The sequence below is a fragment of the Neoarius graeffei genome, chromosome 13 (assembly GCF_027579695.1).
Source record: "Neoarius graeffei isolate fNeoGra1 chromosome 13, fNeoGra1.pri, whole genome shotgun sequence".
Classification (NCBI taxonomy): Eukaryota; Metazoa; Chordata; class Actinopteri; order Siluriformes; family Ariidae; genus Neoarius; species Neoarius graeffei.
In genome coordinates, this window is record NC_083581.1 from 34,408,255 (window position 1) to 34,539,313 (window position 131,059).

Consider the following 131,059-nt stretch of genomic DNA (forward strand, 5'->3'; position numbering starts at 1 on the left):
TTGGGGATGTTTCTCATACTTTGGAGTCAGGCCAATTTATCGCATACCAGGCACTGTGGACCAGTTTGAATACATCAAAATACTGGAAGAGGTCATGTTGCCTTGTGCTGAAGAAGAAATGCCCTTGGAATGGGTGTTTCAGCAGGACAGCAACCCCAAACACACCAGCAAGCGGGCAATATCCTGGTTCCAGACTAACAAGATTGATGTTATGAAGTGGCCAGCCCAATCGCCAGACCGCAAATGGATTGAGAATTTGTGGAGTGACATGAAAAATGCTGTTTTTGATGCAAAACCCAAGAATGCAGAAGAACTGTGGAATGTAGTCCAGTCAGCTTGGGCTGGAATATCTCTTCGCAGGTGTCCGATGTTAGTTGACTCCATGCCCACACAGATGTAAAGCATTTATCAGAAATAAAGGTTATACAACTAAATATTAGTTCAGCGATTAACAGAAAAGTTAAATCTGTAAACAAATTTGAGTTTATACTGTAAATATTCGAGTTTGTAAATGAAAATGCAGACACTGCTGGGGTTTTTTAAACAGCCTATTATTCTTTTTTCTTAATTTTCAGTTTAAAATTGATATTTTGTTCATGTTTTCATTTGGAATTGAACATGCAGTGCTCCCAGTGCCTGTGTGTATATGGAAATAAATGCTATTATGAGGATTGAGCTTTTTCTCAGTTGTTTTAAAACACACTATTTTGCACATAAGTGTATATGCAGTGTATGTGGTGTGTACTGTGAGTGACGTCACCTGTTGGGAGCTTATGAACATTTCTGATCATTAACAGAGCTGCGATAGCGTGTAAAATATGTGAAAGTAATTGGCTAACTAAAGTCGTTTAAATTGTAAACGGTCAGAAAATGGGCTCTTATGTGGTTGAAAACCACTATTTGTTTAAAATAAGAAAAATGGGTAGGGTAACTGTCATCTTAAAAAAAAAAAACCTTTAAAAAAAAAAAACACCACACAAAGTTATGGAAATAAATTATTTATTTCTTTTCCAATAGCTTATTTTCTGATAACATTTCAGAAATAACTTTTTGCAATAAATAAAACAGGCCCCATAAATTTTAATCTATTCTATAACTCTACCAAGCAGATATTCACATGGACTGTATATAAATGATAAAATTTACTCTAAGCTCATCACCAAAATGTGACACTGAATAAAACTTTCATTAAAGCACTGAACGGAAATGGACTTATTTACATCACAGCAACACCAATATGATCAGATATACTGTAAATAACATCAGTGTACACATTAATGATCACTCAACAGCACACTGGTAAGATAATAACGTATCATCTGCTTATCTGTTTAAGTCCCGTCCTAAAAACTCTTCTGGGATGGAAGACTGGATTTGGATTATCATGCGGTTTAAAATATATACACACACACACACACACACACACACACACACCTCACCCAAAACCTCTTCCACAAAAATGTCAGACAACAGAAAAAGGCACAGAAGCAGCTACGATGTTTCCTAATTAAGAAATACAGATTATAAATATGACAGAAGATGAAATAAGCTCCCTAACTTCATTGTTCACTCGCTAGCATTTGGTATTTTCCCCATACACACTTGCCATTTTGGTATCTTCTCTCCTCACCTATGATGAAAGTGTTTCATGGTATAGAATGTTATGCCTAAATGGAAAATACACACACACACACACACACATTGTGGAATCCTCCTGTTATTTGCATACTGGAACCTGATTGGCTCTGATAGTTTATGATGCAATAACATGCCTAGTAAGAGTTCTGAGTTTTTTTTTTTTTAAATTAAACAGTTTTAGGTCATTTTTTTAAAACAGAAAAGTTAGAAAAAAGGTGCTACAGTTAACATCACTCAAATTAACTCCTTTAAACTCCATTCGGTTCCTTACAGAATTTATTCATGTTTTTAGAAAAATTCTCATTTCAGAAAAAAAGGGTACACGCAAGAACGCACAGGAATCATTAATATTACTCGAGGGACTACATCTGATTCCATGCTAATCTGATTCCCGAGGCATTTTACAGAGATTTATTATACACACACAGTTGTGGTCAGAAGTTTACATACAGTGACATGAATGTCATCTTGGATATGAATGTCGTGGCAATATTTGGGCTTTCGGTCATTTCTTTGAACTGTTCCTTTTCTGTGGCAGAATGTACAGCATACAGCTTTAATTTAAAAAACAAAACAAAAAAAACACTAGAATTTGGTGCACAAGTTTTAATTTTCTTTGGGTTTTCTGAAATCAACAGAGGGTCAAAATTATACATACGTCACACCTAATATTTGGGTAAAATGTCTCTTCGCAAGATTCACCTTGACCAAACATTTTTGTTTACCATGAACAAGCTTCTGGCAGAATCCTGGTTGGATATTTCACAACTCCTCATGGTAGAATTGGTAGAGTTCAATTACATTTTTTTTTTCCTTGGCATGGACTCGAATTATAAGCACGGTCCATATATTTTCAATAGGGTTGAAGTCAGGACTTGTTTTAAGCTTAACGTTAGCCTGCTTTATCCTCCACAACCAGCTCTGATGCGTGTTTGGGTTCATTGTCCCAGACAGCCCCCAAGCATGATGATCCTACCACCACCACCAGCTGGTACAGTGTCCCTCTGTACATGGTGGTCATTGTGGCCAAACAACTCAATCTTTGTCTCATGTGACCATACAGTTTTCCCTCCAGAAGGCTTTTTCTTTGTCCATGTGGTCAGCTTCAAACTTTAGTTAAGCTTGAAGGTGTCGATTTTGGAGCAGGGGGTTATGTCTTGGATAGCAGCCTCTTCATCCATGGTGATATAAAACTCACTGAACTGTAGACAGTGATCCATCAGTTTCCAGTTCATGGCAGGGCTGCACCATGATGGTTCCTAGGTTGTTCCTGACCATCCAAACCAATTTCCTTTCAGCTGAGGGTGACAGTTTGGGTTTTCTTGAAGCAAAGTGGCTTGGTAAAGTGACTACACCTCACAATAACTTGGATACAATTGTTTGAACTGATCTTGGAATTTGCAGTTGTTTAGAAATGGCTCCCGAGACATTCCAGAGTTGTGTATATCTGCAATCCTCTTTCTCAGATCTGCACTGAGCTCCTTGGACTTTCCCATTTTACTGTGTGCGTGTCACAGCCCAGTCCAGTCCATCCATGCCTTAGATTGTGGGACTTCCATGCCGGCTCCAGGACAGGAATTCAGTCCTGCCTTGCTGAAGGCCATTTCCTGAAGCAGCACTCCCAACACCTGCTACCACTCCTCTCCCATCAGCCAGGGCTTTTTAAGAACTGTTTGGAGCTACTCCATTTGTCAGACTGTCTCTTGTAGACTTTCCTTGCCTTGCTACAGCTCAGTGGTATTGTCTCTTCTTGATTCCCCCCTGCCTGAATTTTTCCTTGTTTTTGGTCAAGTTTTTCTGTCCAGTTTTTTGTCCTTGTTTTTGCCTGCCTGTTCTTTTGAATTGTGTCCTTTGCTACCTCTGCCTGGATTTCCCTCGTCCCTGTGTTCATCAGTTTTTGTGAAGATTTTTCTGTCCTGTTTTTTTGCCCCTGATCGCGTCTACCTGCTCCTCTGTGTTTTTGACCTCCTGGCCTGTTTTTTGACTACCGATTTTTGCCCAAGCCCTACTATACCTTTGCCTTTCTGTCATCTACTTCATTAAAGAAGTTCTTTTTACACTGCCTGTTTTTCTGAGTCTGCTCTTGGGTCCTCACTTCACCTCAGCTCGCCACTCCTGACAGTGTGTTGGTCAATCCAGTGGGCGCTGTAAATAAACCCTTTTTATGAAGGCACAGAGAAGCGACCAGCTGTAGTCAGTCATGATCACTAACAGGAAGTTAAGAGACCTCGGCCTTGGCAAGAAAAGAGACATTTAGGAAGTTTCAGCACCTCTGAATTAATAATCAAAAGTAAGCATATGTATATGTTTGACCCTGTATGTATAATTTTGACCCTGTGCTGATTTCAGAAAACCCAAAGAAAATTAAAACTTGTGCACCAAATTCTAGTGTTGTTTTTTTTTTAATTAAAGCTGTATGCTGTACATTCTGCCACAGAAAAGGAACAGTTCAAAGAAATGACTGAAAGCCCAAATATTGCCATGACCTTCATATCCAAGATGACATTCATGTCACTGTATGTAAACTTCTGACCACAACTGTGCGTGTGTGTGTTTTCAAGGCAAAATAGTGTTATTACACATTGTCTTCTAGATCCTTCTGTACAGGACGGAATGTATATATGTACATGTATGTTTAATACACGTTATTTACCAGCTGGGAGGTCCGTATGGTGAAATACCGTGACCGAGGTCTTGAAAGTACTGAGCGAGGCCCTCTGGGCCGAGGTCAGTATTCAAGGCCGAGGTCACGGTATTTCACCATACGGGCCAACCTTAAGCTGGTAAATAATATATTTATTTTTTTCTTTACCAAATTCTAACAGAAAACGAGAGCGCCCGAAAGGGAAAACTGAGCCGAGCCGCCATTTTGAATCCTCATTCACGGCTGTAATGCAAATTGCTTCCTCCTCGGTATACAAGTGCACTTCCATGGCAGGAAAAAAAAAAAAAAACTACATTTTGCCACCTATGTAGTCCCCTATTTATACAAATAGGAGTCATTCAGGATTCAGCCATGTTTTTGCTCGGCGTTAGCAAATTACAGGTTTTTAGCTTTCTCCTGAAATGTTTTCTTTTATTTCTTCTTCCTCAGGGTAGTAAAACTCGCTTTCGCTGTGAACACTGTCGTTATCGCTATCCATGCTGTAAAATTAATGCTATTCTCCTGAGAAATGCTGGCAAACATTTATAAGACTTTTGATAATCTTATAAATCTTATTTAAAAAAAAAAGTTGACAAAAAATTCTACTATGTTGTTTGTTGTTGTGAATGAGCGAGTCGCCAGAGGTCCATAACCGGGGTCCGTACCACAGGATACGGACCCACTCGCCAGCCAATCAGAGCGCAGGATTTGGACCGTGAAAAAAATAATTATAAACAAGAGTGCTCTGAGAGCACAATCCCCCCCCACTGGCAGTGATGCCATAACTCTGGTAAAATGCGACGGAATTGAACGAAACTGCAATATACGCATTACCGACAAAGAATCCTGTCAATTTTCATGAAATTCCTCCAAAAATTGTGAGAGGAGTTGATTTCAGAAGGTGAGTACCTTTCTCAGGACAGACAGATGGACATCGCCACAACATAATCCCCCTTCGGGTCTTTCGGCCAGTGGGGGATAATAAAAACTGGGGGAAGTTGATTTCAGAAAGCAAGCACACCTTGATGAAATTGCCAAAAGTACAAGTTTGTTAATAATCAAGGGCATAACTCTGGTAAAATCTGCCCAAATTAAATTTCAATCTGCGTATAACTGTCATATAACAAAGCCTTTTGCCAAGTTTGGTGAAATTCCTCCACAAATTGTGAAATTATTTAAATCATGAAATAATTTAATCAAGGGTCAAAACTCTGGTAAAAATTTTCACAACCGAAATTAAATCGCAATATGCGTATTACCATCAAATAACAAGGCCAAGCTTCGAGAAATTCGTCCAAAAACTGTGAGAGGAGTTGATGTCAGAAGGCAAGCACACCTTCATGAAATTGTGAAAGTACAAGGTTGTTCATCAAGGGCCACGACTCTGGTAAAATGCGACTGAATTGAACAAAATTACAATGCGTGTACTACTGACATAACGATGCCTTTTATCAGGTTTCGTGAAATTCCTCCAAAAATTGTGAAAGGAGTTGATGTCAGAAGGAAAAAACTCTCATGAAATTGTCAAATTATAATTTTGTTAATCAAGGGCTGTAACTCTGGTAAAATGTGACCCAATTTAACGAAATTACAATATGCGTATTACCGACATATAACAAAGAATCCTGCCAAGTTTGGTGAAATTCCTCCACAAATTGTGAGCGGAGTCGATTTCAGAGTGAGGGTGAGTACCCTTCCCGGGACGGACATCACCACGACATAATCCCCCTTCGAACAGTGGGGGATAAAAATGTAAATGATGAAATATTTTGCTGTTTAGATGTTTAAATGAAAATTGTAAAAGAAGAGCTTCCCACTCCTACAGGGTTTTTTTTGTTTGTTTTTTTAGTTCATGCTACATTTAACAGGTCATGGTGTCTGTAGACTGCATGGAACAGAATCAGGTTAAACCTTAAGCCTCGGTCACAACCGGCCGTACGTGCTCCTACGGCCGGTCTACGTGCAAAAAACGCAAGAAACGCATGGAGGGCGCGCGTGAAACGCACAGAGGGCGCGCGTGTGACGTGCTGATTTTCGAGCCGTAGACCGGCCGCAGAGGTTCTTCAAACAAACTCTACGGGCGCTTACGTTTTTTTTCAGGTTGCAAGACAAACTTACGGCCAACGTGCGTCTTTCTCCACGAACAAAAAAAACGCAGCGATTTGGGAAACGCCAAAAATCGCACGGCCAAAAAAATCTTACGTCCGGTTGTGACCTAGGCTTTACACCAATCTCACCCCATTAGCTGTTCAAGTGAAGTGAGAAATTTCTCCAACTACACGAAGCCTTCGCTCCATATCACCATGTCTTAAGGACCCTGAAACACTGAAATATTTGTGATGTCTTTAGTGATTGTGGTTTAACGCAGACGTCACAGGAGGACACCGTTATTGCTTACGCAGTTACAGTGGTGTTTAAATGGGAGACACAAGTTAACGGCCACAAACATACACAACAAGTCTGTTGGCTCCGAAAAACAAAAAACTACGAGCTTGTTTTCCCAATCAATACTTTCCAGTGATGTTCAATGTCATGTTAAAGGGAGAGCCAACACTGAAGTAGTAGTGCGAGTGTAGCGCGAGATGGTGTTTATGGCAGTATTGGCAGGAAAGTTGAAGCTTTGAAAGCGGACCTGTTTGAGCAGAGTGTACAGATGATGAGGTGAAAGAGCATGACCGACTAAAATACTAAAGCACCGCTGCAACGCTCTCTGTAGATAGAGATGAAGGAAGGGCCAAATCCCACTGCGCTACGATCAGCGGGTAGTCGAGTGGCATTGTGGGTAATATAGGAAACCGTTAACATTGAAGAAAAACATTTAACTCAGAATTAATTACAAAATAAAAGTCTTTGATGCTTCTGAATGCCATGCTATAATTAAAGACTCATATGCAAGACATTCAGAGTGGATTTTTCCTGGTATATCATCGTTTTTGGTCATCCCTATTCCTCGTACCTTTAAAGTAACAGCTGGAAGCAGCATTCAGTAGTTATGGCGCAGCATCGTGGTTAAATGGAGCTACTATTAGACTTGGGTCACTTACAGCATCGGTGTAAGATCAAAGTCTGAGCAATGAGGTCACAAACTCCGCCTACAGCACCACCCAGAGTCACACTGCAATGGGAGTGATGAGAAACTGTTCCCAAAGAACCAGCGCTGTCTGTTCAACAGTGTGCTAGGATTCCCAGCTCTACTTATTGACCGTGATCTTGTCCAGGCCTGGCCAGGCCGGGATGTAGTAGCGAGGTAGCGTGCCCTCCATCAGCCGCTCCATCCACAGGCCCAGGCGGTCCAGTTTGTGGTGGATGTGGAGAGTAGTGGAGCGTGAACGTGATCCCCCTTTCCTGTGTTGGTGCTCGTCTCTGGAGCTTGACCTGGACCTCCCCACCACCTCCTCCTCCGGCCTGCTGTTAGCATCCTCGCCTGTGTACACTGGCTTGAACAGACACAGGTATTTCTTATGACCGTTGAGCGCCAGCACGTAGCCCGTGTAGTCCGTCTTGCGGTTGCTGGCCTCCTCCTCCTCGTCTGCCTCCAGCTGCATGGCATCCTGGGCGTATTCCAGCAGGGTGGACATCCACTCGTTGTGCTTGTCCACGTTCAGGAAGGAGAAGTGTAGCGTCTGGCTCCTGGAGATATCGTTAAGCATTGTTAACATTTTTTTCCCCCCGTCAGCATGTCAAACTGTCCTTCAAGAACAATATACGCCTAAAATAAACCGTGTCCGAAATCACACTCATATTTCGGACACTAGTCTGGCCCGTCATTATTTACGTCATTACTGTTGCACAATTAAAATGTGCCAGATCAGTCGACTGGTGGGTTTTCAAAATAATAAATACATGTGTGTGTGTGTTTTGTGATACAGTGGTGCTTGAAAGTTTGTGAACCCTTTAGAATTTTCTATATTTCTGCATAAATATGATCATCATCATAATCAGATTTTCACAAAGTCCTAAAAGTAGATAAAGAGAACCCAGTTAAACAAAGGAGACAAAAATATTATACTTGGTCATTTATTTATTGAGGAAAATGATCCAATATTACATATCTGTGAATGGCAAAAGTATGTGAACCTTTGCTTTCAGTATCTGGTGTGACCCCCTTGTGCAGCAATAACTGCAACTAAACGTTTCCGGTAACTGTTGATCAGTCCTGCACACCGGCTTGGAGGAATTTTAGCCCATTCCTCCATACAGAACAGCTTCAACTCTGGGATGTTGGTGGGTTTCCTCACATGAACTGCTCGCTTCAGGTCCTTCCACAACATTTTGACTGGATTAAGGTCAGGACTTTGACTTGGCCATTCCAGAACATTAACTTTATTCTTCTTTAACCATTCTTTGGTAGAACGACTTGTGTGCTTAGGGTCATTGTCTTGCTGCATGACCCACCTTCTCTTGAGATTCAGTTCATGGACAGATGTCCTGACATTTTCCTTTAGAATTTGCTGGTATAACTCAGAATTCATTGTTCCATCAATGATGGCAAGCCGTCCTGGCCCAGATGCAGCAAAACAGGCTCAAACCATGATACTACCACCACCATGTTTCACAGATGGGATAAGGTTCTTATGCTGGAATGCACTGTTTTCCTTTCTCCAAACATAACGCTTCTCATTTAAACCAAAAAGTTCTAGTTTGGTCTCATCCGTCCACAAAACATTTTTCCAATAGCCTTCTAGCTTGTCCACGTGATCTTTAGCAAACTGCAGATGAGCAGCAATGTTCTTTTTGGAGAGCAGTGACTTTGTCCATGCAGCCCTGCCATGCACACCGTTGTTGTTCAGTGTTCTCCTGATGGTGGACTCATGAACATTAGCCAATGTGAGAGAGGCCTTCAGTTGCTTAGAAGTTACCCTGGGGTCCTTTGTGACCTTGCCGACTATTACACACCTTGCTCTTGAAGTGATCTTTGTTGGTCGACCACTCCTGGGGAGGGTAACAAGGGTCTTGAATTTCCTCCATTTGGACACAATCTGTCTGACTGGATTGGTGGAGTCCAAACTCTTTAGAGATGGTTTTGGAACCTTTTCCAGCCTGATGAGCATCAACAACACTTTTTCTGATGTCCTCAGAAATCTCCTTTGTTCATGCCATGATACACTTCCACAAACATGTGTTGTGAAGATCAGACTTTGATAGATCCCTGTTCTTTAAATACAACCCCGATTCCAAAAAAGTTGGGACAAAGTACAAATTGTAAATAAAAACGGAATGCAATAATTTACAAATCTCAAAAACTGATATTGTATTCACAATAGAACATAGACAACATATCAAATGTCGAAAGTGAGACATTTTGAAATTTCATGCCAAATATTGGCTCATTTGAAATTTCATGACAGCAACACATCTCAAAAAAGTTGGGACAGGGGCAATAAGAGGCTGGAAAAGTTCAAGGTACAAAAAAGGAACAGCTGGAGGACCAAATTGCAACTCATTAGGTCAATTGGCAATAGGTCATTAACATGACTGGGTATAAAAAGAGCATTTTGGAGTGGCAGCGGCTCTCAGAAGTAAAGATGGGAAGAGGATCACCAATCCCCCTAATTCTGCACCGACAAATAGTGGAGCAATATCAGAAAGGAGTTCAACAGTGTAAAATTGCAAAGAGTTTGAACATATCATCATCTACAGTGCATAATATCATCAAAAGATTCAGAGAATCTGGAAGAATCTCTGTGCGTAAGGGTCAAGGCCGGAAAACCATACTGGGTGCCCGTGATCTTCGGGCCCTTAGACGGCACTGCATCACATACAGGCATGCTTCTGTATTGGAAATCACAAAATGGGCTCAGGAATATTTCCAGAGAACATTATCTGTGAACACAATTCACCGTGCCATCCGCCGTTGCCAGCTAAAACTCTATAGTTCAAAGAAGAAGCCGTATCTAAACATGATCCAGAAGCGCAGACGTCTTCTCTGGGCCAAGGCTCATTTAAAATGGACTGTGGCAAAATGGAAAACTGTTCTGTAGTCAGACGAATCAAAATTTGAAGTTCTTTATGGAAATCAGGGACGCCGTGTCATTCGGACTAAAGAGGAGAAGGACGACCCGAGTTGTTATCAGCGCTCAGTTCAGAAGCCTGCATCTCTGATGGTATGGGGTTGCATTAGTGCGTGTGGCATGGGCAGCTTACACATCTGGAAAGACACCATCAATGCTGAAAGGTATATCCAGGTTCTAGAGCAACATATGCTCCCATCCAGACAACGTCTCTTTCAGGGAAGACCTTGCATTTTCCAACATGACAATGCCAAACCACATACTGCATCAATTACAGCATCATGGCTGCGTAGAAGAAGGGTCCGGGTACTGAACTGGCCAGCCTGCAGTCCAGATCTTTCACCCATAGAAAACATTTGGCGCATCATAAAACGGAAGATACGACAAAAAAGACCTAAGACAGTTGAGCAACTCGAATCCTACATTAGACAAGAATGGGTTAACATTCCTATCCCTAAACTTGAGCAACTTGTCTCCTCAGTCCCCAGACGTTTACAGACTGTTGTAAAGAGAAAAGGGGATGTCTCACAGTGGTAAACATGGCCTTGTCCCAACTTTTTTGAGATGTGTTGTTGTCATGAAATTTAAAATCACCTAATTTTTCTCTTTAAATGATACATTTTCTCAGTTTAAACATTTGATATGTCATCTATGTTCTATTCTGAATAAAATATGGAATTTTGAAACTTCCACATCATTGCATTCCATTTTTATTTACAATTTGTCCCAACTTTTTTGGAATCGGGGTTGTAAAACAGGGTGCCCACTCACACCTGATTGTCATCCCATTGATTGAAAACACCTGACTATAATTTCACCTTCAAATTAACTGCTAATCCTAGAGGTTCACATACTTTTGCCACTCACAGATATGTAATATTGGATCATTTTTCTCAATAAATAAATGACCAAGTATAATATTTTTGTCTCATTTGTTCAACTGGGTTCTCTTTATCTACTTTTAGGACTTGTGTGAAAATCTGATGATGTTTTAGGTCATATTTATGCAGAAATATAGAAAATTCTAAAGGGTTCACAAACTTTCAAGCACCACTGTATTATACAGAGTGCATTTCCCACATTAATAAATACAAAGTACTTTGTGTCTGCTGCATCTTTCAATTCTTTTAAATCAAGGCTGAAGACTTTCTTCTTTGCCGCTAAATCAAATTTGATGACTCAACAGCAGTGAATCATCTGATCGATTCGGTCCATTCCTCGCTCTGCACTTCAACTTTTATTCTTATATTTTATCCGTCTTATTCTATTTTAGCTTATTTTCTATTCTCTTACTATTTTTAATTGCTCTTGAATGTCCGTTTATAATGCGTTTCTTCCTCCATCCATCACCCCAACACACTTTTTCAGTGCGACCGCAATGCATGATGGGATATATTACTTGTTTAGTGACCATCAGTTGTACACTACTTTTCGTGATGCATTGTGGGATACTCAGTGCACTATACAGGGTGTAATAATTCTCACTATACATTCAGACAGCACTACAAAATGGCGACCTCACTACATTACATCATCCACTATATAGTGAGTAGGGAGTGATTTCGGACACAGGGAAAGTATACTCTCAAACAACGTGTTACCAGAGTACAAAGTTCTCTGAAAAATACACTTTATACTTTCAAACAATATACACTTGCGGTCAGAAGTTTACTTACAAGGACATGAACGACATGGGAATATTGTGCGTTCAACGATTAGTAAAAACAATGTCTAGAAATAAGTTGAATCATCTTGTTTTGGCATACTGTAATCATCTTCTAGGGAATACTAGTTCAAGTTGACTACATTCAAGCTATCTATTACCTGATGTCATTTTTGCCATGTGTTTGTAAGGAGTATGTAATGTAAAGACTGACCCAGTGAAGGAGTAAACCTCCTTGGCGAACTTGCTGAGCAGAATGTTTTTGGTTGCATCTGTAAGCACCAGCACCACGTTGATATGGCCTGGTCTCAGCTTTACCAAATTACTGGTGTAAGTGATGTCCGTTAACTCGGTCACCTCCACAAAGTTCTTCTTCGGTGGACGGCTGCTCCAAAAACAAGGTTTAGATGTCTTAGAAGGGTCATACAGAACAAGTTCTATTTAAACAAAGCTATTTGTTCACAAATTGGCACGTGAAGGCACCTGGAAGTGTTGGCAGTGCTTGGGGATCCGTTCTGGGTCTTTGCTGCATCTTTTGCCTTTGGTTTGGTCTGTTTCTCCTCACTGGAGTCACTGAAACCAGATTAAAAATCATACCTGAATGCAAATTTCAGAACTATGCCAGAAGTGTAAAAATGTCCTGACTCGTACCTGAAAGCCTGAATAATCACTGTACCGAACAGGATGAACAGCGCAGAGAAGATCAGTGACAGCAGAGGCATCATTTCACGCCTGTAGTAATGAGAACAGTAATAACTTCCTGACAAGCAACATAAACAAGATCAACTGTGAGCTACTGCTCACTTACAGTGGGGCAAAAAAGTATTTAGTCAGTCACCAATTGTGCAAGTTCTCCCACTTAAAAAGATGTGAGAGGCCTGTAATTTTCATCATAGGTATACCTCAACTATGAGAGACAAAATGAGAAAAAAAATCCAGAAAATCACATTGTCTGATTTTTAAAGAATTTATTTACAAATTATGGTGGAAAATAAGTATTTGGTCAATAACAAAAGTTTATGTTAATACTTTGTTATATACCCTTTGTTGGCAATGACAGAGGTCAAACGTTTTCTGTAAGCCTTCACAAGGTTTTCACACACTGTTGCTGGTATTTTGGCCCATTCCTCCATGCAGATCTCCTCTAGAGCAGTGATGTTTTGGGGCTGTTGCTGGGCAACACAGACTTTCAACTCCCTCCAAAGATTTTCTAGGGGGTTGAGATCTGGAGACTGGCTAGGCCACTCCAGGACCTTGAAATGCTTCTTACGAAGCCACTCCTTCGTTGCCCGGGCGGTGTGTTTGGGATCATTGTCATGCTGAAAGACCCAGCCACGTTTCATCTTCAATGCCATTGCTGATGCTGATGGAAGGAGGTTTTCACTCAAAATCTCACGATACATGGCCCCATTCATACTTTCCTTTACACGGATCAGTCGTCCTGGTCCCTTTGCAGAAAAACAGCCCCAAAGCATGATGTTTCCACCCCCATGCTTCACAGTACGTATGGTGTTCTTTGGATGCAACTCAGCATTCTTTCTCCTCCCAACACGACAAGTTGAGTTTTTACTAAAAAGTTCTATTTTGGTTTCATCTGACCATATGACATTCTCCCAATCCTCTTCTGGATCATCCAAATGCTCTCTAGCAAACTTCAGATGGGCCTGGACATGTATTGGCTTAAGCAGGGGGACACGTCTGGCACTGCAGGATTTGAGTCCCTGGTGGCGTAGTGTGTTACTGATGGTAGCCTTTGTTACTTTGGTCCCAGCTCTCTGCAGGTCATTCACTAGGTCCCCCCGTGTAATTCTGGGATTTTTGCTCACCATTCTTGTGATCATTTTGACCCCATGGAGTGAGAGCTTGCATGGAGCCCCAGATTGAGGGAGATTATCAGTGGTCTTGTATGTCTTCCATTGTCTAATAATTGCTCCCACAGTTGATTTCTTCACACCAAGCTGCTTACCTATTGCAGATTCAGTCTTCCCAGCCTGCTGCAGGTCTACAATTTTGTTTCTGGTGTCCTTTGACAGCTCTTTGGTCTTGGCCCTAGTGGAGTTTGGAGTGTGACTGTTTGAGGTTGTGGACAGGTGTCTTTTATATTGATAACGAGTTCAAACAGGTACCATTAATACAGGTAACGAGTGGAGGACAGAGGAGCCTCTTAAAGAAGTTGTTACAGGTCTGTGAGAGCCAGAAATCTTGCTTGTTTGTAGGTGACCAAATACTTATTTTACAGAGGAATTTACCAATTCATTCATTAAAAATCCTACAGTGTGTTTTCCTGGATTATTTCCCCCCATTCTGTCTCTCATAGTTGAAGTGTACCTATGATGAAAATTACAGGCCTCTCTCATCTTTTTAAGTGGGAGAACTTGCACAATTGGTGGTTGACTAAATACTTTTTTGCCCCACTGTATGTATCCCCCCCCCCCGTTCTCGCTTAGATCAGAATGCAAGCGATCGAAGGAACAGGGCACTTATTATGAATGTTGACTTCAAGAAATAATCAACCCTGAAACAAGTAAAGAGCAGCGTTCTCCCCAGGGATTTCAAATAGCAGCCTGCTAAACAGTCATTTTGAAATAGCATTTTGCTTCTTGAAATAGCATCAAAAATCCACGCTATACGTTTCGTAAATACATAGTCAGTAAACAGGAAGTCGATGAGCAACAGACCTGAAAATGGTATACACGGTATAGAACCCCAAGCTGAAGCTCAACCAAATATCAAGCAGTTGTGATTTATAGTTACTGAGAAAAAGGTGTTACGAAAATTTCATAAATCCATGCTATGCGTTTCGTAAATACATTCAGTCAGTAAACAGGAAGTCGATGTGCGACAGACCTGAAAACGGTATACATGGTATAGAACCCCAAGCTGAAGCTCGGTACCAAGTGGCTATGATTCGTGGTTGCTGAGAAAAGGGGTGTTCCGGACGGACAGAGGTAAACCAGTATACACCCCCTCCTTTGGAGCGGGGGTATAAATAATAAATACAGCACGTACTGGGTTTGTTACTTACCAATTATTGTGGAGAACATCATCAATAATTTCAGACAAGTAGTCATACGCTGCATAAATCCACCTGATTAAAAACATCTGCAATTGGACAAATATGCAAAATTTCAGTGTAACCATTATTTACATGATTACTGTGAGTGCAGTAGATTAAAATATGACTTAATTCTGTCATGGTGTGTTAATCGCTCCATTGTCCTTAGAGAAAGTAAGACAGGCCAGGACTAATTTTCCATTTAAAGCAAACACATTAAGAGAGGGATGTTCAAAGAGACTGACTGAAGCAAACTCGTTATTGAGCTCAGGCAGCGTGGCATCATGGGTAAGGATGGAGGGGTCTTTCCGTAGCCGTTCCAGCTCCTCCAGCAGCCTGTGTTTGTCCTCCTCGCTGCCGTTCCAGCCGCCCTGGACGGGTTTGTAGAGCACCTTGCCGGCCCCGTTACGCCGCTCCAGGATCACCACCTACACATGCGCGCGCACAGTTACAATTACTTTGTTACTGTACTTAACTCTGGCTTTTAAGTAGCTGTACTTTACTGGAGTTTCTCTCATACTTTTTTCTTTTGAAAAGTACAGTACTTTAAAAAAAAAATTAACAATAAAATCTCTACTTTCTGCTCACTGCATTTTCAACCCTAACGTCACAAAGTGACTTTTTAGCTTCACAACTTTAACAGTGAATGTAATACCCCACTTTTTTCCTTGTACAAAGAAACCATCATGTTGACTGACCCTTTGTTTTCAAACCATAGCCGATCCAAAAGGCCACAAATTAATGGAAAATCAATAAGATCAGCTGATTTTCATGGAATCTGCCGAAACTGAACCGGAAGATCCCGAAGAGGTGCGTGATATCACACATGCAACAATTCAGGTATCAATTTCGTTCCTGTGCGCAGCAGTGGTTAGACCACTCTCGATATAGAATCACATTTTGGAGAGAATTCTGATCGTGGTTCTTACATGTTGGATGAAGTACTGTAGCAGATGATTAGCAAGGATATTCTGAAATAAATAAATAAATAGTTATCTTTTCGAGCCCCCAAAACGAGAGAAAGATGCCAGGTCACAGCGGTCCCACTCACTGCCGATAGCGCACCACCAGCCAGAGAGAATTGGAAATACAGATTGGTTTGTGGATTTTTATTCTAAACTGGCCGCTGCAAAATATCAGGGAAATGTTTATATGTACCTCAATAAATGCAGAAATATAATCTTTAAAAGTTTACACTTATTCAGGGTCATTACTGAAAGAAAATATGAAGTGGGCAATAATAGGGGAAAATCAATGAACTGTCCAAATGTCATTTATGAAATAAATGGGTTTTTTTTTTTTGCTCCAGTAATCACCATGTGGTCATTCTGGTGGTGGTGAACACTTGATGAATCAGATTTATTATTAGTCGGTGACATGAAATCTGCCCGCTTCGTTTGCACAAACCTCACCCACTGTCGCTTTAGATTAGTGTCATTTCTCGGAAATTTGAGAACTGAATGTCCTGTTGTATATGGATTTGAACTTCCAAACACAATGCAGTGCTTTCACATCATTATTTTTGTAAGATTTCAACAACAATATCCAATTTCAGTGAGTAAACAAGCTCGGAGTCAGATGAACCAACATGACCCAGATAACCGGGGTTCCATGCGTGACGTCACACAAGATTAGCCCTGGGGCAAGGCTGCCTTTTTCCAGGATCTGGGAGCCACGATTTATCGATAGTTTTGTGCTTGATGATAAAATAAATAATATTATTTTTCCTCCTGCTTTATTAATTCATTTTGGTTGTTACTAATAAATACAGTGGTATGCAAAAGTTTGGGCACCCCTGGTCAAAATTGCTGTTCCTGTGAACAGTTAACCAAGTTGAAGATGAAATGATCTCTAAAAGGCATAAAGTTAATGACTCATTCCCTTTATATTTTAAGCAAAAACAATTTAATTTCATCTTTTACATTTTCAAAATAACAAAAAAGGAAAAGGGCCAGAAGCAAAAGTTTGGGCACCCTGCATGGTTAGTACCTACCTAGTAACACCCCCTTTGGCAAGCATCACAGCTTGTAAACACTTTTTGTAGACAACTAATCATCTTTCAGTTCTTACCTGGGGGATTTTCGCGCATTCGTCCTTGCAAAAGGCTTCCAGTTCTACAAGTTTCTTGGGCTGTCTTGCATGCACTGCTCTTTTGAGATCTATCCACAGATTTTCAATGATGTTTAGGTCAGGGGACTGTGAGGGCCAGGGCAAAACCTTCAGCTTGGGCCTCTTGAGGTATTCCATTGTAGATTTTGAGGTGCGTTTTGGATCATCGTCTTATTGTAGAACCCGTCCTCTTTTTAACTTCAACTTTTTTACAGATGGTGTGATGTTTGCTTCCAGAATTTGCTAGTATTTATTCGAATCCATGCTTCCCTCGACCAATGAAATGTCCCCTGTGCCACTGGCTGCAACACAATCCCAAAGCATGATCGATCCACACCCATGCTTCAGAGTTGGAGAGGTGTTCTTTTCCTGGAGTTTGGCCCCCTTTTTTCTCCAAACATACCTTTGCACATCGTGGCCAAAAAGTTCTATTTTGATTTCATCAGTCCACAGGACTTGTTTCCAAAATGCATCAGGCTTATTTAGATGTTCTTTTGCAAACTTCAGACGCTGAATTTTGTGGCTAGGACGCGGGAACGGTTTTCTTCTGATGACTCTCTCATGAAGGTCATATTTGTCTACTGCATACAGGTGTCGCTGCATAGTAGGACAGTGCACCACCACTCCAGGGTCTGCTAAATCTTTCTGAAGGTCTTTTGCAGTCAGACAGGGGGTTTTATTTGCCTTTCTAGCAATCCAACGAGCAGTTCTTTCAGAAAGTTTTCTTCATCTTGCAGACCTCACCTTGGTCTCCACTGTTTCTGTTAACTGCCATTTCTTAATAACATTACAATCTGAGGAAACAGCTACCTGAAAACACTTTGCTATGTTCTTGTAGCCTTCTCCTGCTTTGTGAGCATCAATTATTTTATTATTCAGAATGCGAGGGAGTTGCTTAGAGGAGCCCATGGCTGTTGATTTTAGAGACAAGTTTGAGGAGTCAGAGAATTTATACAGCTTTGAAATCTGCATCATCTGACCTTTCCTAACGAAGAATTTGAACAAGCCACAGCTCAATAAGCTAATTAAGGTCTGGAACTTTCGTAAAAGTCACCCGAGAACTCAAATGTATCGGGGTGCCCAAACTTTCGCATGGTGTTCCTTTTCTTTTTTCACTCTCCAATTGTACAAAACAAAAATAATACACAATCCTGCAGAAAAAAGTCTCGTCTTTACCTTTATGACTTTTGGTGATCAGTTCATCTTCTGCTCACTTAACTATTCACAGTAAGACATTTTCAGTAAGGGTGCCCAAACTTTTGCATGCCACTGTACGGTATATATTAATTTTAAAGGATTACAATAAGGCATTATATACACCAACAGTGAGAATGAGACCTAACACCCATCTGCTTCTACATACACTTATCACGGTAGTTAGTATTGTGGCAACTATCTACAGTTACTATTCAGGGATGCAAACGGCGCGCCTTTTGGCGGATGCCGCCTTTTTCACGGCTGAATCGCGCAGATCCGGTTTTTTTTTGGGGGGGGGGGGGGGTGGAGTGTCTGATTATAATTTCAAAGTAAATTCTGTACGAAAATTATTAAATAAGCAAATGCCGTTACAGTCCATGAAACATAGGAAGTATGAGAAGAAAACAGTAAATCAGAAAGCTGCGCACGTTTGCGCGAAAGCTGCGCAAACGTGCGCAGCTTTCTGATTTACTGTTTTCTTCTCATACTTATACTCCCTATGTTTCATGGACTGTAACGGCATTTGCTTATATACAGAATTTACTTTGATGAAATTATAATCAGACACTCCAACACCCCCCCCCCCCCCCCAAAAAAAATAAAATAAAATAATCGGATCTGCGCGATTCAGCCGTGAAAAAGGCGGCATCCGCCAAAAGGCACGCCGTTTGCATCCCTGACTATTACACAATTATTAATATGTGAGAGATTAGGAATAAAAACGATGTTAATCCTGATATCAATATCCTAATGCTATTGCTGACGTCCTAACTGACAGTCCACTGCATGATACCTCAGTCCACTGTGAATAATTTACATAGCCATAAAGTAGAAACATCAGTTTATAGAGCTGTTTGTTTTTTTTTGTTAGTCTGAAGACATTATGCATTGATCATGTACCTGTGGTGGAGTGTCTCTGTTCTTCAGCAGCACAGCACACAGAGGCTGCTGCTGGCGTTGGTACACATACGCAAAGCGGAGAACCTCCTCAGTGTTCGCAGAGGCTAGAGACAAGAAAGCTTTGTTTCCTGGGGCAAAGACTTCGTCCTCACCAGTGATAAGTAGAACACAGTATCTGAAGAGAACATTAAAAAAAAACAAAAACTCTGTCTTAAAGTCTTTACATAATACAGGCCAAAGATGAGCCTCTGAAAGGTATCAAAGACCACTGAAGCTCTCCAAGACATCATTTCCTCTTGAAGGAACACTCAAGCATTCTAACCACATCTATAGTGCGCGTGATTGCTACAGAATTGAAATACTGAGAAAATAGAAAAATGGCGGTTGTTTAAATGACGATCACTAAAAATTTGTGCCAATGTTATTTGTAGAACAATTTTGACTCCAAGATATTTGTACTCCAAGTTCTGAATCAGAATAAACGGTCCTTTTTAAAGATGGCACTGCTATTTCAGAGAAAAATCATTTGTGGTTAAAGGTGCAATAGGTGATTTTTATTTTTATAAATTCTTTACTTGTGAAAAGAAAAAGTGAAAAAGTTTAACAACTCTGTGAGAAAACACGGTTAGAAAATTGATGTCCAGTCCAGAACGCTTGTTTGTGTTTGGACGCCTCTATGGGCTATCGAAGATCCTGGAGGTGGAGCTTTGTGAATATGGGTGGGCTCAACTGTCAAACACTTCATCTTTAACCCTCTGGGGTCGAGAGCTTCGCCGGTGAAGCTCGGCAGGTTTAGAATGAGGTGGTCATGTATTTAGATAAACACGTTTGCGAGTTTGTGTCATACAAGCATGATAAACATATTGACAGAAACTTTATACTTTCCTATGTGCTAAATAATAATATATTTTTAAAATGACCTAAATTAGATGAAACATGAAACTTGTCACACCGGAGTCACACCGGAGTCAGAGCGCGGCGCGCACACTTACGCATTCATAAAAGACTATCATGCTGTTACCGTGTGAATAATCACTTTCACTCTTTTGGTTTCGATTGGTTTCTCTTTCACGGTGGGAACGCCCACTGTAAACAGGATAAAATCTGTCAGACATAGTTTAGGCTGTTTGGAGGTAAAACTTGTTGCGAGATGGCATACGGACTTTTTGTGCTTCGGATGATTCAGGACTGTGATTCAATTCATGGTTCAGGACAGCAAATCAATTCAATCTTGAAAACTGCGACACTGATGAGTGGTGCCTTTTTTTTTTTTTTACTTCAACCTGATCCAGCCTAAGATCAACTCGAGCAAGTGTGAATATTTCTTCTATTTATTACGAGCAGATCGGTTGATATACATGCACTGTAGTGCATACACAAGAAGAAAAAAAACTGAGCGAGTAAAAAGTATTTTCTTCAAAAATAGTTAATTTTGCTCGATTTTGAGTTTAGAGTGTAAAATTTGGAGTTGGAGTAAAATTAGAGTAATTGTGTAACAGTTGGTTGTGGCTCTGAACTGAGTAAAAAAAAAAAGTTAATTTCAAGGCGCACTGAGTAGAGTCAAATACCAAAATAAAGTCAAATACCAGATAAATGAAGGTGTTGTAAAGTGTGGAAAAAACATGACCTTACCCGTTGTGACGAACCGTTTTGATCACTTGACCTGATGGGATTAAGAGTTGGCAGTGGGAGGGGTTTTCACTCTTCTCATTGAATGGAATGGAAATTTTGACTCTTCTCATTGAACACCCCTCCCACTGCCAACCCTTTATCCCAAAACAATAGGACGTACATTTTTGATGGCCAGTTAATTGTCCAAATCAGTGGAGCAGATTTACAGTGGGGCAAAAAAGTATTTAGTCAGTCACCAATTGTGCAAGTTCTCCCACTTAAAAAGATGAGAGGCGCCTGTAATTTTCATCATAGGTACACTTCAACTATGAGACACAGAATGGGGGGAAAGAATCCAGGAAATCACATTGTAGGATTTTTAATGAATTAATTGGTAAATTCCTCGGTAAAATAAGTATTTGGTCACCTACAAACAAGCAAGATTTCTGACTCTCACAGACCTGTAACTTCTTCTTTAAGAGGCTCCTCTGTCCTCCACTCGTTACCTGTATTAATGGCACCTGTTTGAACTCGTTATCAGTATAAAAGACACCTGTCCACAACCTCAAACAGTCACACTCCAAACTCCACTATGGCCAAGACCAAAGAGCTGTCAAAGGACACCAGAAACAAAATTGTAGACCTGCACCAGGCTGGGAAGACTGAATCTGCAATAGCTAAGCAGCTTGGTGTGAAGAAATCAACTGTGGGAGCAATTATTAGAAAATGGAAGACATACAAGACCACTGATAATCTCCCTCGATCTGGGGCTCCACGCAAGATCTCACCCCGTGGGGTCAAAATGATCACAAGAACGGTGAGCAAAAATCCCAGAACCACACGGGGGGACCTAGTGAATGACCTGCAGAGAGCTGGGACCAAAGTAACAAAGGCTACCATCAGTAACACACTACGCCGCCAGGGACTCAAATCCTGCAGTGCCAGATGTGTCCTCCTGCTTAAGCCAGTACATGTCCAGGCCCGTCTGAAGTTGCTAGAGCATTTGGATGATCCAGAAGAGGACTGGGAGAATGCCATATGGTCAGATGAAACCAAAATAGAACTTTTTGGTAAAAACTCAACTTGTCGTGTTTGGAGGAGAAAGAATGCTGAGTTGCATCCAAAGAACACCATACCTACTGTGAAGCATGGGGGTGGAAACATCATGCTTTGGGGCTGTTTTTCTGCAAAGGGACCAGGACGACTGATCCGTGTAAAGGAAAGAATGAATGGGGCCATGTATCGTGAGATTTTGAGTGAAAACCTCCTTCCATCAGCAAGGGCATTGAAGATGAAACGTGGCTGGGTCTTTCAGCATGACAATGATCCCAAACACACCGCCCGGGCAATGAAGGAGTGGCTTCGTAAGAAGCATTTCAAGGTCCTGGAGTGGCCTAGCCAGTCTCCAGATCTCAACCCCATAGAAAATCTTTGGAGGGAGTTGAAAGTCCGTGTTGCCCAGCGACAGCCCCAAAACATCACTGCTCTAGAGGAGATCTGCATGGAGGAATGGGCCAAAATACCAGCAACAGTGTGTGAAAACCTTGTGAAGACTTACAGAAAACGTTTGACCTCTGTCATTGCCAACAAATGGTATATAACAAAGTATTGAGATGAACTTTTGTTATTGACCAAATACTTATTTTCCACCATAATTTGCAAATAAATTCTTTAAAAATCAGACAATGTGATTGTCTGGATTTTTTTTTCCTCATTTTGTCTCTCATAGTTGAAGTGTACCTATGATGAAAATTACAGGCCTCTCTCATCTTTTTAAGTGGGAGAACTTGCACAATTGGTGACTGACTAAATACTTTTTTGCCCCACTGTAAGTTTTTGTGCTTGATACGTTCCTAAGACTGAACAGAATCACCTCAAGTGATCAAAACAGTTCGTCACAATGGGTAAGGTCATGTTTTTCCACACATTCCAACACAGCTCTAAAACTGCTTTTTACAACACCTTCATTTATGGGTTTTTTTTTAAAGGAGTACAACCATGACATACAGACTACAGAGATATCATTCAGGGCTCGACATTAACGCTTGTCCGCGACAAGTGATACTTTATGTCGGACAAGTTCATCGTCTCAGTTACTTGTCCGATGGGGAAAAGTGCCAAAATACACCGGTATTCGGGTTACATATCAAATTTATCAGTTTATTCACATGATTTCCGAAGCATCTCACTCGACATGTTTTGATGAATCGCTGGATGTTTCTATTCGGAAAGAGCGATGTGCACATGCACAATATTCCACTTGCGAAACCGGCCAATACCGCTTCATTGGTTTCGTTCGATTTGTTGACATTTCTGTTGGCGGGATCATTATTCAACTGTATATTTACATTGAGTATGTGGTAATTTCTAAATCTTTGAATTGTTGTTGATGGTGTTCATTATATAGCCGAGCGTGTGGCGGGGTGTGCTGGGCTTGGAATGCGCGCCTGCATGCGTGTGGATTGACAGGGAGTGAGGTAGGAGTGGGGAAAGTTATCTATGAAATACCAAGCTGTCAAATGGCTGCTAATTAGGTTACCAGCTGTATTAATTAACTAATTAGTAATGGGAGTTTAGGGACTTGAAACATAGGGCTCTATAATTTAGATATAATTATGGATTATTTGACTTGATAATATCTCAAGTCATAAATTTTATGATAATGTTACTTTTTGTGATATTTGTTACTGAACTGCAGAGTACTGATCTGTGTGTATATAATGGTTAGTGTTTCTGGATCTCATAGTATAGTTATTTTGTTCTTAAAATTTTATGTTCATAATTTCTACTCTATTGGAATATATTGCTTCTGAACTTCAACATAATAATTGGTGAATTATGGTATCAATCAGTCCGTTTTACTATATTTTTGAACTTTTGCCTCAGTATATCAAGTATTGATTACTTTTGATTCATAGATATTATGCATATGTTGTGAATTCGGAAACAAATGCAATAAAGATTGTTGGGTTACAAATAGTTTATTTGTGGGGGGTTTTCTCATATTTCTTCGGACAAGTCAACTTCACATTTGGACAAGTAAATTTCCTTTCAACTTGCCCGACAGGACAAGTGGTTTCAAAAGTTAATGTAGAGCCCTGTTATTGTAACTGAACTTGTTCTGAAGAGGAAAAAAAGTCATATGACTTTGAAAATACTGCTTAGATTTGTTGAAATTGACATCAGAGCATGCCAAAATCATTAGAGTGCCAGAAAATACCCTCAGACCCCAGAGGGTTAAAAAATAAATAAATAATACTTTACTTAAATGCACCTTTAAGTGCTACATTCATACTCCGTGTAGCTCATAATGTAAAATTTAAAAAAAAAAAAATTTATAAGGCTCAGTTTCTGCCTGATGGAGCCTTTAAAAAGTGCTCAGAGAAAGCTGAAGAAACATCTCGGATTTAGAATTTACATTGTATACTGTAGCTGCATATTTTAAAATGTTTACCAACTGCCCATAGACTTCCATTATAAATACGTTTTGACTAAACAGCAGTTTCGTGGATAGAAATGAAGGTACAATTTGCTGGAGTGATCGTTTAAAGCTGTTTTTTGCTATTAGTTGAGTTACATTATACAGACAGAGGGTACAATCATGAGCATTCTATTTCCTCTGTCAAATCTTCAAACTTTACAACTGACGCAATGGCTTCCAGCTTACTTTCTGCGCCGATGGAACTGCTTGACGGGGCAAAGCTCATCAAAGACTTTCTGGTTCACCAGACGAGGGGCAAGAAGAAATTTGTTGTTGGAGATGAATTCATCGATTATTTGTTTTTTCATCCCTTTAGCCTGTTTAATAAAAAGAAAAAAAAAAAATTATGCCACATCACACCACCCCATCACTAATTATTCTTCTATACCTGTATGCCTTGTTGCGTTTTATATTTTACATCAACATTAGGGTGCATCAGTTGCCCTCACTTTCATAAAATCTGATGCATTTTAGTTTGGGTGTTCCTTTTCACCAATAAAGACATCCTGTAAAATTTTTTGACCATATTCAAAAGTCTAATGGTGGCACCATGAGGTTCATTTTTTGCCAAAAAACGCTTATTTTATGTTTTCGCGTAAGGTTTGAATCACAATGTTGGACTCCATTTATTGATTTCTTGTGAGCCAGAGATCATGTTAAGAACCTTTGCAAGGGATTGAGAAGCATTAATGTGATTCATAATACATTTGTATTGTTTAAAAGTAGCTGAACAATGATTCAATGAACAGCTAAAACTCACACTGTGCTTGATAAAATATTTAGAAAATGTACTAAAAATGTTTATCTAAGATATTTGGTATACTCTATAAGGTGCCATAATGTTTCATGAAAAGTGATCGAAATTTTGTCATAAAAGTCATAAAATAGCAGCTTTTTCCATAACTTTGAGCGCCTGGTGCCACCATTAAACTTTTGAATTTTGTCAAAATATTTCACCCAGTGTGTTTTCTTACCAAAAGGAACATAAAAACAAAAATGCATCATGATCGGAGGAACTTTTCATTTTTAGGGGGCAACTGATGCACCCTAATCAACACGTTTGCATTACTTCATAGTGATAACCCTACCTGTATAATGTCGGCTGGTTTATCGGTGTTCTCCTTGAAGACGAGCATGGTTGGAGCGTAAGTGTTGATGTTGTACTGCTTGAGCAGGTTGGCCGTCTCAGACAGACCCTGGTCCACGTAGCCAAACTGAACATAGTCCTTATAGGCAAACGCAGTCAGCTGTGGAGGAATCACACGTTACTTACACACTCGGCAACCAATCTGCACATGGCTACCAAAGATTTAAGTTATTCCACAAAATCGGGTTGTACATGAGCTGATCGCTGACGAGGCGCGTAGCACTGAGTTGGCCATAAGCCATGTGTGACGAAATTGAACGGAATAACCATTTTATTCTATCCACATTCACTGGATTTTGAGAAATGGAGCATTTTTATGTTTTGCAAGTTCAATAAATAAAAACTTTTACACAAAACATCTGACAAAACCATTTCCGCTTAGAATGTAAACAAACTGGCGAAATGACTGTAGCAATTTGTGAAAAATGCTAAAGTTATATTTTATATATACTATATTATTTTAGCCATTTCTGTTTCTTTGAAATACTTGATAAAGATATATCTGACTTGATGCGCTCTGCCATTTTGTTTCTCTCTACTCACGGTATATGAGCTGATATCCTAGTAGTAGAGTAGCCAATCAGAGCATGCGATTACTCATATCCAGTGAATGTGGATAGAATATAAAATCACATATACCTTATACAACAGAGGAACTACAGGCACTTGGTCAAAAAGCAGCACGTGGGGCTTGTTAACATCATACCAGCTTTTCAGAAAGTCACGGTCATTCCGATCAGTGACCTAAAGAACGATCCAAAAAAAAAAAAAAATGGTTTTAGAAATCAGATCAGCCTATGGATTAACAGAAGCCAGTCCAGAGCTTACCTTCTCAACCAGCCTCTGAGGGAGCAGGTCCTCCACAAACTGCATGATGTGCTCCTTGGCCAGAGCATAGTTAAAGAAAGTCACTTTTCCGTTGACGACACCAAGGATGGATGGAGTGCGGTGAGCACCCAGATGATTCGCCAAGCGTCTCTCGTAGCCGACATCAACCACACCTATTCCTACACCTACACACGGAGGACAGAATATCAACACGAGGACCAGAGTGAAAACCAATCTGAAGAACGTCCCCGTTTCCTATTGGTGAATTACTCAGGATTTGGTAGTCCAATGATCATTCTTGTAATTTTCTAAAAAAATTGTTTTATGTTGAAACTGAGCTGTATACACATCACCTGATGATAAAAATCAGTCCTTACCGAGAAGCTCGAGCTCCTGTATGACCTCTCTCCACACGGGATCCATGTGGACGCAGCTGAAGCACCAGTCTGATGTGATCTTGATCAGATAAGGCCTTTTGAAGCTGTCAGATACAACTTCATTGACATATTGGTTGTAGTGCAGCACGTACTTGCTGTCAGTGGCATCACGGCTGCCCTTGCTGTTAAAGGGGAAGTTGAAGAAGGAATCGTCGAAGTAGAAGTTGTCATGGAAGTGACGGAAGCCATGAGGTCCGTAAGGCTGGGAGTTGGTCTGCTTGTAGCGATCATAATTGGCTCTTTTTTCTTCATTGGATAAGATCTGAACAATGAAATCAAACCCACACACACACAATGAGAGATCATCATTAGTAATTTGTGAGTAATGAAACCCAAAGCTATGAGAACAGTCTGTGATACCTCATAGGATTTTGTAATCTTAATGAACATATCTTCTGCTTCTGGGTTCTTGTTTTTGTCTGGATGCCTGGCAACAAGAGATACAACAAAGATCTGAACGCAAGATGGCTGTAATATAATTTTAAAAAAAAAATTCTAAATAGTTTGAACCATATCATTCTTAATGCACCACTCAAGCCTAATGATTTCATTCTCAAGTTATTGTGAAATATTACACATCAGCCTTCAAATCTAACATCATAACCAGTAGGGCTGGTACGGTTCACAAAATCTACGGTTCGGTTCGTATCACGGTTTTCGGTTCGGTACGGTTCTTGTAGTTATTTTTTCTTTTAATCTTTAAAACTCCAGAAATATACTTCAGCATATGACATATAGCTTAAAGGAACAGTCCACCGTACTTCCATAATGAAATATGTTCTTCTCTGAATTGAGACGAGCTGATCCGTACCTCTCCGAGCTTTGCGCAACCTCCCAGTCAGTCAGACGCGCTGTCACTCCTGTTAGCAATGTAGCTAGGCTCAGCATGGCCAACGGTATTTTTTGGGGCTGTAGTTAGATGCGACCAAACTCTTCCACGTTTTTCCTGTTTACATAGGTTTATATGACCAGTGACATGAAACAAAGTTCAGTTACACAAATTGAAGGTATCAATGCGCTGTCGGCGCGCACAAGGTGTTAGTACGCCTGTCATTATAGTGCGGACTTTCCATAGCATAGGAAATCGCCACGTTTCAATTTGTGTAACTGAACTTTGTTTCATGTCACTGGTCATATAAACCTATGTAAACAGGAAAAATGCGGAAGAGTTTGGTCGCATCTAACTACGGCCCCAAAAAATACCATCGGCCATGCTGAGCCTAGCTACATTGCTAACAGGAGTAACAGCGCGTCTGACTGACTGGGAGGTCGCGCAAAGCTCGGAGAGGTACGGATCAGCTCGTCTCAATTCAGAGAAGAACATATTTCATTATGGAAGTACGGTGGACTGTTCCTTTAATTATCCACAATTTGGAATAGACCATCACTAAGGAAAGCTAGGTGAGATTTTGATACAGCAAGAGGGAAGACATTAACGATTTCAACATGCTTTTCATTTATTTGGCAAAAAAGGAGAATGTGTATTGCAATTTACAGGAACTTATGTGCCTTTTTAGCATTTATCAAACTGCCAACTATAGTGTAACTCTTACAAAAATTGTATCCCTTAAAAGAAAGAGAGGAATTCTCAGCTCAGGCTTTTGAATAATTGCCTATAATGAGGCCATAACAATAGCAAAGGCCATAAACAAAGTGGAGAATAAATTCAACCAGCTCAACACAAAAATAGTATTCCCTGAGAGTGATACCTGAGAGTGAGATACATTTTTCACTTGAAATTAAAGCGCAGTATTTGGAAACGTATGGCTGGATTTCTTATCTAAGCTTAAAGTGCCACTGTAATATTTTAAATATTAAAAACAAAAGGGCTGGCTATCAATATAAAATACTGCATAAAAATTAAACACACTGCACTTTAAAAACAACACTCCTCTGTTCACTTTATTTTCATATTCTTCTGCAAGAAAATCAGTTTGTCCACATTTTCTGCCAAGAGGCAAGACCTACTTGCAGTGACTATGTTCCCTGCCGTTGAGAAAACACGTTCACTTGGCACAGATGTACCTGGGACTGCTAGGTTACGTTGTGCCAACTTAGCAATGTGAGGATACTTATGCTCATTGTTCTTCCACCACATGAGTGAGTCTTCATCCACAGAGATGCAGCCTGTGGCCTTGTATGAGGCGACCTCTTCACGAATGATGTCTGACAAAGGCTTTGAGCTCCTTTCCTCTGCTGTAAAAAAAATCTGCAAATACCATTGCCATGTAGGGCCGCACGATTTTTTTGCTTAGAATCGAGATCACGATTCTTTGGCAGGGGCGGCACGGTGGTGTAGTGGTTAGCGCTGTCGCCTCACAGCAAGAAGGTCCGGGTTCGAGCCCCGTGGCCGGCGAGGGCCTTTCTGTGTGGAGTTTGCATGTTCTCCCCGTGGGTTTCCTCCGGGTGCTCCGGTTTCCCCCACAGTCCAAAGACATGCAGGTTAGGTTAACTGGTGACTCTAAATTGACCGTAGGTGTGAGTGTGAGTGTGAATGGTTGTCTGTGTCTATGTGTCAGCCCTGTGATGACCTGGCGACTTGTCCAGGGTGTACCCCGCCTTTCGCCCGTAGTCAGCTGGGATAGGCTCCAGCTTGCCTGCGACCCTGTAGAACAGGATAAAGCGGCTAGAGATAATGAGATGAGAGATTCTTTGGCACGATTTTTTTATACAAAATGTTTATTGCACTGTTTATAACATCTGCATTGCTGAGGTTATTTATTTTTTATTTATTTATCTTTTTATTTATCCTGTTTGTTTTATTAATTTTATAGGCCTAGTTATTCTGCTTAATTTATTTTTGTCTACATCCATGTATTTTCTTCATCTGTTATCCTGATTTTTGTGGATTTGTTAGATTGTACCTGTTTTATACACTTCAATTTAAAAAAAAAAAAAGTTAGGCTCCGGTGCATGGCTGAATGTAACATGAGAAGAGAAAATGGAGAATAGATTGCATCACTTATTTACTAGTTTATGAGTTCAATTTCTGCACTACATTACACATTCATATTAGTCTTACAGTTACATCGACACTTTTTTTTGTTTAAATAATACTTAATGAGATTAATGTTTATTGTTAATGTTTAATTTAGGCCAATGCTCGATTTTGGTTGTTTAAAATACCTAAGGGGTACTGGGTAAACTAGGTCTATGGTGCGAAATATTTATAAACATCTGATAAAAACCCGCTGAACTAATATCAAACCTGCCCAATTTTTGTCAACCAGCCCAAGCCATTTTTTACCCGCAAAGTAGAATTCAAAACCCCCCAGTTGGGTGGGAAATCGCCCAATCTGGCAACACTGGTTTCCACACACAACTGCAGGCGGGCTTCCTCCACTGACTGAATCACGTGTTGTAAAGACGCTTTACCATAGGTCGAGGGAGGAGTCAGCGGCAGTGCTGCCTTTAGGGGCGCTTGAAAAAAATCCGGGAAGAAACGGGAGCATTTGTTTGTGATGCCGTTCGTGATATAAAATGCTTAAGAACCGTTGTGTTTCGAAATGAGATCGCATGTATGTGTGAATCGAGATTTTTTTAACAATTTATCATGCAGCCCTACTCCGGGCGGCCTTCCATTTCTCTCCCACTCGCCAGTTCTACAGGTGATGTGACTTGCAGCAATCCACACTCCAAACCTCTTCTTTCGCCGGAGAAACTGTCTGAGGTCACAGACAGGCACAAGGCCACATTGCGCATGAACCGTCGAACCGTGCGACGCACACACGTTCCGAACAGAGACAAGCGAACCGAACGGTTCGGGTATTTTTTCATGAACCGTACCACCCCTAATAACCAGCCATGGCTCTGTTGTACAGATGTGTCTGGAAGCTTAAAAGGTCATAGGCAAAGGTTTTCAATTTATGCACATTTGAAACTTTATATGTTAAAAAACCCTCTGTAATTTTCTTCTGGTCCCAAGAAGTATTGTTAATAAGTAATAATTAAAATAAGTTAGTGCGGATTGCGGCGAATTTCTGCTCGGTGATTTTCGTGACCACTCAACGCGTGATGTCATTCAAGGCAAACAAATCGCTTGAGTGGAGTCCACTTCAGTTTACTTGCATTCACCGATTTGCTTCGCAACGGCCATAGGTTCATACATTGAATATCGAGAGGTGAAACCAATCTGGAGAGTTCTCATCGCTTTCAGACATTTTACACAACCTCTCACGGCCAAAGTCCGTACACGTGTGCTCGGTTCGCAAGTAAACACAGAACTGCTCCCAGTCTGTTTGGCTTGAATGACGTCACAATGACTGTCGGTGAAAGTGCGCATAAGTGAGATGTAAACAAACCTTCGGAACTTGCGCAAACCAGTATATTTTAACCGTTTTATTCAATTTTAGCGTGCAAATTAGACACCACAAAGACTGAATTCACTTTTTGGGTCGTTCATCTAGAAAATAAAAAGTCGATATCCTACGTTCCACCTCCGACCCTTGCCTATGACCTTTAACATGGATTGTTGGGGCTCACTAAGGACCACGACAAAACATTTATTTGCAGAATATTACCATTCTTTAGCAAGGCGTTTATACACCTTCTTGATTTCTGCCAGATTTGCACTTTTAGTGACCCCTAGGATTTTGTAGGGGTCAAATTCTGCACCGTCTCCCCGAGCTCCAGCCAAGAGGACACACAGGATCAGCACAGAGTGAAGATTCAGGCACAGCATTCTGGGCTTAGCCATGACTCCAGGCTGGAAATACAGACAGGAATGACCAAAGATTAATGTCATTCAACAAAGAATCGTTAAAAAAAAAAAAACTCCAACAACCTGGATTGTAAGAAAACTCTGATTGCCAAGAGAGCAGTAATTGGCTGAATTCCAAATGCCTCATTATTGTAAATGTAGGGCACTAAAGAGGTCGTAGAAAGCTAGTACACCAGTCCCTAGATAGTGCACCTATATAGAGTGTAGGGTGACATTTGGGATTCAGCCACCCTGGCAGTCCGCTGCTGGAAATACAAATTCTTAGAGGCTGTATTATAAATACCACTGCATTACATACATAGGGCACTAGATAGGTCGCGAAAAGTTAAGTCATTCCATACACTGTAGTATTCCTATCTAGGGAATATGTACGTATTTGGTATGCCGCCAACCGTGACTGCGCGCGCGGTCAGCAGTTAGTCATTTAACAGCTAGTTAGTGTGAGATTAGCGATTAGCAAGTATGTAAAGATATTTTAAAATACATATTTACTTTAATATGTTTAAAATAAATATGGACTTAGAGTCAGACTAACAGCACTGACATCGTCCTAAATATGTGACCTTGTTCGTTAACAGATTAAAAAAAAACTGCCAGGTTTGTCAACTGAAAATAACAAAATCACTAACATTAGCTTAATTTAGCTGCCGTAGTTACTATAACGGTGCCAGCAAGCAAGCTAATGGGTTAGCTTTACCCCAGACACGAACTACACTGTTAAACTACGCAGCTTTTTATTATTATTATTATTTTTTTTTTTTTAACGTAACAGAAGAAGAAATTAGGGTTCAACCTTGTGTTTCCTGAAGGCTGTCAGTTCCTCTCCAGCTGCTCAACTTGCATTTTGTTGCTAAGATGTTCCACATCTGTTCTCATCCTCACTGCTGCTGCTTCGGATGCTGGATAGAGCGCGCGCTGCATACTACCCTACTAATTAGTATGATCAAATAGCACGCGACGCCACCATAGCTTACTGTGGTCACTACAGGGGGTGCACTAATTTACCGCACTATTTAGGACGTTAGTACGCATCCTGACGGTGCGGCGAATCTAGCAACTTGTCAAAATAAAAGCTTACAATTAGTAAGCTTTTATTTAATATTAATAGCTTGTCAAAATAAAAGCATACAATTAGTGAGTCTGTACGAAAACCAGGATAGGAAAGGGTGATAAAATTCATCTCATCTCATTATCTCTAGCCGCTTTATCCTGTTCTACAGGGTCGCAGGCAAGCTGGAGCCCATCCCAGCTGACTACGGGCGAAAGGCGGGGTACACCCTGGACAAGTCGCCAGGTCATCACAGGGCTGACACATAGACACAGACACGGGCGCAGATAGAGGGTGGGACGGGTGGGATTCGTCCCACCCAGATTTAAATTCACCTCGTTCGGTCCCCCCCACTTATAGGGAGGAAAAAAACATCTATGCTGTCTTTCTTTGCATAAGGCAAACCTCACGGAAAAATCAAAAGACTAATTACCATTCGGTTTCTTGAGGTGCACAGCAGTACAGACATAGTTGCAACAACTCACATAAAACAAAACAAAGACTGATATTCGGTTGGTTGAGCTGCGCAGACTGCACAGGTTGCGAGCTCGAGCTTGGTTGCTATGGTTACCCACAACAAGTTTGACAGGTATATCGGGGACAGCTCCTAGTTCAGGACCCCAACACAGCATGATGAAGGGTGCCAAACCGAAAAGGCAGAAAACGATTGCATCATTTTTTTCCAAAAAACAACGACTGTAAGTAAACTGTGCCTTACTTTATCATATCACCTTGCAATTTTTTGATAGTCTGTTCAAAGTAATGTCGTAGTGAAAGTAAAATCGTACGGAGTAGAGATGCCTTTCTGGTAGCCTCCTTCTTTCGGTGGCAGCCTGTAGATACAGTGCTCAGAAGGCAGTTTTAATGTTTAATCTGGCGTTCCCTGCCATAATTTCAGCAAGCATATTGTTTCATAAGAAAACTTTGCGAAGAGTTGTTGACTGACTGCCGCTCACGCAACACACAGGCATAGTTAGAAAGTCAGGATGCACTGGTTTACACTTTACACACACACACACACACACACACTCGTAGGCTACGTGGGGGTGGGGGTGGTTTGCTGGCAGCTTTGTCCCCCCCAGTTCAAAAAACATATCTGCGCCCCTGGACATAGACAACCATTCACACTCCCATTCACACCTACGGTCAATTTAGAGTCACCAGTTAACCTAACCTGCATGTCTTTAGACTGTGAGGGGAAACCGGAGCAAACCCACACGGACAACATGCAAACTCCTCGTCAGCCACGGGGCTCGAACCTGGACCTTCTTGCTGTGAGGCGACAGTGCTAACCACTACACCACCGTGCCGCCCTTGCGTAAATTAATATATTTTAAATATTGTTGTTGGCTCCTTCGATCTCGAAAGATCATGGTGATCTGCGCCAGGGGTCATCCATCGGTTGTTGAGTTGCAGCGCCTAGTATGACTGTATAGGCCGATGCGTGAGCCGCACAGTCTGCTGCAGGTGAAGTTGCGTGGTCGGGTGTCTGTTGATGCCGTCTGCAGTCTCCGCTGTCGTCGGAGCCTCCTCTCCCCTTTCCTCGGCTTCCCCAACACCGGCCTTGGTGGTGGACCGCCCTGGCAACCTGGAACGTCAGAACAATGTGTCCTGGCCTCTCTGACGACGTCCAGCAAATTAATGATGCCAGGAAAACAGCAATCATCGATCGGGAGCTACAGAGACTCAACATTGACATTGATGTGCTGCAGGAGACAAGGCTCCCCTCCAGTGGTAGCCTCAAGGAGAAGAATTACACATTCTTCTGGCAGGGGCAGGAGTCATACGAGCACCAACTCTATGGTGTAGGTTTCGCAGTGCGAAACTCGCCCCTGTCCTCAATCGAACCACCTTCTGCGGGATCAGCACGAACCAGGACATCCAGGTATCGGCAGACCTTGGCAACATCCGAGCCATGTGCGATGGCATGAAGAAAGTTTTACGCACAACCTCCTTGTGTGACGAGCACCTGGTTCAGTAGGGAGCTTCTGGTGATGAAGTCCAACTGGAGATTTAAATATTTAAATCTCACACATTTTAAATATTAAAGATTTCAATATTTAAATCTCACACACAGCAACAAATGCAAGAGAAGACCAACTCAATAGATGTGAGCTCAGCTTCCCTAGGCCTCAAGATCCACAGTGGAAAGAGCAAGATCCTCAAGGTCAACACAAGCTGCAATACTCCCATCACCCTGGCAGGAGAAGCACGAGGAGAGGTGGATAACTTCACTTACCTAGGAAGTGTCATCGACAAACAAGGTGGGACAAATGCAGACGTAAAGGCACGGATAGGAAAGGCAAGAACAGCTTTCCGTCAGTTGGACAAAGTCTGGAGATAATCAGAACTGACGACCAGTACTAAAATCCAGATGTTCAACACAATGGTAAAACCTGTTCTATTGTATGGTGCAGAGACATGGTGAACAACAGCCAGCACACAACACAGAAAATACAAGCTTTCATAAATACCTGCCTTAAGAAAATTCTTAGAATCTACTGGCCTAACATTATCAGTAATGAGGACTTGTGGCACCGCACCAGGCAACAACCAGTAGGGACGGTCATTCTCCGTAAACGCTGGACATGGATAGGGCACACCTTGTGCAAACCGGAAACAAATATCACAAGAGAGGCCTTCACCTGGAACCCCCCAGGGAAGCAGAAGAGGGGAAGACCGAAGAATACATGGAGGCGGGACCTGGATGCTGATGTGAGGGCAACCGGCTACACATGGGAACAGCTGGTAGAGAGGGCCCAGGACCACATGAAATGGAGGGATCTAGTCTGTGGCCTATGCCCAAGGATGGGCAGTAGGCCTAAGTAAGTCTCCTCTCATCTCATTATCTCTAGCCGCTTTATCCTGTTCTACAGGGTCGCAGGCAAGCTGGAGCCTATCCCAGCTGACTACGGGCGAAAGGCGGGGTACACCCTGGACAAGTCGCCAGGTCATCACAGGGCTGACACATAGACACAGACAACCATTCACACTCACATTCACACCTACAGTCAATTTAGAGTCACCAGTTAACCTAACCTGCATGTCTTTGGACTGTGGGGGAAACCGGAGCACCCGGAGCAAACCCACGCGGACACGGGGAGAACATGGAAACTCCACACAGAAAGGCCCTCGCCGGCCACGGGGCTCGAACCCGGACCTTCTTGCTGTGAGGCGACAGCGCTGACCACTACACCACCGTGCCGCCCGTCTAAGTAAGTCATATATTTTAAAACATTGAGATATTATCAGAGATAATATCTAAAAAGCCCCACTATGTAGTTTAAAGACATTTATAATGCTGTTGGGGGGGGAATGTTTCAGGGAGTATCTTAATCCTACTAGAGCAGCGGCTCCAACTGTCGACACCTTAACAATCTTTTGGCCGTCGCAAAAGTAGAAAAGACTTTCAATACGTAAATTGTGCATGAATAATTACTCAAACTTCTACTGGAAAAAGTTGATTCCCGATTACTTAGCGTATCAGATCACATGACACTGTTCCACAATTATCGACATCCAGATAATTATTTATTTTAAAAAAATTTGATATGTGGTAGGTGGTACGGTGGCGTAGTGCTTAGCGCTGTCGCCTCACAGCAAGAAGGTCCGGGTTCGAGCCCCGTGGCCAGCGAGGGCCTTTCTGTGTGGAGTTTGCATGTTCTCCCCGTGTCCGCGTGGGTTTCCTCCGGGTGCTCCGGTTTCCCCCACAGTCCAAAGACATGCAGGTTAGGTTAACTGGTGACTCTAAATTGACTGTAGGTGTGAATGTGAGTGTGAATGGTTGTCTGTGTCTATGTGTCAGCCCTGTGATGACCTGGCGACTTGTCCAGGGTGTACCCCGCCTTTCGCCCGTAGTCAGCTGGGATAGGCTCCAGCTTGCCTGCGACCCTGTAGAAGGATAAAGCGGCTACAGATAATGAGATGAGATGAGAGACATTTTGTTAATCATTCGTCGTTGTTTGTATTAATTTCTAGTTTTGTAGTTTACCAATAAATGTCAACAGGCAATTGATGTTGTAACCACATGAAAATCCAGGTCAAAAGGTCACATGTAATTCCTCGAACCAAAATATAAAATGTCTACTGATATTGTAATATGTGGTAGATATTTACAACAAACTGCAAAAAAAAAATTCTGAATGGAATAGAAAAATCTGAATATTTCAAGCATGTAATTTTTTATAAGCTAGGAATTTAATTCTGGTCTAATTCTATTTATTGCAGTCGGATTCCAAATACTCTATAAACATTCCATTCTGTTATGAATCAGAAAAAATTTATTATTAAATCACAGCACTTTAATTTTTTTTAAAGTACTTCATCTCCTTCAACAATGTTACACAAAGATCGGTCCATAACAGTTGTAAATGTCACTTAATTCCACAGGGTGTCGATAATGGTGGACACCGGTGAAAGTGATCACTATTATCGACACCTCACGTGACTTCTCAAACGCGCGTTTAGATACAAAATGGCGACTGTCAAATGAAAGCGTAAGAAACAAAGCAGGTTTTGACAAGATCATCATGAAATATCGGTGAATTTGATCAGTAAAAACATGTCCATGATCTTTCCACCATGCTTACCTGCGATGATAACGTCTGGGTTTTCATCAAATTGCTGATCGTGCTGAAAAAATTCCATCTCAGGTAACGAGCTGTGTCATCAGACAACAAGATCAAAGGGTGAGGCGGGTCTTCCGGTTGATTAATTAACCAATAATAACTCTTGTAACTGAAACTCACCTTTGTAAAATTGTTTTTTATTGGTAAATCTGAAAAGGTGTCGATAATTATGGACTGTCGATAATTGTAGTCGCGGCTCTATAATCACGTATTCCAATTTACTTTAGACAAATCTGAGTTACTTTTATACAAAATTGCAGACAGTTACACATTTCCTGGTGTAATTTCAGTCTGTTTTGGTAATTAATTTGACTATATTTCAAGTAGAGGGCTTTACTCGCCTCGTCTTTGGGGAAAGGTGGACAGAAGTACAGATGGATTAGTAACGTGTCGTTTGCGAACAACTCGGTTCTTCGAGTCGACTCTGAGGTGAGCGTTTTAAACCAATTTGCATAAATTACCAGGGATGTTTTGTTTGGAGAAATTGGCAGTGAACCATTCTGGGACCTGAAAAAGTCAATTCTTATTGTCCGGTATAGAAGAGGAGGAGGAAAGGGGGAAAAAAAAGGAATCATTTGGAGCTGAAGAAGTCGACTTTTACTGGTCTCACTCTTATCCAAATGAATCAAATCCGGGGGGGTAGAATTATATTATAATGTGCTTTGCAATATATTAAAACACACACTGGTGAGTATTTGGTACATCACTAAAGATTACTGTCTGTAACAACATCTTATTTTCTGTTTCCTACAACCCCGATTCCAAAAAAGTTGGGACAAAGTACAAATTGTAAATAAAAACGGAATGCAATAATTTACAAATCTCAAAAACTGACATTGTATTCACAATAGAACATAGACAACATATCAAATGTCGAAAGTGAGACATTTTGAAATTTCATGGCAAATATTGGCTCATTTGAAATTTCATGGCAGCAACACATCTCAAAAAAGTTGGGACAGGGGCAATAAGAGGCTGGAAAAGTTAAAGGTACAAAAAAGGAACAGCCGGAGGACCAAATTGCAACTCATTAGGTCAATTGGCAATAGGTCATTAACACGACTGGGTATAAAAAGAGCATCTTGGAGTGGCAGCGGCTCTCAGAAGTAAAGATGGGAAGAGGATCACCAATCCCCCTAATTCTGCACCGGCAAATAGTGGAGCAATATCAGAAAGGAGTTCGACAGTGTAAAATTGCAAAGAGTTTGAACATATCATCATCATCATCTACAGTGCATAATATCATCAAAAGATTCAGAAAATCTGGAAGAATCTCTGTGCGTAAGGGTCAAGGCCGGAAAACCATACTGGGTGCCCGTGATCTTCGGGCCCTTAGACGGCACTGCATCACATACAGGCATGCTTCTGTATTGGAAATCACAAAATGGGCTCAGGAATATTTCCAGAGAACATTATCTGTGAACACAATTCACCGTGCCATCCGCCGTTGCCAGCTAAAACTCTATCTATAAAACTCTAACTCAAAGAAGAAGCCGTATCTAAACATGATCCAGAAGCGCAGACGTCTTCTCTGGGCCAAGGCTCATTTAAAATGGATTGTGGCAAAGTGGAAAACTGTTCTGTGGTCAGACGAATCAAAATTTGAAGTTCTTTATGGAAATCAGGGACGCCGTGTCATTCGGACTAAAGAGGAGAAGGACGACCCAAGTTGTTATCAGCGCTCAGTTCAGAAGCCTGCATCTCTGATGGTATGGGGTTGCATTAGTGCATGTGGCATGGGCAGCTTACACATCTGGAAAGACACCATCAATGCTGAAAGGTATATCCAGGTTCTAGAGCAACATATGCTCCCATCCAGACGACGTCTCTTTCAGGGAAGACCTTGCATTTTCCAACATGACAATGCCAAACCACATACTGCATCAATTACAGCATCATGGCTGCGTAGAAGAAGGGTCCGGGTACTGAACTGGCCAGCCTGCAGTCCAGATCTTTCACCCGTAGAAAACATTTGGCGCATCATAAAACGGAAGATACGACAAAAAAAGACCTAAGACAGTTGAGCAACTAGAATCCTACATTAGACAAGAATGGGTTAACATTCCTATCCCTAAACTTGAGCAACTTGTCTCCTCAGTCCCCAGACGTTTACAGACTGTTGTAAAGAGAAAAGGGGATGTCTCACAGTGGTAAACATGGCCTTGTCCCAACTTTTTTGAGATGTGTTGTTGTCATGAAATTTAAAATCACCTAATTTTTCTCTTTAAATGATACATTTTCTCAGTTTAAACATTTGATATGTCATCTATGTTCTATTCTGAATAAAATATGGAATTTTGAAACTTCCACATCATTGCATTCCGTTTTTATTTACAATTTGTACTTTGTCCCAACTTTTTTGGAATCGGGGTTGTACAAAGGCTGAAGCGCATTATGAACATTTTGTCTGCTCTCTCATGCACTGTATGCTCTGCATTATGTTTACACGTGGCTACAACACACCAAAAAAAACCCAAACAAACCACACCACCACATACGTATAGCGACAACCATGTTTGACAATCTGCTTTCGTTTAATAGGGCTTTGCAATATTGAGGGCACAATAAAGTACATCTGCATTTCATCACACCGATTATTTAGTGGTTCATAGTGAGCAGTTTGCTTAAGTCAATCCAAAAAAAAATAAAAAGGAAAAATACAATTTGATTACCCACTTACAAACACACAGTAAGATATTTAGTGGTTTACAAAAAAAAAAAAAAGGCGCTCCTCGAGATCCAGTTATAGAAATGTCACATTTTGAAGGGATGATCCTGAAACAGCGAGCACTACATCCAAGTATACAGTGAGCTGTTCTGCTCAGAGATTTCAGTACCAGTGTTATAAAGCTCGACTAACAAACAGCAGAACCATTAAAGGAATACTCAAGCGATTTTCAACTTGATGTCCATCTAAACTAAAGGATCTGTAGTGTACATATATGTGATGACCACAGACAACTTAAATGTGCATCTTCTGACTGGGAAATGAACAAAAATCTATATTTTTTACTCTAATCTCACATTGAAAGTCTAAGGGCAGACGTGTGAGCGGTCAATACCCTCCATATTCGTGCAAAAGTATTTCTGTGGAACGTTTTCACTAAATTCATTAAAGGAATTTGTAGATGAACCTTTAAATCTGGAACATTTTGCTTTCTCAGAAATAGGACTACTTTTTTCAAGAGAAGAACTGTAATACTTGTGTAGTGTGTGAACACAAACAGTTCAATTATACATGGGTAATTATTACTACAGAACATTCTGCTCACACAAATCTCTGATATTCACCTTACCTTAAACTTTCATTAGAGACTCCATTTCATGTGCGTTTACGTTTAACATTTTCAATCAAATTCAACATCTGCCCCAGACTTGAATTCTAAGTACGTTTTGGTTTTTAAACAGGTTTACTGCGAAAGGAAACTCGCTGAAATTCTTATCTGTGGTAAAAAAATCATACACGCCTCAGATCTGTCGATAGATGCTGGACTGGAAAAAACACTCGAGTTCTCCTTTAAATGTATCGCATCACTTTCGGGAACCTGATAGTAGAGAGCCTGTTTAAAAAAAAACAAAACTAAAATGTAACTAAAATTGAAAAATAAAATAATTGCTTAATTTACATGAGGTGCTGACCCCATGCCCAAAAAAAAAAAAAAAAAAAAAGGATTAAATAGCTGTTTAGTTGTTACACAGTCAACACAAAAGGAACTAATCAGAAACGTCCCAGAAAATTTCAGTTTTGAGTTGTTTGAGAGGAAGCGACTTTCTGCAGTCTGTTTGCTTGTGCATATTTGTGCTCCAGTGAGCGACAAGGTTACGTTCACACCACCTGGAGGATCTCAGAGGTTTCACTTCATCTGACCGCATTAAAAAAAAATGATTAGAACAGTAACTGCAGTGAGAATGCGTTATATATTACATCACCAATAACAAGTATTAACTAATGGAATTCACAGACTGACCCTGATCCTATGCATCATGAAGCGTTCCAAGTTAACAAGATGTTCGCTCTCTCGCACACACACACACACACACACACTACATACATTATAGTACACGCATACTGACACTCTGGACACGGATTTAAGCCGGCGTCCAATATTAAATAATAAAAAAAGACCTGAAGAAAGGGAACGAAAAGACGACAGAGGACTAGCGCTTTTATTGCGTTTAGAGAACGGAGCGAGGTGCTACTCGCTTACTCAGAGTGCGCCCTCTCCTGGACAGGCTTTGAAGCGCACTCTTCATTTAAGCACAAACTCAATAAAAGCTCACCAGTGAAGAAAGGAAAAGAAATCAAAAAGAACAGAACTCGGCAAGCCAACACACCATCACCAATGTAAAAAGGGGAAAAAAAAAAAAAGCAGCAGCAGCTGAGGTTCACTGGGGATGCCGGGTCAAAGGTCAGGCCCCATAAAACCACGTGTTGATCATCAAAGGAGCTTCTGAGGTCCATGAGTGGTTTATTACAGCTGATGCGCCGCCTGATGCGTTTGCAGTCAGGGCGTTTTCTTTATAGAAGTCCGATAAAACACCACAAGGAAGTACAAATCTAACCCGTTCCCTCCTTTCGACTTGCCACTTTTTCTACACTGTGATCCTGTAATTAGAAAAAAAGTCATTTTGGAGCTTTTTAACCTTTTGAGACTGAAAAGAAATCCAAGTATAATGGCCCGAGGCAAAAACGTACAAAACATTCATTAATGTGTTACACGTTAACACGTGGCTTGCTGTGTGTGAACGAGCATGCGTTTGTGTGTGTGTGTGTGTGTGTGGGGTTTAATCATTTCAGGCTCCCGACTGAAAGTGCATTTCCGTAGGAAACAAGTGAATCTGCTCAGCGGACACCGGAGAAGCCGAACAGCCTCAGCCAATCCCGTCGCGCAGCTCCACAGAGGACGAGAAACAGACACGTCTTCCGTATCACTACGTCCTGCGTGTCCGGGTGGGAGAAGACGTGTTCAGTCAGCAGCTTTTGGTTGGTTTCCTGGTTCGAGGCGTGTCTCAGCAGTGATGGGTTCAGCTTCGGCAGATCGAGGAGGACATCGCGACAGCTTAGACCTCTGCCACCGTCAGGCTGATCTTCTCCTCGTCCTGTCAGTCCGAGCTGGGCTTCTTCAGCGAGAACGCACAGATCTTAAAGTGACCGCACAGCTGTCTCACCTACAGACACACAGGGTGAAAAAGAGTGATACAAACCAGATGGATAGGGAAAGCCACCGATGAAAGATGTGTAGACGGAGAGACAGACAGCGAGAGTGAGACAGGAAGACAGAGTCAGACAGGTATACAGAGAAACGGGCAGAGAGACACAGGATAGAGAGAAATGGACAGAGACAGATGCACAGAAAGATGGGCAGACAGCGGTATAATAAAGACAAATGCAAAATCAGACAGACAGACAGGTGGATAAATAAACCAGATAGAGAGAGAGGCATATGGCATGGACAGAAAGACAGACAGACAGGCAGGCAGATGGACAGACACGTGGATAGGCACAGAGACAGGCAGACGGTTAGACAGCCGTATGGATAAACATGAACAGGCTGACAGACAGACAGATATAAAGACTTACAGGCAGACAGACGTATGAATAGGGAGATAGAAAGGCAGACAGACAGATGTATGAACAGAGAGACCGATATAAAGACTTACAGGCAGATCGACAGACAGATGTAGGGCCAATGATTTTCCGCGATCACGGAAAACGGACGGAAATTACGGAATTTTTATAGTGAAGCGGATTTTTGATTGCCAAACGGATTTTTTTGGAAATATTTTTTTTTTTTTTTTTAAGTATATCTGCGCTTGTATTCATTTTTTTTTTTTAAACATTGCTCGCGTGTCAAAGTGTAACTGCTGCAGAAGGCTTCTGCGTAACTGCCGCTAACGCCCAAGCAGACATGCCTTTCCGGTCAAGGCAGCTTTGTCGGTGACTGTGATTGGCTTGTGGCACACATGTATAAACATCTTCTAAATGACAGAAGATTCAGTCTCACGGAGACCAACACTAAACAACTTATGATGCTCTATCATAATGGCGATATTGAGCAGCATTTCTAGGTACTCAGAGCGCGCAATGATTGATCTGCAAGGAATATTCAGGACTGTCATTACAATCAAAGTTAAACTATTCTAGTCTGTTTGAGAGTGTGTTCTGTTAGGAAACATTTTTAGTACACCACAAACTCATGAAACAAAGATGGGTATAGAGTAATATTTTTAAACAGTCAGTTATGAGTATTGTCATTACAGGCTCAGTAAGTATTACCGAATATTAATTTATCCCTATTAATTTATCACTACTCTCAACATTATATATGCTATTATATTGCATATATTATATATGAGATGGATTTTTAGTTAACGGTGATCCTAGTTTCTTGATTTATCTGTATCAGTATGTCAAGTAAAGTATTTTGAGTTGTCTCAATCTGTGATTCCACTTTAATTTTTTTTATTAATGCAATTTATCAGCCTACTGTCAGTGTAGTTGTTTTATTATTAGTGCTGTCAAAAATGTCGCGTTATTAACGCGTTAACTTGACTCAATTTTAACGGCGATAATTTTTTTATCGCGAGATTAACACTCTGTGACATGATGCAACGCCCCGCACAGCCAGAGTCCTCTGCCCTCCCCCGAAGACCCACGGTGCTCGGCTTAAGTTTTGTTTTCCCATCGGCGGCTCCAGCCCCACTTTGCAGTGGCTGTGACAAGACGTGTTATGCTCTGCAATAAAAATAAAAAACATTGGTACAACCAGTGTTCGAACTATGCCGATATTTTCGGGGGGTCCCTTTTTTTTCCCTTGGGGGTGCTTGCACTTGTCTCAGAGCGCGGATCTCCATCGCGCGCTCACTTCGGATATGCAAATGCTTCCCGTTACGCACGATTGCTATGTCAATAAACATCATTTTGCCAATAGAGTGCTTCGAGATCAGCGCGAACCCGGCGGCGGCCATATTGGAAGTCAAACGTCGCTGTGTCAGTGCATTGTTGTTGCTCAGCGAAGCAAAATGCCGAATACGTGTGTCATTGTTGGCTGTAGTAGCCGGGGGGAAAAGGGTGGCAAAAGCTTCCACAGACTCCCTAAAGTCGTGACAAACCAGGGAATTGCAGCACAGGAGAAAAGCGAGCGGAGGAGACGACAGTGGCTGGCTGCCATTAACCGATCAAATTTAGGACAACTAGACTGTATCCGGATTTGTTCTGATCACTTTGTGACAGGAAGGTTAATATTGTCTTGAATTTCATAGTTACTAAAATAAATGTGATACAAACTATTATCTTTTCTATGTACTTTCAGCAATGATTAATGGATATATTTGTCACATTAGGTAGCTTATGTCTACTGCAGAGCATTGTTGCATCAAATGGCATTTAAGATCTAGGCCTAGTAATGTTTATGTACACATGCTGTTAGTACAAGTTACATACTAGGCCTACATTTTATTCACTGACTCAAATAATTGATAATTATGCGGCAACAAGCTGGGGTCAGCTTTCCATTCCTTCTCACTAACAGTGTATGGATCTACATTCCCAATGAAACGTACCTTCTCAGCATAACGCTCCCGTGCCTGCTTATCTAAACTATCACAGTAGTGCTCCATCACTTCAGATGTCTAAATTCTTAAAAAATCAAAGCTTCTAAGCCCTCTAACGCGGAAACGAATCGGTGAATGTTTACTCTATGATGTGTACTCTATGCGCGCTCTGGAGCGAGTGACTTCCAAGATGGCCGCGCCGACCGCATGGTTACTATTTTTAGCATCATCTCGGAGCACTCTATATTTTAGAGACCCCCCAACATTTCCCAAATCATGTTTTCAAGGGATCTCATGTCTGTTTCAGGGGATCTCGGATCCCCCGTGTACCCCCGTAGTTCGAACGGTGAGCAAGCCCATTCACTTTTTATGCTGATAAGAGAATTACAATGGTTTTTCATGTGACAAAAATGTGCGATTAAATTGCGATTAATCGCGAGTTAACTATGACAGTCGCGACATTAATCGCGATTAAATATTTTAATCGCTTGACAGCACTATTTATTATATATTTTTTTCATGAATGACTTCATCATGCAAAGGACCATTTGTGTCTAGGGATGCAATACTTTGAAACCCAAGTAAAATTATGCCAGCCAGAATTACTAAATTGGAGCCTAACAGAACAATTTTGAACTGAAATTGTGAAACGGAATTTTTCATTGTCCGAAATGGAAAAAGCCAGATTTTGAAACGGAAAATCATTGGCTCTACAGATGTATGGATAAACAGACAGGCAGCCAGCCAGCCAGATGTATGAACAGAGAGACAAGCAGATGAACAGACAGACAGGCAAGTAGAGAGACACATAGGTAGGTAGACAAACAGACAGACAAACAGATGTATGGACAGAGAGACAGACAGGCAGGTAAAAGACAGAAAAACAGGATGGCAGATGTACAAACAGGCAGATGAGAAACATGGGTGGATCGAAATAGACAGGGTGATTGTGTGCGCGCGCTTATATACGAGAGAGAATATTACACGGTTGCGCAAAGATATGAAATTTATCTTCAAGTGGCAAACATTCACGAGAGAGCGAAGTGAACAAGTGATGCATTTTTCAACACGAGAAGATAAACTTCATATCTTCACACCACTGTGTAATGTTCTTTATATTATATGGACACATCCACACACAAAAAACTACACAAGTTAATCAAAAGAATTTTAATTTTGAACCAGTTTGCCATTTTAACAACGCGTGTCTAGTCGGCGGGAAAACACTGGGAGTGATGTCATCGGAGCAAAATATCGGGAATTATCATCCATACGGGCCGCTTTTTTCATGGAATAAAAACATGTATTCTATTCCCTTCTAGTGGATTTACTGATGGCGTACAATATCATATCATATCGCTTATCCTCAGTGTATTACGCCACTCTCCCCAATGGAGAATGAGCATGCAATATTGTTATAATATTGCACGTTGTCAAGACACCACGTCACATGTCAGAGCTCATGCGAAGATCCAATGACAAAACTTTTCTGCTGCGCACAATCATTTCTTTGTCGGCCGGGAAAGAGAGAAGACGAGGTTAATTCAGTGCTCGGTTTAAGCACGAAATAAAATCAACTGAAAACTGAAACTTAAGACGCGTTGAACACCTGAAAGGCTACCAAACCTTCATTATATATTCTTCACGCATATTTACAAGAGAAAAAAAAAAAAAAACATACCAATGGACATCGAAAAACTGGAAGAGAGTGTTTATGTATATTTAAATAATATTGGCTGCCTTTTTTTCATGGTATATCAGATACATTTCGTTCAGCTAGCACAATATTGAAAAAGCAGAGCGCGCGCGCGCGTGTGTGTGTGTGTATATACGCACCACTGAAACTCCATAGTGTATGTGTGTGAGGATGACCACAGCTGTCCAAATGTACAACAGCACCATCTCACTCTGCTGCACCACGCCAGAGATCACCAGCAGTATCACCAACACCATCGGCACCAACAGCCAACTCAGAGGCTGGCAGCGTGTGTTAGTCATCTGACACACGATCAGCTTACACTGGGGGGGGGGGACAAGAGATCAGCACAACTGTAGCCTTGTACATCTAATACATTTATACATGTTTCTGCATATCAGAGAACACATGAACACAAGGTTATTGGAGAAGCAATGCATCATGGGGAATTACAGTATGACAGACAGCTGTGGCAACATTCTTTCAGTCTCTACGCTAATGAGAACGAATGAACGAGATGGTGAGCCACATTTCTCACATTAATCCTTTTTAAATTGACAGGGTTAAAGAAACTGACTCTGAGAGCAGTGCATTTTTTCATTCTGACAAATGATTCTTAAGATCTGGAACATTCACCACATTCCTACAATCACTACATTTTGTTACATTTAAAAAAAAAAATAAACTAGATAGAACTCGACGCCAACAGTGTCAATGGGGACGCCGCCGCCCGGTAGACTACACGTCTTATTAAGTTGTGATTTGGGGATGGACATTTGACTTCACAGTAAGGCAAAAAAAAAAAAGTCTCAGGTAACATGAAATACTAAAATAAGGTCGGTAGGTAGGAAAAAGGTTTTTTTTTTCCTTAATTTTTTTTTTTATTTTGTTCGAAAAAATTAACACAAGTAAACATCTTACAAAATAGTATTTTGGCACAGAATCCTTTATACCACACATCATAAAATAAGTGTTTTAAATCTTTAAACGAATAAAAAAAAATATTGCGAGAGTTCGAGTTATGATCTACGGAAGCGTATTGCTGCCACACTCAAAAAAATTGGCTTAGAATCAATTAATTACGTGAAAAGATATTGTTAACAAAGTTATCACGTTTTTACAATATATTTATCATGTAATAACATAACATCACGTAATTTCATGATACGAAATTATCACGTTATTTCATGATATTTTCATGTAATAACGTGAAAACACCTTATCAAGAAATAACATGAAAATAACGTCCTAGGCTAGCAGACGGCCTAGCCTACTGTAGAACTTGGGTCGAGCAAAAACACCAAGCAAAAACATGTCTGAATCCTGAATGACTCCTACTTGTATAAATAGGGGACTACATAGGCGGCAAAATGTAGTGTTTTTCCCTGCCATGGAAGTGCACTTGTATACTGAAGAGGAAGCAATTTGCATTACAGCCTTGAATGAGGATTCAAAATGGCGACTCGGCTCAGTTTTGCCTTCCTCCTTCAGTATACAAGTGCGCTTCCATGTTTATGCAGGAGGGCTGATAGAAGTGGCGAAACATTTTACTTTTTATTGTTTCTTTCACAACTTGAATGCATTGAAACAAAAAATTTTGACAAACTAACGCCGCTTACACTAAAATATCGAGGGAAATTTGTAATAAAAACTTTACGGTTGGCAATTTCGCCGCCGAAATTCTCGGTCGGTCGGGTTACCGGAAACACACTTTTTTTTTTTTTTTCATTATTTGGCCTAATCTTGACCTGGTGAAATTACTTGTATCAGCCTTGGAGATATTGTGTTCGCAAGGTTTTCAGACATTTGACCTCACACTGACCTTGACCTTAGACCTTTTGACCTCAAAATCTAATCAGTTTATCTTTGTCCCCAAATGCACAAACGGTGAAAGTGTGGTGAAATTCCTTTCATCTGCCTTGGAGATATTGTGTTCACAAGGTTCTCGGACAGACATTTGACCTCACAGTGACCTTGACCTTAGACCTTTTGATCTCAAAATCTAATCAGTTCATGTTTGTCCCAAAGCGCACAAATGGTGAAAGTTTAGTGAAATTCCTTTCATCAGCCTTTGAGATATCGCGTTCACAAGGTTTCGGGACGGACGCACGCACGGATGGATGGACAACCCGAAAACATAATGCCTCCTGCACCTTACGGTGGCGGAGGCATAAAAATAAATCCATATTTAAGTCTCATTAAATATAGCGGACACTGCGTTTACCTGGTATTTATTACAGATAAGAGTTAAAGCAGACTCCACAGTCAGTTGGAGTATACACAATATTTTACCTTCAATACGGACTCATTTTACTTGATTCATCTGAACTCCCCATTTAAGTGAATCCAACTTTGTAGGATTTTTTTAATTAATATAGTGAAATAGGTGCTACATCTAAATCCTAGTCTATCACCATGCACTTGTTTTAATGTAAAGATTCACACAAGTGATTCATTCACACCTAAGAATCGATTCACAGTTGATTCAGCCACTAGTCCTTTCTGAGTCTGGTTTGTCCTGTCAAGTTTTTCCTTGTCGCCGTCAGTTCCGGCTTATTCACTCCAAGTGTAAAATCTACATCTGACTTTCTGTAAAGTGCTTCGTTAAAAGCACGACAGGGATAAAATGGAGTTGAACCGATTTAACCTACGAAAGCAACAAGTGTATTTCTGGCTGGAAGCCTAAGTGTTAAAGCATGCGGTCTAATTTCCTGGTTACGAAAACAAACAGACTACAGTACAAACAGTGATCACGTCACTGTGTCACAGCACCTGTTAGGAGGGGAAACGTTTTACAGTGCAGAAGCAAAGACAGAAACTGTGAGAGGGAGACTAGTAGAGACAGACAGAGAGAGGGAGAGAGACCGACAGCGAGAGACAGAGAGAAAGAGGTGATACACCGACAGAGACGCACACAGACAGGTTCAGAGACATAGAGAAGACAGATGGGTGGGGACAGAGAGAGAGAGAGAGAGACAGACAGACAGACACAAAACCCAGAGAGCAGGAAAGACTGAGACAGATACAGATAAACAGAGAGAGAGAGAGAGATTCACTGACAGACACACACATACAGGGTCAGAGACATAGAGAAGACGGATGAGAGAGACACAAGACCCAGAGAGCACCAGAGACTGAGACAGATACAGACAAACCGAGAGAGAGAGAGAGAGAGAGAGAGACGCACACAGACCAGGTCAGAGACATAGAGAAGATGGATGGGTGGAGGGAGGGAGGGAGGGAGGGAGGGAGAGAGAGACAGACACACACAAGACCCAGAGAGCAGTAGAGACTGAGACAGATACAGAAAAACACAGAGAGAGAGAGAGAGAGAGAGGATACACTGACAGAGACGCACACAGACAAGGTTCGAAACAAAGATAGATGGGTGGAGAGAGAGAGAGAGAGAGAGAGAGAGACCCACGAGACCCAGAGAGCAGTAGAGACTGAGACAGATAGAGAGAGAGAGAGAGAGAGAGAGAGAGAGACACACACGGGACCCAGAGAGCAGTAGAGACTGAGACAGATACAGATACAGAGAGAGAGAGAGAGAGAGAGGATACACTGACAGAGACGCACACAGACAAGGTTCGAAACAGAGAAGATAGATGGGTGGAGAGAGAGAGAGAGAGAGAGAGAGAGAGAGAGAGAGAGAGAGAGAGACACACACACGAGACCCAGAGAGCAGTAGAGACTGAGACAGATACAGACAGACAAACAGAGAGAGACAGAGACGCACACAGACAGGGTCCGAGACATAGAGAAGATGCATGGATGGAGAGAGAAAGAAAGAAAGAAAGAAAGAAAGAAAGAAAGAAAGAAAGAAAGAAGACCCAGAGAGCAACTGAGACAGATACAGACAGACAGAGAGAGAGAGAGAGAGAGAGAGAGAGACAGACAGAGGACAGGTGGGGTAGAGAGAGATAGCAACAGATAGACAGACAGAGACACACACATAGAGAGAGAGCGACACAGAGTGAGAGAAGGAGAAAGTTGCAAACGCACAACACAAGAGGCCCCTTGTCTATATGACATCTTTATGCACACTAGAGAACACAATGCTGTGTGTGCGCACGTGCGGGGGGGGGGGGGGGGGGGGGGGGGGTGTGTGTACTCACAGTAACGTTGGCGAAAGCTGTTCCCACCATCATGCAGAAGATTCGGGGCTGCAGTTCTAGGATGTTGCTGGGAGACCGGATGACCCACAGTGTGGAGAGGATGAAGAGGATCGTGGGTGAGAAGAAGGGCAGGAGGGCCTCATACACAGAGCTGTGCTTCAGTGTGTTACTGCGATACGCCCTGCACAAAACCATCATCAGTCTCTGTAAACACTCTGACTTACACAACAGGCATACAAACAACACCCAAAAAGATATTTTGACTGGGTCACATCACACCACCCCATCACTGATGACCTTCCTAGAACACCACAACACATTTCTTACTTACGGTCCCATGGAAGTTTAATACAACAACCTGCAAACAAAATGCTATTTTATATTACTGACAATCCAAAAACAAATTCAAAGGCACTACACTTACTTGAAGATGTTGTAAAGGCTCATCGGTAACGTTACAGCAAACAAACATCCTGTAAGGCAGACAAGAGAGATGTTATAAAGAGACTTTATAAAGCTCTGTCACTCAGCAAGCCCTTAGAGTAAAACCATAACTCCTGAACAAGTAGGGTTTACTACCAAAACCAGTGAGATCTGAATAAAGTGGAGTTGTGTTTAAAAAAAAAAAAAAAAGCTTAAAGGAGATACGCAGAGCCATGGCCTCATTTCCGTTTATAAATGCCTTGAGACCTCAAGAATAGCACAGGAACAGTTTTAAGCATTAACAATAAATCTAATATAGTAATCTCATCTCATTATCTCTAGCCGCTTTATCCTGTTCTACAGGATCGCAGGCAAGCTGGAGCCTATCCCAGCTGACTACGGGCGAAAGGCGGGGTACACCCTGGACAAGTCGCCAGGTCATCACAGGGCTGACACATAGACACAGACAACCATTCACACTCACATTCACACCTACGGTCAATTTAGAGTCACCAGTTAACCTAACCTGCATGTCTTTGGACTGTGGGGGAAACCGGAGCACCCGGAGGAAACCCACACAGACACGGGGAGAACATGCAAACTCCACACAGAAAGGCCCTCGCCGGCCACAGGGCTCGAACCCGGACCTTCTTGCTGTGAGGCGACAGCGCTAACCACTACACCACCGTGCCGCCTAATATAGTAATTTTTATGATTAAAGTGATTTATATAGGTAGCGGTCTGAGCGAATGACCTTGACGTCCGTAACGTCACCGCAGGAAGTCTATCGGTCTCATCGCCATTTCCGCTATACTAAAACACAGAACTGACTGCAACTCCGATCCTCCATTTTGAGCTAATTTATCGCCATGTCACGACAGAAGGTGGATTTACGTTGCATTCAAGGCCCAAGAATGTTCAAACTGCAAAGATTTGGACGCGTTTTGCGAGAAGTTCACGGGCACATTGGGCGCCTACGAAGTGGTCTCTCCTCTGCTCTGCACATTTTACTGAAGACTTGTACGAGACCTCTGATCTGTTGAGAAGCGTTGGCTATAAGCCCGTATTGAAAGAGGGTGCAGTACCAACAATTAAATAAAACTACAAGAAAAGGAATTTATTTATTTAAAGGAAAGCGAGGTCAGTTGCACCAGTTCTCCCGGAGCGTGAGCCGAGGATTGTTGGCAAAACCCAGGACGGAACGGAACGGGACATATCGCTTGGGCAGTGACCTTCCCACAGTTGTTGCTAAAACCAGTGAAGTCCCATCCCCGGTTCCAGTAATTGCCTGAGCTGAGCAGTAATGGCGGAGTATTCTGTATGGAGAAAATGGAGAACGAGTGGAGCAGCCGTCTGATTTCTAAACTGGATATCGCTGCCATCTCGTCCTTACGTGGAAGAAGTGAATGAACGGAGAACTGAACGAACAACTGAAAGTCAGATTGTTTCAAAAACAATTGGCCACAAGGTTGGCCTTCAAGAAGCGAGAACACAGACGGGTAAGCTCCGACTCTCATTTGGATACAAAACAACAAAAAACAACACTTGTTGTTTACCTGCATTTAGATTAATACATGTAACTTGTATTGTGTGTTTAAGTTACCGGTATAAGATTATTTAATTTGCTTCAGAATGTGATCGTCTCAGTTCATCTGATTATTTAATGAGCCTTTTATGTTTTATCAGTGAAAATGCATGCATGTACATGTATGCTGCATAAGTTATAACAGCTATCCTGTTTTAATGAGAGTCAACCCACAATCAGTGAAGTCAAATCAGTCTTAGTTGAGCAAGTCGGTGGCGGTATTTCTTACTTTCACCATAAATTTTTATTTATATGACTTTGGTCTATAGCTGTCAAAGGCCTCGGCCTTAAAACCGGTTCCTACTGTGACGTCACGCACTCAGGGCGGGCTGGCTCAGCGGGGCAGCTCGAATACCAACTTTGCGGTCGAGTTTAACTCTCAAAAATATACATTTTTTATTCCCATTTATGCAGCATACAAGAGTCAAGGACGGAGACACTATCCACTCAGGGATTTATTTAAAAATAAAGGCTCTGCGTATCTGCTTTAAACAGGCAACAGTGGGGCGTTGCAGCGATAAGAGATGGCGGTATCAGTTTACAACCAAGCCTGATAAGGCTTTATTTGATGAAATTAAGAAGCATTAATCTGACATCAAAATGAATTCCTAAAATACAAAACTGCCCAGAGTTTGTGTGCTGCTTGAATGTCACAAATTAGTTGCAGTGAGTATCATCCTCCTTTTCTTCCACTTATTTTGACAGCAAGGCAATGTGTTGCGTCGTGGTGAACAGAAACCGATGTGAGTGCGAATCTCTCACCCAGGATCATGACGATGAAGAGGTCTCTATAGAGAATGTTCCAGATCAGTGGTTTGTACCACGTCTCCACGCCAACCACGGCTGTGATGATGTACACGATAGAGATTGTCTGAATGACAGAGTAAAAAAAGAAAAAAAAAAGATGAATGAGAAAGAGAGGGTGAGAAAAAGAAAAAAAGTAAGAGAAAGGAAACAAAATGCTCGGGTTCAATATAGCATAAGCATTTAAGTAATATTACAGCTTTATTTACTACTTAATTATATCATATAATATAATCCAATAATTACGCCAGGGGGGCTCACGCCAGGGGATTGACGTCAGGGGGGCTCACGTCAGCGACCTCACGTCAGGGGGGCTCACGCCAGGGGATTGACATCAGTGACTCACGCCAGGGGGCTCACGCCAGGGGATTGACGTCAGGGGGGCTCACGTCAGTGACCTCACGTCAGGGGATTGACGTCAGGAGTAGGGGCGGGCAAAAATATCGAGACGGCGATATATCGCGATACTTTGTCTTCCGATTCAATATCGATACTCAAAATTTGAATATCGATATTTTTTCAAATAATAAATCATGTTTCAGACGGGTTGTAAATCCAGTACGACTTCCGCACCTCCGCTCCGCAAGGTGTCGCTGTGCCGCTACCTCACTGCAAGGCACTCTTCGTCTTCTCTTTTTTCCCCCGGTGGTTGCAGTGAGGAAAAAAAACAAGCAAGCATGGCTGTTAACGTAAACCTAGAAACGCCGCCGAACTTTAAGGCAGATGTTTGGAGGCACTTTGGATTCCAAAGGAAAGGAGAAAAAAACAAAAAACAAAAAAAACAACAGTGAGCTGGACAAAGAGTACACACTTTGCAAAACCTGTTTCGCTCCAATTAGATATTCAGGTAACACAACAAACTTGCGAACTTACTTAGCACGACACCACCCCGACATATTAGCTCAGCCGGAGCCACCGAAACCCGACCCGAAGCAAACTACACTGGACAGCGCCAAAGTCCTCCCGTCTACTTCAGTGATGTGTGACTTACTGTAACTGTGAACTTAATTTTGTCATTTAAGGCCAAAGGCAAGAAGCTGCACTTTATTTTGCATTTTCAATTTTAGTGTGTGTGAGACACTGCATTTTATTTTGAGTATTTACTCAAAGTTCAGAAGAAACGTGATTCACTGAGGTTTCAGTTCAGTTTCAGTGTGTGGACACTGACCCACACTGCACTTTGTTTCATAATTGTGCTCAGGGAGACTAAGATGCCCACTGCACTTTTCAATGTGTTTCAGACAGTGTGTTGTTCCTGCAAATATGTTGTAACTTGCGGTTGTATAGTTACAATAAAATGGCATGGATAATTTGAATTACATTGTTTTGACTCAGTTTGTCCCATGAATTATCACTATCATCTGATGTACATACAACTCAGATTTTAAGATGCATAATGCAGTTTACATTTTTCAGTGAACTATGTAGAATATCGCAATATATCGCAAAATTCTGATATCGCAATATCGTGACTCAAGTATCGTGATGCATATCGTATCGTGAGGTCCTTGGCAATACCCACCCCTAGTCAGGAGGGCTCACGTCAGCGGGGCTCACATCGGGGGGGCTCACGTCAGGTGCCCTCACATCGGGGGGGGGGGCCTCACGTCAAGGAGTCTCATTAGGGAAATCATGTTAGTGATTCATATCAGGGAATCCTGTTAGCGATTCACATCAGGTAATCACATCTGGTGCTCCTATCTGGTAATTACATCAGAGATGCACAAAGATGATCTCCTCAGTGATTCGTATCAGAACACTTCTGCATCGTGTAACCAGCCAGCTCCTCGTAAATCTGCCCAAATCACTGACTCCTCTACCCCCGAGCCTGCACACCTGTGAATGCCCACTCAGTGGAAATATTTAATTTGTTTTTCTGTGCGTGTTTGCTGTAGGTGATAATCTCTTACCACTTGGCTGATGTCGTAGCCCCAGGGCAGGAACAGCACGCCGGTGTTGTATTTCTCCCAGTGTGAGAGGATGAAAGAGAAGAGGACGACCCAGAGCAGGCCGTAGAGTGTGAAGACACTGACCCCGCTCTCACCACGCCCGAACACAGAGTACATGGAGCTCACGAAGAACACACACGCCCAGCTGTCCAAGCCGTGGTCAAACAACTCGCCCAGGGGAGTGCTCGAGTTCGTCCTGCGAGCCTGCTTCCCATCAACACCATCTACACACACACACCCTTCACAAGTCTGTTGCTATTTGGAAAGATTATCAAAAGCCTTACTTTGGTACACACACACACTTACCTAGGGTGTACGCCAGAAAGTTGAAGAGGCCTGCAGCTATCCAAACCCAACTTGGCACGTGTGAATGACCCGCAGCTTAAAAAAAAAAAAAAAAAAAAAAAAACACATGTTCAGTTAACTATTGACTTGTGTAATTAAAGCGGGACAGTTCAGGGTGTGCTGGATGTTTTGCGGTGTTGTGTTTATGTTAATAAGCAGATGCTGACTCATAGGAAGTTACACTTTAGCCCAGTTGCTACAGGTAGACACGTCTCAGCTACTCAAAACAAGAGAGTTGAAAAAGAAAACGTGAAACAGATAAGAAAGTGAAAGTAGAGAGAGAGGGAGGAAAATGCATGCCTCAGCATTCAAAAACGATGAGTGGAAGATTGATTGATTGAGAGAGAGAGAGAGAGAGAGAGAGAGAGGACTTTGCACCTGATAACTTGTCATTACAACCAACAGTTCATCACCATCTCTCACACACACGCACACACTCACCTGAAGCGTAGAAGTCAAAGTCGTAGAAGGATAAAATGGCAAAGTTGAGCACCAGAAACATGAACCCAGTGAAGGTGATGAGGTTGGGGGCCAGCCATGTGGGCAAGATCTGTGTGTGTGAGAGAAAGACAGCGAGAAAAATGATACAAAAGAGAGAGTGAGACAGATTGTTGTTAGTGTATGGGGTGTGGTCTCTTTTGTAATCGTAAGAAGATCGAAGTGGAAAACTCATTAAAGTTGCATCTCCTTAATCAACAGAAGGAACAGTGTGCGGAGATATTAATGCTGCTAATCAGAATCCTAAAAAATTAGCAGGCAGAGGGGGAAGGGGAAAAAAAAAAAAAAAACCCCGACAAGTCGACCCCTGCAGTGTGTAAACTCTGTTCTTAAAATGACCATTGTTATACATCACAAAGTAGACGTGTAAATAAAAAAAAAAACCTGCCACTGGATACAGAAGTCGTCCCAGTGATTTACAGTTATAGCGTGTTTATACAGTACGAGTGCTTTGGGAGAAAATTATCCCCTTAAGTTCTTCTTGGTTTTCCTAAATGCCAACTTTAATTGAATTCCTATTCGGAAATATGAACCATGAGGTCTATGGAAAAACTTCAAGGGAAACAATTAGCTCAAACATTTCTTCGTCATGGTGGAAGTGATGACCGTGTGATGCAACGTGACCGTCTCACCTTCACCATGGAGTTCCAGAAGGGGTGCATGACGTAGATGGAGAGCGGGTTGGTGTCCACGGCGCTGTACTGCACGCACAGAGGAAACAGAAGAAACAGGGGTGAGGAGTTCACACAGCACACACGCACAGAGACAAACGAGCCATCTGGATGATGGAGCCGTCTTTCTGCAATCAACATAATGACTCATGACAATCACCATCACCACGGACCTCAAACATGGCGAAATGTGCCGACAGGCTGAGGCTACGTTTACATTACGTCGAATCAGCGGATCATCAGATTAACGTTCTTAAAACGATTCGCGTTTACACTAAAACCGTTAGCCGTGCACACAGCAACACCAATACGCAGATACGCTCGGCTCCGCAGGCATCCTGCGCTCCAAATCACTCCGCCCTGAACAGCGAGTGCCCTCTGGAGGGTGCGCACTCCGGCCCTGCGCAGCTCACAGAGCGCGCGAGTGAAGTGAACAAGCCACGATTCGGGACTGAGCCGCTGTGTGTGTGATCCCAGCGCATATCACTTATTACTTGCAAGTGGAAGGATGGCAAGCCTAAAGACAATCACAACTACACAATGGGCAGTATTTGCATCAGTATTTGCAGTATTTTCATACTTTTATACTCTTTAATGAAAGGTGATACAAGGCGGAAGTCTGCGCCGTTTTTCAGCAGTCGCGTCACATGACCAACGCCAGCGAATCAGGAAGGTGGATGTCACAGTGACGTTGTCCAATGAGCCGCCAGCTAGAGCTCAGCACAGCGTATTCGCGTATTCTCAATGTTTACACAGCACCGGAGCTGACACGATCTGGATTGAATACGTGGACGCTGGCGGATTCCCGTTTCCCCGCTTTTTCAGGGGGGTTAATGTAAACGGACAGTGCATCCGCGAAGAAAACGAGACAGATACGGTCTAGTGTAAACGTAGCCTCAGATAACATGCTACTAAACACCAGTCATTGTATTTTCTGCCACGACTGCTGACGCAAAATACTAAAGCCTGGCGCACACGGGCGATTTTCCGTCGCTTGGTCGTGCAACTTTGACGCAAGCGAAAAATTGCTTCGTGTGCAGATATTTGTGATGGCGAGTTTTTGTTGCTTGTGACAGATCGCAGGTATCAAACATGCTTGATATTCTGCAAAAAAAAAAAAGCCGGTTGCTGACTTGTTGCAGAGATATTGCCGCGTGTGCGTCTTTGTGATAATGAAGCGATCACCTCCAAAGGCTAAGCCAATCCCCGCCCGTGAAGTAGTCATGTGATTTCCATGTGACTTGCATCCCCCTCCTCAAATCGCCCACTGGTTGCAGATAACGCGCACACGCAGCTACCTGAGAGGGAAAACTTGCGTCCTAAAATCGCAATACGCTTGCGATGAGAAGTCACCCGTGTGCGCAGGGCTTTAGATCAGACGTTTGGGATTTTCATATTGGTGGTTGTTGAGTAGAAACGTAGTGCACTATATTATACGGACACAAGTGTTTTACTGGGAAAGACACCACTCGTGCATTTTTCATACGAGCTACAGTTGAGACATGGAGAACCGAAACCATGACATAAATCTCTTTTTTTCGCAGTGCGGTTTCCGTCAAATCCCGCGCTCTGATTGGCTGGCGAGTGGGTCCGTATCCTACAATACGGACCCCAGTTACGGATCTCTGGCGACTCGCTCGTTCGCAACAACAAACATAGTAGCAATTTTTCTCAACATTGATTTTCACATTTCTCAGCATAATAGCATTAATTTTACAGCATGGATAGCGATAACGACAGTGTTCACAGTGAAAGCGAGTTTTACTACCCTGAGGAAGAAGAAATAAAAGAAAACATTTCAGGAGAAAGCTAAAAACCTGTAACTGTTGCTAACGCCGAGCAAAAACATGGCTGAATCCTGAATGACTCAATTTTGTATAAATAGGGGACTACATAGGTGGCAAAATGTAGTTTTTTCCTGCCATGGAAGTGCACTTGTATACCGAGGAGGAAGCAATCTGCATTACAGCCGTGAATGAGGATTCAAAATGGCGGCTCGGCTCGGGTTTCCCTTTCGGGCGCTCTCGTTTTCTGTTGGAATTTGGTAAAGAAAAAAATAAAATATATTATTTACCAGCTTAAGGTCGGTCCGTATGGTGAAATACCGTGACCTCGGCCTTGAACACTGACCTCGGCCCAGAGGGCCTCGCTCAGTACTTTCAAGACCTCAGTCACAGTATTTCACGATACAGACATCCCAGCTGGTAAATAACATATACATCACTCATGAGGAAATCGATGAATTGTTTGGATAAATTTGGGTAATTTTTGCCTGTGAATGTGTCGATATAATAAAAAGAAATTACATGTTGGCTTAAAGATATGAATTTATCATCTTGTGTTGAAAAACTCGCATTTTTCATACGAAATACATCACAGATCTGAGTGACACATTTAAATAATATTGGCTGGCTTTTTTGTGGTACATCAGATTTATTCCATTCAGCTAAAATGATACTGAACGAGTCCAAGATGAGTTCAGTATCATGCTAGCTGAATGGAATATATCTGATATACCACAAAAAAAAGCCAGCCAATATTATTATTATTATTATTATTATACATACACACACTCCCAGTTTTTCAATGTCCATTGGTATGTTCTTCTCTTGTAAATATGCGTGAAGAACACATGACGATGTTTTGGTAGCCTTTCGGATGTTTAGCACATCTTTCTCTTTCCCAGCGAACAAAGAAATACTTCTGCGCAACAGAAAACTCGTATTGAATATTCGCATCCGCTCTGACGTGTGACGTCAGGTTGTCTTGACAACCACGTGATATCGTAAACCATATTCAACGCTCATTCTCCATTGGGTACAGTGACATAATACACGTAGGATAAGCGATATGCTAACAATATTGCATGCTATCGAACCAAATGAACGAAACCCGCTAGAAGGGAATAAAACACACGTTTAACTCCATGGAAAAAGTGTCCTGTATGTATAATGTTTCACTCCGATGATGTCACTCCCAGTGTTTTCCCACTGACTGGACATGTGTTGTCAAAATGGCGAACTGGTTCAAAATTAAAATTCTTTTAATCAACTTGCATTTTTTGTGGATGTATCCACTGCTACGGCTGGACGATAAAACAACAGCAATATGAATCATCAATAGACACGTCATCATCAGCAGCAAGAAAATTGTTTGATTGAATGTTTGATAGTTTCACTTAAACGCAAACAGCCAGGAAAGCACAAAATGACATACACACAGTACAGTTGCATGAACAAACCAAGCCTACTCCCTCCCTGACTCATAAACAGCCCATCATATCCCCCGATAACAGAGCGTGCTACGAGTGACACGCAAACAGACAACCATCTACAGTAACAGGTGCATTGTTCGGTTGCCCAATCGACATGTGATACAACAACAGAAACAGCAAGGAATGAGAAAATGTGCAGTGTTTCCCACAGGTCTTAAATATTCTTCTGGTGGAAAGGACTGGTACAACACGAACATGCTCCAACTCGTGATTTCAGATCGCATTGAAATCTCTCTGCTCGTACTGCTCAGTAAATCGCACACGTTACCCATCACTCAGTGCGTTTACATGCACATAGAGAAAATCGAATTTCTGCCGTTGCTCGACTGAAATCGAAGTTCTAAATGCCATGGAAACACCTTAGCTAGGCTGAAATTGAACCGAACTTGATTTCTCGTAATCGAGCTACACGACCTAGATTATGCGATTTCTGCCGAGCTACTTAGTGCATGTAAACCCTATCGAGCTACGTAGTCGAGCTACTTACTTCAGCACTGCCCCTTCCGGAAGTGACGAGACTACAAGCGGGAAACACGACAGCCTCGGTCGGCATGACAACAGTAGTAGCGAGCAGCAGAAGAGGTCAGGAGGAACAAATGAAGAAGAGAAAATGGCGAGCAGAAACGTGCACTTCTGGAGCAATGAGGAGACAGAGTTCATGCTCATTCAGCTTAAAGGAACAGTCCACTGTACTTCCATAATGAAATATGTTCTTCTCTGAATTGAGACGAGCTGCTCCGTACCTCTCCGAGCTTTGCGCGACCTCCCAGTCAGTCAGACGCGCTGTCACTCCTGTTAGCAATGTAGCTAGGCTCAGCATGGCCAATGGTATTTTTTGGGGCTGTAGTTAGATGCGACCAAACTCTTCCACGTTTTTCCTGTTTACATAGGTTTATATGACCAGTGACATGAAACAAAGTTCAGTTACACAAATTGAAACGTGGCGATTTTCTATGCTATGGAAAGTCCACACTCAGGAGTGAAGGTATCAATGCGCTGCCGAAGCGCGCAGAAGGTGTTAGTACGCCTGTCATTATAGTGCGGACTTTCCATAGCATAGAAAATCGCCACGTTTCAATTTATGTAACTGAACTTGTTTCATATCACTGGTCATATAAACCTATGTAAACAGGAAAAACGCGGAAGAGTTTGGTCGCATCTAACTACAGCTCCAAAAATACCATTGGCCATGCTGAGCCTAGCTACATTGCTAACAGGAGTAACAGCGCGTCTGACTGACTGGGAGGTCGCGCAAAGCTCGGAGAGGTACGGATCAGCTCGTCTCAATTCAGAGAACAACATATTTCATTATGGAAGTACGGTGGACTGTTCCTTTAAGGAGTTGAATATATTAAAATTCATGGACGGGAGAAAAACGCGCAATGGAGAACACGGAACTGATAACTTTGTTTACACTCTTGAATAGCTCTTCTTCATGACGACAACCAGAAGTGTACCAACACGATGGGGCATGTAGCGCCACCTGTGGCTCGGGTGCACAATGTACCTCACACAATAGCTCGATTTCCTTGTGTGCATGTAGGATTGGATTTCTCTGGCACCCCTGCTGGGACCCTTTGCTCGATTACCGACAGCAGCTCAATTTGGATGTGCATGTAAACGTACTGACTGATTGCTTTTAAATCTGCAGTTTCTGATAAAAATAAAAAATGACCTATTAAATTTACGTTACAGATGAAAACAGAATGATCAAATGTACACAGACCATTAATGTCCTTTTAATAATCAGGTAAAGAGGCTTGAAAAAAAGTGCTACTTATTAAAGATGAATGCACTGACTGGACCATGTTGTCATGGTAACGTTGACACAGACTTGTAGTACTCGAGTCCGAATCGTGCCCTAATTTTAAAGACTTGTGACTTGACTGCTGATGACTCGGACTCGTGCATTAAGTGCATTCGGACTCATAAACTGGAGACGAGAACTCAGATTTTTTCTTTATTTTTTGTAACATGCCATAATAATTTGGCATAAGATATTTATATCTACATTCATTTTTGTACTAAATTTCGTGCAAGAGTGTCGCACCTGCACGCCTTGGCGCGTGCATCAGATAGACTCTCGGGCGAGCTCCAGACAGCACGCGTGCCAAGTGGACTCTCGCGCACCCACCGTAAACGACTCGTGCCTGCACAGGATTAAGGCGCAATCAGCGTGCCTACAGTATATAAAAACTGTGAAAACACACTTACTCTGAGAAGTATTGAGTTGCGTTGCTGATACATTACCGAGCCTTATTTCCTTGTTTGTTTCCCAGATTTCCTGTTTCTCATCTTTGATTCTGCCGAGTCAAAGATAGCCTGTTTGTGCCTCGCTCGACCTATTGCCCGTTTCACGATTTTGGATTGTTTACTTGTCTTCACTTGTATTAATAAACACACCTTCTGCACTTACATCCGTCTCCCAACTGTCTCTGACAGAATATTTCACACTCCCTGACAAAGAGAAGCACCTTCACCTGTTCATACGTCATGTTCAGGAACAAACTAAGGCCAAAAAAAAAAAAAAAAGTGTGTTTCTGGTAACATGAAATACTAAAATAAGGTCGGTAGGTAGGAAAAAGGTTTTTTTTCTTAATTTTTTTTTTTTAATTTTGTTCGAAAAAATTAACACAAGTAAACATCTTACAAAATAGTATTTTGGCACAGAATCCTTTATACCACACATCATAAAATAAAAGTGTTTTAAATCTTTAAACAAATAAAAAAAAATATCGCGGGAGTTCGAGTTATGATCTACGGAAGCGTATTGCTGCCACACTCAAAAAAAATTGGCTTAGAATCAAGTAATTACGTGAAAAGATATTGTTAACAAAGTTATCACGTTTTTACAATATATTTATCATGTAATAACATAACATCACGTAATTTCATGATACGAAATTATCACGTTATTTCATGATATTTTCATGTAATAACGTGAAAACACCTTATCAAGAAATAACATGAAAATAACGTCCTAGGCTAGCAGACGGCCTAGCCTACTGTAGAACTTGGGTCGAGCAAAAACACCAAGCAAAAACATGTCTGAATCCTGAATGACTCCTACTTGTATAAATAGGGGACTACATAGGCGGCAAAATGTAGTGTTTTTCCCTGCCATGGAAGTGCACTTGTATACTGAAGAGGAAGCAATTTGCATTACAGCCTTGAATGAGGATTCAAAATGGCGGCTCGGCTCAGTTTTGCCTTCCTCCTTCAGTATACAAGTGCGCTTCCATGTTTATGCAGGAGGGCTGATAGAAGTGGCGAAACATTTTACTTTTTATCGTTTCTTTCACAACTTGAATGCGTTGAAACAAAAAATTATGACAAACTAACGCCGCTTACACTAAAATATCGAGGGAAATTTGTAATAAAAACTTTACGGTCGGCAATTTCGACGCGGAAATTCTCGATCGGTCGGGTTACCGGAAACACACTTTTTTTTTGGCCTAATGTTAATGGCGCTAAAACCGCCACCATCAAATAGTGCGGTTGGAGTGTTGGACTCTGACTCGACTCGAAATTTTCTTTAATGACTTGGACTTGAACACTGGGGACTCGAGACTGGACTCGGACTCGAGGTTTAGTGACTCGACGACAGCACTGCGCTGACAATACCATGTAATGTGCACACTGATGAAGGTTGTTTACAGCGTGAAAGTTCTCCATTCATGTGGTAGAGTATGTACCAGGCCATCACTCGAGCACTACACACTTCCTTTTAGCGATACAGTAAGCTAAATTCAGCACATTATTATTCATCTACCGCTTACAGAACACTCGTTCTTCAGACTTATTAACTAAAATCTGTCACTAAATATACTTTAAGTGGCCGTTAATATTCCTGGGCAGCCCGCGTGAGTAAAGTCTGTGTGGGGAAACACTGATGAAAAAAAAGTGTTGATAAAAGTAAGGTGTTTGAATTCAAAACAAAGTGGTTAAATTCAATCTTTTTTCTCCTCATAATTATTAACAAGAGACCTGTTCAGGTCTCTCAGCCTTTTACGTCGACGCCAGGATTCGAACCGACGTTGCAAAATCTGCTCGACAGCGCTCTAGATCACTCGGCCATGGAGGATTACGTCATGAACTAAGGTTATGTAACATGGCACTTAGTCAGTACACAGCTGCGCCACACTGCGACTGTGGAATCGCTACCGGAGACTGGCACGCCAGTTACATTCTTAAACGCGCTTGAACTCAGTTAAACATACACAGGCAGACAGGTGCCTCTATAGGCTTCAGCCAAAGGCAGAGCCAAAAATGGAAAAAAAATATATATATATATCATTCAATATCAACATTTGATCATGAGAAATCTCTCAACAATAATGCCAAGCCCTATCTACTGAGCATATATAGTGAACAGGAATGCAAGTGTGACTCAAACTAATTAAGTTTTCAGTCTAATCAGGGCTCAACATTAAGGACTGCCCGATTGTCCAGGGCAAGTGAAACATGCATTTGAGCAAGTGAGATATGTCCCAGACATGTCCAACCGGGCAAGTTGGAATGAGCATATATTATGAACTAGCATCACAAAAATTCGGCTTTTTGATCTCCTTTTTCAGTTCCTAAAAGCATCCCTCACTACATATCCGCCATTATGTCTTGGCTGTTTTCTTAGTCTTGGTTTCATTTACTGCTTTAATTGCAAGTTATTTTATATACCCCCGCTGTTGTAGTATGGTACGCGTACTGTTCATAGATCCCTTGCGCATGACATCACGCATCACGTGATAATTACAGGTGGGGTCAGACAGACATGCTGTTTTTGCTTGTTCAAACAGAGAAATAGATAAAAGGCATTACATTCCCCCCGATATCAAGAAAAACGTTAACAAATAGAAGCAAATGCTTCAAAAACAACAAGGAAATGAGTGGTTAAAGAATACGAGGAGAGGAGCTCAGCCGGAAAACTCCAGAGAAATTCACGATTGTATTTAAAATGTATTTTGCAAAAACAAAGTCGGAAGTGAAGATGGAACAGTTTGCTTAAGAATCTCGTTTTTATTTTTTTTTCTGCTCGCATCTGAGCTAGCACCTTCATGAAAGTGCTTGATTTTCTTAAAGGTGAAGCAGCTTCCTTATTCCACACAGAAAACCCAGATTGGTTTCAAACAACTCGGGCATAAAAAAAAAAAAAACCTCAACAAAGCAACATGCGCGATAAATCCTGAAAGAACAGATTCAGAGCAGAGAGAGCTGGAGCTTTGTTTCTGTTATCAGAGGAACACAGTCCTGTGAAAAATATTTATACATCTGTTTTTTTTTTAATCATCCACCTCTAGGTTTATTTAAAAAAAAAAACAACACCACGCTACGTCATGACATACCAGCTGCACTGACTCAGTTACAGGTTGCCAGGTCTGTATAAAACACCCACAACCTACACATGAACCAATTTTAAACACAAACATTATCCTGTCGGTCATGACGCAGCGCGGGGTTTTTTTTGTTTCTCTTTAAACCTAGAGGTGGATGATATAACAAAATAAAACCGATGTATAAATATTCTCAAACACAGTACTGTTCAAAAGTTTTGGCACCCTATTGTTTTCTTCATACAAACTTTGTTATAGATTTCTACATTATCGAGTAATGAACCTACAGTCAGAGTTCTACACAAACAATTTTACAACAGCTGCATGCGTGTGAAATGGAAATTAATCGAATAAGGCACGAAAAACTATTTTGGATAAAATTGTTATTGTCTGTTACAAGTAAAAAGTAATCAATAACCAAACTTAATAATAAACTTAATCAATAACCAAACTTAATAATAAACTTAATCAATAACCAAACTTGAACTCAATGTGTGATCTTCATTTTATGTTACAATTCACAACTATTCTATGGTTTTCCTAAAAAAACAAAAACAAAAAACTAGTACTCGCAAAATAGGGGGAAAAGTGATAATATTGGGGGGCAAGTGGAAATTTACCCCCACTTGCCCCCGCAGGGCAAGTGGGTTTAAAATTTAATGTTGAACCCTGCTAATGAAGATCAAATATCTTCCTGTGCTTACATGGAAGACATGTACGTGACGCATCTCACACCAAATACACACCAAGGGTCGTCTCACACCAAATACTGCCTTTGTTTCATTTATTATGGCTCACTGTTTATAGTATTTTTTTTAATGTTGAAACATTTCATTTCATTATTTTTTTTAAGCCATTTTTGGTCGACAGCATTTCTTTACATGTGCCTAAGGCTTTTGCACAGGACTGTACATTATTACATTACCTACCACTTTCTAGCCTTGTCAGTAGGGTTGGGCGGTATTACGGTAAGAAGGTATCCCGAGGTATCCAAAAGTACCAACGGTATCGGTCTCATTACCGTCATTTTAAAAAAATATATAATATCTAAATAAATATGGAGTACATGAGGTCATAATATAAAATAATAAATTGAAGATCATCCCGAATAACTGTGTGATCGTATTTTCACTAATTCTATCAATTTCCTAAAGAAGTTCTCATCGCGTGCAGGGTTGTTTATGTCGTTACCATGGCAACCCTGCGTGACATTTGGAGTCTGACAGAAAGCTTCGCAAGAGACTGAGACCGGGGGTGTCATGGCTCAGATGGCTAAGGCACCATACCATAAATCCAGGGACCCTGGTTCGATTCCGACCCGAGGTTATTTCCCGATCCCGTCTCTCTCTCCCCCGCTCATTTCCTGTCTCTCTATACTGTCCTATCTAAAAAAAAAAAAAAAGAGACTGAGACCGCGGTTGAAAGATGGCAAGTCAAGATAACGAGTTAGTGGCAAAAAAAAAAAAAATACAACATCGGCAGTGTGGCAGTATTTTGGTTTCAAACCAAACGAAAAATCTAATATGTCCCCTAAGGCACACCATAGCCTGGGGTACTCCACTTCCACGAGATCTCTCCAATGAGTTGTGTTTTGAGTAGGTTACATGAGTAACAACAAGGTAAAATAATATAACATATGACATTTGGGATGTGGGTAATAAACGTTTGAAATGTCATCTACTGAAGAAACGGAAGAAAACATCGTAGCGTAAACTGTTAGGTTTCTGGTGGGAATTAGCAATGCGCTTGCTATCTTTGTTGGGTGTGTTAAACCGTATGGATTTAAGTGGAATAATTGTAAGGAGTTATGTGATCAAGACAACGTTTTAAGCAAGGTAAGGCCATTTGATTATTAATTTCCCCGCCATGGCATGACGTGGGCCCATATGATTTTGCCTTGTGCAGCTATCACGCATTTGAATTAGGTTCGCCTCATTTGCGCTGAAGAATATGGTTTATCGCGCAGTCTAAACGGACTTGGGTGTTGGTTGATTCTTTTTCTTTTTTTTATTTCCCATGCTTGAAAGGGTATGATCCTGCTCATCGTGTCCTTTTTTTTGATGGAGTAGGTGAAATAGTGCTGCAAATGGCGTTTCAACGCAGACGTGTAAACGACAGTTGAATGCTATTTTCAAGATGAAGGAAGAGTTGCGTGATGCTTTGAAATATCTCTTAATCCATTCATCAATGCACAAAATTCGCTTTGCTGCTTAATCCATACCACAATGCACACAATTCGCTATGCTGCTTTTAAATAGTACATTTGAGGCATAGGCGCACGTTACACAGTAGGCCGAAACAAAATATTTTTTTCTCGGTAATACCGTATACCCCGGGAAAACACAGAGACAGTTTAAAGGTATCAAAATTTGGATACCGCCCAACCCTACTTGTCAGTTATCTTGGTTGAATAGCTAGTTAGTCTGTCATTCACCCAGCCTTGCGTTACAAACACACAGTATGGTGTTAATATTACTGCATTTGTGGAAATATTTAATTATAGACACATTAATAGTCCAAAATTTTAACGCTTTCGGATTTTATCTAGAAGCCGCTGCTCTTTAAAAGGCGCAATAGTCAATATTTTTCTTTTTTTACTCGTACACAATGTGAAAAATGAGGTTGAAATGATTAAAAATAATAAGAGCTGAAGCCATTTTCTCAGAACAAGGGCATCACAAGGCTTGAAAAAAAAAAAAAAACCTGGTTTAGAAAACTGCCCTCCAGAATGTTCATTTCTAATTGGACTGCCTCCTTGTCAGTCATTTTATAGACACGCCTCCAACCAACACCCCTTCATATCCTCATCAATCATTGTGCGCGTGTTCAGAGCTGTAGCTCACCTTTCAAGCAGCTGAACGTCCGAGTGCACTTGAAAGTAAAATCAGATCAGTCCTTACTAAAGCTAATTCTAGCTGAACCGCTATAAGTTTGTGGGCCGGAGCTTAGTGTGCATGAGTGGAAATGAGGTGGGGAAAAAAGAACCATTCAAAATGTATTCAACTTCACCCACTTTACCTTTAGCTGAGACCATTTTAAAGAGTTTAACAAATTTGACAGTTCTAGTGCTTCATTCTTTTTAAAGACTAAACTTGAGATTTTGCCTTTCGAGTAACCTCATTCATCTCCCAACCATATGCTGAGGGGAGGAGGAGGAATGGACGAGGCGATACTAAAAGCCATCACGATGACACAAATTGCATGCAGGACGTTTTATGAACTGGATGACGCGCTCCAAAATGGCTTGACAGACCTAAATAACATTTAGAAATGACAGTGATCTAGAAAACACCCACAATCATAATGACTTCAACTGGAAAATCTGCCAACTGGACCAAAGGCTTATTTACTTGTGATGTCAATGTCCTCCAGCCAGAGTAAAGATCAGGTGATCATCCTACACAGTGAACCCGAAACACGAGATATAATGTGAATAATTTCATTACCTGATCATGTGGCGGTACACCGACGCCCTGCTGCCTGTGAGATATTAAGGAAATCCCAGCCCTGTCTGCTCTTAAAGCCCATCTAAGATGACAATTACCCTACCCGTTTGTCTTATTTTAAACAAACAAACAAACAAACAAACAGTTTTCAACCACATAAGAGCCCATGTTCTGACCATTTACGATAGTAAACGACTTTAGCTAGCCAATTACTTTCGCATATTTTACACGCAATCGCTGCTCGGTTGATGATCGGAAACATTCGTAAGCTCCCGACAGGTGACGTCACTCACAGTACACACCGCCATATTTGAGAGAAGAGAGAACAGTGAGGATCATTTGCATCCATATTTTTTAAGATTATTTGAGGTAATGGTTGGATCCAGGTGTTGTGTGGGAGTGTAGCGCAGAATATCCCAGCCAGGTTAAAGTTATTTAAGGTTTTTATGTTCATTAATCCAGGGGTGCCACCACTTCCTACCACTACGCTCTCGACTCATTCATAAAAAAAAAAAACAACTTCAAGACGTCACCAGTCTCGCCTACCGTAATTACCAAGGATAGACGGTCCAACTCCTGCAGCAACACAGAAAGAGGGTAAACAAAACACTGAGGATGGGATAGTGTTTGTTTACCCTCTTTCTGCATTGCCGCGGGGGTTGGACTGTCTACCATGGTAATTACGGTAGGCTAGCCTGGTGACGTCTTGATGAAGTTTTTTATGAACGAGTCGAGAGCGCAGTGGTAGGAAGCCGAGGGTGGCTACAGGATACTATACAGAATTTATGTGAACTGAACATTGCAGCCACCCGCTACAGGAGGATGCAACAATGGCAGAAGTGAAAAAACTAGCCTGCATCAATTCCCAAAGTACAAAAAGTTAAGAAGGTAATGGATAAAAGCCATTTGCCGCACAGGGACAGACCTCTCACAGACCAACTGGAATGGTCCTTCGGGTGCAAAAACGGCACGTTTGCAGCTCGCGTGCTCGGAATATTTTGAAGAAAATTGTTTCACTCAAACAACTCGGATGCACCAGGCATTAGGAATACCATACAAGCCAGCACTGAATCCAGGTGCGGTTCCCACAATCTTCAGCCAAAAAGCGGACGAGACAACACAATCAGTAGTCCGCAAAAGAGAAGTTCAAAGGGTAAGAAAACACTTTTTATTGCTTTCCTAACTTTTTATTAAGCATGATATGTTATTTTGAGTTCCTTTTGGTATAAATGTAATAATTGCTGATGCAGCTAAGCAGCTTGGTGTTTGTTGGGTGTCTTGCTTTGATTGTCCAAAAAAACCTCGGTAATGACTAGGGATGGCGAAAACTAAAAATCTTGACCGACCACCGAGCCTCATTAGCCGGTTAAAGTCGGTTAACCTATGAGTTTAACAGGGATGCAAACGGCCGCCTTATGCCGCCTTTTTCACGACTGAATCGTGCAGATCCGATTTTTTTTTTTTTGGGGGGGGGGGGGCGTTGGAGTGTCTGAATAATTTCAACGGCATTTGCTTATTTAGTAATTTTAATACAGAATTTACTCTGATGAAATTATTCAGACACTCCAACACCCCCCCTAAAAAAAAAATCGGATCTGCACGATTCAGCCGTGAAAAAGTCGGCATTTGCGCCTTTAGTTTGTGTGGAGAGATATGATCTGCAATAACATGCATTGTTGGCTACAGACCGAAACATACTTTCAGAATGCACTGGCCAAGGCAGGACTAAACTCGATGTGCCTTCTAATAATAATTTTAAAAAAAAACAATAGTAATTTGCAAGCTAAAAAGCCTGTGTCTACACTTTTCTCTCGCCGAGTGGCAGCTGTTTTCAACTGGGGCGGGAGGGCGGGACATGACTGAATGGGTGTTTCTGATTTGTCAGCTGTCGTCCTTACACCGCATAGCATGCCCCAAGCGTTTACAACACAGAATTCCAGGTTCTCCGCTACAAAATCGGCAGCTTCAAAACGATTTTTTTTTTTAAACCGACAACCAAAAAAAAAATTAACCGGTTGACGTTGATTCGGTCAACCACCGGTCAAACGGTCATCGGTTAACATCCCTAGTAATGACTAACTAAAACAACTCAATAAATATCGCTCGCTTGTGTGTAATTAATTGATACAGTAATGCTTGTGTATCATGATCATCACTATTCATGTCATTGTCCGAAATACTCAAGGAAATCAGTGAAGAAATGTCGCTGGTGCTACGGTCCATTTTGTCGAATATGGCCGTGTACTGAAAGTGACGTCACAATTTACGGAAACCATTCAGAAAGCAGCTTGGGTGTTTCCGGCAATATTTCCGCCTTTTTCCGTACAAGTATGATATAACGCATAGTTCCAGCCTCGTTTTACAGGTAAAGAGTTGGGGTTTGTCCGTAAGTCAGGGTTGCATCCTATTAAAACACACTATTTCAGATGTATAGTGGGGAGAAAAAAGAAAAAAAACCACACATTGTCACCTTAGTAGACCTTTAAAGGAACAGTTCAGCAAAATAAAATTCCATTTCAATCTCAGTACAAAAACAAATACAACGAATAAAAGGAAATGTTGGTCAACATTTATTCTCGTTAACAGTTTCCGACATTACCCACAATCCTCTTCGACTACCTGCTGAGAGCAGAGTCAGGACGAATTATTTTCTACTTAAACACAGTGATGCGGCGGCGCTTTACTCCAGTTTTCTCACCTCTTCATCTACACTCTGCTCCAACAGATCTAAAGATTTAACTTCCATGATAATACTGTGATTCTGTAGCTGAGCGGAGTCTCTGTATCAAACAGCTGCACTGCATTCTGGGATTTTGAGTCCCGCGTTTGCTTTAATGTCTCCACTACTTCCACACTGGACTTCTCATTAATATCATCACTGGAAAACGGTGAGTGAGAAAAGAAGCTCTTGCTCTTTTTTTTTTGTGTGTGTCAGCACAAACAACGTAACTTGATCGTCATCTCTTTGGTTTGTAATTGCTGAAATTTCTCTCCTACTGTACCTGTGCTAGGAATAAAAACACGCCCTGATGACATCAGCGAGACACAGAGTCACCAACATCTCACAGGAATCACGAAAAAACACAACCAAGCAACAAATTAACACCATGATCACTAAACGCGTCCAAAATATATTTCACCATAAATGTATTTAATGCGTTATGTATCAAGGTTGAACTTTAATCTCTCAAACTCAGCCAGAAGTAGAATCAGGAATCCAAAACAAACCGAATGTAAAAGAAAGACTCGACAAAAAGGAAACGTGATCTTAAAGGATGAAAATGTATCACGATACACGGAGGCATTTCTATGATACACAGCATCTACTTAAACTGTTCATGTTTAAAAGTGTAATGGAATTTATTTTTTTAATGGAGAACATACAAAATTGTAATAATTACAATAACTAATAAATTAAAAATACACTTAATTTAAATAGATTAGATTGAACTTTATTGATCCCTTTGGGAGGGTTCCCTCAGGGAAATTAAAATCCAGGAGCATCATTATAGGATAAACAGAGAATAGAATAGAAAAAAAGAGAGAACTTTGAGATAAATTAAGTCTTAGAAAACTTCTAGATAAATAAGTATTTACATATACAAATATATTAAAAAGATATGAAAAAAGTCCTGTATTCTGTGAAAAAAGTTAACAATGCTTCAAGGAATATATATTTTTACAAATGTTAGAAAAAGATATCGCGATATGGCAAAAATGTATTGCTCCACAGTATCGATGTACTCATGCCATATCGTTTCGCCCTCGTCCACATTACTGAAGCGTGTAGTTTTCACGCAGACTGTAAAACTAAGGCTGCATCCCAAACGACTCTCTACAACCTACACATGCGCACTGCATAGAACATGGAATAAAGCCTTCTACGCCCTACCTAGTGCACTACATTTCTATCTGATAAGGATTTAGAATTATGCCTGGGTGTAATTCATTCGCTGACCCAACCCAAATTTCTGACAGGCAATTATTTTCCATTTCGAAGCTAATTCTGACTCAAGTGATAAACAAATTTATGTGCTTATAAATTTTTGGGATAAATGTAACAAGTGCAAAGTAAACTTTGCTAAATATAAAACAGGGGAAAAAAGCTAACCGGCTAAACCGGCTAACGTGAGACACTGGAGCTCGTGCGTTAATGTTAGCATTCCAAGCATCTCAGCCTGACTAGCAGTAGCTAAATTTGATAAATAATTCATTAAATTTCACGAAATCAACCTCACCTTATATTTATCAAAGCCAGAGAGCTGCTCCTGAGTGACATATTCGTACAGAGCCATGATGACAGCAGCACCGCGGGTCCGGTCACAGTCACCCGGAGTCTGAAGGAGGATCACCAGCCACAGGAGACTACCGGCATCGACACAACGTCATTTCCGGTCACGACCAATCCAGACTCATTCTGGATTCGAAATTTTAAAATAAAAGTCACGATGCGTGAACTGTACAACTGTCGGTGTTATAATAAGGAATAAATATCTCATCTCATCTCATTATCTCTAGCCGCTTTATCCTTCTACAGGGTCGCAGGCAAGCTGGAGCCTATCCCAGCTGACTACGGGCGAAAGGCGGGGTACACCCTGGACAAGTCGCCAGGTCATCACAGGGCTGACACATAGACACAGACAACCATTCACACCTACGGTCAATTTAGAGTCACCAGTTAACCTAACCTGCATGTCTTTGGACTGTGGGGGAAACCGGAGCACCCGGAGGAAACCCACGCGGACACGGGGAGAACATGCAGACTCCACACAGAAAGGCCCTCGCCGGCCCCGGGGCTCGAACCCAGGACCTTCTTGCTGTGAGGCGACAGCGCTAACCACTACACCACCGTGCCGCCCTAGGAATAAATATATTATATATATATTTAAAGCGAGACTGCCTTTCAGATTTTTCAAGTTTAGGTCATAAAAAGAATTTTCCCAAAAAGGAACAGCTGGAGGACCAAATTGCAACTCATTAGGTCAATTGGCAATAGGTCATTAACATGACTGGGTATAAAAAGAGCATCTTGGAGTGGCAGCAGCTCTCAGAAGTAAAGATGGGAAGAGGATCACCAATCCCCCTAATTCTGCGCCGACAAATAGTGGAGCAATATCAGAAAGGAGTTCGGCAGTGTAAAATTGCAGAGTTTGAACATATCATCATCTACCGTGCATAATATCATCAAAAGATTCAGAGAATCTGGAAGAATCTCTGTGCGTAAAGGTCAAGGCCGGAAAACCATACTGGGTGCCCGTGATCTTCAGGCCCTTAGACGGCACTGCATCACATACAGGCATGCTTCTGTATTGGAAATCACAAAATGGGCTCAGGAATATTTCCAGAGAACATTATCTGTGAACACAATTCACCATGCCATCCGCCGTTGCCAGCTAAAACTCTATAGTTCAAAGAAGAAGCTGTATCTAAACATGATCCAGAAGCGCAGACGTCTTCTCTGGGCCAAGGCTCATTTAAAATGGACTGTGGCAAAGTGGAAAACTGTTCTGTGGTCAGACGAATCAAAATTTGAAGTTCTTTATGGAAATCAGGGACATCGTGTCATTCGGACTAAAGAGGAGAAGGACGACCCAAGTTGTTATCAGCGCTCAGTTCAGAAGCCTGCATCTCTGATGGTATGGGGTTGCATTAGTGCGTGTGGCATGGGCAGCTTACACATCTGAAAAGACACCATCACTGCTGAAAGGTATATCCAGGTTCTAGAGCAACATATGCTCCCATCCAGACGACGTCTCTTTCAGGGAAGACCTTGCATTTTCCAACATGACAATGTCAAACCACATACTGCATCAATTACAGCATCATGGCTGCGTAAAAGAAGGGTCCGGGTACTGAACTGGCCAGCCTGCAGTCCAGATCTTTCACCCATAGAAAACATTTGGCGCATCATAAAACGGAAGATACAACAAAAAAGACCTAAGACAGTTGAGCAACTAGAATCCTACATTAGACAAGAATGGGTTAACATTCCTATCCCTAAACTTGAGCAACTTGTCTCCTCAGTCCCCAGACGTTTACAGACTGTTGTAAAGAGAAAAGGGGATGTCTCGCAGTGGTAAACATGGCCTTGTCCCAACTTTTTTGAGATGTGTTGTTGTCATGAAATTTAAAATCACCTAATTTTTCTCTTTAAATTATACATTTTCTCAGTTTAAACATTTGATAAGTCATCTATATTCTATTCTGAATAAAATATGGAATTTTGAAACTTCCACATCATTGCATTCCGTTTTTATTTACAATTTTTACTTTGTCCCAACTTTTTTGGAATCGGGGTTGTATGTGAACCTCTAGGATTAGCAGTAAATTTGAAGGTGAAATTAGAGTCAGGTGTTTTCAATCAATGGGATGACAATCAGGTGTGAGTGAGCACCCTGTTTTATTTAAAGAACAGGGATCTATCAAAGTCTGATCTTCACAACACGTTTGTGGAAGTGTATCATGGCACGAAGAAAGGAGATTTCTGAGAACCTCAGAAAAAGTGTTGCTGATGCTCATCAGACTGGAAAAGGTTACAAAACCATCTCTAAAGAGTTTGGACTCCAACAATCCACAGTCAGACAGATTGTGTACAAATGGAGGAAATTCAAGACCATTGTTACCCTCCCCAGGAGTGGTCAACCAACAAAGATCACTCCAAGAGCAAGGCGTGTAATAGTCAGTGAGGTCACAAAGGACCCCAGGGTAACTTCTAAGCAACTGAAGGCCTCTCTTGCATTGGCTAATGTTAATGTTCATGAGTCCACCATCAGGAGAACACTGAACAACAATGGTGTGCATGGCAGGGTTGCAAGGAGAAAGCCACTGCTCTCCAAAAAGAACATTGCTGCTCGTCTGCAGTTTGCTAAAGATCACGTGGACAAGCCAGAAGGCTTTTGGAAAAATGTTTTGTGGACGGATGAGACCAAAATAGAACTTTTTGGTTTAAATGAGAAGCGTTATGTTTGGAGAAAGAAAACACTGCATTCCAGCATACGAACCTTATCCCATCTGTGAAACATGGTGGTAGTATCATGGTTTGGGCCTGTTTTGCTGCATCTGGGCCAGGACAGCTTGCCATCATTGATGGAACAATGAATTCTGAATTATACCAGCGAATTCTAAAGGAAAATATCAGGGCATCTGTCCATGAACCGAATCTCAAGAGAAGGTGGGTCATGCAGCAAGACAACGACCCTAAGCACACAAGTCGTTCTACCAAAGAATGGTTAAAGAAGAATAAAGTTAATGTTTTGGAATGGCCAAGTCAAAGTCCAATTAAAACCTTAATCCAATGGAAATGTTGTGGAAGGACCTGAAGTGAGCAGTTCATGTGAGGAAACCCACCAACATCCCAGAGTTGAAGCTATTCTGTACGGAGGAATGGGCTAAAATTCCTCCAAGCCGGTGTGCAGGACTGATCAACAGTTACCGAAAATGTTTAGTTGCAGTTATTGCTGCACAAGGGGGTCACACCAGATACTGAAAGCCAAGGTTCACATACTTTTGCCACTCACAGATATGTAATATTGGATCATTTTCCTCAATAAATAAATGACCAAGTATAATATTTTTGTCTCATTTATTTAACTCGGTTCTCTTTATCTACTTTTAGGACTTGTGTGAAAATCTGATGATGTTTTAGGTCATATTTATGCAGAGATATAGAAAATTCTAAAGGGTTCACAAACTTTCAAGTACCACTGTATGTCAAAGATTTCAGAACATAGTCATTATGAATGGCTTTTGTGTATGGCCTGTGTATCGCAATGTGTTGAAGAACATGTGAATACCACCAAATGGCCTTCACTGTGATTCAAAGGTGCAGTATGTTTCCTGCACCTTTATTTATAATCTTTATAATGTTTGAAATGTTTATGTTTTCAGACCCATAACAATATCATTTCAAAAGCATTATAGAACTGTTGTGATTTGCAAAACTGTTGTGCAATGGATCTGTCTATTTTCTTCATTTCAGGCTTCTTTTTTAAATTTTCTGGGCCAGAAATAATCCCTGCTCATATACAGAACAAAGCTGATCAGCTCGGCGTCACTTACTTAAAAGTTGTATATAATTTACGCAGTAGGATTTAGAAGGTAAAAATTAAGGCTTGACAATATTTGAATTGCAATTTACCATGAAACTAAATTACAAACTGCTCCTTTAAGAAACTATGACACACAGCTTGTTTGTTGGTTTAGAGAAGAGATGAAGCTGTTAATCCACTGTCTAGACTGTACTCACATTCGAGGGACGTGTGTAGTAAGCATTTAATACAGAAATTTTGCACACTGATATTCAGCTTTCAGATGTAACTACAGTCTTAGGTGCTTTTCTGAAATCGTGTGAGATGCACAAGTGGGGCTAAAAACAAAGGCGTGTCTCAGTTACCTTCAATTCTGAGCTCACACTAAAGCTCCTTTTTTTTTTTTTTGCACATTATCCACTTAAATGCGGCACGGTGGTGTAGTGGTTAGTGCTGTCGCCTCACAGCAAGAAGGTCCGGGTTCGAGCCCCGTGGCCGGCGAGGGCCTTTCTGTGCGGAGTTTGCATGTTCTCCCCATGTCCGCGTGGGTTTCCTCCGGGTGCTCCGGTTTCCCCCACAGTCCAAAGACATGCAGGTTAGGTTAACTGGTGACTCTAAATTGACCGTAGGTGTGAATGTGAGTGTGAATGGTTGTCTGTGTCTATGTGTCAGCCCTGTGATGACCTGGCGACTTGTCCAGGGTGTACCCCGCCTTTCGCTCGTAGTCAGCTGGGATAAGCTCCAGCTTGCCTGCTACCCTGTAGAAGGATAAAGCAGCTAGAGATAATGAGATGAGATGCACTTACGGTAAATGAGGAGTAGTATCAAGTCCATATTTTCTATCCCTGAATTTTGGGGGGCTTAAAGGAAAGAAGTGCTTGTGTTTATAATCAGCGCGCTTAAAAACCTCATCCTGGACATTTTTTTTTTTTTACTCAAGAAGTATCTGGCAACCTAGCAAGCGTGAACTACACACGTGATTTGCATTATCGAGCGTGCAATCTGAGTCCGAATACGTGCAACCTCTCATCTCATCTCATTATCTCTAGCCGCTTTATCCTGTTCTACAGGGTCGCAGGCAAGCTGGAGCCTATCCCAGCTGACTACGGGCGAAAGGCGGGGTACACCCTGGACAAGTCGCCAGATCATCACAGGGCTGACACATAGACACAGACAACCATTCACACTCACATTCACACCTACGGTCAATTTAGAGTCACCAGTTAACCTAACCTGCATGTCTTTGGACTGTGGGGGAAACCGGAGCACCCGGAGGAAACCCACGCGGACACGGGGAGAACATGCAAACTCCGCACAGAAAGGCCCTCGCCGGCCACGGGGCTCGAACCTGGACCTTTTTACTGTGAGGCGACAGCGCTAACCACTACACCACCGTACCGCCCCTACATGTAACTTTCTCTGCATAAACATTCATGTACAGTAACTTTTTGACTCAGTTTGCCAATTTTGAATACAGCGAACATTTCTTTCCATTGTTCAAACATTTTGTTGATAAACATGACCAGTAACTTTCCAGGCCTCACTGTAATTTCAGGACACTGGCAGTCTGTTTTCCTGACGTCTATTGTGAAACTAAACAGGAAGACAGGTGGATTTTAATGATGTCACACAAACATCATGATGTCCTTAAGTTCCTTGCGTGACAGATCAGGCACGGTGGCGTCTGGAGCCGGGTATCCGACAGGAAGCAGCATGAGCAGCTTTTCATTCGCTGGGCGATTGAGGAGAACCCGGAGGTGCGGCCCACAGTTTAAAGGCGTGGAGGTCACCGTCACCAGACCCACATTCTGAGGATTAGAGAAGCAGAATGTCAACAGATAGCACCGAAAGCAAAAATATGTATTGTTTATTTCATTTACAGGACACACTTATAACCTATAATATCCCTTATACGGACAAAATCAGCAAGGTCTCCTGTTTCCTCTTAGTGCTTTTTTCACAGTGTTCAGTACACAGTATTCTCCACACCTGCAGAGCTGCCAGTAGGAGGCCACACGAGATGGACACACTAATCTCGTTGTAGTAGTGAGTCTTTTTCTTTCCATCCGGCATTATTCCATACGTCTGCTTAAAGATAAGGATCAGATAAGGCGCTGTGTCAAGATACTCCTTCACCCAGTTAGTCCTGTACGAGAAATATTATAGTTCAGAGTTCAATGGATTTGTTGTAATGGTGTCTTATTTGGTAGCTACATGAACAAACGTATCATGACTAGTTACATTTGAGGTAAAGAGAACATTGTGTGTGCTTACTATATTATTAGCTGTTGCCATTACAGAGCTTAGCCACAAGAGAGTGCGAGTGTTACAGGAGGCAAGGAAATTATGCAAAGAAATCTCAGTGAACTTTGGCAATGACTCTCTCTCTCTCTCTCTCTCTCTCTCTCTCACACACACACACACACACACACAGAGGTGAACAAAGTACCCAAGTTTATTACTTAAGGGTTGTTTTACAATCAGGGTACAAAGTTTGTGTCACAGGGGTCCAAAATTCAAATTGATTCAAACTGGTTCTTGTACCAGTTTTTAAGTGAAGGACAAGTTAAAGAACAGATAGGCATGTGTAATACACTACCGTTCAAAAGTTTGGGGTCACTTTGAAATGTCCTTATTTTTGAAAGAAAAGCACTGTTCTTTTCAATGAAGATCACTTTAAACTAATCAGAAATGCACTCTATACATTGCTAATGTGGTAAATGACTATTCTAGCTGCAAATGTCTGGTTTTTGGTGCAATATCTCCATAGGTGTATAGAGGCCCATTTCCAGCAACTCTCACTCCAGTGTTCTAATGGTACAATGTGTTTGCTCATTGCCTCAGAAGGCTAATGGATGATTAGAAAACCCTTGTACAATCATGTTAGCACAGCTGAAAACAGTTGAGCTCTTTAGAGAAGCTATAAAACTGACCTTCCTTTGAGCAGATTGAGTTTCTGGAGCATCACATTTGTGGGGTCGATTAAATGCTCAAAATGGCCAGAAAAATGTCTTGACTATATTTTTCTATTCATTTTACAACTTATGGTGGTAAATAAAAGTGTGACTTTTCATGGAAAACACAAAATTGTCTGGGTGACCCCAAACTTTTGAACGGTAGTGTAGTTTGTATTATAACAAGATTAAGTGTAACTTTAAGCAGGGCTGGGAGAAACAAATGAAGTGATTCTCGGAGAGGACTTTTTTTTTTGATAATTCAGAATCCACTACTTCCATCGTGCTTTTAAATATAAGGCTGTAAGCTTTGTGTTAGCTGTCTCTAATATTTATGTCCCAATATCTTGACCACATTTTAGGCTGAAAATAATCAGTTTAGATATGTTATTTTATATTGAAAAATTAGCTGTCTCGGAGAGGACTTTTTTTGACACAATTACATACTAATTTGATCAAAATAGTCTGAAAACTTACTGGCATTCAACATTAAAACTTAACTATGTTTCCAATGATATGGAACCAAATATTTGTTTTATGGTATAAAGAATGATTTAAGTGCATCCCTTTTGGAGCTACCTGTGGTCAAAAAAGCACTTTTTCTAAATGACATGAGTAATTTTGCTAAATATGACATATATTGCCATACATTCACCAAAAATAACGTTATCACCAATTTTTTTTTTGCATGGTAAATAGAGCTATCACAGGGCTACAATAAACAACCAAGTTTATTTAGTCAAGCCTTTTGATATTGAAGATAATAAGTGGTAAATGTGATTTTTAGCTTGCGTACCCTGATTGTAAAACAACCCTTAAGTCAAAGTACGGATCCCACTGGTTAAATGTTACTCCAATACAAGTGAAAGTTGTCCAGTCAAATTTTTACTTAAGTTAAAGTACTGAAGTACATGCTTTTAAAAAATACTTAAGTATTAAAAGTATATTTTCCGTCAACGCACTGTTGTATTATTGCCACAACGCTTACAAAACCTAATGCCTCTGAAACAGCCGACTGGATTTACTGACTAGTTTGTAGAACCTGTCGAACTGAAGCTCCACCTGACATGCTAGCAAACTCTTTTCAAACTCGAAATCATATTGGGTAGCGAACGTTACTAGAAAAGAAAGCTTTCTACATTCTGTTTATGTGGCAAGATTATGCTAAAGTTAACGTTATTCATGTTAGCGTAACTCCGTTTTTACATGCTAACTAACAGTGTCTGAGTTAACTAGCTACGTGCTAATGTTAGCCGTGGACAAGGCTGTAGCAACTTAGTGGGCAAAGTCATTTGACTAACCAGACTGCACAGCTATTGCAATGTTATCGCTAGCTCTAAAAGCACAGACAACTTCATTACAAGCTTTCTCTTGGAATAAAACGTTTACATCCTTCAACATGCTTCCGCAGGTTGGACGGTGAGTTTTTGTAGGCCGTGATGTGGTTCGTTTTCAGCAAACAAAGCAAACGTTTAAAATGAAACGAATCTTTAATCCTTTCAGAAAACTGAAACATGGGGTCTAGGTATGGCCATGAGTGCGTGCATTCCCCAGAAGAACCGCCTCCTTCCATTCTGCCCTCAACTGATCGTGTTCAAATAATACTGCTGAGAAATTGAACTTGATTTTATAAAGTCTATGGACGTAACGTGACCCTAGTGATTACTGATGGGCTGTCTCAGTGTCACCTGCGGAAAAACATTTTCTAAAAGAAAACAAAAAACATCCACTTTCAAAGCCGCTTCATAGTAACGAGGACCTTTATAGAAATATAGTGGAGTAAAAAGTACGATATTGCCTTTCAAATGTAGTGAAGTTAAAGTCATAAGTTTCCAAAAAAAAAAAAAAAATACTACTCAAGTAAAGTACAGATACTCAAAAAGTGTACTTAAGTAAGTGTACTTCATTACTGTCCACCTCTGCACACACCCCCACACACACTTGTACTTCTATCTTTGAGGGGACACTCATTAACATAATGCATTCGCCAGCCCCTTACCCTAACCATCACAACTAAATGCCTAACTCCACCCCTTTTTTTTCTTCACTATTATTGTAAAGCAACCTTGGGTATGAGAAAAGCGCGATATAAATTTAACTGATAATAATAATAATAATAATTATTACCAAAACCTAATTCTAACCTATCTGTGAAGATACTCAGTCATCCAGGTACATAGTAATCTGTGGTTGGTAGAAGAGAGCAACTGGACTTGCTTGAAAAGTCTTGAAGACGTTTCGCCTCTCGTCCGAAAGGCATCCTCAGTTCTGTCTGTCTAGACAGGCAGAACTGAGGATGCCTTTCGGACGAGAGGCAAAACGTCTTCAAGACTTTTCAAGCAAGTCCAGTTGCTCTCTTCTACCAACCACAGATTACTAATTCTAACCTGGTGGTGTAGTGGTTAGCGCTGTTGCCTCACAGCAAGAAGGTCCGGGTTCGAGCCCCGTGGCCGATGAGGGCCTATCTGTGCGGAGTTTGCATGTTCTCCCCGTGTCCGCGTGGGTTTCCTCCGGGTGCTCCGGTTTCCCCCACAGTCCAAAGACATGCAGGTTAGGTTAACTGGTGACTCTAAATTGAGCGTAGGTGTGAATGTGAGTGTGAATGGTTGTCTGTGTCTGTGTGTCAGCCCTGTGATTACCTGGCGACTTGTCCATGGTGTACCCCGCCTTTCGCCCGTAGTCAGCTGGGATAGGCTCCAGCTTGCCCGCGACCCTGTAGGACAGGATAAAGCGGCTACAGATAATGGACGGATGGATGAATTCTAACCTGAACACTAAAACAACCCTTTGAAGAATTGGGGACCAACCAAAATGTCCTCAGTTCCCAAAATGTCCTAACTCTGTTGGTAAAAATATGTATTCTGGTCCTCAATATATAGCAAGTCCAAGCGCACATACCCGTACACACACACACACACACACACACACACACACGTGATGTTTACCGGAGTCTGCGTAGATCATCAACCCATTTATCTCCCATCCTCTGTTTGTAATTGATCTCTTCCTCCTCTTCCACAATCTCTCGGATTTTGTGTTTGGTCTCAGTGTCAGCCACTACCACGAACGTCCAGGGCTCAGTGTGGGCACCGCTTGGAGCCGTGCCTTACACACATGCACACACAGGCACAACAACCACACAAAGGCCTTACCACATATATCGGTCTACTATAGGAGGCCAAGTTAGCACTCGATCAACTTATACAGCTAAGTGAAATATTCATTATAGTTTTCTGCTTAATTTTACAACACACACAAAAAAAAATACAAGTAAGATTATAGCGAACCTGTCCATGATCTCACCTTTAACCAAAAGCTGAAAACACTACTGTACAGTATGGCATTAAAAAGTCTTATCAACTGCATAACACATAGAAAATCAAGTCTCATAGCCGTATAAGAAAAACATTTGTTTAATTACTGTATCAAAGTTATCAAGTCGTCAAAGCGAACAATTGTTAGTTATTAAAGAGCAATACATCATACAATACTTTTTATCCATTTGTAGTTGTATTTAATGTTGTGGAATGTCCACAACACAAGTTAACACTGATTATCGCATGTTTCTGAGAAACCGGAATGCGTAACGTTCCCAACTCTTACAAAATGCTAACATATCAATTATTACATGTTTTTTTTTTTTATCTGTTTATGTTGAACATCCACTATATAAGTCCATGTGTAAGTTGTTCTGATTTAAAAAAAAAAAAAATTATATATATATATTAGAATGAGCACATTAATTATAAACCTGTGATTCGTCTCGCGAGTGGAGCTACTTTCAGAGCTGCTAGTTCCACAATTAGAACTGAGAATTCAGCATCGCTGTGGTACAAAAATATTCAGCCAACAGGATCAACATTTGACCATACACTCACTGGCCACTTTATTAGGAACACCCATCCACCTGCTGTCTGTTTTATGCAGTTCTCTAATCAGCCGATCCCTTGACTTCAGCACGATGCATAAAATCATGCAGATACAAATCAAGAGCTTCAGTTAACGTTCACTTCAAACATCAGAATGGGAAAAATTGTGATCTCAAAGTTTGACTTTCTTTCACTGTGGCATGGGTGTTGGTGCTACCCCGATGGACCGGTTTGAGTATTTCAGAACCTGCTGATCTCCTGGGGTTTTCACACACAACAGTCTCTAGAGTTTACACTGAATGGTGCGAAAAACAAAAAGCATTGCGTGAGCAACAGTTCTGTGGGTGGAAACAAACACCTTGTTGATTAGAGAGGTCAGAGGAAAATGGCCAGATTGGTTCGAGCTGCCAGGAAGGATATAGCAACTCTTTACAACCGTGGTGAACAGAAAAGCATCTCAGCATGCAACAGGAGAAGCCCACATTGGGTTCCACTCCTGCAGCCAAGAACAGGAATCTTAGAATCAAGAACACATTCCTATTAAAGTGGCCGGTGAGTGTGTGTGACAGTACATGAGGCCGAGAGCCGTGTGGTGAGTACCTGCAGCGCGTATCACATTATCGATCACCTCTCGAGGGACAGGTTCTGGGCTGATGAAGCGGACCGACCGGCGTTCGTTCAAAAGGGCGTAGAAGTGTTTGGAGCGCTCCAGCATTTCATCCTCAGGGTAGCGACGTGGTGTGTACGGAACATGGGGGAGATCTTCTGTCTCTGCAGCTACCCAATCATTTTCCTCTATATAGAAAAAAATGTGACACTGAGCTGATCACAAACATGATTGACACAATATGTTGACACATGGCCATTTTATCAGGTACACTTACTGTATCTCAGTGTTGTAGTCGAGTCACTAAAACTCAAGTCTGAGTCTAGTCTCGAGGCCCCAGTGTTCAAGTCCGAGTCATTCAAGAAAATTTCGAGTTGAGTCCACTATTGATCCGAGTCGAGTCCGAGAACAAGACTCCAACCGCACCATTTGACGGCGGCTGTTGCTGCCTTTATGTGAAAGTGTCTCTGCTACTGTGTTGGACTAACGTTCCTGCTCGACTGCCCCATTTTAGTTAATAGGCTCCAGATAAAAAGCTTGTTCATCGCTCAGCAAGCCCTGCCCACTATCAACAGGGCAAATAACATGAGAGAGGGTTAACACTAGCTAGTTCATCGCTCAGCAAGCAAGCCCCGCCCACTATCAACAGGGCAAATAACATGAGAGAGGGTTAACACTAGCTAGTTCATTGCTCAGCAAGCAAGCCCCGCCCACTATCAACAGGGCAAATAACATGAGAGAGGGTTAACACTAGCTAGTTCATCACTCAGCAAGCAAGCCCCGCCCACTATCAACAGGGCAAATAACATGAGAGAGGGTTAACACTAGCTAGTTCATCACTCAGCAAGCAAACCCCGCCCACTATCAACAGAGCAATGACCATAGCGTGTCACTTCCTTCTCTGGGTGGAGTCTTACCAAATGACGATTGAAGTTCGAGGTTGTCCCCATCGTCTCCTCGATAGTTCTTCTACATATGGAACACATAGCAGTGCATTTTTTCCCACTGCACGAGAAGTCTGTCTAAGCAAAGCAGACAATCCTAGGGGCTTCTCTCCAGGCATTTTAGAGCCGTTAACGTTAGTTTGTTCCTGAAAATGACGTATGAACAGGTGAATGTGCCTTCTCTTGCATGAAATTAGTATAAAAATTAATGTAGATAGAAATATAAATATCTTGTCAAATTATTATGGCATGTTAAAAAAAATAAAGAAAAAATCAGAGTCCTCGTCTCCAGTTTATGAGTCCGAATGCAGTTAATGCACTAGTCCAAGTCCAAGTCCAAGTCATCAGCGCTCAAGTCTAGGTCAAGTCATGAGTCTTTAAAGTGCATATCACGGGTAAATTCAGGAGCAAGATCAATGTAATTCTCCTATTTTATATTAAACTTTGGTCAAATATCTGTCACATTTTGTGCAATTTTTTTTACCTTGCGCAATACCAGAAAAATTCAGTTGAAATCAAGCCATTTGAGGTGAATTGGTCCGCCTCTGAAAAAACTTGGCATTTGAATTTCCCGGGAAACATTGATTTTCGTGACGTCACGTGCGGGACGCCTCCTTCTGAATCCTACGTCAGTGCTGTTTTTTTTTATGAGAAAACGACCTGGTGGTTTTCTGCAAATTTCTTCAACGTTATCGCGTAATTATTAAAATGGTTAACAGATGTATCGTAGGAGGGTGTAGCAACACCAATCTTGATGGGACTAGCACTCATCGTTTCCCACATTGCGCTCAGGTGACAATTCCATATTTCAATGCAAAATCGCTAGCTGCTAAACTTGGTCTACACAGGCTGTGCACTGAAACCATGCTAAGCTCGCGCAGACTGCTGGCGCTTCCGCAGGTGACGTCACGAATCTGGCTCCAGACTCCCTTGGGATTTTTCCAGACGCGTTTTGTTATTTTATTTTTTTCTGCTGTAGACAGATGGCCTTGTGCAAAATTACCCTTCTGGATGAGTGTGTAAAGGGAGATACTTTCATATAAAAAAAAACGAATTTGGTCCAGGATATGCACTTTAAAATTAGGGCACGAGTCGGACTCAAGTCCAAGTCCTGGACTCGAGTACTACAAACCTGCGGTATACAGTATCAAGATGCACATATCAGCATAATTATGAATATTGAATATAGTCTACGGTATCTGTTGCTCTGTACAGTTTATGAGCATTTCTGTACTTCATCCATTAATGGATGGTAGAAATGGACCGTCATTATAGATAGACAGACCACCACTGACTGGACATTATTCACACATGGTCACAAGTAGTATCAGCGAGTTAAGCCACCCTTTCTCTGGAGAAATTTTTGTCTCATGTGAATAAACACTGAATGATCTCTTGTGCAAGACATTTCCATGGAGTCAGAGTCCCGTTCAACTCTTGATGACATCTCTCCAGAGCGATTCTATCCACCTGGAACACAGATCCTCGTCACTGACTTCAACTTGACTTCGGTCTGTAGTTACTGACATCATTGACACCTTCTCAGAGTTTCAGCATTCCAGGACCATTTATAATAGAAATTTGTAAAAACATTGGTGGGAAAATTCAACATTAATTCCGATAACCAATTCTGACAAGTGGTCAGTTTTTGGTGAAGCACGTAAAAATTCATAGGATGCACTTCTGTCTAACAAGCTCCAATGTTTATTAGAGTTAGCTAGGCCACTTCATGTTGTTTATTTCATGTATATTTATTAGGATTTTTTTTCTCCATCAAAAAAAGCTTATGGTGTTGAAGTTTCAGACTGGAGAACATATCAGATCTTTATTTATCTTCAGTCAGGACTCATTATCGAGACTTTACTCCACACAACGTGTCAGCCTGCTGTGTGCCCTCTAAAAAAACACTTCATGTAGAGTATTAACAGACCTTTCCGGGCACAGACTCCATTTGATCTACAGTGCCCTCCACAATTATTGGCACCCCTCGTTAAGATATGTTCTTAGGCTTCTAATAAATTCATTTTTTTAATAATATAGGACAACAATCCAAAAAAAGAGAAAAATGCAGCCTTTAATTCAAGTGCATTATTCAGTGGGAAAAAAAATTCCCACATTAAGAAATAATTTTTTTTACATGAAATCATGTGTGCCACAATTATTGATACCTCTGATGTTAATACTTTGTACAACCCCCTTTTGCCAACAAGACAGCACTTAATCTTCTCCTACAGTGGTGCTTGAAAGTTTGTGAACCCTTTAGAATTTTTTATATTTCTGCATAAATATGACCTAAAACATCATCAGATTTTCACACAAGTCCTAAAAGTAGATAAAGAGAACCCAGTTAAACAAATGAGACAAAAATATTATATTGGTCATTTATTTATTGAGGAAAATGATCCAATATTACATATCTGTGAGTGGCAAAAGTATGTGAACCTCTAGGATTAGCAGTTAATTAGAAGGTGAAATTAGAGTCAGGTGTTTTCAATCAATGGGATGACAATCATGTGTGAGTGGGCACCCTGTTTTATTTAAAGAACAGGGATCTATCAAAGTCTGATCTTCACAACACATGTTTGTGGAAAGTGTATCATGGCACGAACAAAGGAGATTTCTGAGGACCTCAGAAAAAGCGTTGTTGATGCTCATCAGGCTGGAAAAGGTTACAAAACCATCTCTAAAGAGTTTGGACTCCAACAATCCACAGTCAGACAGATTGTGTACAAGTAGAGGAAATTTAAGACCATTGTTACCCTCCCCAGGAGTGGTCGACCAACAAAGATCACTCCAAGAGCAAGGCGTGTAATAGTCGGTGAGGTCACAAAGGACCCCAGGGTAACTTCTAAGCAACTGAAGGCCTGTCTCATATTGGCTAAAGTTAATGGTCATGAGTCCACCATCAGAAGAACACCACTGAACAACAATGGTGTGCATGGCAGGGTTGCAAGGAGAAAGCCACTGCTCTCCAAAAAGAGCATTGCTGCTCATCTGCAGTTTTTAAAGATAACATGGACAAGCCAGAAGGCTATTGGAAAAATGTTTTGTGGATGGATGAGACCAAAATAGAACTTTTTGGTTTAAATGAGAAGTGTTATGTTTGGAGAAAGGAAAACACTGCATTCCAGCATAAGAACCTTATCCCATCTGTGAAACTTGGTGGTGGTAGTATCACGGTTTGGGCCTGTTTTGCTGCATCTGGGCCAGGACGGCTTGCCATCATTGATGGAACAATGAATTTTGAATCATCCCAGTAAATTCTAAAGGAAAATGTCAGGACATCTGTCCATGAACTGAATCTCAAGAGACATTGGGTCATGCAGCAAGACAACAACCCTCAGCATACAAGTCATTCTACCAAAGAATAGTTAAAGAAGAATAAAGTTAATGTTTTGGAATGGCCAAGTCAAAGTCCTGACCTTAATCCAATTGAAATGTTGTGGAAGGACCTGAAGTGAGCAGTTCATGTGAGGAAACCCAACAAGATCCCAGAGTTGAAGCTGTTCTGTACGGAAGAATGGGCTAAAATTCCTCCAAGCCGGTGTGCAGGACTGATCAACAGTTACCGGAAACATTTAGTTGCAGTTATTGCTGCACAAGGGGGTCACACCAGATACTGAAAGCAAAGGTTCACATACTTTTGCCACTCACAGATATGTAATATTGGATCATTTTCCTCAATACATAAATGACCAAGTATAATATTTTTGTCTCATTTGTTTAATTGGGTTCTCTTTATCTACTTTTAGGACTCGTGTGAAAATCTGATGATATTTTAGATCATATTTATGCAGAAATATTGAAAATTCTAAAGGGTTCACAAACTTTCAAGCACCACTGTATAACATTTCACAAGATGGGAGAATACAGAGAGAGGGATATTCGACCATTCCTCTTTGCACAATCTCTCTAAAATCATCCAGAGTCCTGGGTCTTTTCCTATGCGCTCTCCTCTTCAGCTCACCCCACAGGTTTTCAAATGGGTTGAGGTCTGGGGACTGAGATGGTCATGGGAGGAGCTTGATTTTATGTCTGGTGAACCATTTTTGTGTAGATTTGGCCACATGTATAGGGTCATTATCTTGCTGAAAGACCCAGTGACGACCCATCTTCAGCTTTCGGGCACCAAATTTTGATTTAAAATGTCCTGGTATTTCAAAGAGTTCATGATGCCATGCACCCTAACAAGGTTCCCAGGGCCTTTGGAAGAGAAACAGGCCCACAGCATTACTGATCCTCCCCCATACTTCACAGTGGGCATGAGGTGCTTTTCCGCATACTCATCTTTTGTGATGTATCAGAGTGTTTGTTGCCAAAAAGCTCTATCTTGGTCTCATCTGACCAAAGCACACGGTCCCAGTTGAAGTCCCAGTACCGCTTAGCGAACTCCAGACATTTACAGTATGTTTATGCTTGTAAGTGAGAAAAGGCTTTTTCCGTGCATGCCTCCCAAACAGCTTGTTGGCATGTAGATAGCACCTGATGGTTGTTATGGAGACTTTGTGACCCCAAGATGCTACTCTTTGATGCAATTCTCTAACAGTGAGCTTTGGAGAACTTTTTACTTCTTTTACCATCCTCCTCAGTGTGTGTGGTGGCAAGATAAACTTGCATCCTCGTCCAGGCTTGTTTGCCACTGTTCCAGTTGTTTTAAACTTCTTGATGATTCCTCTGACTGTAGATATGGGCAGGTGTAGGCGAGCGGCTATTTTCTTGTAGCCATTGGCTGACTTATGAAGGTCGACACACATCTGCCTTACTTGAATGGTGTGTTCTCTTGTCTTTCCCATGTTGAAGAATGGATAAGAGAAATAGGCCTCTGTGTCACATCATATTTATACCCCAGGGAAACAGGATGTGATGAATTACTACAACCCCGATTCCAAAAAAGTTTGGACAAAGTACAAATTGTAAATAAAAACGGAATGCAATAATTTACAAATCTCAAAAACTGATATTGTATTCACAATAGAACATAGACAACATATCAAATGTCGAAAGTGAGACATTTTGAAATTTCATGCCAAATATTGGCTCATTTGAAATTTCATGACAGCAACACACCTCAAAAAAGTTGGGACAGGGGCAATAAGAGGCTGGAAAAGTTAAAAGGTACAAAAAAGGAACAGCTGGAGGACCAAATTGCAACTCATTAGGTCAATTGGCAATAGGTCATTAACATGACTGGGTATAAAAAGAGCATCTTGGAGTGGCAGCGGCTCTCAGAAGTAAAGATGGGAAGAGGATCACCAATCCCCCTAATTCTGCGCCGACAAATAGTGGAGCAATATCAGAAAGGAGTTCGACAGTGTAAAATTGCAAAGAGTTTGAACATATCATCATCTACAGTGCATAATATCATCAAAAGATTCAGAGAATCTGGAAGAATCTCTGTGCGTAAGGGTCAAGGCCAGAAAACCATACTGGGTGCCCGTGATCTTCGGGCCCTTAGACGGCACTGCATCACATACAGGCATGCTTCTATATTGGAAATCACAAAATGGGCTCAGGAATATTTCCAGAGAACATTATCTGTGAACACAATTCACCGTGCCATCCGCCGTTGCCAGCTAAAACTCTATAGTTCAAAGAAGAAGACGTATCTAAACATGATCCAGAAGCGCAGACGTCTTCTCTGGGCCAAGGCTCATTTAAAATGGACTGTGGCAAAGTGGAAAACTGTTCTGTGGTCAGACAAATCAAAATTTGAAGTTCTTTATGGAAATCAGGGACGCCATGTCATTCGGACTAAAGAGGAGAAGGACGACCCAAGTTGTTATCAGCGCTCAGTTCAGAAGCCTGCATCTCTGATGGTATGGGGTTGCATTAGTGCGTGTGGCATGGGCAGCTTACACATCTGGAAAGACACCATCAATGCTGAAAGGTATATCCAGGTTCTAGAGCAATATGCTCCCATCCAGACGATGTCTCTTTCAGGGAAGACCTTGCATTTTCCAACATGACAATGCCAAACCACAGACTGCATCAATTACAGCATCATGGCTGCGTAGAAGAAGGGTCCGGGTACTGAACTGGCCAGCCTGCAGTCCAGATCTTTCACCCATAGAAAACATTTGGCGCATCATAAAACGGAAGATACAACAAAAAAGACCTAAGACAGTTGAGCAACTAGAATCCTACATTAGACAAGAATGGGTTAACATTCCTATCCCTAAACTTGAGCAACTTGTCTCCTCAGTCCCCAGACGTTTACAGACTGTTGTAAAGTAAGTAAGTAAGTTTAATTTGTATAGCACATTTAAACACAGCATACACTGACCAAAGTGCTGTACAGAGTCAATATTTAAAAGACAAATGATCAAAAGAAAAATAAAAAATAAATAAATAAAATAAAACTATAATAATAACAACAAGAACAATAAGCTGATGGTTAAGGAAAGGCCAAGGAGTAGAGATGGGTTTTTAGCCTAGATTTAAAGGCAGAGATGGAGGGAGCAAATCTGATGTCCGGTGGGAGCTGATTCCAGAGGCGTGGAGCAGCAACAGAAAAAGCTCTGTCACCTCTCTGCTTCAGCCGCGAGCGAGGTACATGAAGAAGCCCTGCGTTAGAGGATCTTAGAGACCTTTGGACTGAGTGGGGCTGTAAAAGGTCATTGATGTAGGCTGGGGCCAGCCCACTGAGTGCTTTAAAAACAAATAATAAAACTTTAAATTGTATTCTGAAAAAGACTGGGAGCCAGTGCAAGGAGGCCAGAATGGGAGTGATGTGCTCACATCTCCTGGTGCCAGTTAAAAGACGTGCAGCTGCGTTTTGGACCAGCTGTAAACGTCTAAGTGAGGTTTGAGGGAGGCCAAGATAAAGGGAATTGCAATAATCCAGTCGTGATGTGATAAAAGCATGGATGACTATTTCAAGATCGTTATGAGATAGGAAAGATTTGAGGCGGGAAATCACTCTGAGTTGGTAAAAACTATTTTTGACCACAGTGCTAATCTGTTTGTCAAGACAGAGATCGTAGTCAAGGAAGACACTCAGGTTTCTGGCAGAGGGTGTGACATGAGGAGTGAGGTGACCTAAATCATTCACTGTAGTGCATCTTGCCTTGGAGGGACCAAAAATAATGACTTCAGTCTTGTCACCATTTAGCTGGAGGAAGTTGTTAGCCATCCAATTTCTGATGTCTTCAAGACAGACAAGGAGAGATTGGATGGAGTCCTTAGATTTTAAGGGCAAATACAATTGTGAATCATCAGCATAAAGGTGAAAGGAAATGTTGTGCTTTTTTTTAATTTTAAATTTCATGACAACAACACATCTGTGAGACATCCCCTTTTCTCAGTAAAGAGAAAAGGGGATGTCTCACAGATGTGTTGTTGTCATGAAATTTAAAATCACCTAATTTTTCTCTTTAAATTATACATTTTCTCAGTTTAAACATTTGATATGTCATCTATATTCTATTCTGAATAAAATATGGAATTTTGAAACTCCCACATCATTGCATTCCATTTTTATTTACAATTTGTACTTTGTCCCAACTTTTTTGGAATCGGGGTTGTAGTTAAAGGTTCCTAGATACTCTGATCAACTTTATAAACTACAGCAGAAATGACAGAAATGCTTCAATTACATTTATTTTCTAGGAATTGTTATGGTGCCAATAATTGTGGAACAGGTGATTTTATGAAAAATAATTATTTCTTAGTCAGGGATTTTTTTTTTTAAATTCACTTGAGTTAAAGGTTACATTTTTCTACAATTTTCAGTGTGAGATTATGCTTCTGCAATAAAAATTGAATTTATTTTAAGGCTTTTTGTGGAGGGCGCTGTACATTTATATAAAACTGGACCCAATCACATGAATTCCAAGTCGAGGTGGTGTGTATACACACACTGTTCTGCTGCTCTGAAAGCTTAATACACAACACAGATGAATTCTGAATCTTTTCAGTGAGTCAGCTCAGCTCGGCAATAAGAACCGACTCTTTTGAATTTCAAAAGATGAATGCTTTTCAATCATGGTTGTGATTACCTGTATGTGTGTGTAAGAACTGTGAATACACAAGACTGATAGATTATCAATATGAAAATGTGAGTCGGCTCCTAGTGTTCACTTAAAAGATCTGAATCATAGAGTCGACTCGTTCAAGCCTTTTTTCTTCTTCTTCAAATTACAGAACATCAGTATGCAGGCTACGATTCATATCCGAGCTAAAGGTTAAAATGGAAAAAGTGAATATTCAAACACATTATGAAGCAGGTCTTGACTGGCAATAAGTTAGAGAGAAAGAGACGATATGGTTCGGTTTGGTTCAGTTCGTACCGGTTTCTCTGCCGCTGATCTCGGTGTCGTCCTGCAAGTCCTCGTCCACCCATGGCCGTGCTTCTGTCTCCTTTCCTCCACCGCTGGAAGATTTCTGAGCTGAGGAAGACTCTGACCTGCGCTGTGTTTTAAAGATGAAGGCAATGAGGATGCACAGGATGGCCACGAAGACCGGAGTCAGAGTGGACATGAGAGCCATGATACCGGGGTTAGGACCGGACAGAACACAGGCCTGAGGCTTGAGGAAAGCTGAGAAATGTTAGAAGCCTGCTGGACTGTGAGAGGAAAGTACAGGGGCGGAACTTGTTAATGTTTCAACCACTCTTTTTTTTCACTCTTTCCCTCATTGGTTCCTTACCATACAGTCCTGTGCAAAAGTCTGAGGCACATGTAAAGAAATGCTGTCAACCAAAAATGGCTTAAAAATAATTAAATCAAATGTTTCAGCATGAAAAAAAAACTATAAACAGTAAGCCATAAGAAATGAAACAGTCAATATTCAGTGTGAGACAAGTCGACCCTTTGCTTTTAAAACAAGGTATATAAATAACTCTATATATAGCTATCTAAGCATATAGCTATCTATATACAATCCATCCATCCATTATCTGTAGCCGCTTATCCTGTGCAGGGTGGCGGGCAAGCTGGAGCCTATCCCAGCTGACTATGGGCGAAAGGCGGGGTACACCATGGACAAGTCGCCAGGTCATCACAGGGCTGATACATAGAGACAAACAACCATTCACACTCACATTCACACCTACGGTCAATTTAGAGTCACCAGTTAACCTAACCTGCATGTCTTTGGACTGTGGGGGAAACCGGAGCACCCAGAGGAAACCCACGCGGACACAGGGAGAACATGCAAACTCCGCACAGAAAGGCCCTCATCGGCCACTGGGCTTGAACCCAGGACATTCTTGCTGTGAGACAACAATGTTAACCACTGCACTACTGTGGCACCCTGAACATCTCATCTCATCTCATTATCTGTAGCCGCTTTATCCTGTTCTACAGGGTCGCAGACAAGCTGGAGCCTATCCCAGCTGACTACGGGCGAAAGGCGGGGTACACCCTGGACAAGTCGCCAGGTCATCACAGGGCTGACACATAGACACAGACAACCATTCACACTCACATTCACACCTACGGTCAATTTAGAGTCACCAGTTAACCTAACCTGCATGTCTTTGGACTGTGGGGGAAACCGGAGCACCCGGAGGAAACCCACACGGACACGGAGAGAACATGCAAACTCCGCACAGAAAGGCCCTCATCGGCCACGGGGCTCGAACCCGGACCTTCTTGCTGTGAGGTGACAGCGCTAACCACTACACCACCGTGCCACCCACCCTGAACATATTCAATTTAATTCAGTTTTATTTGTAAAGCACTTCTAACAATGGACATTTCAAAAAGTAGCTTGACAGAAAGTCTTAGACACGTGTAAAGAAATGCTGTTGACCAAAAATGGCTTAAAAATAATGAAATGAAATGTTTCAGCATTAAACTAATACTATAACCAGCAGTAAGCCATGATAAATGAAACAAAGGCAATATTTGGTGAGACGATTCTTTGCTTTAAAAAAAACAGTAGTCTCAGGTACAGTGAGTGCAGTTTGATGCGGAAATGAGCTGTAGGTTTTACTGAGCATCTTACAGAACCAGAACCAGTTCTTCTGGACACTTTGACTGTCACACTCGCTTCTTCATTTTGCACGGAAACCCCAGTAGCCTTCATTATGTTTTCTTTTTTAATCTGAAAAGTGCTCTCTTGTGTAATATGCTGCTCAGATACAAACTTTTTTGTTCTGTAACATTTAATTTTATGCTGGAAAACAAACATTTGGACTCTAAAATGTTTTTGTACTGACTCGATAATGTAGAAGTCATAAAATAGAAATCTATAACAAAGTTTGTATGAAAAAAATAGGGGGCCTCAGACTTTTGCACAGTTTAAAGCTAGATGGCCTTTCGATTTCATAAAACCGGCGAAATTTAGTTCCCTTTGAAATTTGGTTATTGTGATGTATGTTTATTCCTTTAATATCTAAAAAAAAAAACCAGGCCATTCTGTGGCTGGGAAGTTATTTAATTTGAGGGGATTAAAGCAAATAATGTGCATGAAATCACTCGTTTTGCGCAGTCAAGCAGACAGAGGAAGTCCGTGTGCGCATGCGCAGGTTTACCTTCTTCTTCTTTTGGGTTTTCCGGCGGCTGGCATCCACAGTGTTGCATTACTGCCATCTACAGGTACATCTTGACCGTGCACTGACAGTTCCATCATTCTGTCACTAAACGAACAGCCGATCACACCAAGGTGCTTGCTGAGCGCCGATATTTATTAGTTTGGTCCTGCGTTTCCTTTCCTTCGCAACATAACCTTCATAGTAGCCTTCATTATGTTTTCTTTTTTAATCTGAAAAGTGCTCTCATATGAGGGTAGGTCAAAAAGTTCGAAGACAGATGTTATCATTTCAAAAGGAATTCAAAAGAATTTAAAAAAGGAAGGAATTCTCCGATGGAAATGTCGCTTGCAGAAGTGTTTCGACTTAAATGGAGGATATGTAGAGAAATAGCTTTGTTGTTTTCATAAATAAAGATTTTTTTCATTTGTCGTAGAACTTTTTGACTTACCCTCGTATAATATGCTGCTCAGATACAAACTTTTTGTTCTGTAGCACTTAATTTTATGCTAGAAAATGAACGTTTGGAACTCTAAAATGTTTTTGTACCGACTTGATAAATGTAGAAATCATAAAATAGAACTCCATAACAAAGTTTGCATGAAAAAAAAAAACATTGGGGGGCGGCACGGTGGTGTAGTGGTTAGCGCTGTCGCCTCACAGCAAGAAGGTCCTGGGTTCGAGCCCCAGGGCCGACGAGGGCCTTTCTGTGCGGAGTTTGCATGTTCTCCCCGTGTCCGCGTGGGTTTCCTCCGGGTGCTCCGGTTTCCCCCACAGTCCAAAGACATGCAGGTTAGGTTAACTGGTGACTCTAAATTGACCGTAGGTGTGAATGTGAGTGTGAATGGTTGTCTGTGTCTATGTGTCAGCCCTGTGATGACCTGGCGACTTGTCCAGGGTGTACCCCGCCTTTCGCCCGTAGTCAGCTGGGATAGGCTCCAGCTTGCCTGCGACCCTGCAGAAGGATAAAACGGCTAGAGATAATGAGATGAGAAAAAACATTGGGTGCCTAATACTTTTGCACAGTACTGTGTATCGCCGCTTTTTTCTTTCTTTCTCTCTTATTTCTTTCCTTCCCATTAGGTTTTATCGCCTTTATTTTTATTTATGCCTTCTCTCTTGGATACCTATTTGTCATTCTTTTTTATTTTCTTTGACTCTCAGTCCACATTATTTCTCTCACATATCCTGTCTCTCATTTCCATCTCTCACTCTGTATATGTTTCTTCTGTGGCTGGGTTTCCTGAAAGCCTCTTAAGGCTAAGAGTATCTTTAATGACCTCCTAATTATTATTTTTTATTAAACCTTTATTTTACCAGGAAAGAAGACCCATTGAGATTAATAATCTCTTTTACAAGGGCGTCCTGGCCAAGAGGCAGCACAGGTTACAAAATTAAAATTACAATTTACAGGAGTCTAATTAAAAGAAAAAAAAATCATTTAAAACAGTTACAAATTAGGGACGCCGTCTCAAGTGCTCTCAGTCTGGAGTTAAAATCGCTCAATGGAATAAGTTCTTTTATTTTTAAGTCCTTTTGCAGCTTGTTCCAGGTGATGGGGGCAGAGAAAACAAAAGCTCTTTTTCCCTGCTCTGTGCGGACAGATGGGACAGAGAGCAGCAAATGATCATTGGAGCGCAGGCCATAAGAGTCAAGGTTCCTCAGTGTGATTAGGTTACTGATGTAGGGTGGCAGTAGTCCAAGTATTGCCTTGTATATAAAGGTATACCAGTGAGTCAGCCTCCTGGTAGACAGTGACGGCCATCCGACTCGGGAATATAGTTCGCAGTGATGGGTCAAGGCCCTACAATTAGTGATGAACCTCAGGGCAGCATGATACACAGAGTCAATCTTACTCAGGCATTGAGCTGAAGCGTTCATGTACAACAAGTCTCCATAGTCTAAAATAGATAAACAAGTTGCAGCGACAAGGCGCTTCTTAACATCAAAAGAAAAACAAAATTTATTTCTAAATAAAAAACCCAGCTTCAGTTTAAGTTTCTTAACAAGATTTTCAATGTGGGCTTTGAATGTCAGGGTGTCATCAAGCAGGATACCAAGATATTTATACGAGTGGACCACCTCTATTTCATTTCCCTCAAGAGTGAATACTGTGGGGATGTTTAACAGTCCCTTCCTTGGCTTTGAAAACAAAATTTGTTTAGTCTTGTCCGCGTTAAGTACTAATTTTAACTGCAGAAATGCATGCTGGATCACATCAAAAGCCTTCTGCAAGGATTCAACAGCATTAGTAGGGGATGACCCACAGCAGTAAATGATTGTGTCATCGGCATAGAAATGCATATTTCCATCAGACACATTTTGACCCACATCGTTTATATACATAATGAATAGGAGGGGACCTAATATAGAACCCTGTGGCACCCCCTTATGGACACTCACAAATTCTGAACACAAGTCATCATATTTGATACATTGGATCCTATCACTTAAATAATTTGTGAACCAGGAAACTACATGATCTGAAAGACCAAAACTGGAGAGCCTTTTCTTTAAAACTGTGTGGTCCACAGTGTCGAACGCCTTTGACAGATCAATGAAAAGCGCAGCACAGTACTGTTTTTTATCAAGGGCAACAAATATGTCATTAATCACTTTTGTGGCAGCAGTGACAGTACTGTGTTTTTTCCTAAAACCTGATTGCAGCTTTGAAAGAAGGTCGTTTGAATATAAAAAATCTTTGAGTTGCTCACACACCAGAGATTCAAGGATTTTTGACAGGACACACAAATTAGATATTGGCCTGTAATTGGTTAATACTGCTGGATCACCTCCTTTTAAAAGAGGAATAACAAAGGCTGACTTCCAAACTGAAGGTAGTTCTTTGTTCTCATTCTCATTATCTCTAGCCGCTTTATCCTGTTCTACAGGGTCGCAGGCAAGCTGGAGCCTATCCCAGCTGACTACGGGCGAAAGGCGGGTACACCCTGGACAAGTCGCCAGGTCATCACAGGGCTGACACATAGACACAGACAACCATTCACACTCACACCTACGGTCAATTTAGAGTCGCCAGTTAACCTAACCTGCATGTCTTTGGACTGTGGGGGAAACCGGAGCACCCGGAGGAAACCCACGCGGACACGGGGAGAACATGCAAACTCCACACAGAAAGGCCCTCGCCGGCCCCGGGGCTCAAACCCAGGACCTTCTTGCTGTGAGGCGACAGCACTAACCACGACACCACCGTACCGCCCAACAATAAATCTAATATAGTAATTTTTACAATTAAAATGATTCATATAGGTAGAGGTCTGAGTGAATGACCTTGACATCTGTGATGTCACCGCGCTAAGGCTATCGGTCTCATCGCTATTTCCGCTATACTAAAACACAGAGCTGACTGCAACTTCAGTCCTCCATTTTGAGCTAATTTATCGCCATGCCATGTTGCTGGCAGGTGCAGCAACACGGCAGAAGGTGGATTTACGTTGCATTCATGGCCCAAGAATGTTCAAACTGCAAAGATTTGGACACGTTTTGCAAGAAATTCATGGGCCCACTGGGCGCCTATGAAGTGGTCGCTCCTCTGCTCTGCACATTTTACTGAAGACTCGTACAAGACCTCTGATCTGTTGAGGAGCGTTGGCTATAAGCCCGTATTGAAAGAGGGTACAGTATCAACAATTAAAGGAAAAGAAAACTACAAGAAAAGGAAAGTAAGTTCAGTTGCACCAGTTCTCCCGGAGTGTGAGCCGAGCAGTAATGGCGGAGTACTCAGTATGGAGAAAATGGAGAATGAGTGGACCAGTCATCTGATTTCTCCGCTGGATATGCTTGCCTCAGCAGCAATATCTTGCCCTTACGTGGAAGAAGCGAACGAACAAAGAACTGAATGAAGAACTGAAAGTCAGATTGTTTCAAAACAATCGGCCACAAGATCGGCCTTCAAGAAGCGAGAACACAGACGAGTAAGATGAGACTCTCATTTGGTTACATCACAACAACAACACTCATTGTTTACCTGCATTTAGATTGATACCGTACATGTAACTTGTATTGTGTATCTAAGTTACCGGTATAAGATTATTTAATTTGCTTCAGAATGTGATTGTCTCCATTCATCTGATTATTTAATTAGCCTTTTACATTTTATCAGTGAAAATGCATGCATGTACATGTATGTTGCATAAGTTATAACGCCTATCCTGTTTTAATGAGAATCACATGAGACTGTCAGTTCAATTCCATCCAATTCTCTAGACAGCTTTGTTTTCTGGCTTTATTTCGTACGGTGGGGGCCTCTGTGGCCGACATGTTACTATCAGATTCACTTTCCGATGGTTCAAACTGATACAGTTCTGCGTGTATAGCAGTAGCATGTACTCACACTCCAATTTCAGGACTATCACAGTCAGATGTATTACTATCTGAGGAATCCGAAGAATCTCCAATAAATCCGAATGAAGAGGCCATTGCAACCACTCTTGCCTGCTGATGTTACACCCTGAAAAAGGGGGAATCTCAATAAAGACGCTGGACACAGTGCTTCTTCTCTGTTAGCTTCATTGAGAATGGTAACACATAGGTAACACAGTTTATTGACATGTAGATATCTGTCGCGTAGAATCTCCTTGTTCTCTTCGCAGAACAGATAACACAGTGCTCTGACCCATAGACATCAGTCAGTATGGTGAAGAACCTTCTCCTCACGCAGTAGACAACGCAGCTCTCCTGGCACCAGTGGTTGACCTCAGATTGGATGCAGATCTCTCTACACAGGTGTTGTACCACCACACACTGTTGTCCATGCTGGCTGTAGGTGAAAAGGGCTGAATGTTGATCGGGGACGTCTATCTGTGACAGCTGGCCCTCGTCACATCCATCCCAGCAGTGCCTCCAAAATGTTACACCCTGAAAAAGGGGGAATCTCAATAAAGATGCTGGACACAGTGCTTCTTCTCTGTTAGCTTCATTGAGAATGGAGCAAAGTGCGCGTGAAAGCCCCCTTCTGCCCCTGCAGACTTGACCTCAGACTTGATCTCAGACACCAGGACTGAATTAGTAGATTGCAGAATCACTGATCTTTTCCATCTTTGTTCATCCTTTTAACCTCTTGTACAGGACCGAAATGTTTACATAAAAACTATGTATACAGTTATGAATCATAACTGATTTATTTACTAAATGAATTAATGAATTCGCTTTTGTTCATGTTTTTATGAAATGAATTCTTTTAGCTGGATCAAAATCAACCTATCACACACTCTCCCGCAACATTAGATGTCGTCCCGATATCACACATTTATGGGATAAAGGTTGTCAACCTGTCATTGATGGAAACTTGAGTGCAAAACTGTTCATGACAACTGCAGTCCTAAAGTTAGCAAGTCAACTGTAGTCCTCAGCCATAAAAGCATTACTGTAAGAGTCCAGTGCATCCTCCAGGTGTAACTTTCAACTGTCCACGTGGGGCCGTCCTCCACAGGAGCGATGCGATAAGACTTCAACCAGACACAGGACACCAGGATGGATCAAGCAGGTCTGAGGGGCAGAAGAGGTCAGCATCTCGATCCCAGGACCTACATGTAACTCAGAGGGACAGATGGGGGGGGGGTATGCCCTAAAAATCACACAAGTATTAAGTCTGTGTGGTAGGCTCGCAGAGATGAGAGAGTCTTGGCATAATACACAACAAAAGGCATAATACACAACAAAAAATATCATGACCTGCTCTGGCTGGATGCTTGATTGGGTGATGGGAGCACACTCCTCAGCAATGATGGGATGCAGATGGGACCCTTAGGGCTGGCCAAGATAATTCAGCTACATTTTACCGGGTCTGGGACATGCGACAGAATGTCTGACGGCCGATTCCCTGCAGGCTACGATAGCCAGTCGAGGTCTCCACCCTCTCCAACAAAAGATTTCCTGTTGACTCCATGTAACTCAGAGGGACAGATTTGGGGGGAGGGGGGGAGAGAGAGGGAAAGAAAACACAGGTTGTTAGGTATGCCCAATGTCACCTGAATAAGTAGGAACAGTATACATATTGCACTGAGTACAAGCAGGGACTCCAGCAACTAACTATGACAGCATAACTAAAAGGGGAGAGCCAGAAGGTAACACAGGCATGAGGGAGCCCCGGGACATAAAGCAGCCAGCCACTACACCGTCAACAAACTCGAGTGAGCAAGCGAGTGGGGACTGACAGCATCCATACATCCCGGTTTACCAAAACACTCTATGTCTGAGGACCCTCCAGATCTACACCTTTACCTCATAAACACCATTAACAAAGGGCTTGACTAAACAGATATGTTTTCAACCTAGACTTCAACACTGAGACTTTGTCTGATTCCCGAACATTACTTGGAAGGCTGTTCCATAACAGTGGGGCTTTGTAAGAAAAGGCTCTGCCCCCTGATGTAGCCTTCACTATATGAGGTACCAGCAGATAGCCTGCACCTTTTGATCTAAGTAGGCGTGGCAGGTCATAGAGGACCAGAAGTTCACTCAGGTACTGTGGTGCGAGATCATTTAGTGCTTTAAAGGTCAATAGTAGTATTTTATAATCAATATGAAATTTGATTGGGAGCCAATGCAGTGTGGATAAGACAGGCGTGATGTGGTCATATTTTCTAGTTCTAGTAAGGACTCTTGCTGCTGCATTTTGAACTAACTGGAGCTTGTTTATGCACTTATTGGAACATCCAAACAGTAAGGCATTACAATTATCCAACCTGGAAGTAACGAAAGCATGAACTAGTTTTTCCGCATCATGTAGTGACATTAAATTTCTTATCTTAGCAGTATTTCTGAGATGAAAGAAAGCTATCTGGGTAATGTTATCAATGTGAGTTTCGAATGAAAGACTGGGGTCAATAATAACCCCGAGGTCTTTTACTGCTGCATGTGAAGAAACAGAAAGGCCATCCAGAGTTACTGTGTAATCAGAAAACTTACTTCTAGCTGTATGTGGTCCTAGTACAAATACTTCAGTCTTGTCAGAGTTAAGCAGAAGGAAATTAATAAGCATCCAGTGTCTAATGTCCTTCACATATTCCTCAATTCTATAAAGCTGGTGTCTCTCATCAGGTTTTGCAGAAACATACAACTGTGTGTCATCAGCATAACAGTGGAAACTAATACAATGTTTACGAATAATATCACCCAGAGGTAACATATATAGAGAAAAAAGCAGTGGATCCAAGACAGAACCTTGTGGAACACCAAACTTTACCTCAGTACGTCTAGAAATATCACCATTTATATCAACATACTGATAACGATCAGTTAAATAAGAGCTGAGCCAGGAGAGGGCCATTCCCTTAACTCCCACAACATTTTCTAGTCTATCCAGAAGAATGGAATGATCAATGGTATCAAATGCTGCACTAAGGTCAAGCAACACAAGCAGAGAGACACAGCCCTGATCAGACGCCAATAGTAGGTCATTTACTACTTTAACCAAAGCTGTTTCTGTGCTGTGATTAGGTCTAAATTCTGACTGATATATTTCATGGATGTTATTCCTATGTAAATATGAGCATAAGTGCTGTGCCACAGCTTTTTCAAGGATCTTGGAGATAAAGGGGAGGTTTGATATTGGCCTATAATTGGACAGCTGACAGGAATCAAGGTCAGGTTTTTTAATCAGGGGTTTGATAACTGCTAGTTTAAAGGATTTGGGTACATAGCCAATAGTGAGAGAAGAATTTATTATTTTTAGAAGCGGTTCAATTACTTCAGGTATTATCTGTTTGAATAGACGTGTAGGTAAGGGATCTAGTACGCAAGTTGAGGCTTTTGATGCCGAGATTAATGAAAGTAATTCAGTTTCTTAAGGGGAGTAAAACATTCTAATTGATGATCTGATAGAGTTATAAGGTTAACTACAAGGTCACTTTCATTGTCTGACCTTAAATTAGTAGTTTGAATTTTTTGTCGGATATTCTCAATTTTGTCATTAAAAAAATTCATGAAATCGTTACTATTATATACTGCAGGTGTGCATGTGTCTATAGTGGACTTATTCCTGGTTAATTTTGCTACAGTATTAAATAGGAATCTAGGATTATTTTTGTTATCTTCTATTAGGGAGGAGAGATATGTTGATCTCGCAGCACTAAGAGCTTTTCTATACTTCAGGAAGCTCTCCTTCCATGCTAATTTGAACACTACCAATTTTGTTTGACGCCATTTACGTTCCAATTTTTGAGTGGTCTGTTTTAATATGCAAGTGTCATCATTATACCAGGGTACTAATTTTTTGTCTTTGACCATTTTCCTTTTTAGAGGAAACCATTATCTAAGGTATGGCGGAACGTTGACTCTAAGCATTCAGTTGCCTGATCAAATTCTGCAGGGGCTGACAGTGACCCAATCAAAGTTGATAACTCTGGGAGATCATTTATAAAGCTCTGTGCAGTAGTTGACGTATATTATTACTTAGACATAGTTTGAATGAGATGAGATAATGATCTGAGATAACTTCAGACTGTGGAAGTATGACTATATTGTCTACATTTAACCTGAATATTAGTATTATATCAAGGGTGTGACTACCATTATGGGTCGGTACTATGACATTCTGATTAATCCCTACTGAATCTAAAATGGACACAAATGCTGTTTTTAAAGGGTCTTCTGGGTTATCGAAGTGAATATTAAAATCTCCGACAACTAAAGCTTTGTCTAAGGAAATAACCAGATCTGAGATAAAATCTGCAAATTCAGAAAGAAACTCAGAATATGGCCCCGGGGGCCTGTAAATAATAAGTAATGGAATTAACTGGGTAGACTTATTTTTCAAGTCTACATACATTATATTAGTATGAAGAACTTCAAATGTATTAAATTTATAACCAGGTTTTTGTATTACACCTAGATAATCATTATAAATAACCGCAACGCCTCCTCCTCTGCCAGTTTGACGAGGCTGGTGTATATAACTGTATCCAGGAGGACTCGCTTCATTTAATGCTATATATTCATTTGGCTTAATCCATGTTTCAGTTAAACAAAGTACATTAAACTCCTGATCAGTAATGAGTTCATTAACCATTAGCGCTTTAGATGCAAGAGATCTAATATTTAATAGCCCCACCTTTAGATCAAAGGTGCTGGCAGCAGCTGTACAGTCAGTGTGATCTAATTTTATATTGATTAGGTTACTAGAACAAACTCTCTGAAAATTTCTACCTTTTTGTTTAGCCCGGGGAACAGACACAGTCTCAATGTAGTGGACCCTGAGTGACGACTCTGTGCAGCTAGCAGACAGTCGGTTTAGCCTGTTCGTCTGCTCCCTGGCCTTGGCTCTGGATTGTCAGGAATTAACTAGGCCTGTCCTGAGACCATGACTTATGCTGCAGGAAATGAGAGCAGCACCTTCCCGAGTGGGATGGATACCGTCCTGCCCTAACAGGCCAGCAGTGCCCTCAAAATTAGCCCAATTATCTATAAAGCCCACACTGTTTTCAGAGCACCACCTGGACAGCCAGCAGTTCAGCGACCATAACCTGCTGTAAGCTACATCACCACGCCACATTGGGATGGGGCCAGAGCATACTACAGCATAGGACATCGCCTTCGCTAATTTAAACACCTCTACAAAGTTACTCTTAGTAACCTCAGACTGACGAAGGCGTATATCATTAGCTCCTGCATGGATAACTATCTTTGAGAACCTGTGCTTGCCTAGGACCCTAAGATTACCTGCTATGTCCTGCATCATGGCTAGTAAATTTGGTCGGGGTTTGGCCATATTGTCATTGGTTGAATTTCTCCATACAATCTGGGCTGATACTGATAAAACACTTCATTGGCAGCCTGTACTGTACTATAGCATGCTGGGGTACCAAGTTGGTCATAAGTGAATATTTTAGGGGCCCTTCCTTCTCTCCTCGGTCTGTAAGGTACTTGTTCTCTGTCATCATCACTTGAATCTGGACATTGGGACATGGCTTGTTCAACTGGTTGTGCATCTTCACTCTGATTATCATTTTCCAGCAACACATAATCCTCCTGTGTTTCAGACTCATTTGTGTTTGTTACAGGCCTCTCTACGACCACTGGTTCGTCATCACTGATAACAGGTGTCTCTTGGTCACTATCCTCTTGCGTGCCGGGATGCTTAATAACCCTATCTGCATTGGGCACTTGAGACTGTACTACTGGCTCATAGTAATACCTCCATTCATCTTCATCACATTCCTCTTCCTGGTTCATATTTTCTGTGTCTGTCCTTGTTATCCTTTCCTTTTGCTTAGGTGCTGCTTTTGGCTGGATTTCCAAAGGTAAATAATCACATGGTAGTAACAAGTTGCGATGCAAGATTCTGGATCTTCCTCTTCCCTGCTCAGGCTTGACTTCATAGACTGGAATGTCGTTTCCAACCTGGCGGATCACCACATGGATAAGTTCTTCCCAGTTCTTACGGCACTTTCCAGTGCCTCCTCTTGGTGTTAGGTTTCTAACAAGGACACGATCACCGGGATACAGCACTGAGCTTCTCACTTTTCCATCATAGTGTCTTTTACTTTTCTCTGTGGACTTCTTTGGATTCTCTTGCACTATTTCATAGGCTTCCTGCATTTCTTTTTTCCACTTCTCCATATATGTTTGATGGTCTGTTTTCCCTGTCTCTGAGGCAAGACCAAACAAAAGGTCAATGGGTAACCTTGGGGAGCTTCCGAATAGAAGGTAAAAAGGGGAGAAGCCTGTGACCTCGCATCGTGTGCAGTTATATGCATAGATTAACTTGTTCAATGATTCTTTCCAGTTGGTCTTCTGCTTATCGGTAAGTGTCTTTAGCATTTGCAACAGTGTTTGGTTAAAGCGTTCGAATCATAACTTATTTATTTACTAAATGAATTCTCTTTTGTTCATGTTTTTAAGAAATTAACTCTTTTAACTGGATCAAAATCAACCTATCACACTGAGTCTGGCTTTGGTCTATAGCTGTTAAAGGCCTCGGCCTTAAAACCAGTTACCGCAGTGACGTCACGCACTCACGGCTGGCTGGCTCAGCGGGGCAGCTCGAATGCCAACTTTGCGTTCAATTTTAACTTTAAAATTTTTATTTTAAATTACCAATTATGCAGCATACAAGTGTCAAGGATGGCAATACTATCCACTCAGAAATGTATTTAAAAATAAAGGCTCTGCATATCTCCTTTAATGACTATACAATATAGAGCAGTGGCTACAATTATCGACAGTCCATAATTATCGACACCTTTTCAGATTTACCAATAAAAAACAATATTATAAAGGTGAGTTTCAGTTACAACAGTTATTGTTGGTTAATTAATCAACCGGAAAACCCACCTCGCCCTTTGATCTTGTTGTCTGATGACACAGCTTGTTACCTGAGATGGAATTTTTTCAGCACGATCAGCAATTTGATGAAAACCCAGATGTTATCATCGCAGCTAAGCATGGTGGAAAGATCATGGACATGTTTTTACTGATCAAATTCATGGATATTTCATGATCTCCTTGTCAAAACCTACTTTGTTTCTTACTCTTTCATTTGACAGTCGCCATTTTGTATCTAAACGCGCGTTTGAGAAGTCACGTGAGGTGTCGATAATAGTGATCACTTTCACCGGTGTCCACCATTATCGACACCCTGTGGAATTAAGTGACATTTACAACTGTTATGGACCGATCTTTGTGTAACATTGCTGAAGTAGATGAAGTACTTTAAAAAAATAAAAGTGCTGTGATTTATAATAATTTTTTTTTCTGATTCATAACAGAATGGAATGTTTATAGAGTATTTGGAATCCGATTGCAATAAATAGAATTAGACCAGAATTAAATTCCTCGAATATAAAAAATTACATGCTTGAAATATTCAGATTTTTCTATTCCATTCAGAAAATATTATTTTGCAGTTTCTTGTAAGTATCTACCACACATTACAATATCAGTAGAAATTTTATATTTTGGTCTGAGGAATGACACGCGACCTTTGACCTGGATTTTCATGTGGTTACAATATCAATTGCCTGTTGGCATTTATTGGTAAACTACAAAACTAGAAATTAATACAAACAACAATGAATGATTAACGAAATGTGATCTACAAAAATACTTAGAAAGTGGAACAAAAAGATTTTCTGACAGGTTAAACATTATCAGTTCATTTGTTTACAAGCATTAGAATCACTTCCTCATTTATGTCAGCACCGACATTGATATATTTATATAAAAGATATTTTGTATTAAATATAAGTCTATGTAAAACAAATTTTAAATAAAAACTATGTTTTGTTAACTTAATACCACATACCGATTATTTTTTTAAAAATAAATAATCATCTGGATGTCGATAATTGTGGAACGGTGTCGATAACTGTGGACAAACGTGTCGATAATTGTGGAACGGTGTCACATGATCTGATACGCAAAGTAATCAGGAATCAACTCATTTTTTCCCAGTGGACGTTTGAGTAATTGTTCACGCACAATTTACGTATTGTATTGAAAGTCTTTTCTATTTCTGCAACGGCCAAAAGATTAAGGTGTTGATAATTGTAGCCGCCACTCTATTAACACATTTTAACGCTTTATATTTCATTGATTTTTGATAAAAAACGAACCCCATGTGACCTCACCAACTGGATTTAGCAACTACTAATGCCTTCAGCAACAATAGTATTAATGCCTTTAGCAACTACTAATGCCTATATCGAGGATGCACGCTGCAAAGAAGCTCCTCGTAATGTTGCTCTTAAGACTCCTTCTTATGAGTGAGTTCAGGAAAACCACGTACAGAGACAACGTTCGTTGCTTAAAAGCGTCTTTAAACATATTCTTTAGCCCTAAAGGCCAACATTATCGGGAAACCCACCCCAGTTTTCCAGTGCTTGCTAATGAAAAGCATTCACACAACAAAATGCTACCATAAAAATGCTTCACTCCTTCACTCTGAGGATAGTGTATGAGCAGTTTTTGGTGTTTTTTTTTTTTTAATGAATATATAGTTTAACAAATGCTTTGTGCCAAGGCCAAAATGTAAGTCTCATAAGACCAGAGAACCTTTTCCACATGTTTGCTGAGTCTCCATCCTGGATTTCATTTGGATTTCTTCAATACCGCCTGTATTTCAGTCATCTTTCCTGTCTTTAATTTCTTTACATTCTCTTGCCTGTCTTTTTTTTTGTATCTATCTCCATTCCTTTTTCTGCTCACCTCTTTCTCACTTCTGTATATCTATTTCCATCCTTTATTTCTTGAGACTGTATAGTAAATATAAATAAAATATGGATTTAGTGTTTTACAGTATGTACAGAATACAGAAACCTCTACATCCGCACAGTGTAAGAGTATTAACAGTAGTTACGCTTGAATAACAGGATAATATTAGTGTGAAAATGAAGTGCAGACTGTTCAGTTACAGCCCTGAGGGGAAGAAGCTGTCTGGATGTGCTGAAGTTATTGTTTTGACAGTCTGCTCTCTCACTTGTGCAGGAAGAGGCTGAAAAATAGAATAAGCAAGATGAGAGGAACAATCTTGCCATCCCGCTTTTTTTTTGGACACTGCTGTTTTATAGGTCTGTGATGGAAAGCAGGTTTCTGAAGGGATGATGAACTGCAGGGAGGTACTGCCAGGTCATGAATAACCAATTTGCAGTATTCACATTGCTGTAAAATCTCAAATGTTTTCTCTCTCCCCAACCCCCTGTATTATATTAATGGTTTGTGAAAGATGTTTTGTATCTTCCTTGCTTTGTTTTGTTGGTTTCGTAAAAAAAAAATTAAAAAAAAAAAGATGAAGACAAATTATTTAAATAATTGATAATTGTTATAATAAAGTCCTAAAATAAATAAATAAATAAATAAATAAATAATTTTTGGGGGGGTTAAACTTTATTTATTTAAATTGATTTTGGTAGCAGGCGGCATGGTGGTGTAGTGGTTAGCGCTGTCGCCTCACAGCAAGAAGGTCCGGGTTCGAGCCCCGTGGCCGGAGAGGGCCTTTCTGTGTGGAGTTTGCATGTTCTCCCCGTGTCTGCATGGGTTTCCTCCAGGTGCTCCGGTTTCCCCCACAGTCCAAAGACATGCAGGTTAGGTTAACTGGTGACTCTAAATTGACCGTAGGTGTGAATGTGAGTGTGAATGGTTGTCTGTGTCTATGTGTCAGCCCTGTGATGACCTGGCAACTTGTCCAGGGTGTACCCCGCCTTTCGCCCGTAGTCAGCTGGGATAGGCTCCAGCTTGCCTGCGACCCCGTAGAACAGGATAAAGCGGCTAGAGATAATGAGATGAGATAATACAGTAATAATCATTATCATTTTGAATTAAAGGTGCAGTATGCAATTTCAGTATCCTCTGCTGCGCACAAGGTTGAATTATAAGTCAAAGTCTCTTCCACGCTAGAATCTGGTCTTCCCAGGCAGTCCCCTGTCCCTGTACTAACCAGCTCTTTGAGGCATATGGGTGCAGCGCCAACCTCCGTTTCGATAGCCCTCGGCCTCTCGCCTATACAGCTAGGGTTACAGTGGGGGGCTAGTCCTCTGGTAACCATGAGCGTTTGACTTCCCTACTCGCATCTGTATTGCAGCATGCCTTGCCAGATGGAAGTAGGTACCATTTTTATGATGGTCTTTGGTATGACCCAACCACGAGTAGAACTCACGATCTCCCAGTCGAGAGGCGGACACGCTAACCACTAGGCCAACTCGCGGTGGTTGAATTACAATCACAGTTAAACTCTGGACAATTATTGACTTTCCATCCAAACAACTTCACCCCCTCTGTCAAAGCCATATTTTCCTCATTGTTTCCTTTTAAGGAAAAAGAGGCGGAGTTGATCAACCTTGTGCTGGTCTGGTCTGAGCTAATATCTAAGCTGTAAACATTTAAAATAGTACTTACTGCCATCTGGTAAGGCACGCTGCAATACAGATGCGAGTGGGGAGTCAAACTCTCACGGTTACCAGAAGACTAGCCCCCCACTATAACCCTAGCTATGTAATAGGCGAGAGTAATAGGAGATCGGCGCTGCCCTATGTGCCACATGGCATGGGAAGGACTTTAATTTGATTGAAACATTTACGTAACCATAACCTGAAAAGCAAGTGAGATCCATTGCCTGAAAATATTCAGGACACAGTTATATAAAGTATCTCTGATTATTGCAGGTTTAGAAACATGCCAATGTTATGAAACGAAATTACAGATAGCACCTTTAACCATTGATCTGAATATCCATTCTTGCTTTAACCAGGGCTGCCAACTTTTCGAAATTCCTTGGAGTGAGATTTTTTTTGGGGGGGTCGACGGCAAAATTTTTCCGCACACCATGCAGTAAGTGGGAATTTTGTATTCAGTTTGATATTCACTTGTCCCCCTGCATTCTGGTGTTTTGTTTGTGGGTCGTCCAGCTGGAGATGGACAATGGGGGTTGAGATTTTGGATATAGTAGATGTTCCTGCATTCTGGTGGATTTTTGGAGTGGCCTGCTGTGCCATACCTACATTCTTACACACCCTGACTTGCCAGGCCTTCAGCTTGTGGCCAACAAAAGCACCAAGTTTTGGCTTAAAAGCCCCCACACTAGAAAACTACAGATGACTGCCAATGTTCCTGTAGCCCTATAGACCTGTGTTTCAGATTTAAAGGCAAGTTCATGTTTGAAAATATTTCATCAGCTAAGCCTAAACACCTTCTGAATTGAAAATAAATGTTAAGTTTTTAATAACTGTTGCAAAAAATAAGATTGTCCCTCACTGACTATTCATTATGCATTTAAGGGCTTTCCCCACCACTGGGTTCAGCAGAAGATTGGCATGGGGAAAAATATCAACAGCAAAAGAACAAATAAAATGCTTAAACAGTAAGCAAAATGTGCATGTGCTACAAGAAACATTAAAATGATTAAGTTTGAACAGTATTGAAACACAAAAAGCTGAACCTTGGCCATAGGTGGGACTGTACACTCAAAGTTGGGCTTAAAAATTTTGGTCATACTTAAATAAGCTATATTAATATATTTCTTATTAATTTATTTCTTATCTATGTTTCTTATTAGTAATAGAGCATTTGTCAGGGCCTGTTATCTGACAAATATTCTCTACCTGTCTTGCCCTCTTTGCAACCCTGTCTCCTCAGTATATTGTTCTCTGTCTTTTTTTTTTAATTATTCACAAGTTCAAGTTCTTTGATATTACAGGTGACCATGCTTTATTTACTTTAACTGAGCAATTATGTACATCATAAATAATTAAAAATAAATACCCTGTAAATAAACAATAGGTATGGTGGCAAATGGCTCTTCTTGCATTTGTAATATTATCTCTTACTTGCTTTATTTTACAACATTTCCAGTATGGCTTCAAATAAAGTCATAAAGTATGATAACACACAGTAAACAAACTAAAAATGCGCCTTAATAAACGTATGCTAAGGAGGTGCTCTCCCGTGCTGCTTGTTGGGGACGATAGAGGCTGTGGCATGGCAGTAGGCCTATAATGATTTAGCATGCCTAGTACACAGCTCTCGATATGGCATTAAATATTCTCACAACACATATAGGCTAAAACGATTAAGAAACTTTATATAAGTTCATAATTACACCAGTAACACTGCACATTGGTGTGCATATGTACAAACCTGTCTGAGACACTCGTCTTCAACTTGGATACCTTCTTCTCTCTCCTCTTCCTCTAAATTGATGGTAGACAATTATCCAACTTCCGGCGAGTGCAGCATCATTAGATGCGCCACCTACCATAGGGGAGTGTGTACAGAAGGGAACACCTCTCTGCCTGTTTAGCCGTGCGTAAGGCGTAATTGATCGATCGCAAGTGATTGGCACGACGCAATGGGTAGCCTAGATCAGATAGATAAACTACTGTAGATTTTTTTTCTAGCGTGAGAAATCGGAGGTATGGCGTGAGTGTGTGAAGACAATCAAATGCGTGTGTTTCACGCTCATTGCGTGAGAGTTGGCAGCCCAGCTTTAACACGATTGCTGACTTTTATTTCTGATGTATTGTCATAAAATAAAGACAACCGGTGCCATAATACTGAAGACATTTTGCCACTTTTCTGAGTTTTGACTCCGAGACCAGTCAATTAATCAATAAATTACCACTAGATCACCAAAAAACTTGTATTTAAAGTGTGTGCATGTCAGTATGCACTGTGACCACAAGGCTCAACCTCAATCAAACATTAATGTTTAATTACAGATAATATTGAAATAATTAATAGCTAACATTTAATAGGATCCATGAAGGAGGATGACTGGTGGTATTAGAAGTCTTCCAGCATTCCAGTTATGCATGAATCTCCACACAAAATGGCAAAAATGCATCTTTATTATGAATCCATGCAATTTAGCAGTGCATGAAATATTAATTGACAGTGAGAGTGAGCTTCCTGTCATCCTTCAGTCCCCCAAGAGCAGCTTCAGAATAAATATCAAACTTGACAGTTGAATGTTGTTGTGATGTTGGCCATTTATTAACAATAATTAAATCATAACCTCCGTGAGGGGATTTAATACAGCACATAATCTTGTTTGAAAATGCATCAAGATTTCTGCCTGTGCACATTTTAGCATCACATGTCCCATCTCAGCAGGCAATTTCACGCCCTCCAGGCTCAGTAAGACACTGTGTGTCTCTGAGAGAGAAGGGTGAACAAAAAACGCACAGGAAAAGCACAAAAACACTATGCATCCAGCAGCTTCAGCACAGATTTACAGAATGAAATATTACTACTACTACTACTAATAATAATAATAATCCCTACTGTGTGATGAGGTTATCACCTTGATCCTAAAAAAATCATTAATTCATGAGCTATTACTAAATGAACCAAATAATTTGTTGAAGGAATTCATTTGCTTTTGTGGCAAATCATTTCGGAGGATATGATTTTGTCAAATAATAAATAGGCCTGTTTTCTTCATGTTATGTTTATGCTTTGTGAGAGATGTTTTGTAGGATATTTGTTAGATTTCTGTTGATTTCAGGGATTAAGATAAAGACAAATTATTTGAATAATTAAAAATGAATAATTCGGGGTGTAGCTGGGGGGGGGGGGGTCCTGGGGTGCCCATGACCCCCCCCCCCCCCCCTTGTCGGACTATAAATTTTTTCAATAGCCGCATAAGAATATTAGAAAAGCGCCCACTGTAATTTTTCTAACTTTTTTTTTTTTTAACTAGACTGTCACCTCAGCCTCATTAGGGTTTCTATAACCTTGTATGGATTTCCTGTGGTTTGGGCGTGAAAACCCAGTTTGTCAGAGTGTGTGCGGGAGAGGCGGATGCAAGTGCAGATATGTTAAATAATATACAGTACGATATGAGCATAAAGTGCGTGAAACGCATGCAACAGGCAAACAGTCCGAAACAGCAGGCAAAGTGGTAATCGAGGAAACAGGCAGGAGGTCAATCACGGCGCGGACAGAATATCTCATCTCATCTCATTATCTCTAGCCGCTTTATCCTTCTACAGGGTCGCAGGCAAGCTGGAGCCTATCCCAGCTGACTACGGGCGAAAGGCGGGGTACACCCTGGACAAGTCGCCAGGTCATCACAGGGCTGACACATAGACACAGACAACCATTCACACTCACATTCACACCTACGGTCAATTTAGAGTCACCAGTTAACCTAACCTGCATGTCTTTGGACTGTGGGGGAAACCGGAGCACCCGGAGGAAACCCACGCGGACACGGGGAGAACATGCAAACTCCACACAGAAAGGCCCTCGCCGGCCCCGGGGCTCGAACCCAGGACCTTCTTGCTGTGAGGTGACAGCGTTAACCACTACACCACCGTGCCGCCCCCGGACAGAATATCAGAGGCAAAACTGTACAAGATCAAGGGACGAGAAACAGGAGTCGAAAAACCAGGAGGTCAACAAGGACAGGAAACAAGGCTCTGTAAGGCACACTAGACACGGCGTAATACTTCACATCGTCCTTGCATGGGCGCGGTCCTTAAATAGCCCAAACATAGTTCATTGATTAAAGACAGGTGTTCTTTGTTAATGGCGCGCGTGCCGGAGCTCGTTAGGCATGCACACAGCCCGAGGCACGCCTTCAGGTGCACAAGCCAAGGCGTGCAGGACTGGCACAGTTCTGCGCAAGCGCAACACGATCACACTAGAAAGCATGGTCAAACTGCCGGTGTAGCTGCAGTCTTTTTAGCTGTGAATTACGAGTATTTCCTCGTGTTAATAATTTGCCATGTCAAAACAAGCGAAACTTTCCTCCTTCTTTCGACGTGAAGACAGGTAAGCAATTTATTATATATTTTTTTCCATCAAAGTTGCATTTTGTGGCTTCGAAGCTAAGTTTTAGTGCCGTTTCTAGAACACAACATCAAGAAAATGTGGAAAAAACAGCAATAATGGAAGAACCGGTTTCTAAACTGCCTAAAACTAGCAATGGTAATTATTTTTTGTTACATAAGGTACTCAGGCTGCCAGTCAGTGTGTGACCCCCCCCCCCCGAAAAATCCTAGCTACGCCCCTGTAATTATTGTAATAAACTGATAATTAAATGTAAAATAGATAGATAGATAGATAGATAGATAGATAGATAGATAGATAGATAATTTTACGAATTAAATAAATTCACTGTTTTTATTTATTTACTTAAATAAAATTTGTCAGATCTAGTCTTCCATTAAATTTATACAAGCAACAATTTTTAAAATTTATTTATTTATTTTAAAGTAAAAACCTAGCATCCATTATGAAGCTGGTTGCTGTAGTGTTATTCGCCCTGAGATCAATGTGAATAGCATCAAAACATATTCCAAGTGTTACAGTAAATGAAACATTAACTGCACTTGTTCTCCACATCTGGAGTCATTGTGATCAGGCAACATGATGCCAGATTGCTAATAGGCTAATTTACATCACCATGCTAATGAGCTGCCGTAGTATGCATTCTTTACTTCTGCGTGAGATATACAAAAGTGCACTGTCTATTTTCATAACGACACGTATAATTTGGTAGAAGATGTCCAACTATCAGTCTATGAAGGGTTTTCCCAGGCCGACACACATTTGTAGGATATGTAGGCTTACAGTGAATACACTAGTCTGGGCTTTGCTGTTGTATTTCTGTGTAGACAACATTAAACTGCCTGTGGGCATCCCAGCAGGAAAAGCTGTTCAAGCCCTGCCATAAAACTCAAATTCTACAACTGCATGATGGTGTTGGTGCAATGCCATGTGTGCTGTTCCTCAGAGTGCCTGTGGGCTTCACCACAGAAATGGGTTAATGATGGGGTGTTAAATATTAATCACCAATAAACTCTCGCGGTTACCAGAGGACTAGCCCCCCAGTAACCCTAGCTGTATAGGCAAGAGGCTGAGGGCTATAGAAATCTCATCTCATCTCATTATCTCTAGCCGCTTTATCCTTCTACAGGGTCGCAGGCAAGCTGGAGCCTATCCCAGCTGACTACGGGCGAAAGGCGGGGTACACCCTGGACAAGTCGCCAGGTCATCACAGGGCTGACACATAGACACAGACAACCATTCACACTCACATTCACACCTACGGTCAATTTAGAGTCACCAGTTAACCTAACCTGCATGTCTTTGGACTGTGGGGGAAACCGGAGCACCCGGAGGAAACCCACACGGACACGGGGAGAACATGCAAACTCCACACAGAAAGGCCCTCGCCGGCCCCGGGGCTCGAACCCAGGACCTTCTTGCTGTGAGGCGACAGCGCTAACCACTACACCACCGTGCCGCCCCGGCTATAGAAATGGAGATATATATATTATACGCCGCACCCATGCGCCTCAAAGAGCTGGTTAGTACTGGGACAGTAGACTGCCTGGGAAAACCAGATCCTGGCGTGGAAGGGACTTTGACTTGACCAAGAAACATGCAGCTCTGGATTGTAGAATCGCTCCCATTGGTTAGGCTTGGTTACGGCCTCTCAGGCCACAGTGAAACACACACAAACAAGCACACACACAAAGGCCTTGTCTAGTTTTGTTACCTAATCAGAAATGTATGTAAATAGACACATGGTTTTGTTTCGTCAGGATCCATAGTAGCTACTAGAGCTTTTTTTTTCTTGATGCTTTTATTTAAAACATATTTCTGAGGATTATACTTATGCATGTGCATGTAGTGTGCTTTGTGTACGTGTATATTTTTATATACACAACGCATATGTTATGTGGATGTGAAGGGAAAGAACAGTGTTTGGTGTGCTCAGTACAGTTCCTTGGCAAAAATGCAATGTCACTGAAGGGCTGTGTGCTGCAAATGCCCCACAATGCATCCGTTTCCCCTGAAGAGACATGCCGTCCCAGCAGGAAAAGCTGTTAAATGCAACCAGATTAACTCCAGGCAAAATGAATGAAACGATCACTCAGCTTTGCGCTTGGAATCTTTGTAATATCTCGCTGTAAATTTCTGACTGCATATTATTTTGTTCAAGATTGCAAAGTATGATGCAATTTCATGTCCAGCTTATAAGTGAATGCATGCAGATTTATGGAGACCCTACTCAGGTACTCAGAAAGAACCATGCATGATACAGCTGAGGCTGTAAGCGGAGGGGGAGGGGAATGGGATGTGAAAGCAGCTGTGGAAAGAAAACAGGACATCATTTGGTGGGAGGGTCTCAAGAAAAAAAAATACACACACACAGAGTATATATATATATATATATATATATATATATACCCAGGATAATATGGCTTATATTGACGGCTTAGTAGAGGCGGCACGGTGGTGTAGTGGTTAGCGCTGTCGCCTCACAGCAAGAAGGTCCGGGTTCGAGCCCCGGGGCCGGCGAGGGCCTTTCTGTGCGGAGTTTGCATGTTCTGTCCGTGTGGGTTTCCTCCGGGTGCTCCGGTTTCCACGGGCGCAGATAGAGGGGGGGACGGGGGGGGGATTCGTCCCACCCAGATTTAAATTCAGCTCGTTCGGTCCCCCCCACTTACAGGGAGGAAAAAACGTCTATGCTGTCTTTCTTTGCATAAGGCAAACCTCACGGAAAAATCAAAAGACTAATTACCATTCAGTTTACTGAGGTGCACAGCAGTACAGACATAGTTGCAACTGCGCAGACTGCACAGGTTGCGAGCTCGAGCTTGGTTGCTATGGTTACCCACAACAAGTTTGACAGGCATATCGGGGACAGCGCCTCCTAGTTCAGGACCCCAACACGGCATGATGAAGGGTGCCGAAAGGCAGAAAACGATTGCATCGTTTAAAAAAAAAAAACCACTGTAAGTAAACTGTGCCTTACTTTATCATATCACCTTGCAATTTTTTGATAGTCTGTTCAAAGTAATGTCATAGTGAAAGTAAAATCGTACGGAGTAGAGAAGCCTTTCTGGTAGCCTCCTTCTTTCGGTGGCAGCCTGTAGATACAGTGCTCAGAAGGCAGTTTTAATGTTTAATCTGGCGTTCCCTGCCATAATTTCAGCGAGCATACTGTTTCATAAGGAAACTTTGCGAAGAGTTGTTGACTGACTGCCACTCATGCAACACACAGGCATAGTTAGAAAGTCAGGATGCACTGGTTTACACTTTACACACACACACGTAGCCCAGCCTCTCGCTATGTTTAACAGTTGGAACTTAGCGGTTTTAAAACTAGTTTTGCAGTTTTGCAATTTCTGTGCGTGATGATAATGTGTAAACTTTGGATTTCCATAGGCTATGTTAAAATGTTATCATTGTCCTGGCCTGCAGGTAGTTCCTGGTGATGGCAGTGAGGGAGGTGAAATAACATGTATACACACTACCGTTCAAAAGTTTGGGGTCACCCAGACAATTTTGTGTTTTCCATGAAAAGTCACACTTTTATTTCCCACCATAAGTTGTAAAATGAATAGAAAATATAGTCAAGACATTTTTCTGGCCATTTTGAGCATTTAATCGACCCCACAAATGTGATGCTCCAGAAACTCAATCTGCTCAAAGGAAGGTCAGTTTTATAGCTTCTCTAAAGAGCTCAACTGTTTTCAGCTGTGCTAACATGATTGTACAAGGGTTTTCTAATCATCCATTAGCCTTCTGAGGCAATGAGCAAACACATTGTACCATTAGAACACTGGAGTGAGAGTTGCTGGAAATGGGCCTCTATACACCTATGGAGATATTGCACCAAAAACCAGACATTTGCAGCTAGAATAGTCATTTACCACATTAGCAATGTATAGAGTGGATTTCTGATTAGTTTAAAGTGATCTTCATTGAAAAGTTGAAAAGAACAGTGCTTTTCTTTCAAAAATAAGGACATTTCAAAGTGACCCCAAACTTTTGAACAGTAGTGTGTATATATATATATATATATATATACACACACACAAATATATATCATCTCATCTCATTATCTCTAGCCGCTTTATCCTTCTACAGGGTCGCAGGCAAGCTGGAGCCTATCCCAGCTGACTACGGGCGAAAGGCGGGGTACACCCTGGACAAGTCGCCAGGTCATCTATATATATATATATATATATATATATATATATATATATATATATATATATATAAAATGGAATCATTTGCTGACAGCTCAGTCCCCCCCAGTTCAAAATTCCTATCTGCGCCCCTGCCGGTTTCCCCCACAGTCCAAAGACATGCAGGTTAGGTTAACTGGTGACTCTAAATTGACCGTAGGTGTGAATGTGAGTGTGAATGGTTGTCTGTGTCTATGTGTCAGCCCTGTGATGACCTGGCGACTTGTCCAGGGTGTACCCCGCCTTTCACCCGTAGTCAGCTGGGATAGGCTCCAGCTTGCCTGCGACCCTGTAGAACAGGATAAAGTGGCTACAGATAATGAGATGATGGCTTAGCATAGGCAATTTGCTGGGTTTGTCTGGGTTTTTTTGACCTCCGCCAAGGAGGTTATATTTTCGGTAGTGTTGGTTTGTTTGTTGGTTGGTTTGTCTGTTAGCAACATTACGGAAAAAGTTATGAACGGATTGCTCTGAAATTTTTTCCAGAGGTGTGACTGGGGACAAGTAACAATCCATTAAATTTTGGCAGTGATCCGGATCACCTTCTGGATCCCAGAATTTTTTAAAGGATTCTTGGCAGAAGTCTGCGCTCTCCACGTGCTTTTCTAGGTTTTTTTTTATATTTGGGGGGGCGCGCATGTGCAGAGTTCTTTAGCTCTTCAAATTCACCTCCCCTGTGTCTGAAATTGCTCACTCATTCACTACTCCCTACTCACTATATAGGGAATTACTATATAGAGGACTATATAGTGAGCTCATTGGTAAAATGAAAAAAAAAAAAAAACAAAACACTTTTGGACACTACTCTGCCACACTGGTATTTACGCCATTACTGTCACACAATTAAAACATGCCAGATCAGTCGGCTGGTGGGTTTTCAAAATAATAAATACATGCATGTATTATTGTGATAAATATATATTATACTAAGCGTATTTCCAATGTTAATAAATACAAACCCTGTGTCTGAAATCACTCCGTACTCACTATAAAGGGCACTGTATAGTGCGGACGCCATTTTGTAGTGCTGTCCAAAAGCTTAGTGAGGATTATTTACACCCTATATAGTGCACTCAAAGTATCCCACAATGCATCATGAAAAGTAGTGTACAACCGATGGTCACTAACCAAAGCAATATATCCCATCATGCATTGCGGTCACGCTGAAAGAAATCAAATTAAGTCTCAAATTTGATTGAATAAAAGGCAGCGGCAAAGAAGAAAGTATTCAGCCTTGATTTAAAAGAACTGAAAGATGCAGGTACTCTGTATTGATTAATGTGGGAAATACACTCAGTATAATATGGATTTATCACCAAAACATGCATGTATTTATTATTTTGAAAACTCACCAGCCGACTGATCTGGCACATTTTAATTGTGTGACAGTAATGACGTAAATACCAAATAAATATATTACGTTCATTATGTCTTCTTCTTAAATCAAATCATTAGTTTTCTTTTGTTTCAGACATGTAAAAAAAGTTACACCGTCGAAAAATGTCAGGTAAAGGTAAAAACTTTTACATGTCTGAAACAAAAGAAAACTAATGATTTGACGTAAATACCAGTGCGACGGACTAGTGTCCGAAAGCATTTCTTCATTTTATCAATGAGCTCAATATATAGTCCTCTATATAGTAATTCCCTATATAGGGAGTAGGGAGTAGTGAACGAGTGAGCGATTTCAGACACAGGAAAAGTACCTGCATCTTTCAGTTCTTTTAAATCAAGGCTGAATACTTTCTTCTTTGCCGCTGCCTTTTATTAAATCAAATTTGAAACTTTTAATTTTATTTCTTTCAGCGTGACCGCAATGCATGATGAGATATATTGCTTGGGTTAGTGACCATCGGTTGTACACTACTTTTCGTGATGCATTGTGGGATGCTTTGAGTGCACTAGACAGGTAGTCGTCGACTTATGACCTATGGAACTTATGACTGATCGACTTTACAACCGTCTGGTTATGACTGGCAAGTGTTTCCCAGCTGAGCTAGTTGAGCATACGACAGTTTCTGCCCCAACTCCAGGCACATGCGCAGTCTCTCTCGCGCACCCTCGTGCACTCCGTCATACAGTTTCCGCCCCAGCTCCAGGCACATGCGCAGTCTCTCTTGCGCGCCCTAGCGCACTCCGTCATACAGTTTCTGCCCCAGCTCCTGGTTTATGAAACGAGCAAATGCTCCTGCCAGCCCGAGCGCTGCAACAGCTGATGATGACGTAGACGACCCACAGCCAAGCACCAGTGATGCCAGCAGTCACTAAATTTTGTATTTTGCTATGTTTTACATTTGTATTTTGGTGTGTTTCAAACTAAAATGTTTTCTATTTTTCACACCTGTATTTCGTATTTTTTGTTTTACACATATTAAACGAATTGTACTGTAGGCAGTGTAGTATGCAGTGTTTGACTTAAACCAAATAATGAGCCAAGGTAATTAAATAAGAAAATGTTGATAAAATAAGACTTTAAGATGATTACAATATCATTACACATATACTTACGTTCATTTAACATAGGCCGACTTACGACCAGATCGGTTTACGACCGGTCAGTTGTAACCAAACGCAGTCATAAGTCGACGACTATCTGTATAGGGTGTAAATAATCCTCACTAAGGTTTCGGACAGCACTACAAAATGGCGTCCCCACTATATAGTGCCCTATGTAGTGAGTAGGGAGCGATTTCGGACACACCGTAATAAGTGAAAAACAATTAAAGGGACAGCGCTCTTATCTCATCTCATTATCTCTAGCCGCTTTATCCTTCTACAGGGTCGCAGGCAAGCTGGAGCCTATCCCAGCTGACTACGGGCGAAAGGCAGGGTACACCCTGGACAAGTTGCCAGGTCATCACAGGGCTGACACATAGACACAGACAACCATTCACACTCACATTCACACCTACGGTCAATTTAGAATCACCAGTTAACCTAACCTGCATGTCTTTGGACTGTGGGGGAAACCGGAGCACCCGGAGGAAACCCACGCAGACACGGGGAGAACATGAAAACTCCACACAGAAAGGCCCTCGCCGGCCCCGGGGCTCGAACCCAGGACCTTCTTGCTGTGAGGCGACAGCGCTAACCACTACACCACCGTGCCGCCCAGCGCTCTTATTACCTTTCCAAAAAAAAACATTTCGCAAAAGACACTGTTGAAAATAATTTCAAAATACCATTTGAAACATTATTTTAACACTAATTTGTTAGAAATAACAGGGATCCTACAAAGTATGGAAAAGTATGGAATTTGATTTTAGTAATTTTTAGGTCTGGATAAGTATTCTTCGTTTGCAACCACATGACCAAAACTGCTTGCGTCATTAACCACCACCATGTTGAAGGATATACAATCAATCAAACAACATAGCATCTGTAAACAGCGTTCCAAGTGATAACATAACTTATTCGACTTATTTTAACTCACTGCATGGTCCTTCCAAGAGAGTTACATTTCAAAGCTTATATATACGTTATATAACATATTGAGTTATAAAAGAGCCCTCACCGGGCGAGGAGGCTGCAGTATTTGAGGTAGTGGATTGACATGAATCTTGTTCGATTGACTCTGTGATCGTTTGGGAAGATTCTTCAATAATTTTGCATTTCTTTCTGCGCTCTATAAGCCTCGCATTTCAAGCTACTGCTTTAGTACCATCTTTGATTTTGTTGTGGCCCATATTTTGTGTTGGAGCCCAGTCTGGATCCGTAAAATTGTAGAGATCAGCTGGTTTCCCGAATGGAAAGAAAAAGCAAAATAAAAGCAGCGTCATCAAAAATTATATTCAGCTCTTTTGTAGAAGCTTTTGATTGTTGGATCACACACTCGATGATCACGGCTTTGTCACGTTTGACAGCAGCGAGTTTCTGCATGACCAGGTTATTAAATGATCCAATATTTCTTATACAGTGACATGCAAAAGTTTGGGCACCCTTGCTGAAAATGTCTGTTACTGTGAATAGTTAAGTGAGCGGGAAGATGACCTGATCACCAAAAGGCATAAAGGTAAAGATGGCACATTTCTTTAATATTTTCCGCAAGATTACATTTTATTTCCATCATTTACAGGCGTAAAATACCAAAAAATAAAAAGGACCTGAAGGAAAAGTTTGGGGACCTGACATGGTCAGTACTTAGTAACACCCCCTTTGGTAAGTATCACAGCTTGTAAACACTTTTTGTAGCCAGCTAATAATCTTTCAGTTCTTACCTGGGGGATTTTCGCGCATTCGTCCTTGCAAAAGGCTTCCAGTTCTACAAGTTTCTTGGGCTGTCTTGCATGCACTGCTCTTTTGAGATCTATCCACAGATTTTCAATGATGTTTAGGTCAGGGGACTGTGAGGGCCAGGGAAAAACCTTCAGCTTGTGCCTCTTGAGGTATTCCATTGTAGATTTTGAGGTGTGTTTTGGATCATAGTCTTATTGTAGGACCCATCCTCTTTTTAACTTCAACTTTTTTACCGATGGTGTGATGTTTGCTTCCAGAGTTTGCTGGCATTTATTCGAATCCATGCTTCCCTCGACCAATGAAATGTGCCCTGTGCCACTGGCTGCAACACAACCCCAAAGCATGATCGATCCACACCCATGCTTCAGAGTTGGAGAGATGTTCTTTTCCTGGAATTTGGCACCCTTTTTTCTCCAAACATACCTTTGCACATTGTGGCCAAAAAGTTCTATTTTGATTTCATCAGTCCACAGGACTTGTTTCCAAAATGCATCAGGCTTGCTTAGATGTTCATTTGCAAACTTCAGACGCTGAATTTTGTGGCTAGGACACAGGAACGGTTTTCTTCTGATGACTCTTCCATGAAGGTCATATTTGTTCAGGTGTTGCTGCATAGTAGGACAGTGCACCACCACTCCAGGGTCTGCTAAATCTTTCTGAAGGTCTTTTGCAGTCAAACAGGCGTTTTTATTTGGCTTTCTAGCAATCCAACGAGCAGTTCTTTCAGAAAGTTTTCTTCATCTTCCAGACCTCACCTTGATCTCCACTGTTTCTGTTAACTGCCATTTCTTAATAACATTACAGTCTGAGGAAACAGCTACCTGAAAACACTTTGCTATGTTCTTGTAGCCTTCTCCTGCTTTGTGAGCATCAATTATTTTATTATTCAGAATGTGAGGGAGTTGCTTAGAGGAGCCCATGGCTGTTGATTTTAGGGACAAGTTTGAGGAGTCAGAGAATTTATACAGCTTTGAAATCTGCATCATCTGACCTTTCCTAATGAAGAATTTGAACAAGCCACAGCTCAATAAGCTAATTAAGGTCTGGAACCTTGGTAAAAGTTACCTGAGTACTCAAGTGTATTGGGCTGCCCAAACTTTCGCATGTTGTTCCTTTTCTTTTTTCACTCTCCAATTGTACAAAACAAAAATAATACACAAATCTTGCAGAAAACGCTGAAAAGAAACGTCTCGTCTTTACCTTTATGCCTTTTGGTGATCGGTTCATCTTCTGCTCACTTAACTATTCACAGTAACAGACATTTTCAGTAAGGGTGCCCAAACTTTTGCATGCCACTGTATATTGCGATCTTTCATTAATAACGAGTTTGTAGCACTTACCTTTGATAAAACGTTCACTGCAGACTCATGTGGTTTTTGCTTTCTCATCACTCAGATCAGCTCGGTTTATGTTGGACAGCCATTGACATCTACGCTCCATGGACGCCTCTCTTGTTTTTTCTCCTTGATTATTTATAACTGCTGGAATTCTAAAGAACTTATAAGTCCCCTTGTCTCGAATAGAGTTGTTTCCGCATCCAGTTACAGCACAAAGAGTCGGCATAGCAAAGAAACAAAAGGAATTCTTGAGCGCAAGAACTTCTCGAGCATATCTTCTACAGCAGTGGTTCTCAAACTTTTTTCACCAAGTACCACCTCAGAAAATACTTGGCTCTCCAAGTACCACCATAATGACCAACATTAAAATACAGTAGCGTAGTAGGCCTAAGTATTCATTAAAAACAAGGCGGAGGTTTTATTTAACAAGTATATTTAATATTGTTGGCCACTGTAACATTACACACAGTACTTTTAACAGTAACACTGTGTTTAAATATAGGAAAATAAAACACTGTACTTAAATAATGAATCAAATAAATTGGCCAAATCTGCAACATCTGTATTCTCATCAAGCTGTATGGTAAAATATCTACTGTTCTTAATGCGCTCAATCAGTGTCTTTTTAACACCGTCAGCCATGTCATTTATTCTCCTTGACACGGTGTCATTTGAAAGCGGCACCAAGTTTAACTCTCTGGCAGCTTTCTCTCCACACATGATACGTGTCATCTCTTTGGCTAATGGCAAACACAGCAGTTCCCCGATTGTGTGCGGCTTACCGGCTCTGGCAATCAGGAGGCTGGCACGATATGAAGCTTCCTGTGCTTTGGCTACGGGTGTACCATAGGACAGAATGGTGGACTTGGACTGCTTCAGTTCATCATGTTTTTGTAAAAAAAAAAAAAATCCATTGGTTTGTCCTTTAGTGCTGTGTGTTTGGTTGTAAGATGCCGTTTGAGATGCGACGGTTTCATGGACTCATTGCTCAGAACGTCCCCGCATACAACACACTGCGGCCTGGGCAGCTCCTCTGTCCCGCTCCAAATGAATCCCAGTTTTATGTATTTTTCGTCATACTTCCTCCTCACTGGTTTCTGCTGTTTGCTAGCAGTTCTGGGGCTGGTTTTGCCACTGCCGTTAGCATCTGCGCTCGGCTCACACGCGTCCTCTTCAGTTCTCCCTCTCCCCTGATCCACGCTCCCATTCGCGGATTTAAGCCACGACAATAATTTTGTCGTACTCGTCATAATTAGCAAAGCCACCTCCACCTTTTCCCATCACAGCCTGGTCTACCAATGGCGGATAACCGTCTGTCAGCGGAACCGGCGGGAATGCGTACGTACGCTACGTATGGCTACCCAGAAGCACTTGCAAACTTTTTTAAATTATTAACTTAATTTGTATCTCCTTTCATTTTCTTGTCATCGGTTGATAAGATATTTTCATCCATTCAGATATTATGGATAGTATTTCACGTTTTATTTTTATTTTTTTAAATTTTATTTATATTTAATTAAGTGATTCTTTGGCGTACCACTAGAATGGAGCCCGCGTACCACTAGTGGTACGCGTACCACAGTTTGAGAATCACTGTTCTACAGTAAATGTGTGCCGCATGAGTTTGTGTATATCCTCCAACATGGCCGACTTCCGGTTCAAATCGTCATGCATAATTAGCTATGACGTTACATGCAAACGAAGAATGGAAAAAGGAAAACAGAGTATGGAAAAATATTTCTGTTTCCTGATGATTGCCCCCACTTTCTTTTCTAAAATATAAAATTAAGCCAAAATGTTCAAACCAGTGTGAGTTTGATGTTGAATTTAAGCAAGGCAAGACGTGCATGTGATATGCCTGAAGGTTAGAGAAGCAGCCTTGGCCCAAAGGGTTACCAGTTTGATTCCTGGGACTGGCAGGAAAAACTTGAGGGGAGTTGAGTGAATGAACAGCACTTTCCCCTCCCTCTGTATCATGGCTGAAGTGCCCTTGAGCAAGGCACCGAACCCCCAACTGCTCCCTGGGTGCTGTAGCATCGCTGCCCACTGCTCTGGGTATGTGTGTGTGTTCACAGCTTTAGATGGGTTAAATGCAGAGGAGGAATTTCACTGTGCTCGAGTGTACATGTGACAAATACAGTGTCTTGCAAAAATATTCATCCCCCTTGGTGCTTGTCCTATTTTGTCGCATTACAAGCTGGAATTAAAATGGATTTTCTGGAAGGTTACCAGCACTTGATTTACACAACATGCCCAGAACTTTAAAGGTGAAAACTGTTGTTTTATTGTGATGCAAACAATAATTAAGATGAAAAAACAGAAATCTGGAGTGTGCGTAGGTATTCACCCCCTTTCATATGAAACCCCTAAATAAGAGCTGGTCCAACCAATTCACTTCATAAGTCACATAATTAGTTGATTAAGATCCACCTGTGTGCAATCAAAGTGTCACATGATCTGTCACATGATGTCTGTATAAATCACCCTGTTTTGGAAGGACCCTGACTCTGCAACACTACTAAGCAAGCAACATGAAAACCAAGGAGCCTCCAAACAGGTCAGAGACAAAGTTGTGGAGAAGTATAGATCAGGGTTGGGTTATAAAAAAATATCCCAAACTTTGAATATCACACGGAGCACCATTAAATCCATTATAGCAAAATGGAAAGAATATAGCACCACTACAAACCTGACAAGAGAAGGCCACCCACCAAAACTCACAGACCGGGCAAGGAGGGCATTAATCAGAGATGCAACAAAGACACCAAAGATAACACTGAAGGAACTGCAAAGATCCACAGCGGAGATGGGAGTATCTGTCCATAGGACCACTTTAAGCTGTACACGCCACAGAGCGGGGCTTTATGGAAGAGTGGCCAGAAAAAAGCCATTTCTTAAGAAAATACGTTTGGAGTTTGCCCAACAGCATGTGGCAGACTCCCCAAACACATGGAAGAAGATTCTCTGGTCAAATGAGACTAAAACAGATCTTTTTGGCCATCATGGGAAATGCCATGTGTGGTGCAAACCCAACACCCTGAGAACACCATCCCTACAGTGAAACATGGTGGTGGCAGCATCATGCTGTGGGGATGTTTTTCATTTGTAGGGACAGGAAAGCTGGTCAGGACTGAAGGAAAGATGGATGGCACTAAATGCAGGGCAATTTTGGAGGAAAACCTGTTTGAGTCAGCCAGAGGTTTGAGACTGGGACGAAGGTTCACGTTCCAGCAGGACAATGACCCTAAATATACTGCTAAAGCTACACTGGAGTGGTTTAAAGGTAAACATTTAAATGTGTTGAAATGGCCCAGACCTCAATCCAATTGAGAATCTGTGGCATAACTTGAAGATTGCTGTACACCAACACAACCCATCCAACTTGAAGGAGTTGGAGCAGTTCTGCCTTGAGGAATGGGCAAAAATCCCAGTGGCTAGATGTGCTAAATTCATACAACATACCCCAAGAGACTTGCAGCTGTAATTGCAGCAAAATGTGGCTTCATAAAGTATTGACTTTGTGGGGATGAATACTTATGCACACTCCAGATTTGTTTTTTCATCTTAATTATTGTTTGTGTCACAATAAAACAATTTTCACCTTTAAAGCTGTAGGCATGATGTGTAAATCAAATAGTGTTAAGCCCCCCAAAATCCATTTTAATTCTAGCTTGTAATGCAACAAAACAGGAAAAACACCAAGGGGGATGAATACTTTTGCAAGACACTGTAAAGGCTGCTGCTGCTTCTTCTTCTTCTTCTTCTATCTGACGTTAGCACATCCGGCTATGTTGTACCTAAGCAGAGCTAAAAAAGAAATCGCCGTGAACGCATATTGCAACACTACAAATGTAAGAATGGGTAACTGCAAGTTTTCTGAGACCTGGCAAGTTTTGCCGGTGTTGTGCGGCTGCCCCCAGGCGTGAAGGATGGCAAATATCGTGTGTGTGTGTGTATATATCTGCATGACAATGCATTGTCTTCTCTCTGTCTCTCTCTCTCTCTCTCTGTGAGTTCGTCTGTAGGTGTATGTGTTAGAACAGATGTGCGTGAGAACATAGTTGCCCTTACTTATTTGTGTGTGGTGCACTCACACAAGACTTCTTAGCCTGATAACTGTCTTACTACCGTGTTTTATCTTCATATTTGAATGTGTGTATGGATGTCTCTGTCACTCAACCAGTCTTTGCAACAGGATGCAATGGGTTTCCTCTGTTTCCATTGCTCACTGTGTGTGTGGGGTTGCATGTATTTGAGTATGTGCTTATGACAGAAGGAGAGACATAAAAACATAAAAGAGAAGTGTGTTCTGAATTTTTCGTGACCAGTGATTTTACAATTTATTCTCAGTTCTACACTCACCGGCCACTTTAATAGGAACTTGTCCTTGATTCTAAGGTTCCTGTTCTTGGCTGAGTGGTGGAACCCAATGTGGTCTTCTGCTGTTGCATGCTGAGATGCTTTTCTGCTCACCACGGTTGTAAAGAGTTGCTATATCCTTCGTGGTAGCTCGAACCAATCTGGCCATTTTCCTCTGACCTCTCATCAACAAGGCGTTTGTTTCCACCCACAGAACTGTCGCTCACATAATGCTTTTTGTTTGTCGCACCATTCTGTGTGAACTCTAGAGACTGTTGTGTGTGAAAACCCCACGAGATCAGTGGGTTCTGAAATACTCAAATACTCAGTCCATCTGGCTCAAACCAACACCCATGCCACAGTGAAAGAAAGTCACACTTTGAGATCACAATTTTTCCCATTCTGATGTTTGAAGAAGTGAACATTAACCGAAGCTCTTGATTTGAATCTGTATGATTTTATGCATCGTGCTGCTGTCAAGGGATCGGCTGATTAGAGAACTGCATAAAACAGATAGCAGCTGGATGGATGTTCCTAATAAAGTGGCCAGCAGGTGTATGTTAAATTTTCAAAATGCATTATTTTAATGTACAATTGTTAATTATTTGACTTTATTTATAGTTCTTTGTTGAACAGTGCGTTAAACAGTGTTTACTATAAACAGTTTTACTCCATCTAATATTCAATGAAGTAAAGGCAGTAGACTTCTCTTCCCTTTCCTTTTGATGAGTTCTACATCAACAACCCTCCTGTTACTGTTAGGGGTAGAAGGGATCAGTTTAGCTTTTCAAATTTACATGACAAAAACAGAATAACGGTGCATTGTTTTAGCATTGCAGCTTGAATAATTAGAAATTATTCCACTAGAAATTTTGAATTTGTTATTGTAGCTGCCTGCAATATTTCCTAATGAACTCCGTTTGTTCATTCATTTTCTGTACTGCTCATCAATCGCAGGTTGTGGGGGACCTGAAGCCAAACCCAACTGACTTCGGGTGAGAGACGGCATAAACCCTGGACAGGTCGTCAGTCTATCATAGTGCTAACACAGCCAGGCAGCCATTCACACTCCTGGGAAATTCGGAGTAGCCAGTTGACCTAATCCGAATGTCTTTGGACTGTGGGAGGAAACCTGATCACCTGGAAGAAACCCACAAAGGCACGAGGAGAAACATGTAAACTCCACACAGAAAGGCCCCAGTTGGCTGTGAGGTTCCAACTCAGAGCCTGATTGCTGTGAGGCAACAGTGATAAACACCACACCACCATGCTGTCCTTGGTTTGTTGTATTATGCAAAACAAACAGGATAAAACAGCTACTTGGATGGCGTGGTGATGAAGTGGTTAGTGCTATTGCCTCACAGCAAGAAGGTTCTGGGTTTGAGCATAGTGGCCGACGGGAACCTTTCTGTGTGGAGATTGTATGTTCTCCCCGTGTCTGCGTGGGTTTCCTCCACAGTTCAAAGACATGCGGTTTGGTTAACATGGGGCAGCCATGGGCTAAAGTGCCCTTGAACAAGGCACCCAACCCCCAACTGCTCCCTGGGCGCTGTAGTATAGCTGCCCACTGCTCTGGGTATGCATGCGTGTATTCACTGCTTCAGCTGGGTCTAATGCAGAGGACAAATTTCACTGTGCGGGTGACAAAGTATTCTTCTTCTTAAGATGACTAAATTTACAGTCCTATATTAAACATAGGCCTTCTTTGTCATTGGAGTTTCAGATTGCTTGCTCCCGTCTGCATGAAATTAAAACGTCTACCCAAATACTCGAACCTCCATTGTGTTGTTAAACTTGAGACTTTAGCTCTCATACGAAAAGATTTAAATTTAAAAAAACAAAAAAAAAACCCGATGGCATTGCTTTTTAAAACTGACCACTTTTTGACTGCACCGTCTTCCACTTTGTGCTACTGCTTGAAGAAAGAAGGAAAAAAGGACAAAAGAATAAAGAAGAAACTTCAAAACCTTCTACATAAAGCTACAACAAATAAACCAGATT

At 41.4% G+C, this 131,059-nt stretch overlaps 3 protein-coding genes across 6 annotated transcripts; all 3 read right to left on the reverse strand.

Moving 5' to 3' along the window:
• Positions 1 to 4,435: 4,435 nt before the first annotated feature.
• Positions 4,436 to 32,323, reverse strand: dnajc16 (DnaJ (Hsp40) homolog, subfamily C, member 16). 3 transcript variants are annotated; one of them, XM_060937615.1, is made up of 15 exons: positions 32,235 to 32,323; positions 31,242 to 31,426; positions 27,082 to 27,148; positions 26,662 to 26,983; positions 26,285 to 26,469; positions 26,096 to 26,200; positions 25,398 to 25,556; positions 24,496 to 24,626; positions 19,218 to 19,392; positions 15,257 to 15,439; positions 14,982 to 15,058; positions 12,608 to 12,688; positions 12,440 to 12,529; positions 12,171 to 12,341; positions 4,436 to 7,912 (listed from the first exon to the last, which is right to left on the reverse strand). In XM_060937615.1, the coding sequence occupies exons 2-15, from the start codon at positions 31,415 to 31,417 to the stop codon at positions 7,474 to 7,476; spliced, it is 2,361 nt and encodes a 786-aa protein (XP_060793598.1). In that variant the 5' UTR covers positions 31,418 to 31,426; positions 32,235 to 32,323; the 3' UTR covers positions 4,436 to 7,473. The 3 variants fall into 3 exon arrangements, with proteins under 3 accessions (XP_060793598.1, XP_060793599.1, XP_060793600.1); XM_060937616.1 differs by lacking the exon at positions 26,096 to 26,200; XM_060937617.1 differs by lacking the exons at positions 27,082 to 27,148; positions 32,235 to 32,323 and having other exon boundaries at positions 31,242 to 31,301.
• Positions 32,324 to 39,616: 7,293 nt separating this feature from the next.
• Positions 39,617 to 73,180, reverse strand: selenoi (selenoprotein I). 2 transcript variants are annotated; one of them, XM_060937618.1, is made up of 10 exons: positions 73,049 to 73,180; positions 56,722 to 56,790; positions 56,033 to 56,141; positions 55,553 to 55,627; positions 55,208 to 55,470; positions 53,256 to 53,364; positions 50,910 to 50,958; positions 50,486 to 50,666; positions 46,508 to 46,690; positions 39,617 to 42,286 (listed from the first exon to the last, which is right to left on the reverse strand). In XM_060937618.1, the coding sequence occupies exons 1-10, from the start codon at positions 73,103 to 73,105 to the stop codon at positions 42,179 to 42,181; spliced, it is 1,203 nt and encodes a 400-aa protein (XP_060793601.1). In that variant the 5' UTR covers positions 73,106 to 73,180; the 3' UTR covers positions 39,617 to 42,178. The 2 variants fall into 2 exon arrangements, with proteins under 2 accessions (XP_060793601.1, XP_060793602.1); XM_060937619.1 differs by having other exon boundaries at positions 42,221 to 42,286.
• A 5,231-nt stretch (positions 73,181 to 78,411) lies between these two features.
• Positions 78,412 to 93,698, reverse strand: iyd (iodotyrosine deiodinase). The gene is made up of 5 exons (XM_060936791.1): positions 93,500 to 93,698; positions 84,261 to 84,455; positions 82,737 to 82,896; positions 78,827 to 78,983; positions 78,412 to 78,645 (listed from the first exon to the last, which is right to left on the reverse strand). The coding sequence occupies exons 1-5, from the start codon at positions 93,696 to 93,698 to the stop codon at positions 78,463 to 78,465; spliced, it is 894 nt and encodes a 297-aa protein (XP_060792774.1). The 3' UTR covers positions 78,412 to 78,462.
• Between the last annotated feature and the right edge of the window lie 37,361 nt (positions 93,699 to 131,059).

What these genes read in the sequence shown, in the direction of transcription:
- selenoi (XM_060937619.1), bottom strand. Translation starts at nt 73,105, where the DNA reads ATGGCTCTGTACGAATATGTCACTCAGGAGCAGCTCTCTGGCTTTGAT. An exon ending in GCTACGACATCAGCCAAGTG is followed by an intron (nt 53,365 to 55,207) that starts GTAAGAGATTAT and finishes TCTGTCATTCAG; the next exon opens with ACAATCTCTATCGTGTACAT. An exon ending in AGCCTTTACAACATCTTCAA is followed by an intron (nt 50,667 to 50,909) that starts GTAAGTGTAGTG and finishes GGTTTTGTGCAG; the next exon opens with GGCGTATCGCAGTAACACAC.
- dnajc16 (XM_060937615.1), bottom strand. Translation starts at nt 31,417, where the DNA reads ATGGCTAAGCCCAGAATGCTGTGCCTGAATCTTCACTCTGTGCTGATC. An exon ending in ACAGGAGCTCGAGCTTCTCG is followed by an intron (nt 26,470 to 26,661) that starts GTAAGGACTGAT and finishes CTCCGTGTGTAG; the next exon opens with GTGTAGGAATAGGTGTGGTT. An exon ending in TAGTTCCTCTGTTGTATAAG is followed by an intron (nt 25,557 to 26,095) that starts GTATATGTGATT and finishes ATTCCTCCACAG; the next exon opens with CTGACTGCGTTTGCCTATAA.
- iyd (XM_060936791.1), bottom strand. Translation starts at nt 93,698, where the DNA reads ATGGCTCTCATGTCCACTCTGACTCCGGTCTTCGTGGCCATCCTGTGC. An exon ending in GATGATCTACGCAGACTCCG is followed by an intron (nt 78,984 to 82,736) that starts GTAAACATCACG and finishes TTTCTCGTACAG; the next exon opens with GACTAACTGGGTGAAGGAGT. An exon ending in TCCTACTGGCAGCTCTGCAG is followed by an intron (nt 78,646 to 78,826) that starts GTGTGGAGAATA and finishes TCTAATCCTCAG; the next exon opens with AATGTGGGTCTGGTGACGGT.